The sequence below is a fragment of the Salvelinus alpinus genome, chromosome 27, assembly GCF_045679555.1.
Source record: "Salvelinus alpinus chromosome 27, SLU_Salpinus.1, whole genome shotgun sequence".
NCBI classification, from domain to species: domain Eukaryota; kingdom Metazoa; phylum Chordata; class Actinopteri; order Salmoniformes; family Salmonidae; genus Salvelinus; species Salvelinus alpinus.
The window spans coordinates 34,324,925-34,469,103 of record NC_092112.1 but is presented as its reverse complement, the minus strand read 5'-3'; the positions used below and the strand labels follow the sequence as shown (position 1 = coordinate 34,469,103).

General features: G+C 43.0%; 1 protein-coding gene across 2 annotated transcripts; it reads right to left on the bottom strand.

Annotated features, from left to right (window-relative positions):
- Positions 1 to 37,269: 37,269 nt before the first annotated feature.
- On the bottom strand, positions 37,270 to 134,329 carry jag2b (jagged canonical Notch ligand 2b). Of its 2 annotated transcripts, XM_071370400.1 has the most exons (26): positions 134,005 to 134,329; positions 132,921 to 133,241; positions 102,621 to 102,675; positions 95,161 to 95,418; positions 92,260 to 92,320; positions 87,453 to 87,583; positions 82,249 to 82,368; positions 81,865 to 81,978; positions 78,801 to 78,914; positions 75,053 to 75,166; positions 72,817 to 72,863; positions 70,856 to 71,029; positions 68,360 to 68,522; positions 67,902 to 68,066; positions 59,684 to 59,797; positions 59,335 to 59,448; positions 58,616 to 58,729; positions 58,345 to 58,461; positions 57,830 to 57,857; positions 57,148 to 57,233; positions 51,643 to 51,756; positions 51,337 to 51,452; positions 50,884 to 51,159; positions 50,615 to 50,746; positions 40,433 to 40,583; positions 37,270 to 39,675 (listed from the first exon to the last, which is right to left on the bottom strand). In XM_071370400.1, the coding sequence occupies exons 1-26, from the start codon at positions 134,071 to 134,073 to the stop codon at positions 39,164 to 39,166; spliced, it is 3,780 nt and encodes a 1,259-aa protein (XP_071226501.1). In that variant the 5' UTR covers positions 134,074 to 134,329; the 3' UTR covers positions 37,270 to 39,163. The 2 variants fall into 2 exon arrangements, with proteins under 2 accessions (XP_071226501.1, XP_071226502.1); XM_071370401.1 differs by lacking the exon at positions 75,053 to 75,166.
- Positions 134,330 to 144,179: the final 9,850 nt, after the last annotated feature.

Here is a 144,179-nt window from a genome sequence, read left to right as displayed (position 1 = left end):
AACGAGCAGGTGACCGCATACTTTTCGTCATGTAGTGTATTTGTTCCGGCTTTAGACCACTCATGTGTTCTGGCCATGATCAGTTCTGTTGTCATGGGAAGCTCCGTCCAACATCCTTCCCATCTCTTAATGCTCAATGCACTACAGCGCAAGAAACAATTCATGGCAGCTTGCCATCTCACCACTCTGTCCCTCTTTTTCTGTGTCTCCATCTCTCCCTCTGCCTAGATTTCTAATCTTCTCTCTCCTCTTTGTCCCTCCCTTTGAGTAGATGAACCGTAAATATTTGGATTGGAATTGTGTAGCGCTTTTTCCAGGGCTCTATTCATAAAGTGTCTCATAAAAAGTAGGGGTGCTGATCTCGGATCATGTCCCCCGTCAGGTCCCTTATTTTGATTGAAAAGGCAAAACTGATCCTAGCTCAGCACTCCTACTCTGAGACGCGTTATGAATATGGGCCCAAGTGCCCAAGACACTACACTGTATGGACGGGGGATTCTCCTCACCGAATACCCAGCTCGGTGGTGCCATGGTGGCCATTTTGCGCCAGGAAGCTCAAAACAGATGGTTTAGGAATCCTTTGTTAGCAGTTAGCAATTTGATTGTGTAGCGACAAAACAGTTGATTTATAAATCTGACGAAAATAATAACTTATATTTTGCATGGGAATTTGTGATTTATAATTAAAACTTGTTTATGTATGTGTGATCTAATGAAAAACATATTGTTCAGTTTGTGTTCATGTGTTTCCTCAATTTCCCTGAAGAGCTGATCTATGTATGATCATAGTCTAATACAAATAAAAAGGACAGAAATTGAGATAGCTATCTCTTACAGTGTCAAGAAACCATGTCACAATCAACTATACTTAATGTATATAAATCACTGTCTAGCTGTGAGAAAGAGAAACAGAGAGGGCATGATACACATAGACATAGACGGCAATAGTTGAAGAGAGACAGAGAGACAGAATGAGAGAAAGAAATATGAAGACAAAGAAAATAGAGAGAGAGGGCAGAGAGAGAGATCCTCAGGTCAAGTTGTTTTCCTAAGCAGGAGAATGAGGACCTCACCTTTCCCTGCGCTGGCAGTGGGGAAACCCCTCTGGGGCCGATCTGGCCTGCAGCGGCAGCCACATGTTCTTCCTCCAAGATCAAAGGAGGGCCCTTATTAAATCAGCTGTCATGCCAAGCTGGCATCATGCCAACCGGCGTGTTGACCTGCCAATCCAAGCTGTGCCCTGACCCCCTCAGTACCCCCTAATGAGTCTCCACAAGTTGGCCCCACATGACCTCCCACACCCTGATCCCCCTCCTTATTAAACCCTATCCCATAACCTCATACCCCGCAATATATAAATATATCAAGGTTCGCAAAAATCCTTTTACTTTATTTGTTTACTCCACTGAGAACATGTACAACAGACATTGCACCAGATGTTTGTATTGATGTCTCGTTTCACGTGGGAAGCGTGTGTTTGAGGAGGACTGATGGAATCTCTTGGAACATCCCAGACACCCTTCATTCAAAAACAACCTCCTTCCTTCTCTGGGCAGCCGATCCCTCTCTCCTATGTGCAAACAGCTGTGTGAGGAACGGAACATCTGTTAGCACTAAGCTAGCTAGCTAGTTCTGCAGGGCGCTGCTAGGCGCTGCTGAGACTCTGCCCTATCTGACTATTACTCTGCCTCGTGTCAGCGATGGGCTGGATGATAGATTTGAGGTAGGTTTAGCTGTCTCTCAAGGTGTCATGTCAGGTATTTCAATTGAAATCTTGTCAATCCAAAGAATGAACTAAAATCCATATTACCACTTGAGAAATTGTTTGATCAATGACAATGCTACCCTACATTTCTACAGATAGCATTTTTTTATTGCATTTGTTTGATTAGAGACATATACTAATTCTAAAGCAGAACGATCTTCTAATAGTTAAATCATGGGTAAAGGATTTGGCTATTGATGATGATGCTATTGATTGGGAGAATATATTTCACTCATCAAAGAACCCAAAACATCAGTCAATCCATTTAAGCTCTGTCATAGGTCGTACTGGACACCAATTATACAATTTTATAAAAACAGGCTCCAAGCCCAAACTGTAACGTATGTTCATATACACCTGGGGTTGTTCAATAAAGGGAGATGTTATGTTTTTTTTGTTGGTTGTATTGCCTTTGGTCCAATAAAAACAATTGTTCATAAAAAAAAGAAGGCATAGTAGGGTCCAGTCTAGCAACATATATAAACATTTAGAGAGCTAGGGTTGCAAAAATCCTGTAACAAAATTCCCAGGTTTTCCAGAAAGATTTCTGGAATCAGGAGGGAATGAGCAGACAATCCGAATGCCTCCAACTAGGATTTCTGGCAAACCAGGGAGTTTGGGGAAAGAAACCAGAATTTTGCAGCCCTAAGGACAGTGTAACTTACTCAAAAACAGGTCTCACCATCTAATATGGACAATACTAGGAGACAAGCAAGGATGTCGAGGCAGAACGAATGCGAATAAAGAAACTGGCCAAAGGAATAAGTTAACTGCTCCCTTTCAAGTTTCGTTTGATGTCCGTTGAAGAAAGAACCTGTGGATATCCATTGATTTTCGAAGCAGTTCTGTATGTTTTGGAAACCCTTCTCTTTGATGTCTGGCAGATTGTTTTTTACAGATTGACTGTTTCCCTAGGTTATCCTACATCTAGGTTGTGTCCCAGAGGGCACCTTATTCCCTATTTAGTGCACTACTTTTGACCAGGGCCCATAAGGCTCTGGTCAAAAGTAGTGCGCTATATGGAATAGGTTGCCATTTGGAACGGAGCCCGAGTGTGGGATACATAGTCAGCTGACTGTCCTGAAGAAAGGAGAGTGGTTAAAACGAGAGGAAACCAGGGAAAGCCAAAGGAAACACGGTTCTCTTCGGGAGGAGAACCATGAAAAGCTCTCTCTCTTCATCCTCCTCTTCTGACTTGTTTTCTTGTTCTCTCTATCCCCAACGAGGCTGCTTTCCTATCAAGCCTTTACTACAACGTACCTGATTGAGTACCTGATTGTTCTCAGCTTCAGATAAGCACTCAAATTCTTTACATGTCCAGTATCCACCTTTGTTGCCGATTTGTGGAGTGACCGTTGTAGCAGAAACAGGACTCCCAGCTAGCACATAACATTCTGAGAACCATATGCTTCTTAGAGCTTGGTGAGAGCGTGGTTGTCCTGTGGTTATTTAGCATACAACCTTCCCACAACTTTTTGGGAATGGTGCAGGCTAGTTGATTGGCTTTAGAACATTCTACGCACATTTAAGGAACGTTATTTTCTTGGTATTTCATTACTTTAACAGAATGTTTTCTAAAAGTTCAAACGTGGTCACCCTGAAGTTGTAGACATGCAGCCCCACAATTAAGAGGAACTGACTTTTATCAGAAATCAGTCTGTCGCTAGATCACCATGTTTCTCTGCGATCGTATTGTTGGGTCAGCTGGACACAGTCAGCAGGTGACTCGGGAGACTAGTGCAATGACTGACTCGTAGCAGAAGAACAGCTGCTTCTTGAAAACTCATAATAATGTAAGCATCAGCACTACTAGATACAGTAGCTTGCTAGTTACTGTAGCTTTTGATAGAAGATTCAACATTGTGTGTGTAGCACTAAGTAGGTAGCTGGTTGGTTAGCAGCATCATTTCAGTCAAATATTATTTCAGTGAATGGCTCAGCTAACGTTCGTGTTAATGTAGGACAAATTTATGCTAGCTTTTGTGCCATAGTTCAACTTTATAAATACTGCTCCTTGAAGCACAATAATCCTTAGCTAGATGTAAAATGGGGTGCCTAAGACTTCTTCACCAAAAAAGCATCAACATTATTTACATATTTCTTGTTTTAGCTTAGATACCTCAAACTCAACTCTGGACCACGAATCCAGTTCCACTGTGTTTTTTCATCATTCCCCTTCGAATCAGGGACTGATTAAGACCTGTGACACCAGGTGTATACAATTAATTATCAGGTAGAACAGAAAACCAGCAGGCTCCGGACCTCGTAAGGTAAGAGTTGAATACCGCTGTTTTAGATTCATTCAGACAGTTTTGAGGCAGAAATGAGTTTCAACAGATGATGTCACATAGGTAATATTTTTGAATGTTAGACAGCACATTGTAGCCTAGGAAGATACAGAGTTGTATTTGAGATTTCTCAAGCGGTCACTGGGCTAGCCACCCACAATCAGTCAGTATCAGACAGCTGGTGTTCTTGTTTGCTTGTAGCCTACAGCAAGCATGTAGGCCACTCTACCGTATTATAGATATTACAATTTACAAGTGGAGTCAGCTATGAACGTTACAACAGTAAAATGTCATTCTAATTTACATAGACGAGTTCAAAAATATAGCCCGCCTACTGTGGTGCAACGGTAGCACCGTTATCTGGTTGATCTCTTGCAGAGCAAACACTTGCCTATTCCATTCAGAGACGCTAACTCCTTTATCGCGCATTGACAATAGTACTGTTTTGGAAACAAGGAATATATCCCATACCCTCCCAGGAAAACTTTCAGGGAACCATAGTAAAATGTTCTCAGAACCTCCCTGCAACCTACGAATGAACATTCTTTAAATGCTTTCAATATTTGTATATGAGTTTCTACAATTTAGAGTTGGTTTGAGGTTTTTAAGTCATTGAAATTGGGCTATTGGAATATTAACATCTAGTTGTCCCAGGTACATTGTGTAATTTTACAATGGTCCCTAACTTGCCCCATAGGGATATCCACAGTCAACCCAAATTTACCACAGGCATTACGATTGGGTCGAGTGCAGCTGCACTCCGAATTGATGATAACTTGTTTGCTGCCAGCTGTGGACATGTGGGCAGGATTGAAACAAACCCAAACTTCATTTATGCTATGATGCGGTCATAAAACTCAGTTTTGGATGAGACTGACTTTATGACCACAATTATCCTACTTACACTTTGTAATAAATGTTTATGGTAGAAATACTCTTTCTGACTCATATCAATGCCACATAGGCTGTTTTCTAAATGAGAAGTTGGTTTGTAAGGACAGTTGCTCTTTGAAGAAGTTTTCCGCAAGTCCAAACTCAAACACACATTGGCGAGCATCCACACTAGAGGAGTTTATCTGTCTACAATACACCTGTCAATCAACTGATCAACCAGTAGCGGTGGGTGGGTAAAAATCACTGGGGCAGCGAAGATCCCCCCCTCCACGCACTTTAGCTGGTCCCCCCCCCCAAAATGCCACATTACAACCTATATGCTGTGATAAATGCGTTGTTTGCTCTATAACCTGTTCATTCATATGCCTTGCAATCGTGATGTATAGGCCTAAAGGCCAAGACAATAAGAGGACACATTGTCAGAATAAATTCAACCACACCTTTGTTTTAGCACAAAACCGGATAACAACCTCTGTACAGTGAAGTCAACAAAGCATGTTGCATGAACAGTAACAGACAGTTAGTTATATGGCCTGAGCCAGACAGTTACATGACCTACAGCATGGTCAAGCAAGTTAATGTTTCTGACATTTTCGGGCCACTAAACAACTATTGATTTAGAACCACAGAGAGTTACCACAAGTCCCAAAGAAATCAGGAGCTGCCTCCACTATTCCAGCACCATTTCAACTTCAACATTTCAACATCATCAAATCCCTTCTGCTTAGTCTAATACAGTGACAACTAAAATATACCAAAAAACATCAGTCAACATCAGCTAAATATGATGTGGCTGTCCTTGGTTCTGATGTCTGTGTACGTGTGTGTGTGTGTGTGTGTGTGTGTGTGTGTGTGTGTGTGTGTGTGTGTGTGTGTGTGTGTGTGTGTGTGTGTGTGTGTGTGTGTGTGTGTGTGTGTGTGTGTGTGTGTGTGTGTGCTCGTTCGAGCAAGTAGAAGACCATGTTGACTCAACCTACTTGTAGAGAAACGCCAATGTCATCCCCCTCTCTTTTATGTTGACGAAGCGGTCTATCACTCTGTCATACAGTACACGCTTGTATTTTTTGGTTGTCCTAGGCTACCTGGCTAAAATGTTTGCTCGATAGCCTAACTTCCATTCATGGGCAACGTTAGCTAGTTAACATTAGCCTTCTACATCTAGCTACATTTTGAACTAACATCCTCTTAAGCCAGGGGCACAACAAGGTATGAATTAATGGTTGGATCAGATTCACTGTTATAATCATTAGCCGGTATGGAGAATTCAGTAAAACCACAAGTCCAAATCCCTTTCTCCATCCATGGCTAATTTTGGAAAGGGACAATTTTAGCTAGCTGGCTAACTAGCCACCGGAGGACAACAACACAACCAGATGCAACAAATCAAGTTTTTCTGTCAATGATGTACGCTCTCAATGGGACTTGATAGGAGTGACGCCAAATTCAAGCTGGCTTCACTTCACACTTTTTTTTGGTGCGCCAGGACCATTCACAGTTGAGCTCGCTCAGTTTAGCTTGCTCAGTTTAGCTCAACGCTGATTGGCAAATGTGTTACACTTTTTTTGTTAAGGGAGACCAGATGCTCGCTGGTTCGCATGCATTCAATGCTACGGGCGGCAACAATGTCATACTCGTGTGGACCAGACAGCATCAGATACATGGCCTACACATAGAGAGACAGAGGGGCACTGTTTCGCTCGCTCGGATGCTTTCTCCTGTGAGATACATTCAGCATCTGGTGAATTGAAGGAAAATTATGAAACACATAGTGACGAAATATCAATTATTTATTTTGCATTATTTTAGCATTTTCTGGGGAAGCCTGGCATCCCTTGGCATCCATGAATACACTCTGCAATTCAGTGCTTTCAGGTGTGTTAATTGTCATAGTGACAACTGCAAATAATACTTCAAATAATACTATATTAATAGTAATTAAAAATAATACAAAAACTTGTATTTAAATGTAGCAATTCAACAGCGAATGCCATTAAGCCTGCACATACTGTCATTGCTTGCCTTGTTGCTCAAGTGGTTTGCAAATTATATATATTTTTTCTAATGCTTGTCAATTCCTTTGGATTTCCTGACAGTTAATTTGACCAATGTTATAGTAGGCCTGTTTTACATACAGCAGGAACACAAGCCTGCTTCTTTCCCCAAATAGCCTATTACAAGCACAGTGTGCAAAACCATATTTGCAAAACAACATACAGTCGTGGCCAAAAGTTTTGAGAATGACACAAATATTAATTTTCACAAGTTTGCTGCTTTAGTGTCTTTAGATATTTTTGTCAGATATTACTATGGAATACTGAAGTATAATTACAAGCATTTCATAAGTGTCAAAGGCTTTTATTGACAATTACATGAAGTTGATGCAAAGAGTCAATATTTGTACCCTTCTTTTTCAAGACCTCTGCGATCCGCCCTGGCATGCTGTCAATTAACTTCTGGGCCACATCCTGACTGATGGCAGCCCATTCTTGCATAATCAATGCTTGGAGTTTGTCAGAATTTGTGGGTTTTTGTTTGTACATCCGCCTCTTGAGGATTGACCACAAGTTTTCAATGGGATAAAGGTCTGGGGAGTTTCCTGGCCATGGACCCAAAATATCGATGTTTTGTTCCCCGAGCCACTTAATTATCACTTTTGCCTTATGGCAAGGTGCTCCATCATGCTGGAAAAGGCATTGTTCGTCACCAAACTGTTCCTGGATGGTTGGGAGAAGTTGCTCTCGGAGGATGTGTTGGTACCATTCTTTATTCATGGCTGTGTTCTTAGGCAAAATTGTGAGTGAGCCCACTCCCTTGGCTGAGAAGCAAACCAACACATGAATGGTCTCAGGATGCTTTACTGTTGGCATGACACAGGACTGATGGTAGCGCTCACCTTGTCTTCTCCGGACAAGCTTTTTTCCGGATGCCCCAAACAATCGGAAAGGGGATTCATCAGAGAAAATGACTTTACCCCAGTCCTCAGCAGTCCAATCCCTGTACCTTTTCCAGAATATCAGTCTGTCCCTGATGTTTTCTTCGCCTCACTGTGTGTGCAGATGCACTCACACCTGCCTGCTGCCATTCCTGAGCAAGCTCTGTACTGGTGGTGCTCCGATCCCGCAGCTGAATCAACTTTAGGAGACGTACCTGGCGCTTGGTGGACTTTCTTGGGCGCCCTGAAGCCTTCTTCACAACAATTGAACCGCTCTCCTTGAAGTTCTTGATGATCCGATAAATGGTTGATTTAGGTGCAATCTTACTGGCAGCAATATCCTTGCCTGTGAAGCCCTTTTTGTGCAAAGCAATGATGACGGCACGTGTTTCCTTGCAGGTAACCATGATTGACAGACAAAGAACAATGATTCCAAGCACCACCCTCCTTTTGAAGCTTCCAGTCTGTTATTCGAACTCAATCAGCATGACAGAATGATCTCCAGCCTTGTCCTTGTCAACACTCACACCTATGCTAACGAGAGAATCACTGACATGATGTCAGCTGGTCCTTTTGTGGCAGGGCTGAAATGCAGTGGAAATGTTTTTGGGGGGATTCAGTTCATTTGCATGGCAAAGAGGGACTTTGCAATTAATTGCAATTAATCTGATCACTCTTCATAACATTCTGGAGTATATGCAAATTGCCATCATACAAACTGTGGCAGCCTACTTTGTGAAAATGTATATTTGTGTCATTCTCAAAACCTTTGGCCACGACTGTACATTAGATCACCCACTTCACAAGACTTGGCCACACTGTAGGCTTAGGCTACCCTTTAAATGTAGGCATACAAATTAGGCCGACACTAATTGTGGTAGTGTGATGTGAAGAGAAATGCAGGCAAAGAAGATTATGAATACATTTTATAAATCATCGTTGCAACTTTAGGATATTTTACATAGACTAGACTTACATGTACAATGTTTTATATGCATTTTAATAATCATCTACTTCGTTACATATGCATTATTTGACTCGAGGACTAACAGTGGAAAATGTTTTACCTCAAATAAAAACCTTGTGGCCTCCTGAGTGGTGCAGCGATCTAAGGCACTGCATCGCAGTACTTGAGGCGACACTACAGACCCGGGTTCGAGCCGGGCTGTGTTGCAGCCGGCCTTGACCGGGAGACCCATGAGGCGGTGCACAATTGGCCCAGTGTTGTCTGGGTTAGGGGAGGGTTTGGCCGCATGGGATGTCCTTGTCCAATCGCGCTCTAGCGACTCCGGTTGCGGGCCCGGGCGCATGAAAGCTGACACGGTCGCCAGTGGTAGGGTGTTTCCTCCGACACATTGGTCCGGCTGGCTTCCGGGTTAAGCAGTGCGGCTTGTCAGGGTCGTGTTTCGGAGGATGCATGGCTTTCAACCTTTGCCTTTCCCTAATCTGTACGGGAGTTGCAGTGATGGACAAGATTGTAACTACCAATTGGATATCATGAAATCGTAGGTAAAACTTCTTTCTTTAAAAAAAAATAAAGACCTTGCTCCAAGGGGGATTCAAACTCGTGATGTTGTATTTTATTTTAATTTTTAACCTTTATTGAACTAGGCAAGTCAGTTAAGAAAAATTCTTATTTACAATGATGGCCTACCAAAAGGCAAAAGGCCACCTGATGGAAAGGGGGCCTGGGATTAAAATAAATAATACAATATAAATATAGAACAAAACACACATCACAACAAGAGAGACAACACAACACTACATAAAGAGAGACCTAAGACAACAACATAGCAAGGCAGCAACACATGACAACACAGCATGGTAGCAACACAACATAACAACAACATGGTAGCAACACAACATGGTAGCAGCACAAAACATGGTACAAACATTATTGGGCACAGTCAACAGCACAAAGGTCAAGAAGGTAGAGACAACAATAAATCACACAAAGCAGCCACAACTGTCAGTAAGAGTGTCCATGATTGAGTCTTTGAATGAAGAGATTGAGATAAAACTGTCCAGTTTGAGTGTTTGTTGCAGCTTGTTCCAGTCGCTAGCTGCAGCGAAATGAAAAGAGGAGCGACCCGGGGATGTGTGTGCTTTGGGGACCTTTAACAGAATGTGACTGGCAGAACGGGTGTTGTATGTGGAGGATGAGGGCTGCAGTAGATATCTCAGATAGGAGGGAGTGAGGCCTAAGAGAGTTTTATAGATAAGCATCAACCAGTGGGTCTTGCGACGGGCATACAGAGATGACCAGTTCACAGAGGAGTATAGAGTGCAGTGGTGTGTCCTATAAGGAGCATTGGTGGCAAATCTGATGGTAGAACGGTAAAGAACGTCTAGCTGCTCGAGAGCACCCTTACCTGCCGATCTATAAATTATGTCTCCGTAATCTTGCATGGGTAGGATGGTCATCTGAATCAGGGTTAGTTTGGCAGCTGGGGTGAAAGAGGAGCAATTACGATAGAGGAAACCAAGTCTAGATTTAACTTTAGCCTGCAGCTTTGATATGTGCTGAGAGAAGGATAGTGCACCGTCTAGCCATACTCCCAAGTACAGAAGTTAACATACACTTAGGTTTGAGTCATTAAAACTTGTTTTTCAACCACTCTACAGATTTCTTGTTAACAAACTATAGTTCTGGCAATTCGGTCAGGACATCTACTTTGTGCATGACACAAGCCATTTTTCCAACAATTGTTTACAGACAGAGTATTTCACTTATAATTCACTGTATCACAATTCCTGTGGGTCAGAAGTTTACATACACTAAGTTGACTGTGCCTTTAAACAGCTTGGAAAATTCCAGAAAATGATGTCATGGCTTTAGAAGCTTCTGATAGGCTAATTGACATCATTTGAGTCAATTGGAGGTGTACCTGTGGATGTCTTTCAAGGCCTACCTTCAAACTCAGTGCCTCTTTGCTTGACATCATGGGAACATCAAAATAAATCAGCCAAGACCTCCTCAGAAAAATAAATTGTAGACCTCCACAATTCTGGTTCATCCTTGGGAGCAATTTCCAAACACCTGAAGGTACCATGTTCATCTGTACAAACAATAGTATGCAAGGATAAACACCATGGGACCACACATCCGCCATACCGCTCAGGAAGGAGACGCGTTCTGTTTCCTAGAGATTAACATACTTTGTTCCGAAAAGTGCAAATCAATCCCAGAACGACAGCAAAGGACCTTGTGAAGATGCTGGAGGAAACAGGTACAAAAGTATCTATATCCACAGTAAAATGAGTCCTATATCGACATAACCTGAAAGGCCGCTCAGCAAGGAAGAAGCCACTGCTCTAAAACTGCCATAAAAAAGCCTGACTACGGTTTGCAACTGCACATGGGGACAAAGATCGTACTTTTTGGAGAAATGTCCTCTTGTCTGATGAAACAAAAATAGAACTGTCTGGCCATAATGACCATCGTTATGTTTGGAGGAAAAAGGGGGAGACTTGCAAGCTGAAGAATACCATCACAAGCGTGAAGCCTGCTTTGCTGCAGGAGGGACTGGTGCACTTCACAAAATAGATGGCATCACGAGGTAGGAAAATGATGTGGATATATTGAAGCAACATCTCAAAACATCAGTCAGGAAGTTAAAGCTTGGTCGCAAATGGGTCTTCCAAATGGACAATGACCCCCAAGCATACTTCCAAAGTTGTGGCAAAATGGCTTAAGGACAACAAAGTCAAGGTATTGGAGTGGCCATCACAAATCCCTGACCTCAATCCTATAGAAAATTTGTGGGCAGAACTGAAAAAGCGTGTGCGAGCAAGAAGGCCTATAAACCTGACTCCAGCTCTGTCAGGAGGAATGGGAAGGCTTGTGGAAGGCTACCAAAAACGTTTGACCCAAGTTAAACAATGTAAAGGCAATGCTACCAAATACTAATTGAGTGTATGTAAACTTCTGATCAACTGGGAATGTGATGAAAGAAATAAAAGCTGAAATAAATCATTCTCTCTACTATTATTCTGACATTTCATTTTTAAAATAATGTGGTGATCCTAACTGACCTAAAACAGGGAATTTTTACTAGGATTAAATGTCAAGAATTGTGAAAAACTGAGTTTAAATGTTTTTGGCTAAGGTGTATGTAAACTTCCGACTTCAACTGTATATCCACAGCAGCAGCCCAGGGAACTACAGAGACTTATGGATGTAAGGTGGGCATGCAGATACATGGCATGCCGTAATCTGAGGGACAGGCTTCCAGCAGTTCTGAGAGTGCTACAGGATATCACACTTAAAATAGTGGTGATAGATCAGTGGAGGCAAGGTGCCTTCTTTCTCAGATAGATTTACATTTCATTGGGCTTTTGGTTACTTTTTGTAAAGTGCTTGGTGACGCCAAATGTCTTTCTGACATGCTCCAGTCAAGCTCTCTTGACCTAGCAAGGGCTGTGTATCTAGTAGGTGCGCTTACAGACACATTACAGGTGTACAGAAGTGAGGGTTACTTCTTAGAACTATGGAAAGAGGTTGAAAAGATTGCAGAGCACTGCAAAATAAGTGTACAAACAGTGTGTAAAAGACAGCCAGCCTAAAACAAGCTTAAGATTTCACGACTCATTGATGATGAGCACTGTAGGACAGAAAAATTGTGACCAGAGTGATGGTGAGAGCTTCCAAAGAGCTATCTTTTATCAGGTGCTTGACAGTCTCACAGCTGAGCTGCAGAGGCATTTTTCAAAGAAGAATTGCGAGATAATGCAAGGGTGCCAGTCTCTAAACCCAAAGAGTACAACTTTCTTAATTGAGGAGCCTATGTATGCCTTTGCTCAGACCTTTGAGTCAGATTCAGAGGACCTCAACCATGAGGTTCATCAAACCAAGCGGCTTCTTGATAGGAGAGAGAAAAGTTTGAGACAGACCGTCTACTCTCCTTGATTTTGTTGTGTTTCTAGAACCTTATAAAGAGGTCTTCCATGAGCTATTTCGACTTTGTAAGATTTCTGACACCAGTCAGCAGTGTTTCTTGCGAGAGAAGCTTCTCAGCTTTAAAACCCACCTTAGGACAACAATGGTTGATGACAGGTTAAATCCCCTCGGAATTCTCAGTATTGAGTTTTGCCAGTTCTCACCAGAACCGCAGAATTATGCTGTTTTAAATCTACCTGGAATAATTTGTCACTTAGGCGGTCCCTCTGGTCATGATTAAAACCTGCACTGTGTACTAGCTAGTACACTGACATTCTAAAATGATAAATCCAAAGGGTATCATGTCACACAGATATAATCTTGATTTGGCCAATTCCAAAACGTTTCCTGCTATTAGTTAACAAAATATATCAAATCAAATCACACTTTATTGGTCACATACACATGGTTAGCAGATGTTAATGCGAGTGTAGCGAAATGCTTGTGCTTCTAGTTCCGACAGTGCAGTAATATCTAACAACTAATCTAACATTCACAACGACTACCTGATACACACAAATGTAAAGTGATGGCCGTGCGGCATAGGCAAGATGCAGTAGATGGTATAGAATACAGTATATACATATGAGATGAGTAATGTAGGATATGTAGACGTTAATTAAAGTGGCGTTATTTAAAGTGACTAGTGATATCTTTATTAAATCCATTTATTCAATGTATTAAAGTGGCCAGAGATTTAAGTCTGTATGTTGGCAGCAGCCACTCTATGTTAGTGATGGCTGTTTAACAGTCTGATGGCCTTGAGATAGAAGCTGTTTTCAGTCTCTCGGGTCCCAGCTTTGATGCATCTGTACTGACCACGCCTTCTGGATGATAGCGGGGTGAACAGGCAGTGGCTCGGGTGGTTGTTGTCCTTGATGATCTTTTTGGCCTTCCTGTGATATCGGGTGCTGTAGGTGTCCTGGAGGGCAGGTAGTTTGCCCTCATTGATGTGTTGTGCAGACCGCACTACCCTCTACAGAGCCTTGCGGTTGTGGGCGGAGCAGTTGCAGTACCAGGCGGTGATACAGCCCGACAGGATGCTCTCGATTGTGCATCTGTAAAGGTTTGTGAGTGTTTTAGGTGACAAGCCAAGTTTCTTCAGCCTCCTGAGGTTGTGGGTGAACCATTTCAGTTTGTCCGTGATGTGTACGCCGAGGAACTTGAAACTTTCCACCTTCTCCACTACTGCTGAGTCGATGTGGATAGGGAGGCTCCCTCCCTCCCTGTTTCCTGAAGTCCACTATCATCTCCTTTGTTTTGTTGATGTTGAGTAAGGGGTTATTTTCCTGAAACCACACTCCGAGGGCCCTCACCTCCTCCCTGTAGGCTTTCTGTCTGTTGGTAATCAAGCCTACCACTGTAGTGTTGTCTGCAAACTTGATGATTGAGTTGGAAGCGTGAATGGCCATGCAGTCATGGGTGAACAGGGAGTACAGGAGAGGGCTGAGAGTGGAAGTGATATGATCCTTGACTAGTCTCTCAAAGCACTTCAAGATGACAGAAGTGAGTACTACAGGGCGATAGTCATTTTGTTCAGTTACCTTAGCTTTCTTGGGAACAGGAACAATGGTGGCCATCTTGAAGCATGTGCGCACAGCAGACTGGGATAGGGATTGATTGAATATGCCCGTAAACACACCAGCCAGCTGGTCTGTGCATGCTCTGAGGACGCGGCTAGGGATGCCGTCTGGGCCGCCAGCCTTGTGAGGGTTAACACGTTTAAATGTTTTACTCACGTTGGCCATGGTGAAGGAGAGCCCACAGGCTTTGGTAGCGGGCCGTGTCAGTGGCACTGTGTTGTCCTCAAAGCGAGCAAAGAAGTTGTTTAATTTGTCTGGGAGCAAGACGTCGATGTCCGCGACGGGGCTGGTTTTCTTTTTGTAATCCGTGATTGACTGTAGACCCTGCCACATACGTCTCGTGTTTGAGCTTTTGAATTGCGACTCTAGTTTGTCTCTATACTGACGCTTTGCTTGTTTGATTGCCTTGCGGAGGGAATAGCTACACTGTTTGTATTCGGCCATGTTTCCAGTCGCCTTGCCATGATTAAAAGCGGTAGTTCGCGCTCTCAGTTTTGCGCGAATGCTGCCATCAATCCACGGTTTCTGGTTAGGGAAGGTTTTAATGGTCACAGAGGGAACGACATCTCCGATGCACTTGCTAATAAACTCGCTCACCGAGTCAGCGTTTACGTCAATGTTGTTGTCTGAGGCTACCCGGAACATATCCCAGTCCATTTGATCGAAGCAATCTTGAAGTGTGGAATCCGATTGGTCAGACCAGCGTTGGATAGACCTGAGCACGGGCGTTTCCTGTTTTAGTTTCTGTCTATAGGCTGGGAGCAACAAAATGGAGTCATGGTCAGATTTTCCAAAAGAAGGTCGGGGGAGGGCTTTGTATGCATCGCGAAAGTTAGAGTAGCAATGGTCCAGAATGCTACCAGCTCGTGTCGCGCATTCGTAATGCTGATAGAATTTAGGAAGCCTTGTTCTCAGTTTAGCTTTGTTAAAATCCCCAATTACAATAAATGCAGCCTTAGGATATATGGTTTCCAGTTTACATAGAGTCCAGTGAAGTTCTTTCAGGGCCGTCAAGGTATCTGCTTGGGGGGGATATACACGGCTATGACTATAATCGAAGAGAATTCTCTTGGTAGATAATGCGGTCGGCATTTGATTGTAATGAATTTGAGGTCAGGTGAAGAAAAGATCTTGAGTTCCTGTATGTTGTTATGATTACACCATAAGTCGTTAATCATAAGGCCTACACCCCCGCCCTTCTTCTTACCAGATAGATCTATGAGCATAAATATGATACTGTAAGTTTGTAATATTGATGGGCACCAAAATTATTTTTAAAGTCCATTTCTGCTTGATACCTGGTATGTTAAATTGCAGTTTTATAAATGTACTTTTTTTGTAAATAAACTATGCAATTTATGTAACACACAAATGCTATCTTATCTTCTTGTTGCTTGAGCTGTATTTTCTGAAATATTTTGGATGTTCAAGACTTATAGACTCAGATTATATATTCATGAAAACAGAGTGACCCAAGTCTCTCCACTATGTGAGTACAGTACTGTGTGTGTGTGCGTGCGTGTGTGCGTGCGCGAGAGAGAGAGAAAGAAATTGAGCTGCAGTTCTGAGGTAGAGACACTGACTATTCATAGTATGTTAAAGAATTCTAGTGAAGTAACCCTTTTGGACCACATCTGCCACATTGAAACTCTGGGTTCAGTGAATTATCACTTCTACCTCTAATCAGCAATCATCGGATTCATTCATGCTCCTTAGATGCCAGGTTAGGGTTACACACTCATTTTCTGTCATGGTCTATGGACCCCCTGAAGTAGCCCCGGCCACCCCATGTAGAAAACTCGAGTTCCACCACTGGTTACATGCACACAATAATACGATAATTGTGGATAGTCGGATTAATATAATAGTTTGTTTAAACATTTACATGCTTTGCAAAAAAAAAAAAAAGATTTCCCTAATAATCCAGATTAAATGGATGGACACATCTGAAATCAGACTACCTGATGGGATTTTTGATAAATGCAGATAATTGTTCTACCACAGTGGCCATGTTATTTTTATGAAGACTATTTGATTCTGAGTTCATACATATAACTATTTCTAAGATGCATACTTTAAGTTTTTATGGAACTTGAGCATAAGAGGGAGGCTTGCGCTGAAGGTGCTGGCACATGCAGCAGATGAAACACACCGCTGGAATGCCGATTAAGCTGTTTACATGTCCTAATAATTCGAAAGATTGCTCAGAAAACCAGGTGTTTTAATCAGTGTATGCTTACTTCGATTATGACCTTACGAGTAAGGTGTTTACATTACTAATGCTGCAATCGCCCTTCTGCAATAAATCCATTGAATAATGAATTATTAGTGTGCATGTAAACATTCTATCACGTGCAAGTAAATCAACTATTTCAATTGGCTGATGCGCATTTTGAGACAGAGAAACTGTTTACATTTAAATAGTTTCAATGTTCGCAAGTATGGCCCCTGCATATCTTATCTGGGACGGGATTCAATCCGATTGCACTTTGTCCGCAATGCAAGTTTTAAAGCCAATGTTCCCATGTTCTCAAAGACCACATTCACGGAAATGCAGCATAATGTAGGCTCAATCTGAAAATACCTTTAAATGATGCATTGTCCAAATCCCAGATCAGAGTGGTTACATTTCTCCGGACCCATCCCTCAACTGTTTAACGCAAACATTTGGTGGGGTGACCAATTTTTTTGTACTCCTCTGTTATTTGTCACAAGCTTTCATTGGTAGGACACAGGACAGTCAGTAAGCGGGACAGGTAAGACAGGAGACAACAGTGTCAAAGATTCGTACCCACACCAACATGGTACATGTGTGCACTGGGGGGCAGTGTTACTAACTGCTAGACCACCACTGACCACATCTGCTTATCCCCTAATTTAGATAATAAAGTGCAACAGCCTGACAGGCTAGAGAAAAAAAGGACTCTCAATCCTCTGAAATGGCCTTTATCCATGCCCTTTCCTTAATTTCCACAGATTTTTTAAAGATTGGATAGGATTCCAAAACATTGCTTCTTCTGGTCATGTGCTGTCAGATTACTAATCAAGGAGCAGAGGACACGAGGGGAAAGTTTTCAGAACAACCCACCTTTACAGAATTTAGAAATACAGTGCTAACCATGGTTCAATTCAGTCTACTCAGGGATTGAATTGAAATTCTCTTCATAATTGTTTTATTTGCCTATAATTCTTTTTGAAAATTGTCCATTATATTCTGAGGAATTTTCCATCGGAAAATGAATTTCAATGTTGAATGTCCCCTCTGGAATTCTGAAAACATGAGTGAAATGTTTCCAAAAGGTTCTCTTAAACCCTAGCTTTATATTGGAGAATGAGAGATATAGAAGATCAACAACATGTTGTATGGCTTTTGCTATGGCTTTTCCATGCTCAGCCTCAGTCAACTACAGAGAGGTAGGTAGAAAATGACCTTGCATATCACATGGGTGGGATGGCATCAGGTTGCACCAGCGCATACCGCCACCACTTGAGCTTGCTCACACTGACATACTCAAACATGCAGAGAGAATAAACATACGCATGCACAGCACACATTCTCTCTCTCACAGACACTCCCTCTTTCTCTCTCTCTCACACAAGTGAGGATTCTTGTGCATTTACACACTTTCATGTGACAGGGACTCACAGCGTCACACAGGCACACACAGAGATACACGATACACCCAATTGGAAACACAACCACACACATTCTTGCCATACTGTAAGCACTGCACTGTCCCTATACCTGTGTCACAGACTCCACATGCTCAACTCTTATCTCTCTGTCATGCACACAAACACACACACCCACAGCATCACTGTCCTTGTCTGTATCAGACTTTCGTTCTATCAATCCCTCTCCCCAAAACACACACAGCTGGCGCTGTCCTTGCCTGTCACAGATCTGTCCTGCAGTAGCTAGCTTGCTAAATCGGCCCTTTCCTAAGCCATGGATGGAGATGGAGATTTGGACTTGTGGTTTAGACTTAATTCTCTGTTCAGGTAAATGATTATGATGGTGATTCTGATCTAACCATAAGTTAATATATTGTGTCACTGGCCTGAGATGATTGAAGTTCAATATGTAGCCTAGATGTAGCCTAGCAGGCTCACGTTAACTAGCTAGCTAACTTAGCTGGTTCATTGTTGCCCATGCAAGGAAGTTAGGCTAACACGCATTTTAGCTCGGTAGCCTTTGACAACAAAAACTAAAAGCGTAATGTATGACAGAGCCAATGACCATTTTGCCAACATGAAGGAGAGGAGGATGGCATTGACTTTCAACTAGTCTACAAGTAGGGTGAGTCCCAAAAAATGTTTTACTTACTTGCGTGAGCACACACACACACACACACACACACACACACACACACACACACACACACACACACACACACACACACACACACACACACACACACACACACACACACACACACACACACACACACACACACACACACACACACACAGAAATCGGTACCATGGACAGCCACATGATATTTAGCAACAATGATCTGTGGTTCTAAATCAATAGTTGTTTAGTAAACTGTCGAAAACCTTATTAACTTGCTTGCCCCGGTTGCAGGTCATATAACTCTTTTTGCCCTTTTTCTCCCCAATTTCGTGATATCCAATTGGTAATTACAGTCTTGTCTCATCGCTGCAACTCCTGTATGAACTCGGGAGAGGCGAAGGTCGAGAGCCGTGTGTACTCCGCACTGCTTCTTGACAAAATGCCCACTTAACCCGGAAGCCAGCCACACCAATGTGTCAGAGGAAACACCGTACACCTGGCTACCGTGTCAGCGTGCACTGCTTCCGGCCTGCCACAGGAGTCGCTAGTGCAGGATGGGACAAGGACATCCCTGCCGGTCAAACCCTCACCTAGCCCGGACGACGCTGGGCCAATTGTGAGCCGCCCCATGGGTCTCCCGGTCGCGGCCGGCTGCGACAGAGCCTGGACTCGAGCCCAGAATCTCTAGTGGCACAGCTAGCACTGCGATAGACCACTGCGCCACTCGGGAGGCCCATGTAACTCTTTGTTCGACACAATATTTGCTTTGTGGACTTTACCTGACAGATGTTGCTCTCCGGTTTTGTGATGAAACAAACGTATGAGTAGTTCCATTTATTCTGCCACTGTGTGACTGTTGTCTTTTGTTGTCTCGGCCATGTTGTATTTCACCGTGGCATATGAATAAATGGGTTATAGAGCAAACACAATCATCACAACCTACATGCTTTTTTTTACTGGCTTGGCTTGCCCACTGATTTTACCCACGCACCACTACTGATGCCAACTGGAGCATTGGGCCAGCCGTTCTTACGTAAATATCACCTGTGCTAGCACTAACAACTGACTAACGAGGCGACAAGTGATACACATCCTGACCAACAAGTATGAATCCATTCAGGGCAAGCCACATCCAAACAGAACCAACTTCGATAACGAAATCGAGCAACACCGCAAAGCCTATAACACATCTGACCATAGCACTGGTTCCAATCCAAGTGTCAATGCCATTTATCAAACTCCAGGGGCCTCATTTATCAACTGTGCGTACATTTCTTTGTAAATTCTGCCCTACATGTGTAAAACAAATGATTGGGATTTATCAAACTGTCGCACACAACGTATACGCATGTTTTCATTGATAAATCAGAACCATACTATATTTGTGCGCTCGTGAACCCCACCAGGAAAACGCCCTCCATTCACCTATTATCAGACAGCAATACCATAGCCTACCCATACTCAGTGGCAACCCATCATTCAGGGCAGGTGGCCCCACCTGTTCTGAGCCCCACATGTTTAGCAAAAAAATTATAATACAGTTGAAGTCAGAAGTTTACATACACCTTAGCCAAATACATTTAAACTCAGTTTTTCACAATTCCTGACATTTAAATCCGAGTACAAATTCCCTGTCTTAGGTCAGTTAGGATCACCACAATATTTTAAGAATTTGAATTGTCAGAATAATAGTAGAGAGAATGATTTATTTTAGCTTTCATTTCTTTCATCACATTCCCAGTGGGTCAGAAGTTTACATACACTCAATTAGTATTTGGTAGCATTGCCTTTAAAATGTTTAACTTGGGTCAAATGTTTTGGTTAGCCTTCCACAAGCTTCCCACAATAAGTTGGGTGAATTTTGGCCCATTCCTCCTGACAGAGCTTGTGTAACTGAGTCAGGTTTGTAGGCCTCCTTGCTCGCACACACTTTTTCAGTTCTGCGTAACACATTTTCTATAGGATTGAGGTCAGGGCTTTGTGATGGCCACTCCAATACCTTGACTTTGTTGTCCTTAAGCCATTTTGCCACAACTTTGGAAGTATGCTTGGGGGTCATTGTCCATTTGGAACACAAATTTGCGACCAAGCTTTAACTTCCTGACTGATGTCTTGAGATGTTGCTTCAATATATCCACATCATTTTCCTACCTCGTGATGCCATCTATTTTGTGAAGTGCACCAGTCCCTCCTGCAGCAAAGCACCCCCACAACATGATTCTGCCGCCTCCGTGCTTCACGGTTGGGATGGTGTTCTTCGGCTTGTAAGCCTCCCCCCTTTTCCTCCAAACATAACGATGGTCATTATGGCCAAACAGTTCTATTTTTGTTTCATCAGACCAGAGGACATTTCTCCAAAAAGTATGATCTTTGTCCCCATGTGCAGTTGCAAACCGTAGTCTGGCTTTTTTTATGGCAGTTTTGGAGCAGTGGCTTCTTCCTTGCTGAGCAGCCTTTCAGGTTATGTTGATATAGGACTCATTTTACTGTGGATATTGTCACGACTTCCGCCGAAGTCGGTCCCTCTCCTTGTTCGGGCGGCGTTCGGCAGTCGACGTCACCGGCTTTCTAGCTACCGCCGATCCACTTTCATTTTCCATTTGTTTTGTCTTTGTTTCACACACCTTTTTTCAATCCCCACAATCTCTTGTTCATTATTTAACCCTCTGTTCCCCCCCATGGTTTTTGTGAGTGATTGTTTATTTTGTATTTTCGGTCTGTCATGGTGTGCGTGTATTTGTTACTTTGTATATTTTACATTTAGAGTAAAGTACGTTTGATTACTCATATCTGCTGTCCTGCGCCTGACTCTCTACACCAGCTACACCTAGGACCCATTACAGAATCACTCACCTAAAGAATGGAGTCAGCAGGAGCAGACGCCCTGCCTGTTCCAGTGGAGGAGCGCGTTCAGCAGCACGCGACCATGTTGCAACGTCTGGGCACTGCCATGGATCGCGTGCTGCAGATGATGGATCGTTTGGAGAGAGGAGGAGGTTTTTCAGCGCCTCCACCAGTTCCACTACAACAGGTCCCACTGTCCACCCCTCTTTCCCCTGGTCCCAGCGGGATTCGACTCGCGCTTCCGAGGGAGTATGATGGGACGGCTGCCGGATGACAGGGTTTTCTACTACAGCTGGAGCTCTACCTGGCGACCGTCCACCCGGCTCCTTCGGGGCGTGAGAGTGTGTCCTCCTTCGTCTCCTGCCTCTCAGGCAAAGCCCTGGAGTGGGCCAGTTGGATCATTACGCAGAGTTCACCCGCCGTTTTTGGGCAGTGTTCGACCACCCACCTGAGGGTCGAGTGGCGGGTGAAAGTCTGTTCCACCTGAGGCAGGGGACGAGGAGCGCGCAGGATTTCGCCTGGACATCCGGACCCTGGCCGCCAGCGCGGGATGGAACGACAGGGCCCTGATCGATCACTACAGGTGCAGTCTGCGCGAGGACGTCCGTCGGGAGTTGGCCTGCAGAGACACCACCCTCATATTGGACCAGCTGGTGGACCTGTCCATCCGGCTGGACAACCTCCTGACTGCCCGCGGACGTCCGGATCGGGACCTGTCAGTTCCATCCCCCAGCACCTCCGCTCCGATGCCCATGGAGCTGGGAGGTGCTGCACTTAGGGCGACCGGAGGAGGGGCCATTCCCTGTACCATCTGTGGCCGCAAAACCTGTTTTTGCTTTGTCATTATGGGATATTGTTTGTAGATTTATGAGGGGGAAAAACTATTTTATACATTTTAGAATAAGGCTGTAACGTGACAAAAAGTGGAAAAAAGTCAAGGGGTCTGAATACTATCCGAAGGTACTGTATATATTGTTGTTGCCTGTTTTGCATGTTATTTTGGCATTAATACGTGTCACATATCAGTTTGCAAACAGTAACAAAAATATATAATTGAGTTAATAAAGCCTCTTTCTTGAGTAAGGCAACTCCAAAATGCAGGTGTTTCAACCTAACTCAGTGCTTTCTGTGGTGGAGAGGCAGTCAGCGGAAAATACGGAGCGTAGGTGTTGGTAATGTTCTCTAATTGCGCCGTAATTGGCTCAGTGTTCTGTAACTAATGGAGACACTACGTCACCACAAAATCTATCGGGAGAGCTCAAATTCAAGCCCCCTGGGTGTTGCAATAGAGTTACATTACAAGTGCCCATCCAAGAAGGCTCAAGGTCATTGGCCATAGATAAAATGACGTCAAATCACGTTATATCTACTGTAGCTTTGATTGGACTGATCATGTCAACATCATGCTTTCAAAATCTTAGCTATCAAGCTAGACAAGCAGTCATAATCATGAATCAAGTCGATAATCTACTGGCAAATCCTTTTCAATCCTTGTCATATGAAGAGAATTTATAGATAAAATGTATCGATGAGCTTCGGCCATTGTACATAAACATTACACAACAAGTTGGAAATCGCAAATTCAACAGTAAGTGGTTTGGAAGGAATCAGTGGCTAACTACAAGCATTGCAAAGCAGTCACTAGCCTGCTATTCAGTGGAGTGGGTGTGTGGTCCATGTCTGGGTTTAAGGGTCTCTTTCCAAGCTTAAAAGGATAAACATTCAAAACCATGGGCCAGAAAAGGATCCAGCATGACTTCTGCCGCATTCAAACACCTGAATATCTCAGACTTCAGTGAATTCACTGGGAAAACACTTTTTGAACGGTCATCCAACTTGGAATTCCAAGTCGGGAACTCGGGCCTCTTTCTAGACCTCTGACCTGAAGATCACTGACGTCATGATTCAACCTTGTTTTTTTCCCCCAGAGTTTCCAGTTGTCTTGAAAGCACCATAAATCCAGAGAACGCCAGACTTTGATGACAAAGTTTGATGACAAAATTTGCCCACAGAAGGACGGCCGCGCCACGTTCCTGTTCAAGTGAGCACAGCACAACGAGTCTAAAAATGTATTGTATGCTGATGCATAAATTATGTAACATGCACGGAGATATGTATACTGTAGCTAAAATCGGCACTGCCCATACTGTGAAATATTTTAAATAGGCTACCTACCGGTCTATTTACCTTCGATTATGCTTGGCTATTGAATGAGCGATGTTAGGCTAATATTTTTTGTGTAGCGGGAATAAACCAGTCATGTCAGAAAAGGAGAGACATATGATTACGTTATAATTACGATTTCGACCTATATAATTAAAGTAAACTAAATCTATTTGACTACATGCGACTATGAGATCTCCTTACCAACATCAAATGCATCGGTTTTATCATTAGGCCTACATTTGAATGTTTTTATTAGCCCACCATTATTAGAATTCCTGTGCTTCAAACACTTCCCCCCCCCAAAAAAACATCCCCCAAAATAACAATATTTGCTTGCAATAGAATTGATCAACCACTAGAAGTTGTGCCGTACGCATGGTCTGAGTTGTATGCCTAGATACGCACACTTTCCCGTCAACTTCAGAATTATAAATACCAATCATTGATTCCACGCCAGGACAGCCCGAAAATATTTAGGTTATCTCAGATTGTTCTGGCAATTCTCACATAGGAACGTAATTGGAAGGAAGGATGTTTGACATGCTTTCTACATTTGTATCACTTTTTTATTTTATCATGATGAAAGTTGCCATGTTAGGCCTTTTTTAGACCTATACATGCTTCCTGTAAAACCCTATAATCCATGAACTGTACATGATACTCCTTGTGTAATCCAGTGTGTTCTGAAAAATGGAGTATGATTGCAACAGTGGTGTTTTTCCTGAAGAGACTGATAAAAAAGTTGGAGACCCAGAAAGTGGACATGTTTGTGGAGTGGTTGACTGTTGTCAAGGAGAAGTTCAGGGGGCATTGGTACCCTGACAACCCCAGCAAAGGACAGGCCTTCAGGTGTATTCGGCTGAACAGGTTGCAGAGGAGTATCCAGAGCTGCTGCAGGCCTGCCAGGAGAGTGGGTTTCAGTACAAGGACCTTGGCCTGCCCAGAAAACTCACTCTGTGGGTGGACCCAGGGGAGGTGTGCTGCAGGTATGGAGAGAAGAACCATGATTTCACGGTGGTCAGTTTCTTTGGTGATGAGGATGTGACAAAAAGGTGACCAGCGCTGTGGAGGGTGACTCTCACTACCACTCCGGTTCATCCTCAGATGAGGATAGTGGCATCAGGGAAAGCCTGGCCAGAGAGGGGGGCACAGATACTAGTGTGTTACTCCAGGCCTCCAGACCACTGTAGCAAGTGTTGACTTTAGTATTAGCATGTTCCAGGTGCCCAGGTTCCCTGAGCTGTTGAGGGTAGCCACTAGAGCAAGCAATAGTTCATGGGCGGCAGGTAGCTTAGCGGTTAAGAGTGACATACTCCATATGTTAGAGCACACTATAAGGAGTAAAAAGCATGTCAAACATCCTTCCCCCCAATTAAGTTTCTATGTGAGAATTGCCAGAACAATCTGAGGTACCAAAAATATTTGCAGGCTGTCATGGCATGGAATCACCTATTTGTTGGTTGCTCTCAATAAAGTTTTTCTGATAACCCTTCCAAAGAGCCTATTGGCATGGAGTTGGCGTCTTATTATAGATTTGGAGACAAGTTATTCAACCGTTGGATTTTTCTTTGCTTCCCGAACCATCTTCCTCACTGTGCTTGGGGACAAGATACACTTGCGTCCAATACCAGGCAAGTTTACCACTGTTAAAATGCTTAATTGTTTCCCTAATGTCGAGGTTCCATCTACGATTTACCCCGGTGTTTTACCCAGAAGGCTCAGAATTTTCTGTTTCCATCTACACAAGCCAGTACCATGTCTCACTGGGACATGGCTCTGGCAGAAATGCTCTGACTTGGGGCCAATTCCAGGCCACTGGTACTTCAGCTGGCATTTACATAACAAGGGCTAACTGTGAACTTTAATACCTCACAAAGCAACTGTTTTGATGATGCAGAGGTTGTCAATTCTGATCCCCTAAATGGGGACGGGACGGGACGGGGGGACGGGACGGGGGGGGGGGGCGGCTGTCTACAAAAAGTGTTGTAATTTCTAAACGGTTCAATGAAAATTATGAAAATACCCTCAAATTAAAGCTAACAGTCTGCACTTTAACCTCATAGACATTGTATAATTTCAAATCCAAAGTGCTGGAGTACAGAGCCAAAACCACTGTCCCAATAGTTTTGGAGCTCACTGTAGCTATCACACACAGGAACACCCACGCACACACACGACCAAAAATGGGCAAAGAGGAACTTGCCGCAGAAAAACAACTGTGCAACACCTGGCCTGACATGTCCTCACAATCAAAGTGCCAGCAGTGGAGAACCTGCATGCCCAAACACACCCACACAGTTTAATACTTTTCAATGTGTTGAATTTGTTTTTATCCAGAGTGAAGCATTACTATATGATTATAAAGGAGCCAAAAATATTTCTGACGTCATGAAGATGCCTTGACTCGTGTGTCAAATAATTACATTATGGAGTTATGGAGGCTACAGGGTGAAGTTTCCCTTATGCAGAGACCTGGGCACACATCAGGTAAGTGCAGTCCACTGGCAATAAGATGGTGGAGAAATGTGCATTCTAGATCTGAAAAGTGATAATTCTCGAATCATTCAGGTGTCAACATGTCAACCTTGAAAGACTTAAGGTCTAAAGACTGATGGAATTCAATCGAAGCACATTGCCACTTAAAGCCTACTGCATTCTCATTGGCACATGTTCGCACATTTACTTAATTTTATACCCAGGCATGACACATCCACTGTCAGAATATTGCACAGAATTCCTTATAATGGATCGTTTGTGCCATAGCGTTCAACTGTGGTAAAAACAACAACAACATGAAGTTAGAAGTGGAAATTTACTGAGACGTTTTGGCTTTGGATTCTGCCAGGAATGTGGGTATGTATGGTATGTATGTTGATTTTACCTATGCTGCAGGTCCAAACTTCACCATAACCCAAGGTGGTGGTGCTACCTGTTGCGGCATGCGCTCAACCCTCTTCGATTGTTCCACTCCTTTTGTTTTAAATCAAGCCGCAAGAGCTACAAATCAAATTAAATTTTATTTGTCACATACACATGGTTAGCAGATGTTAATGCGAGTGTAGCGAAATGCTTGTGCTTCTAGTTCCGACAATGCAGTAATAACCAACGAGTAATCTAACCTAACAATTCCACAACTACTACCTTATACACACAAGTGTAAAGGGATAAAGAATATGTACATAAAGATATATGAATGAGTGATGGTACAGAACGGCATAGGCAAGATGCAGTAGATGGTATCGAGTACAGTATATACATATGAGATGAGTAATGTAGGGTATGTAAACATAAAAGTGCATAGTTTAAAGTGGCTAGTGATACATGTATTACATAAAGATGGCAAGATGCAGTAGATGATATAGAGTACAGTATATACATATACATTATATGAAGTGGCATTGTTTAAAGTGGCTAGTGATACATTTTTGATCAATTTCCATCAATTTCCATTATTAAAGTGAGCTGGAGTTGAGTCAGTATGTTGGCAGCAGCCACTAGATGTTAGTGGTGGCTTCTTAACAGTCTGATGGCCTTGAGATAGAAGCTGTTTTTCAGTCTCTCGGTCCCTGCTTTGATGCACCTGTACTGACCTCGCCTTCTGGATGATAGCGGTGTGAACAGGCAGTGGCTCGGGTGGTTGTTGTCCTTGATGATCTTTATGGCCTTCCTGTGACATCGGGTGGTGTAGGTGTCCTGGAGGGCAGGTAACTTGCCCCCCAGTGATGCGTTCTACAGACCTCACTACCCTCTGGAGAGCCTTGCGGTTGTGGGCGGAGCAATTGCCGTACCAGGCGGTGATACAGCCCGACAGGATGCTCTCGATTGTGCATCTGTAGAAGTTTGTGAGTGCTTTTGGTGACAAGCCGAATTTCTTCAGCCTCCTGAGGTTGAAGAGGCGCTGCTGCGCCTTCTTCACAACGCTGTCTGTGTGGGTGGACCAATTCAGTTTGTCCGTGATGTGTACGCCGAGGAACTTACAACTTACTACCCTCTCCACTACTGTCCCGTCGATGTGGATAGGGGGGATAGGGGGGTACATGAAACATAACGAACATAACCATCAATTTGAAAATAAATATTTTTTAAACGACAGTGAGTTGCAGACAATTTGTGGTTGCTGGTAAAAAATGGAGAGTAGTCTGTCTGTTTGATCAATTTTGAAACGTTTCAGTAATATTACAGCAACATATTCAGAACTTCAGCAGGACACTCTTTGAACAGAGTATTAATATGATATTACAATGTCTTGATTGACATGATTTGATTGGTTGAGAGAATGTTACATTTAGGCTTGTGTTGAGTTAGAGGTGGAGGATTTGTTCACTCTTGAGTTGATTCAAAATGTAACAAGATAGCAGGGCTCAATGAAATTGCACTCTTACAGATACAAAGAAGAATAGTTTGTAGTTACACATGGTCTGGAGCTTGCTTATAGAGGTACGCATGTTTTCGAATTTCCAAGTTCCAGGTTGATGAATCACAATGTTGGCCTGGAATCTTGATTGGATCATCATCTGGTCATCTGGAGTCAGCGGGATGAGAAGGGAATCCTCCAGAGATGCCTGTCCTCCATTGAGATTACAGTGCTGTTTACCGGCCCTGCCAATAAGCAACATAATTGTCACTTAGGGCCCTGCGACCGCTAGCGGACCACTGACCAAGAGGGACCCCAAAAGACTAGGGCCATCTCGCTTAGGGCCCCTGAAAGGTTAGGGCCGGCCCTGAAGACACTCCTCCTCCAGTCCTGTGTCCTTCCTGAGCTGATCCACATAGGTGATCTCTGGCCTGCCCCTTCTAGTGGTCACTAACAGGGGTGTTCTTTTGCCTATACAAAATGGCTGACAAACTGCAGTTTTAACTTTACATGCTGAAATTATGTTGGATACAGTATGTATTTTTTGAGAATGACACAAATATTAATTTCCACAAAGTTTGCTGCTTCAGTGTCTTTAGATATTTTTGTCAGATGTTACTATGGAACACTGAAGTATAATTACAAGCATTTCATAAGTGTCAAAGGCTTTTATTGACAATTACATGAAGTTGATGCAAAGAGTCAATATTTGCAGTGTTGACCCTTCTTTTTCAAGACCTCTGCAATCTGCCCTGGCATGCTGTCAATTAACTTCTGGACCACATCCTGACTGATGGCAGCCCATTCTTGCATAATCAATGCTTGGAGTTTGCCAGAATTTGTGGGTTATTGTTTGTCCACCCGCCTCTTGAGGATTGACCACAAGTTCTCAATGGGATTAAGGTCTGGGGAGTTTCCTGGCCATGGACCCAAAATATCGATGTTTTGTTCCCCGAGCCACTTAATTATCACTTTTGCCTTATGGCAAGGTGCTCCATCATGCTGGAAAAAGGCATTGTTCATCACCAAACTGTTCCTGGATGGTTGGGAGAAGTTGCTCTCGGAGGATGTGTTGGTACCATTCTTTATTCATGGCTGTGTTCTTAGGCAAAATTGTGAGTGAGCCCTCTCCCTTGGCTGAAAAGCAACCCCACACATGAATTGTCTCAGGATGCTTTACTGTTGGCATGACACAGGACCGATGGTAGCGCTCACCTTGTCTTCTCCGGACAAGCTTTTTTCCGGATGCCCCAAACAATCGGAAAGGGGATTCTTCAGAGATAATGACTTTAGCCCAAGTCCTCAGCAGTCCAATCCCTGTACCTTTTGCAGAATATCAGTCTGTCCCTGATGTTTTTCCTGGAGAGAAGTGGCTTCTTTGCTGCCCTTCTTGACACCAGGCCATCCTCCAAAAGTCTTCGCCTCATTGTGCATGCAGATGCACTCACACCTGCCTGCTGCCATTCCTGAGCAAGCTCTGTACTGGTGGTGCCCCGATCCCGCAGCTGAATCAACTTTAGGAGACGGTCCTGGCACTTGCTGGACTTTCTTGGGCATTCTGAAGCCTTCTTCACAACAATTGAACCGCTCTCCTTGAAGATCTTGATGATCCGATAAATGGTTGATTTAGGTGCAATCTTACTGGCAGCAATATCCTTGCCTGTGAAGCCCTTTTTGTTTAAAGCAATGATGACGGCACGTGTTTCCTTGCAGGTAACCATAGTTGACAGAGGAAGAACAATGATTCCAAGCACCACCCTCCTTTTGAATCTTCCAGTCTGTTATTCGAACTCAATCAGCATGACAGAATGATCTCCAGCCTTGTCCTCGTCAACACTCACACCTGTGTTAACGAGAGAATCACTGACATGATGTCAGCTGGTCCTTTTGTGGCAGGGCTGAAATGCAGTGGAAATGTTTTTGGGGGGATTCAGTTCATTTGCATGGCAAAGAGGGACTTTGCAATTAATTGCAATTCATCTGATCACTCTTCATAACATTCTGGAGTATATGCAAATTGCCATTATACAAACTGAGGCAAGCAGACGGAAAATTAATATTTATGTAATTCTCAAAACTTTTGGCCACGACTGTAGTTGTACCAATTTGGAGAAACACACTCAAATCATGACCACATATAGAGGAAACAAGTGAGATTTGCATTTTAGAAGGTTGATGTACTGCAGTGAGCCTCATAGTAGCACATTGGAGATTCAACCCTAAGGGAATTCCCTTTTCTATGTTATATTGGATATAATCATTCATAATATACTGAAAGAAAAGATAAATGCAACATGTAAAGTGTTGGTTTCATGTTTCATGAACTGAAATAAAAGATCCCAGACATTTTTCAAAAGCACAAAAAGTGTATTTCTCTAAATTTTTGCACACATTTGTTTACATCCCTGTTAGTGAGCATTTCTCCTTTGTCAAGACAATCCATCTACCTGACAGTTGTGGCACATGATCATTACACAGGTGCACCTTGTGCTGGGGACAATAAAGGGCCACTAAAATGTGTAGTTTTGTAAAACAACACAATGCCACAGATGTCTCATGTTTTGAGGGAGCGTGCAATTGGCATGCTGCATGAATGTCCACCAGAGCTGTTGCTAGAGAACTTAATGTTAATTTCTCTACCATAAGCTACCTCCAACATTGTTTTAGAGAATTTGGCAGTATATCCAAACAGCCTCACAACCGCAGACCATGTGTAACCACACTAGCCCAGGACCTCCACATCTGTTTTCTTCACCTGCGGGATCGTGAGACAGCCACCCCAACAGCTGATTAAACGGAGTAGTATTTCTGCCTGTAATAAAGCCCTTTTGTGAGGAAAAACTTATTCTGATTGGTTGGACCTGGCTCCCCAGCCTATGCCCTTCCAGGTCCACCTATAGCTGCACGACTGCCCCTGCCCGTAATGAATTTGTTTCGATTGACTGATTTCCTTATATGAACTGTAACGCAGTTAAATCTTTGAAATTGTTGAATATTGCGTTTATAATTTTGTTAAATTCACAGATTTGTTTTCCCACCACACAAGCATGCATGCACGCACGCCTGCACACACACAACCTTAAAATAATCAGTTTCCCCAGAAAATCAAACTGTTTCCATGTCTCTTTGTTGCACCAGTGTTTACCCTCCATGCCATGTCGGTGCCTACCTCAGGCGCAGAGTGTGGGGGCCAGGCTATGCCGCAGTGCCTAGGGGAAGCTCCTGTACCAGCCAAGCCCTGTACCAGTCAAGCCCCTCGTCCAATTTAGCATGCCAGCGCGCCATGGCTGGGTGCCCTGCCCTGCTCCAGCCCGTGGTGCCAGCTGCAGCCTGCATGCCCAAGCGTGCCAGCTTATAGCCCAGTAAGGAGAGTTTGTGTGTGTGGGTATATGTTATGTTTGTATGTGTGTGTTGTGTGTGTGTGTATATGTGTGTGTGGAGAGGGGGAGGAAGGGGCAAGGGCTTAGCCCCACATCCTGCAAACCAGCTGCCACCACAGTCAGCTGGTTAAAAAGACACACAATCAGGGTATAAATGTGTATAAAACAACAATCTATTCTAAGGGATTTTGTACCTTTTCTTTCTAATTTTGCATTAATTTCTTTCACAAGTTTAGGTATATGTATGACCTTGAAGTATAAACCACTTGTGCAGTGTGTCTAGCAACAGACATGCCCCGCCCACCTAAGGATCTGCCTTTTTCAGCCATCTATTTCCTGTGTTTGAGGGGTGCAAAATTACTCCTGCGACTCTTTCATACTCTTGATTGTGCCTGTCGTTTTTTCCCATTAACGTTACAACTGCGGAAATGTTTGTAATGACCTGTCAAACACAAACCGGAAATGGTCTCAATGGAATACATTGTTTTTCTGTTTCATCTATAAGAACGCTAAGGCTTAGTCTGGGATTTATTGCATCGTCTCGACAGTTACATCACAAAAAAATGGAATACATCAAATTTTATTTTGATGGGTGTTCATTTTTTTGTGGATTTGAAAATAGTTATTCATTAATACAGTTGAAATGTTTACAAATTAGATACACTCAAATGAAAGCAACTTCCGATAATGAACACAAAGGAGTTGCAATTCAACGGCCACGTATGTGGCAGGATCTAGAGACAGTCACGGACTACAAAAGGAAAACCAGCCACATCGCGGACACCAACATCTTTCTGCCGGACAAGCTAAACACCTTTGAGGATGACACAGTGCCAACGACGCAGCCCGCTACCCTCCTCCTCCGTGGCCGACGTGAGTAAAACATTTAAACGTGTTAACCCTCGCTAGGTTGCTGGCCCAGACGTTATCCCGAGCCGCGTCCTCAGAGCATGCGCAGACCAGCTGGCTGGAGTGTTTCCCTATCTCAGTCTGCTGTCCCCACATGCTTCAAGATTGCCACCATTGTTCCTGTACCCAAGAAAGCAAAGGTAACTGAACTAAATGACTATCGACCCGTAGCACTACCTTCTGTTATCATGAAGTGCTTTGAGAGACTAGTCAAGGATCATATCACCTCCACCTTACTTGTCACCCTAAACCCACTTCAATTTGCAATAGCCATTGTACTGCACACTGCCCTATCCCATCTGGACAAGAGGAATACCTATGTAAGAATGCCGTTCATTGACTATAGCTCAGCATTCAACACCATAGTACCCTCCAAGCTCATCATTAAGCTCGAGGCTCTGGGTCTGAACCCCGCCCTGTGCAACTGGGTCAAGGACTTCCTGACAGGCCGCCCCAGGTGGTGAAGGTAGGAAACAACACCTCCACTTCACTGATCCTCAACACTGGGGCCCCACAAGGGTGCGTGCTCAGCCCCCTTCTGTACTCCCTGTTCACCCATACCTGCGTGGCCACGCACGCCTCGAACTCAATCATCAAGTTTGCAGGCGACACAACAGTAGTAGGCTTGATTACCAACAATGATGAGACAGCTTACAAGGAGGAGTGTCAACAAAACACAGGAGCAGATCGTGGACTTCCCAAAACAGCAGAGGGAGCACCCCCCCTATCCACATTGACGGGACCACAGTGGAGAAGGTGGAAAGCTTCAAGTTCCTCGGCATACACATCACTGACAAACTGAAATAGTCCACCCACACAGACAGTGTGGTGAAGAAGGCGCAACAGTCCCTCTTCAACTTCAGCAGGCTGAAGAAATTTGGCTTGGCACCTAAAACCCTAAAACCTTTACAGAAGCACAATTGAGAGCATCCTGTCGGGCTGTATCACCGCCTGGTACGGCAACTGCAGCACCCGCAACCGAAGGGCTCTCCAGAGGGAGGTGCGGTCTGCCCAAAGTATCACAGGGGGCAAACTACCTGCCCTCCAGGACACTTACAGCATCTGATGTCACAGGAAGACCAAAAAGATAAAGGACAACAACCACCCAAGTCACTTCCTGTGTACCCCGCTATCATCCAGAAGGCGAAATCACTGGCAACTTTAACAATGGAACACTAGTCACTTTAAATGTCTACATATTTTGCATTGTATATACTGTATTCTATTCTACTGTATTTTAGTCTATGCCGCTCTGACATTGCTTGTCCATATATTTCTATATTCTTGATTCCATTCCTTTACCTAGATGTGTGTGTATTGTTGTGAAATTGTTAGATATTACTGCACTGTTGGAGCTAGCAACACAAGCATTTCGCTACCCCCGCAATAACATCTTCTGAACATGTGTATGTGACCAATAAAATTTGATTTGATCAGTCATTGTAAGTGTCTGCACCAAGCACTGATCTGAGGACAGTGAAGAGAAGAAAGGAGTGGCTAGAGTGCATAGGGTCTGAAACCATTGTCAGATCAGTTTGACTCGTGTTAAATAATAGTTTGGGGTAGGCACAAATTATTTCAGATCTGTGGTTTGGAGAAACATTGTACCTGGTGCCTATGTCTGACCAAAGTGTGTGTGCCTGACGTTTTCTCTGTGTGACGGACCAACTGTGTGTTCATAAACGCATGTTGCTCAGACACTCTTGACTGCAGGGAGCCACTCCTGGAAGGAATCCGGTGTCCGCTTTCAACTGCAGTCTGGGATATGGAGACAAGGAGCGCCAACATCACACATCTCATACTCCTGCATGTGGGTCAGGGATGTTCTAAGATTCCAATATTCTAAGATAGGGAATTAATTTACGACTAAGATGTTGCTTATAGCCGCAATCAGCATTAGAAATGTATAGCCGCAATCAGCATTAGAAACAAAGGGTGCTTACTGTTTGGTGAAAAGCTGAGGGATGGTGCTGGATAAATGTATGCAAGAACTTACCCTCCATGACATCAGCATAGTTTTAAACATGTTTTGGGGCTACAGTATAAGTGTGTTTACATTTACTTTGTTCACAAACATTGAAGTAAAACAATCTTATATTATATGGGTTCTGATGGGGTACGACTGTTGAACTAACATGCTGACCAAACCGGCTCCACACGTGCGTCTGCGTGTGCATGGTGATTTTGTCTATCCCCACCAGACATGTTCATGACACGCAGCGGTTCGAATCCAGGCTGTATTACAACTGGCCGTGATTGGGAGTCCCATAGGGCGGCGCACAATTGGCCCAGTGTCGTCCGGCTTTGGCCGGTGTTGGCGGTCATTGTAAATAAGAATTTGTTCTTAACTGACTTGCCTAGTTAAACAAATGGTTAAACAAAAATAACACCAAAACCAACTGTGAACCAATTCTATTAATTTGGGGACAGGTTGAAACCCACATGAAACATTCATTGACATTTAGCTAGCTTGCTGTTGCTAGATCATTTGTCCTGGGAGATAAACATTGCTAAATTATTTCAGGTAAAATAACAACCCAGACAGTTTTATGCAAAGTGACTTAGAGATGGATATTGGATAACACATATACTCAGTATTCTGTAATGTTACTATAGATGACTATCCAAATAAACACTGTCAACAAACTACCAACTGCAACTATTTTAATATGCAACCGTTTGCTAAGTGTTAGGTTTAGAGTAAGGGTTAAAGTTAGGCTTAGGGCAAGGGTTAAGTTTAGTGGATGGATGGTTGAAATGTAGACAGGTAGGTGAACATCACTGTGGGACTAGCCAAATAAAGTGAGGGAGTTTGCAACACTACGCCCTCTCAAATAAGACAAGTGATGTGCATGACGGGGAAATTGGTTTCAAAGCACATTTTACTGGAAATCATAATGACCAAACTGATTGGAGATCAGATGTAACTGCATTCCCCAAGTCACTGATAGAATAGGGAGCAGTGAGCACTCACTGAACTGAGCCTTACTCAACATAGTAAGTTAACCCATATAAAGATCTACAAAATCGTCATATTGACAGATACACAGCATCAACATTGATTGAAACTTGAGATGTTTTAAAAGGTAGACTCAGCGATGCACAAAGTAAACCACAATATCGGGCCGACTTACGCAACAACTAAGAGCTTGATTCAATCTGTAGCGCTGAAGATCCACGTTGTAGCATGATTGACATTTAAAGGCAACGTTCCTGTGTAAGCGGAGACCGCATTCACGGTAAATGCTGTACGTGTCAGCTCAATTGGAAATGACCTTTACATTTTGATTGCACAATAACGCTGAACTTTCGCAATACGGATTGAATCCAGCTCTAAGAGCGCTGAAGCAAGGCTAAACTTCTCTGCTGTTTTGGTCCCGTTGTTACTGTACAAAGTTGTAGGAGCATGAAGCGCACAAAGAACATGCATTGCACTCATCTCTATGGCCATGTTCGAGAACATGAAAACATGACGTATCATGGGTAAATTGTGACTGAGTGACTATTCTACAAATAAGATTGAGTAGTTATTTATGATACAAGGTGTCTAGTATGTCGAACGTGCCATCGTCAAAAGGCTGAGTGTACATTTAATGGCAATATGACCCTTACACCTGTGTGTAACAATTCTATTGCTCATCATCACTTATGATCATAACCGTCGTCCTTCATCTAGCGTCGTCACCTGTCCTTCATTTTACTATCATTTATCCTTACCACCTTCACACCCCTTTCTTCATCAATCCCATTATCACCATCGGTAGAAACCAAAATCATTTTACCAGTCATCACACTCACCCCTCAATCGTTCAAGAACCCCATCGTCACTCAATTATCTTTTAACTACCGTCATCATCACCATTACCAGTAATACTCATTCTTCATCTTTTCTTACAACATACATCATCTTTAGCAACATAAACGTTGGCCCTTCATCAGTTGCTGGCCGGAAAAGCCTCCTGCGGCTGGGGCTCGGGCACTTCCTTCCTGGGGTGTAAGCCGATCCAGACTTTCCTCCACAAGAGCGAGGGATGGTCCCATTAGCCTCGGGCAGACAGGGCACCCACGGGAGATGGGAAAAGCACTACCCCCCCCCCCCCAATTCACAGCCCATGAACGATGGGATGGAAACGCCAGCCTCCCATTGGTGGAGCCCCGATCGGCTGAGAACTGGAGACCACGCGCCATTGGTGTGTCGGAGGCAGGGTGGAGAGATCGAGTGGGACAGTATTGTATCGATCTAGACTCATCCTCAGCCCTTGGCTGAAGCAAGGGCAAACATTACTCCATTTCTTACCTTTGTCATATTTTCCCAGTTAGGCCCCCAAATGAGATGGTTTGACTTATGTAGGTATTGGAATGGTATAGAGCTGGTGAATTCCAGTTGTCCAATTATGGAGCTAATGGGGAATTGAAATCACTTAATGTTGATCCTCATATTTATTAACAAAAGTCAGAATTTGATTAACATTCAGCTGTGGAAGACATACTTAGGTGAATGCCAGCTCAGCGCAGGTCGCAAAAAGTTATTTGATTCATTCTCCCCTCTTGCATATCAGTAGTGTATAAAATGCTTTAAACCAATGAGTCCCACCACAATGCTGGCGCAATTGACTTTTAAAACATTGTGTTTGTCCTACAGACTTCTGGGTAAAACCTCTTTGAGGCTAAATATAAGGGCTGGACATGCAGAAAAATAAGTCAGATAAATGAAAAGATGATTTTTGCTGGGGTCTCGGGACTGAGAAAATAAATCCAAATAATTTATTAACCAATAATTTTTAACAAATGGCAAAATTATCCAAATAACTTCTGCAAGAGCAACCCTTTTTTTCTTTTGTACAAAAAAAATGACTCACAGAAACATTCCCTCCCCCCTTCCATAATTAAGCATACCCAACATTTACTTTACCAGGTATTAGGAGTTTTAAATTCTTTATTTTGCTGTGTGCCATTTGAGGAAACATGGCTGTTTGAGACGTTAACATGAATTTGAAGGGCAAAAGAGAACAGAAAAACAAAAGAAAACATCTGTAATTTGCCAACTTCTGAGGTAAATCCTTTTGGATTGAGTTGGTACCTCAAAACACAACTGCATTATAAAAGCAAAATGTGTTCCCTTCATTGAAGCCTTGAACCAGAGCAGGCTAAAAGCGGATGCGAACAATACAGTATTTTTCACATGGTTTGACAAACTAGTCTTGCCACAGGTTAGGAACGTCCATCGCTATTTTTCCAGAAAACTCCATTGACAGCAGAGTGAAACAGGGGAGAGAGCTTTACTGAGGCGAACAAAACACGCCACGATACACCACGCAATTTTTAAGAGATACTTTCCTTAATAAACAAACCAACAAAAAGATGACCGTTGATTAGATAAATATAACTTTACATTAAGGAACCCTCTATAAAGGCTTTACAACTTGGGGAGTTTTTACACTAGTTTACAAACTGGCAGTATTGAATAGATACCTAAATAACGTTCATAAATCATTGTGGTAGTGCTTGCCAAATAGAGGGCTGTTATCAATCCTTCACACAGACCCTGGTTCCCATCAGACATTATTTAGAACCCTGGTCATCACAGTTACATTTCCCAGGATGATTTGGTGGCACCCGTAATAATCAGGAGCAGATCTGGGTATATTATGATTTCACCCATTTGCTCACTATCTGGCAAGCACTAAAACAACAGTCACCATTCAATACATTACAACCACTACCCTGTAAATGTGGATTGAGGATGTATAACATATGTTAAGGAAATAACAGGAGTTAATGAACTACTTGCAACCCGTCATAAGTCCTTTATAAGGGGCACCTTAACGCAAATGCTCTTGACTGTGGGACGCTGTATATTCTCCTTTGAACTGTTATAAAACCTGCCTTTGTCAACTGGCATAAATAAAAGGAATGGCATTGTAAAAAAAATTAAAATAATAATAGAAAAAAGTGAATTGTCTTTAAGTTACTAAATTCAAATATACACAGCGACTCCTTTATTATATACACCTATGTACAGATTTCTAGTTTTTTCATCGAATACCTTTGAAATGGTGTTGCTATGAGGGCGGACTCTCTGGATACACACCTATCCCTTTGAGTGGTAATCACATGGGTCAAACTGGGCAGCGAGACTCGGGATCCTCGGCTGTAGTATGGAGTATTACAGGGCTCATAGAAAGGCACTTGCTACCAACTCAAATACTGCAATCCTTTAAACAGAGCTTTCAGCCTAGAAAACCAAGTGATGTGAAAACCGAAAAATGTGAAGGCCACATAGTAGGCACAGGGGTTTCTTTCCCCCTCGAGGCTGTGCTCTTGGTAAGGCTGGCGCGGGACGGCTGCAGACGGGCACGGCGGGCTAAGAAAGAGATGGGTGGGTTGCCGCAGTAACCTCTGTTGCAGCGGTCAACAGAGTCCCCCGAAAAGCCCTTCCCCCCCCAGTCTCAACCAAAAGGGCCCACTCACAATTAAACAAAATCACAATCTATCAACAAAAAAAACGTCTTTATACAGGTTATTTCCCCCCCTCCATTTGGGCTTTCTTCACTCATTTTAACAGTACAATTCAATCAAAGGCGAGGCCTCACTTTTCCTCGTTCAAAAGTAATACAAATATGCTTCATCTGTACATAAAAAAAAAGAAACGGCCTCATCGCGTTATCATTCGCCCCCCCCCCAAAACAAATCATTACAGACGACAGCAAAATAACTGAAAAGCGTCTCTTTTAATAGTACAATATATAGGATCCTCCCCATCTTTCCTCGGTCGGGGCTGTGGAGTGAGTCCGTTTCAGAGTCCTGTTCGTTCATACAAAATGGTCTTTGACGTCTTGGCCAGCCAGGGCGGCGTTGACATTTTTCCAGAGGTTGTCTTTGGTGGTGGTCCGGATGGGTGCTTTTAAGGGCAAACTCCGCAAAGTGCAGATCACATCCCCTTTGGACTGCACCCCGGTTTTAGAGTACTTACAGATGGGCCCCTTGCCTGCTTCCACTTCTACATCCTCCTCCTCGAACTCCATCTCTCCCTCTGTCTCCTCTTCCTCTTCCTCTTCCTCCCCTCCATCACACATCCTGTAGGGGGAGCCCATGAGCTTCTTGCGCTCCTGTTGGGCCTCGTTGTTGTCTTTGAGCTGCGGTTGTTGTTGACGTCCTCCAACGGGCCGCAGGGGCTCCCACTGGTTGTTGACGCTCTCGTCGACGGGGCCGCGCACCCTCCTCTCGCGCTCTTTTCTCCGCTTGCGTGTCCACCACACGCACACAATGATGCAGAAGAGCCAGAGTACGCAGAAGACCACACACAGAATGGGCACAAGGTAGTCTACGCCACAGAGAGAAATACAGAAAGAGAGAAAAGAAACTGGGTTCATATGGATTGCTCAACATAAAACACAGCAAAATTATAAAGCTGCAATATGTAACATTTGGGCAAGTCGACCAAATTCATATAGAAATGTGAGTTATAGATCCGTCATTCTCATTAAAGGAAGTCTATGAAGTGGTAGATCTGATCTATTTATATGCTTCCCGTGCTCAAGTTTAATTTTTACGTCTTTCACTTTCGGTTCAAACAGATGCAAATACAATATTTTTGCAGAGGTTTAGATGGTACAATGATGCTTTAACCTATACTTGCTTGTTTTGTCACGTAAACTGAAATCTTAGCAAACAGGAAATAGCGGAGTGATTTCTGAATAATGCATCTTTAAGTAGAGCTGAGGCAGCCAAGTTATAATGCAAGGATGAAAGACCATTCTCCCTATGTGCCGTTGGTCATCTTAAGGACTCATGACATTTAATACTGTACATGGATGCACTACACGTTGAAGTGCGCAGACTGAGGTTGTTAGTGAGTCACCCCATTAAGGTAACACGCAAGGGTTTTTAAGTCCTGTTTTTGAGACGTGAAATCACTAGACCGGGGTGACGGCCGCTGACACTTTTTATGACCTTGGCTATAAAATCAATTGGCTTCAGCAGGTAAACTTAGTGCCTTTAGGAAGACAGAGCCTCAAAATTAGGAATTGAAGGACTACAACACCACAGCCCTGGGGGTCAACCTCAGGCATTTTACTTACCCACTGTGGGGGGCATGACCTGCGTTTCCACTTTGACCTCAATGACAGCCAGCATGACTGTGCTGTTGTGACGCTTAGACAGCGTGCCCACAATGGTGCTGGCCGCCTCTTGGATCAGACTGTGGTCCGGCTGCTCATCCGGCTGGAACGACTGGAAAACAGTAAAGGGGGAAGGGGTGAGAAAAGGAAAGAGGAAGTGTGTGTGGCATTTTATTTACAGGATTAAACTCCTTGAGTGGCATCATCCTGTGTCTGTGCGTGTGTCGTTAAGTCTACGGAGCTGTGTGTGTGTGCACGTGTAATGGGTAATGAAACCAATCATTTAACGCAAGGCACATTAAAATCACCCCAAAACGGTAATGTGGTTAATGATCATAAGAACCCCTTACACAAACCCCCAAAACACATGCCCCCAATTTCGTTAATAATAAACCCCTCACCTTAACAGTAACCCCACCAATACACATTTCCATGCATACAGCCCCAGGCAGCACAGTTGTTACCAGACAATGCCCACTCTTTATCCCAATACAATCAGAGAATTGTTCCATGGCCTTTAAGCTCAAATTAAATACAATAGACAACCATCAGAATCAGTTACAACAACCCCAGACCCAACTCATTGGAATTACCCCCAGCCCATGACCCAACTAGCAATTCAGACCAGTTCGAATGGTGGCGCCGACGACGTGGAAAAAAGGGGGCCGGACGGGTGGCAGGACTCTTAATATTAGGATGGTATTTTGGAATGTGCGCATCTCTGCCTGTCCTGTGCAACAATGTATTGATTGATTCATCACCAGCCACTGTGATCACACCATCACACTGGGCCGATGTGGGTGGGCGTCTATTTTAATAAATCTACTGAATATACACCATCACAAAGAAATCCTTTTTTACTTCATATAGGCACCTTCTAAGAAACATTTTAAAGAATAGAATAGCATATTGAGTTTAGTTATGTTACTGGTCTATGCCTATAGGCTACATGGCTGCGCCATGCAAATGAAATCAGAAGTTCGTTAAGTGATATTTTTAAACAGAGCCCATGCAACAAAAAAGTGATTCTCAAACAGAGCCCAAGCCCTCTCCTTTTTGAGAGCTTGTAGGCGCCTGCATGTGCTTTAGAAACATTAGAATCCGCTCATTCCGATCATGTAAAGAAATGACCAGATCTGACCAACCCTCACTCCTTTGTTAGGGAGCAGGCGTAGGGTGTTACAATTGGGAGTGCTTTCAAAAGCATGCGAATCTCCTGTTTAGATTTCTCAGCCTCCTACACTTGATATCAGGCTACATTATTGCATGCTAAATGTTTCTGATCAGTGATAGATGACTTGCCCACCCAGAGACCAATTATAGCCTACAGATGGAGATTCAGTGAAACAAATCACATTGATTATCAGACAAGTCACAGGATTTTGGTCGTGAGTAGGTATTGCTTCAAATTTATTGTAGCATAACAATTTGATGACACGTGTCAGTAGACAATTTTATACATGCCTTTAATTGCAATAGCATACTGTACTAAAATATTTTCTTCACTCAGTGATATTAATTCCCACAGTAACTCTTTATGGAGCCATCCAGTTTCGGTTAAGAAAACAGTGCATGCATAGTGGTGGGCTATGCGAAGTGATGGGCAAAGTGACATGCCTCGTAAAGTTTAGAACTGCCACGAGGATTGGAACAACCTACAAACGGGAGCTGCCTAGCAACCATCAAGAGCGTAAGAGCAAAGTGCGTGCCAAATGCCGCTTCAGCATTACTGCCACGCTTTATACTAAGCCTAAGGCAGAATTTCACCCCCCAAAAATTATAAATAAATATAAGTACAGGATGTTACTGGCAACACCTTTTAGATACAAAATAAAAGGTGGCAAAAAGTTACCGGCATGGTGAAGTAGGCAGCTTTCATCTGGGTTTGATGGGAAAGGGACAGAGCAGTCGGAAAGTTCATACTCATTGACTTTACACATTTTGTTATGTTACAGCCTTATTCTAAAATTGAATACATTTATTTATTCCCCTCAATCTACACACAATAGCACAAAATGACAAAGCAAAAGCAGGTTGACATTTTTGCAATACATTATTTATAGAACTGAAATATTACATTTACATACAGGAAGTATTCAGACCCTTAGTACTTTGTTGACGCAGCTTTGGCAGCCTCAAGTCTTCTTGGGTATGACGCTACAAGCTTGGCACACCTGTATTTGGGGAGTTTCTCCCGTTCTTCTCTGCAGATCCTCTCAAGTTCTGTCAGGTTGGATGGGGAGCATTGCTGTACAGGTATTTTCAGGTCTCTCCAGAGATGTTTGATCAGGTTCAAGTCCAGGCTCTGCCTGGACCACTAAAGGACATTCAGAGACTTCAGATCCTAACTAGTGTCCCAGTCTCTGAAAAACATCTCCAAAGCACGACGCTGCCTCCATGCTTCACTGTAGGGATGATACCAGGTTTCCTCCAGATGTGACGCTTGGCATTTAGGCCAAAGAGTTCAATCTTGGTTTCATCAGACCAGAGAAACTTGTTGCTCATGGTCAGTGTCTTTAGGTGCCTTTTGGCAAACTCCAAGAGGGCTGTCATGTGTCTTTTACTAAGGAGTGGCTTCCGTCTGGCCACTCTACTATAAAGGCATGATTGGTGGAGTGCTGCAGAGATGGTTGTCCTCCTGGAAGGTTCTCCCATCTCCACAGAGGAACTCTGGAGCTCTGTCAGTGACCATTGGGTTCTTGGTCAACTCCCTGACCATGGCACTTCTCCTCCGACTGCTCAGTTTGGGCAGGCGGCCAGCACTAGGAAGAATCTTGGTGGTTCGAAACCTATTCCATTTAAGAATGATGGAGGCGACTGTGGTCTTGGGGACCTTCAATGCTGCAGAGATTTTTTGGTACACTACTCCAGATCTGTGCCTCAACACAATCCTGTCTCGGAGCTCTACGGCCAGGTCCTTTGATCTCATGGCTTGGTTTTTGCTCTGACACGCACTGTCAACTGTGGAACCTTATATAGACAGGGGTGTGCCATTCCAAATCATGTCCAATCAATTGAAATTACCACAGGTGAACTCCCTTGAGATGTTTCTACAACTTGATTGATGATCAATGGAAACAGGATGCATCTGAGCTCAATTTCAAGTCTCATAGTAAAGGGTCTGAATACTTACGTAAATAAGTTCGGTTATTTATTTTTAATAAATTTACTCCAAAAAATCTGAAAACCTGTTTTCGCTTTGTCATTATGGTGTAGTGTGTAGATTTGAGTATAAAAAATAAATACATTTTAGAATAAGGCTGTAACATAACAAAATGTTTAAAAAGTCAAGGGGTCTGAAAACTTTCCGAAGGCACTGTTGGTGGTTTTTCACAGTATAGTTTAGTCTGTTACACCCAATCTAGAGGTTGTAGCCTAATAAGATTCAAATGTGACTACTTTGCAAGAGGTCATCTACCTGTTAATTCATATCAGAATCTCAAAACATTGAGGTGAGGGGAATTTGTGAGTCGAGGTGAAAGTGAAAATGGGTAATTTTTTTGTTTGAATTATGGGAGTAGGATATTCATTAACTGTTGAAATGTAGAACACGAGAGCTAGGTAAAGCCATGTGGAAATTAGAATCATAGCCTTTATGCTCAGATGGTCATTATATAAAAAGTTACTTAAAATATCAAATTTTGTTTAATCAAAATCACAATAGCCTGGCTATTTCTAAGACTGTAGGCCACATTGATTTATTCAAGTTGACAGTGTTTGATAGGTAATAATTCCCATTTTGGAATAAGCTATAATGATAAAAGGGAACCCATTTCAACCCAAGACCTTGGTCTTTCTAATAATGTTGAAAAGAGTCTCATAAGATTGCCTATAGGCCTACTGGTGTTAAGAAATACACACCAGTGAAAAATATTTTAAAAAGGTGACATTCAGTTTAGGTGAGACCTGGGGCTGAGTAAAGAGTGACACAGCCCAAGTCTCCATCAAATCAGATGAGTTGCACAGTTAACTAAAACATTTTATGGAGGGGAAACCAAATTATTATATGGCCTGCATTTCATCAAATTCAACACTGCATGCGCTTTCTTGCCACGTGGGCCCCCTGTTCTGTGGTAATTGGCTTGTGATTTGATACCATCAGATTCTCTAGGAGAATTACAACCAACACACATGCTCCAAATTTTAATTCACATATAAGTGATGGTACTTAGCTCTTCAGAGTTGGCTCGATTTAAATTAACCTTTATTTGTGTGGCATCACTCCAAAAGACACAATTTACAACTTTCTGAGAAGCATTGTGACAAGCCCTACTAAATAAAAAATTGTTTTTATTGATCTATTCAAACCATTTCCCTGCATCCCCAACAGTGTGGGAAAAATCTTCCGCCCCACCTGGTATTCCCAAATGTATTTAAGGTAATCCGATTAGAGACCAGGCAGCTTTCTTCAAGGACGTGGTGCGCCGGTTGGGAATATCAAGGAGATCTGAGCCGCAAGGAAGGAAATCTGATTTCCGTTTGTTAGTTTATGACCGACCATAAAACAGAAAAGATAGGTAAGATTTGTATCAAAGGGTTGAGGCTCCAACTTTACATGTTGGCAATGCTTTTCCTGTACCCACTGTCAAACAGCCTGCCTGCACAGCGCCAATGACATAACGGATGAACAGTTGTAATTAGCTAGTTCCAAACCCCTTAATAAGCCATCTCAGTGCTTTGGAGGGTGTCAATGAGTATCACATCTATTCCATTGAATGTAGCCAACTTTCCTCAACAGGTGGTCACTTTATGCAGATTATTGAATCTGCCTAAGTAACTCAGCTTCTCGCATTAATTCAGGGGCTTACCTTTCACTGGGGATGGACATGGACCCCCCCACACATTCTGAAATTGAATTTTTTATCCCTCCAAGTTTTATCATTGCACTGTGATACAAAAAGCTGCACCGGTGTGCTTTAGCACCATGTGGACGCCTCAGAGCGGTCGGGTAGGCTGTCTGGATTTAGGATCACACTGATAACAGTGTGTGCGGACAGGCTGTATGAAGGCAAAGCTTCTGAAAGGCTGGTGTATAGGACCAGCACTGGAGAGATGAACAGAGGCAGCTGCTGTCTGTTGTGCTTTTTCTCAAGATGTAAAAGCAAGCAGAGCAGAAACTGGCTACTTTTTAGTTGACTGATCTAGCTGGCAAGGTAACTGCTGTTTGAGAAAAAAAAACGTATTTATTCCCAGTGCTGAGCTAGTAGTATAACGGACATGTTATGTTAGCAATTGTTTCATCCCCTCTCGACTGAAGTGAATGAACTACTAGCAGCTACCACAGACAGCTAGAGGTTAGCTAGAGCTGAACTATCTGTCAGGTAGCAGTATCTAACAGCTGTTGTGTGTATTGAAATGTCTTATAGCCTTTTGTTTTGTCCCATTTCAACCGAAGTAAATTTGATGTACCGTTAGCTAGCTCACTAACTTTAGCTATTATTTTTGCCTCAATCACACTAGACCTGAATCAAATTATGAAACCAGCGGCCAAACAATTGAAGAACAATATATTCTGACGTAATGTGAGATTTAATTAGTCAGTATAGCAATCTAACGTTATTGATCTGTCAGTTTCCCTAGCTAATTGTTTCCACATAAACAAGTCTACAGGCTTCAATGTCATGGTGCACAGTCAGTACACAACACTCCACTCATCTCAGTGCAGCAAACACTGGACAAGCAAGAAGCTTCAAAGCCTTAAAATAGTTTTAATGAGTCTGACAAATCTCTAAAGCTGATTTCCATGACACAAAATATGTAAAACAAAAATGTGACGAAGACCTGGGAGATGCTATTGATGAATGTATACAGATGTTAGAATGCCGAGTAATGCTCATATAATCTCAGATATAACTTACTGCAGTTTAAGACCATCCATAGAACGTACTATATATGCCAGTTAAACTGAATATCATACACTCAGAAATGTAATTCTGCTGGAGGTGTAAAACACAAAAAGGGGACATATTTGCATATATTATGGTGTTCTGATGGCTGGCTGAATTCTGGCAAAGACTATGTTCTTTTATCTCAGCATGTCCCTGTTTTTGTATGCTTGGAATTGTTGATACTGGAGACTTATCAGAAGAAACTGTTACCTAGCATTCATAGCGGCTAAGAAATGCTTTGCCATTAAGTGTAAGGTTGGTTATCCTCCAACAAAGTCACAATGGATGGCAGAAATGTCAAGTTATTTATCACTAGATTTGATTGATTACAAGATGAAGGGTATACTGTGCAACTTTCATAAGGTCTGATGCTTTGTATGGAATACTGTACAACAAAAGAAGTCTGTATTGAAAACATGCCCATGTCAGGGAAGACAGCTATTTAGGCAATCCCTAGCTGCTGTGCTGCTCAGTCCTGGCTCTGGGGGTCTGCTGTACTGATGGTAGTCTCTCTGGCCTATCCTAAAGCTAAGTTGGGTGGGGCGCTGCAGGGCCGTGGACCCAGCTATAGTGTGTGCAATTACAAAGAGCTTTACAGTATTATTAAGGCCTATGATATGAATTATATGGAGAATATACTGTTTCTGTGTGTTAATGTGTAGGTGAATGTGTGTTTTTATTAAACTTATGATTTCCAAACCCTTCCCTTGATACAGCCCAAAAAAAGATGAGAAGGAAGTTGTGTTGGAGAGAGAGTCGAGTTATTGACTAGACTGGTGAGGGTCGGCGTGCAGGCGGCTCGGGTTGGCTGAAATTTGATATAGAGGATGTCATAAAGACAATCAAAAGTTAGGTCTTTATACTTTATTTGTAAGAGCTGTTCACTTGTGATGCAATTGGTTAAAGGATTAACACAATATTGATTATTGAATTATCATTGATCTAGTTCAGTCTTATCACTGACAAATATTTAATTTAAAAAAATTATTTCACCTTTATCTAACCAGGTAAGCTAGTTGAGAATAAGTTCTCATTTACAACTGCAACCTGGCCAAAATAAAGCAGCGCGACAGAAACAGTTACACATGGAATAAACAAGCATACAGTCAATAACACAATAGAAAAAAGGAAGTCTATATACAGTGTGTGCAAATGGCATGAGGTGGTAAGGCAATAAATAGGCCATAGTAGCAAAGTAATTACAATTTAGCAGATTAACACTGAAGTGATAGATGAGCAGATGGTGTGTAAGTAGTGATTCTGATGTGCAAAAGAGCAGCAAAGTAAATAAAAACAATATGGGGGATGAGGTAGGTAGATTGGGTGGGCTATTTACAGATGGACTACGTACAACGATCAGTTAGCAGCTCAGATAGCTGATGTTTAAAGTTAGTGAGGGAAATTGTAAGTCTCCTGCTTCAGCGATTTTTGCAATTCGTTCCAGTCCCTGGCAGCAGAGAACTGGAAGGCGGCCAAAGGAGGTGTTGGCTTTAGGGATGACCAGTGAGATATATCTGCTGGAGCGCGTGCTACGGGTGGGTGTCGTTATCGTGACCAGTGAGCTGAGATAAGGCGGAGCTTTACCGAGCATAGACTTATAGATGACCTGGAGCCAGTGCGTCTGGCGACGAATATGTAGCGAGGCCCAACCGACTAGAGCATACAGGTCGCAGTGGTGGGTGGTATAAGGAGCTTTGGTAACAAAACGGACGGCACTGTGATAGACCACATCCAATTTGCTGAGTACAGTATTGGAAGCTATTTTGTAGATGACATCGCCGAAGTCGAGGATCAGTAGGATAGTCAGTTTTGCGGCGTGAGTGAAGGAGGCATTGTTGCGAAATAGAAAGCCGATTCTAGATTTGATTTTGTATTGGAGATGTTTGATATAAGTCTGGAAGGAGAGTTTAACAGTCTAGCCAGACACCTAGGTATTTGTAGTTGTCCACGTATTCTAGGTTAGAACCGTCCAGAATAGTGATGCTAGTCGGGCAAGCGGGTGCGGGCAGCGAACAGTTGAAAAGCATGCATTTGGTTTTACTAGCGTTTAAGAGCAGTTGGAGGCCGCGGAAGGAGAGTTGTATGGCATTGAAGCTCATCTGGATGTTAGTTAACATAGTGTCCAAAGAAGGGCCAGATGTATACAGAATGGTGTCGTCTGCGTAGAGGTGGATCAGGGAATTACCCGCAGCAAGAGCAACATCGTTGATATACACAGAGAAAAGAGTCGGCCCGATAATTGAACCCTGTGGCACCCCCATAGAGACTGCCAGAGGTCCGGACAGCAGGCCCTCCAATTTGACACACTGAACTCTGTCTGCAGGCGAGGCAGTCATTTGAGAAACCAAGGCTATTGAGTCTGCCGATAAGAATACGGTGATTGATAGAGTCAAAAGCCTTGGCCAGGTCGATGAAGACGGCTGCACAGTACTGTCTTTTATCGATTGCGGTGATATCGTTTAGTAGCTTGAGCGTGGCTGAGGTGCACCCATGACCAGCTCGGAAACCGGATTGCATAGCGGAGAAGGTACGGTGGGATTCGAAATGGTCAGTGATCTGTTTATTAACTTGGCTTTCAAAGACTTTAGAGAAAGGCAGGGCAAGATGGATATAGGTCTATAACAGTTTGGGTCTAGAGTGTCTCCCCGTTTGAAGAGGGAGATGACCACGGCAGCTTTCCAATCTTTAGGGATCTCGGGACGATACAAAAGAGAGGTTGAACAGACTGGTAATAGGCGTTGCAACAATGGTGGCGGATAATTTTAGAAAGAGAGGGTCCAGATTGTCTAGCCCAGCTGATTTGTACGGATCCAGGTTTTGCAGCTCTTTCAGAACATCTGCTATCTGGATTTGGGTGACGGAGAAGCTGGGGAGGCTCGGGCAAGTAGCTGCGGGGGGTGCGGAGCTGTTGGCCGGGGTTGGGGTAGCCAGGAGGAAAGCATGGCCAGCCGTAAAGAAATGCTTATTGAAATGTTTGATTATCATGGATTTATCGGTGGTGACAGTGTTTCCTAGCCTCAGTGCAGTGGGCAGCTTGGAGGAGGTGCTCTTATTCTCCATGGACTTCAGTGTCCCAAAACTTTTTGGAGTTAGAGCTACAGGATGCAAATTTCTGATTGAAAAAGCTAGCCTTTGCTTTCCTGACTGACTGTGTATTGGTTCCTGACTTCCCTGAACAGTTGCACATCGCGGGGACTATTCGATGCTATTGCAGTCCGCCAGAGGATGTTTTTGTGCTGGTCAATGGCAGTCAGGTCTGGAGTGAACCAAGGGCTATATCTGTTCTTAGTACTACATTTTTTGAAAGGGGTATGCTTATTTTAGATGGTGAGGAAATTACTTTTAAATAACGACCAGGCATCCTCGACTGGCGGGATGTGGTCAATATCCTTCCAGGATACCCGGGCCAGGTCGATTAGAAAGGCCTGCTCGCAGAAGTGTTTTAGGGAGCGTTTGACAGTGATGAGGGGTGGTCGTTTGACCGCAGACCCATTACGGACGCAGGCAATGAGGCAGTGATCGCTGATATCCTGATTGAAAACAGCAGAGGTGTATTTGGAGGGCAAGTTGGTCAGGATAATAGCTATGAGGGTGCCCATGTTTACAGATTTAGGGTTGTACCTGGTAGGTTTCTTGATCATTTGTGTGAGATTGAGATCTAGCTTGGGGTGTTAAGCATATCCCAGTTTAGGTCACCTAACAGAACGAACTCTGAAGACAGATGGGGGGCAATCAATTCACATATGGTGTCCAGGGCACAGCTGGGAGCTGAGGGGGGTCTATAACAGGCGGCAACAGTGAGAGACATTTCTTGAGATTGATTTTTAAAATTAGAAGCTCAAACTGTTTGGGCATAGACCTGGAAAGTATGACAGAACTTTGCAAGCTCTCTCTCTGCTATCTCTCATATTTAATAATGGTCTCATCTAGCTTGATGACTGTGGCATTTTTGCTTACTTTTTGTTGTTCTAAATAGAGACGGCTAGAAGGGCCACGCATCATAATAGATTGCGTAGAAATTCAGGAAATGAGCATTAGATGCCCCAAAAATTGGGAGGACCATCAGACCAAGCCGTCCCCCTCACTTCTAAAACCAAAGTAGCGCCCCTGCATGAATCTTCTATTTGACATCAATGCATGATTTACCAAAATGTCAGAAAAGCACAACAACCTACAGTTAGGATTCGTCCCTAATGATGGAAGTCCCAGAGATGAGGAATTGATTTCGATTGGCTAGCCAGAGGAGCGGACTTACTATGGCAACTTCCACAGCATCCTGATTGGTGTAGGAGAGGTCACACAGCACAAGGAGGGCGTGGTCTTTGGCCAGGGATCGGGTGGCAGGCAGGTACCTCAGCTCTGAACAGATGTTCTCCACCGTCGTGCCCTGGAGATAACACACAGATACACAATTTGTGAATGTAGGAGGAAAGCAACTTGCACCACAGGGCTTCCTATAAAGCTGGTACTTCCATTCTATGTGATAACATCAAACATCGATGTGTACAAAGATAAGACACTCACCACTGGCACTTTGGCCCGGTTGAAGATGAGTGTGATGCGGGCACAGTTGTTGTCCAGGTGCCCACTGTTGGGCTGGCACTTGGTGTGGTCGTGGTGTGTGGGCTCACCACTGCCCGAGGAGGACGAGCACACCCCCCAATGGTGGCAGGGGGGCGAGAAGCAGGCGAGGTAGCTGTGCTCCTGGCACACGCGCCCACCTGGGCCCGCCTGGGCACATTCATCACCCGTTGACTTTGGCGACCCTGGGAGAAGGCACGGCCGCCGCCCGCAGAGGACCTGTGGGGGTCAAAGGTCAGAGGGAGGGGTCAACCACAAGCCTGTGGACCAATAAGAGGCCCAGTTTCAGTGTTTTACGCTCCAGGTATATAAGTCCCAATTTGTTTAATTTATTAGGAGTGAGTGTGTGTGCGGGCGCGATGTGCATGTGTGAATTAGGTGCGAGAGTACACTCACCTTGGTACACGCCACTTTGCCATCGACACAGTGGCAGTTGTTGCACTCCTCTTCCCAGCGACTGCCATGAAGGAACTGCAGGCCGGCATAGTGGCAGCTCTTCCCGATACCTATAACTACAAACGCGCACAGTAACACACTGCTGTCAATTAACTGAAAACTCAGAGGCTAAGGTCAATTGTGTCTAGGAAGACAGTAAGAGCATGTTGCCATAACAAGACATGAAGGCCTTGATTCTCTAATGAAGTGACACTCATCCTCGTGCGCGCATGTGTGTGTGTGTCACGAGGGGGGAGTGAGACTCACACTCTTGGCACTGTGGGCCCGTTCGCCCCAGTGGGCAGACGCAGCGGAAGCCGTTGATCTCATCCACGCAGGTGGCGCCATACGCACAGGGAGACGACTGGCACTCATCTATATCTGAACGAGAAGATGAGGAAGGGAGATTATTATTATTATAATAGATTTCTTTTTTGTATTTTAACCCCCCTTTTCCTCCCCAATTCCGTGATATGCAATTGGGATCCAAATCCGATCTTGTATCATCGCTGCAACTCCCCAACGGGCTCGGGAGAGGCGAAGATCGAGTCATTTGACCACGAAACATGACCAGCAAAACATGGCTTCTTAACACTCGCCCACTAAACCCGGAAGCCAGCTGCACCAATGTGTCAAAGGAAACAACGTTCTACTGCTGACTGAAGTCAGCCTGCAGGCGCCCGGCCTGCCACAAGGAGTAACTTGAACACGATGAGCCAAGTAAAGCCTCCCCGGCCAAACCCTCACGAAGCTGTGCCAATTGTGCGCCGCCCTATGGGACTCCCGGTCACGGCCGGGTGTGACACAGCCTGGGATCAAACCCGGGTCTGTAGTGACGCCTCAAGCACTGCCTTAGACCGCTGTGCCACTAGGGAGGTTTTACAGAAGTGTTTTTATGCTTTCTTAGACAGGCATGAAACAGATGGGGAGAGGAAGGATGGAGACCGATTGAACCACGGTATCCGGTGGGGAGGCATGTATATATGTGCTTGCCGGAAGTGTTAACCACTCGACTCTGGAAACACTATGTGAGATTGATAGAAAGTTTGTGCAACTAAGGTACAAACGTTTCGTGTCGGTTTGAAGTACTCGGTTAACCCTCGTGTTAAGAGAAGGGATTAAGAGATGCTAGAACAAGGAGCAGAACAGGAACGAGTAGCTCCACCCTCTCCTTGCAAGTTATGAGCCAAATTTACCCTCCTGAAATTTGAATCAGACTAACACCTACAAAATCATAATTTGTCCAAATAACCTGTGACGAAAAACACAAACACTGGAACTACTGCTGCTAGTTCTCGCATTCAATTCCATTCAGATTCTATGGTAGTAAACTCAACAAAAAAAGAAACGTCCTCTCACTGTCAACTGCGTTTGTTTTCAAACTTAACATGTGGAAATATTTGTAAAAACACAAGATTCAGACAAACTGAACAAGTTCCACAGACAGGTGACTAACAAATGGAATAATGTGTCCCTGAACAAGGGGGGGGGTCAAAATCAAAAGTCAGTCAGTATCTGGTGTGGCCACCAGCTGCATTAAGTACTGCAGTGCAACTCCTCATGGACTGCACCAGATATGACAGTTATTGCGGTGAGATGTTACCCCACTCTTCCACCAAGGCACCTGCAAGTTCCCGGACATTTCTGCAGGTAATGGCCCTAGCCCTCACCCTCCGATCCAACAGGTCCCAGACGTGCTCAATGGGATTGAGATCCGGGCTCGTCGCTGGCCATGGCAGAACACTGACATTCCTGTCTTGCATGAAATCACACATAGAACAAGCAGTATGGCATTGTCATGCTAGAGGGTCATGTCAGGGTGAGCCTGCAGGAAGGGTACCACATGAGGGAGGAGGATGTCTTCCATGTAACGCACAGCATTGAGATTGCCTGCAATGACAACAAGCTCAGTCCGATGATGCTGTGACACACCGCCCCAGACGGACCCTCCACCTCCATCCCCCTCCAGAGTACAGGCCTCGGTGTAACGCTCATTCCTTCGACGATAAACGCAAATCCGACCATCACCCCTGGTGAGACAAAACCGCGACTCGTCAGTGAAGGGCACTTTTTGCCAGTCCTGTCTGGTCCAGCGACGGTGGGTTTGTGCCCATAGGCGACGTTGTTGCCGGTGATGTCTGGTGAGGACCTGCCTTACAACAGGCCTACAAGCCCTCAGTCTAGCTTCTCTCAGCCTATTACGGACAGTTTGAGCACTGGAGGGATTGTGCGTTCCTGGTGTTAATTCGGGCAGTCGTTGCCGTCCTGTACCGCAGTTGTGATGTTCGGATGTACCGATCCTGTGCAGGTGTTACACGTGGTCTGCCACTGCGAGGACGATCAGCTGTCCGTCCTGTAATGCTGTCTTATGCATCTCATAGTACGGACATTGCAATTTATTGCCCTGGCCACACCGAGTCAGTAGAAAGGCCTCTTTAGTGTCCTAAGTTTTCATAACTGTGACCTTAATTGCCTACCGTCTGTAAGCTGTTAGTGTCTTAACGACCGTTCCACAGGTGCATGTTCACTAATTGTTTATGGTTCATTGAACAAGCATGGCAAACAGTGTTTAAACTCTTTACAATGAAGATCTGTGAAGTTTTGGTTTTTATGATTTACATTTGAAAGACATGGTACTGAAAATGGGAAGTTTCTTTATTTGCTGAGGTTAGTTCTGTTTACATAGGTCTGTCCATAAGAGATTAGTGCCGACAAATTAAACATTGTTTTGACGGCAGATTTTAGGTGGGTACGTACCATTGAGACAAGGCACTTTTAAAGGACGGTTAAAAGGGGGCTGAAATAAATAAAATATTTTTATTTGTCACATACAGTTGAAGTCGTAAGTTTACATACACTTAGGTTGGAGTCATTAAAACTAGTTTTTCAACCACTCCACAAATTTCTTGTTAACAACCTATAGTTTTGGCAAGTTGGTCTGGACATCTACTTTGTGCATGACAAGTCATTTTTCCAACAATTGTTTACAGACAGATTATTTCACTGTATCACAATTCCAGTGGGTCAGAAGTTTACATACAGTAAATTGACTGTGCCTTTAAACCGCTTGGAAAATTCCCAAAAATGATGTCATGGCTTTGGATTATGATTGGCTAATTGACATTTGAGTCAATTGGAGGTGTACCTGTGGATGTATTTCAAGGCCTATCTTATAACTGTGAGAAGTATAATGTGAAAATCAAAAGAAAATCAGCCAAGACCTCCAAAAATTTTAGACCTCCACAAGTCTGGTTCATCCTTGGGAGCAATTTCCAAATACTTGAAGGTACCACGTTCATCTGTACAAACAATAGTACGCAAGTATAAACACCATGGTAGCACGCAGGCATACCGCTCAGGAAGGAGACGCGTTCTGTCTCCTAGAGATGAATGTACTTTGGTGCGAAAAGTGCAAATCAATCCCAGAACAACAGCAAAGGACCTTGTGAAAATGCTGGAGGAAACAGGTACAAAGGTATCTAAATCCACAGTAAAACGAGTTTTATATCGACATAACCTGAAAGGCCGCTCAGCAAGGAAGAAGCAACTGCTCCAAAACTGCCATAAAAAAGCCAGACTACGGATTGCAACTGCTCATGGGGACAAAGATTGTACTTTTTGAAGAAATGTCCTCTGTTCTGATGAAACAAAAATAGAACTGTTTGGCCATAATGACCATCGTTATGTTTGGAGGAAAAAGGGGGAGGCTTGCAAGCCAAAGACCACCATCCCAACCGTGAAGCACGGGGGTGGCAGCATCATGTTGTGGGGGTGCTTTGCGACAGGAGGGACTGGTGCACTTCACAAAATAGATGGCATCATTAGCGAGGAAAATTATGTGAATGTATTGAAGCAACATCTCGAGCCATCAGTCAAAAAGTTAAAGCTTGGTCGCAAATGGGTCTTCCAAATGGAAAAATACCCCAAGCATACTTCCAAAGTTGTGGCAAAATGGCTTAAGGACAACAAAGTCAAGGTATTGGAGTGGCCATCACAAAGCCCTGACCTCAATCCTATAGAAAATGTTTGGTCAGAACTGAAAAAGTGTGTGCGAGCAAGGAGGCCTACAAACCTGACTCAGTTACACCAGCTCTGTCAGGAGGAATGGGCCAAAATTCACCCAACTTATTGTGGGAAGATTGTGGAAGGCTACCCAAAACATTTGACGCAAGTTAAACAATTTAAAAAGGCAATGCTAACAAATACTAATTGAGCGTATATAAACTTCTGACCCAATGAGAATGTGATGAAAGAAACAAAAATTACTACTATTATGACATTTCACATTCTTAAAATAAAGTGGTGATCCTAACTGACCTAAAACAGGGAATTTTAACTTGGATTTAATGTCAGGAATTGTGAAAAACTGAGTTTAAATGTATTTGGCTAATGTGTATGTAAACATCTGACTTCAACTGTACATGTGTTTAGCAGATGTTATTGCGGGTGTAGCGAAATGCTTGTGTTTCTAGCTCCAACATTGCAGTAATACCTAATAATTTCACAACAATACACACATCTAAAGTAAAGGAATTAAGAATATATAAATATTTGGGCGAGCAATGCGATGTAGCATGCGTTTCTACATTCATTCTGCCAAAACAGTACACAGTCATTCACCATTCTAGATAACTTGACAGTTTAACCAAGTCTTGAGTCTTAAAGTCGCATTGGCTAGCTAGTGCTAGCCAACTTCTTTCGCCAATTATCTTCAGCTGGCTGCAGATCAACAATGGCAAAGTTGGTTTGATATTGGAAAGCCCATCTGAGGCTAGTTAGGGAGAGTCAATAAATTACACAATGTAAACGGGACAATATTTACATGTTGTTACTCATTAAATGCTTAAGTCATTGAAATTTGGAGCTATTGACTTTAAAATATTGTCCCATGTACGTGGGGTAATTAACTGATGGTCCCCAACCAGCACCATAGGGATATCGAATGTCAAACAAAATTAACCATGGGCATTACTATTAGATCGAATTGATGATCATTTGGGACCTATCAGCTGTGGGCAGGATTCAAATAAAACCAACCAAAGGAAAAATGTTACAGTACCCTTCATTCCATGATATACGATGTTTTCCTATCATCTCGTAAATCTGACTTTATGACCAAAATGTTCCTATTTAAACGTTGTAGTTAATTTTGACACTATAATAAATGTTTGACTCATATTCATGCCACATTGGCAGTTTTCAAAACGAGAAGATGCTTTTTAGGGGCAGTCACTCTTTAACGCTGACTAAATTCTAACAGTTTCTTGGTTATTTGGATGTCCAATATACCACAATGTTAGAAGAGCATCTGATCTTACGCCTAGCCAGTGTGAGAAAGACTGTGTAAAAGTCTGAATGAAAGACAACCGCTAGCCATCTGACAAAGGCGAGAGAGGAGATAGGAATTTCAGGGTCATTGAATAATTAATCTACTCAGTTTATGTGCGTGCGCGTGTGCCTGAAAGACAGAGAAAGCTAGTTTGCGTGTGTGTGAGAGTATGTATGTGTGCGTCTGTGTGTGTGCGCGCGCTGAGGGAGGGAAAGAGGAAGGATGACCTCTACTCCCCTATAGGTCAAAGGGACGTGTCGCCCACCTTTCCTATGGCCCCTGTTCTTTCTGTCGTTGTCATGGTTACGTTTGTGGTGTCCGACAGCTCGGGTAGTTGATACATGGTGTGTGTGAGAGTCAAAGGCCTGCTACACTGGACATTTCAATGAGCATAAGCAGCGTGTTCGCTCCAAGATGATTTGGATAACCGTATTGTGACTTACTGATACGACAGTCCGGTCCGGCGAACCCGGGGGCACACTCGCACCGAAACCAGTTGACACCGTCCACACAGATACCACCGTTGTAGCTGTAAAGAATGAGGGAGGGGAAAAAGAAAGAGGGAAGAGAAAGTGAGAGAACAGTGAGCGTGATGTTAGACAGGCCAAAAGAGAGCGCACCCGTCTTGACTCATTTCACACATAACAGCAAAGAGGAGAGAGTGCGAGTGTGTGTGTTGGGTTCCAAGTCACAAAGGCTAAATTCTGCTCATCAATACACACCTTTTAAATGCTAATATCTACCCCCCACCCATCAATCCAACCCCTTCACTCCTCCGTCCCCCTCTTGTGCTCCCTAGGTCAGCAGTGAAGAATGGAGGGGAGGGCAGGAGAAGAGAAGGGGAGGTGGAGGAGAGGTTGCTCCCCCGTTGTCCCTCTATGGGGGAGGTGGGGGGACTCATTTAAGGCCCCCAGAGCCTCCATTGTCACCACCCGTTCATTTAAAACCAACGCTGGGTTTCGGATTAAGGAACATCTTTCCTGTATTTTACGAGCTGGGGGGGCTGGGGGTGTTGAGACAATTCATGGTGGTTGTTGTACAGCAAAGGGGAGGGTCAAAACAGAGAAAAGGCATGACACCACACCAGTCTTTACAAGGGGGGAGGAGAGGAGGAAATGCACGTACCAGGGGTGAGGGTTACAGTCGTTGGTGTCTGTGGAGAAAAATACAAGATAAAGCCATAAGAAAGTGAAAATCATGCTAATATATATATATATATATATATGACTCTAAAATGGCAAAATCTTTAAGTTGCATAAGTGCATTCGAGTCAAGAGGGGGCCCTTGAAATAGATATATCTACATGGACATGTGCAGGAGTAAGATTGAGGCGCTGAGAAAAACTCTGGGTTTTGTTTATCTTGAAGTGTACACTCGTTCACTACTTCAAACAAATCTAAAAGCATTGGATTGGTGGATGCATGGGATAGAGGGTGTTTCCACCATATTTCTTATACCAGTAATTTCCTTTCAAATAAGTGAAGACGTCCACACTTTGGGAGTAAAGAGATAATTGGGACGTAGCATCTACGTGCGACACTGGTGGCAGCGGTGGGATACACTGGTGGCAGCGGTGGGATACACTGGTGGCAGCGGTGGGATACACTGGTGGCAGCGGTGGGATCTAAGCCGCGACTTACTTTGGGCGCAGGTGGGGCCCTCCCAGCCCTCTTTGCAGATGCAGGTGAAGGCGTCGCCGCCTCCCACACAGGTGCCTCCGTTGGAGCAGGGGCTGGACGCACACATGCTGTTCTTGGCTGGAGTGGAAGGGACGACAAAAATATATATATAATAATAAAGTGGTGAGACACGATATGATACAGACAGAACACATTGAATCGATAGAGACGAGACAGACTGGGATACAAACAGAGAGCTATTCAAATAATGCATAAAAGCACCCCCCCTCACCTGTGTTACAGGTACTGCCGCCCCTCCCAGGGGGACAGGCACAGCGGAAAGCATCCCCGTGGTCATAGCAGGTGCCCCCGTTACTGCAGGTGTTGGCGTCACACTGACTCTCACCTGTGTGCAGACACATTTTATATGTCATAACGAAGATGCTTAGACCCAATAGACCTCGGTCTGTCCAATATAAATTATACAATTCATTTCATTCAACACATCTGATTAGCACACACGCAGACATGACATTTTTTTGCCACTTGTCTTTCAGACAAGTAGGACAGATTTTTTTACTCGTCAGAAAACTCAAGGCTCAAAAAGGTTTAAGGCCAAAAGGATGATTGAGAATTGTGTTGTGTGACTAGGGTAGCAAAATTCCAGTAATTTTGGCAAAATTCCAGTAATTTTGGCAAAATTCCAAATTTCCTACTTACTCTCTCCTGAATCTTCCAACCGGGAGTTCTTGAAAAACTGTGGATTTTGGAAAGATTCCCAGAATTTTGCAACCCTATGTATGATGCTAGGAAATACTTCATAAAATAATATCTGGATGACACTTGAATCCGCTTTCATTCAGAGTAGCCTAATTGTTTGATATTGATTTTTTTTCTTGTCCATTTGGACAACATAAATCTATAATCTGCTTGCCTGAATTTTTATTTATTTTTTAACTTTCCCTGGGCAAGCGGAAATGCGTTAATGTCGAGCCCTGCACACACACTTACGGGAGTGGCAGGTCTTGCCCTTCCAGTTGTTGGTACACTCGCAGTAGAAGTCGTTGACCAGATCCACACAGAAGCCACCATTCTTACACGGGTTACGGTTGCACTCGTTCACATCTGAGGAGGAAGGAAGGAAAATAAATGTTTATGGCTGTGTTATGAGGAGGAAGTGAATGGGAGGTAAAGGAAGATTGACAAAGGGGAGGAAGAGTAGTATGGCGAAGAGGAGAAAGACGAGGAGGATGAGAAGATAGAGTAGGAGAAGAACGACAGGGGGAAAAGGGTAGGAAGAGAAAAAAATTGGAGCAGGAGGATACAAAAAGTATGAGGAGAAAGAGGAGAGCCAACTTACTAAGGTCGCAGAGCCGGCCCTCCCATCCATCAGGACAGAAGCACTGGAAGGAGTTGACCCCGTCGATGCAGGTGCCTCCGTTCCGACACGGGCTACTCACACAGTCGTTCACGTCTAAAATAGAAAATATGCATTCTATTTTTTGCCTTTATTTATCCAGGAAGTCCCATTGAGGTCAGAACAGGGGTTATCAAACTATTTGGGCCTGGGACCCCTTTATAACAAATTCATCAGGGACCTCAGAGCATGGTGAGACTATTTAGCAGTTTTAAAGCTAAAATTGCAGTGCATTTACGCTGAAAATAACATTTTTAGGGCATACAAGAAGTATTGAGTTGAAAACTGGATCAATGATGAGAGTACTGTGGATCCCTGTGAGCCTCCCAGGCCCTGTTGTGCATCTAAGGGTAGCATACATTGTAGATTATCTATATTACATTGCAAAGTTTGCACCCTCAACTTATTTCACAAAACACTTGGCCAAATCTGTTATCTGTAGTTCCTTGCAATATTTATAAAAAAATAAAAAGATTACATAAAAAAATAAAAAATGGCAGCGGACCCCTTGCAGTACCGCCACAAGCCCCTAGGGTTCCTCAGAACCACTGGGTCAGCAGACCTCTTTTACAAGGGAGACATGTCCCAATAACAATAACATTGCTTTGTCCTGAAGTGTGCACTCATTCACTACTTCCCACAAACCTAAAAGCATTGGATTAGTGGATGCATGGGCTAGTGGGAGTTTCTAACATTTATTATACTAGTCTGTACTAGTTCTCTTGCAAATCAGTGAAGGGAATTGAACAAAAACACCTTGGTAAGAAGGAAAGATTAATAAGACATAGCCCTAGACTAGAGTGGTTGCCACCACCACTGAATGAGATCCTCAGGAAGCGATACCCAGTTAGGCAGGCTGTCAGACATGCAGAGAGACCGTGTCCAGCTGGAAAAACTGGTTGCATTAATATAAGACATTGTAATTTTATGCCATCATGGTCAAGTTGTATACCAGATGTATAAGGACGTTAACAGCTTTTTTACCGACCAGAAGAATTGCTGTAATTTTTCAAATTTGTGGTTAGATTTTTATTTATTTAACCTTTATTTAACCAGGAAGGCTAGTTGAGAACAAGTTCTCATTTACAACTGCGACCTGGCCAAGATAAAGCAAAGCAGTGCAACAGAGAGTCACACATGGAATAAACAAACACAGTAGAAAAAGTATATATAGTGTGTGTGCAAATGAGGTAGCATAACGAAGTTAAGGCAATAAATAGGCCATAGTGGCGAAATAATTACAATATAGCAATTAAACACTGGAGTGATAGACGTGCAGAAGATGAGTGTACAAGTAGAGATAATGGGGTGCAAAGGAAAAATAAATAATAGATAACAGTATGGGGATGAGGTAGTTGGATGGGCTATTTACATATGAGCTATGTACAGGTGCAGTGTTCTGCTCTGACAGCTGGTGCTTAAAGCTAGTGAGGGAGATATGACCCTCCAGCTTCAGTGATTTTTGCAGTTCGTTCCAGTCATAGGCAGCAGAGAACTGGAAGGAAAGGGGGCCGAAGGAGGAATTGGATTTGGGGGTGACCAGTGAAATATACCTGCTGGAGAGCATGCTACGGGTGGGTGCTGCTATGGTGACCAGTGAGCTGAGATAAGGTGGGGCTTTACCTAGCAAAGACTTAGATGAGCCGGAGCCAGTGGGTTTGGCGACAAATGTGGCAAGGGTCAGCCAACGAAAGCATACAGGTTGCAGTGGTGGGTAGTATATGGAGCTTTGGTGACAAAACAGATAGACTGCATCCAATTTGCTGAGTAGAGTGTTGGAGGCTATTTTGTAAATGACATCGCCGAAGTCAAAGATCGGTAGGATAGTCAGTTTTACGAGGTTATGTTTGGCAGCATGAGTGAAGGATGCTTTGTTCCGAAATAGGAAGCTGATTCTAGATTTAATTTTGGATTGGAGATGCTTAATGTGAGTCTGGAAGGAGAGTTTAGTCTAACCAGACACCTAGTTATTTGTAGTTGTCCACATATTCTAAGTCAGAACCGTCCAGAGTAATGATGCTGGGCGGGCGGGCAGCGATCGGTTGAAGAGCATGCATTTAGTTTTACTTGCATTTAAGAGCAGTTGGAGGCCATGGAAGGAGAGTTGTATGGCATTGAAGCTCGTCTGGAGGTTAGTTAACACAGTGTCCAAAGAAGGGCCAGAAGTATACAGAATGGTGTCGACTGCATAGAGGTGGATCAGAGAATCACCAGCAGCAAGAGCGACATCATTGATGTATACAGAGAAGGGTCGGCCCGAGGATTGAACCCTGTGGCACCCCCATAGAGACTGCCAGAGGTCCGGACAGCAGGCCCTCCGATTTGACACACTGAACTCTATCTGAGAAGTAGTTGGTGAACCAGGCGAGGCAGTCATTTGAGAATCCAAGGCTGTTGAGTCTGCCGATAAGAATGTGGTGATTGACAGTCGAAAGCCTTGGCCAGGTTGATGAATACGGCTGCACAGTGCTGTCTCTTATCGATGGCGGTTATGATATCGTTTAGGACCCTGAGCGTGGCTGAGGTGCACCCATGACAGGCTCGGAAACCAGATTGCATAGTGGAGAAGGTACGGTGGGATTCTAAATGGTCGGTGATCTGTTTGTTAACTTGGCTTTCGAAGACCTTAGAAAGGCAGGGTAGGATAGATAGGTCTAACAGTTTGGGTCTAGAGTGTCTCCCCCTTTGAAAAAGAGGATGACTGTGGCAGCTTTCCAATCTTTGGGGATCTCAGACGATACGAAAGAGGTTGAACAGGCTAGTAATAGGGGTTGCAGCAATTTCGGCGGATAATTTTAGAAAGAGAGGGTCCAAATTTATACTGATTTGTAGGCTCCAGATTTGGCAGCTCTTTCAGAACATCAGCTATCTGGATGGCCAGCCGTAGAAAAATGCTTATTGAAATTCTCAATTATTGAGGATTTATCGGTGTTGACAGTGTTTCCTAGCCTCATTGCAGTGGGCAGCTGGGAGGAGGTGCGCTTATTCTCCATGGACTTTAGTGTCCCAGAACTTTTTGGAGTTTGTGCTACAGGATGCAAATTTCTGTTTGAAAAAGCTAGATAGTGTAGTCAACCAGAAAACATAATTTTCAGGCTGTCACCTGGTTAAGACTTCCTGTCTCAAATGTATATACTCTTGGCAGTAGGTGCCACTGAAAAAGGGTTGAAGTCAATTCAAATTTAATTTGAAATTGCTTCCATTTTTAAATTGGAATTGAAATTTAGACTGAATCAGAATTGAAGAAGAAAACCATGCTTGGAATGGAATTAAAATATATATTTTTTTTTAAACATCAAAAACTTGATTATAATTGTTGAAATTCCAGTTAATGGAGTTAATGCATTTAGAATAAATGTTTATGACTATCGCTAAAAACAGAATAAACGCTTTTTGATTTAAATACAGTGTCGTCAAAGTATTCACACCCCTTGACTTTTTCCACAGTGTTACAAAGTGCTATTAAAAAAGGATTTAATTGTCATTTTTTGTGAACAATCTATACAAAATACTCTGTCAAAGTGTAATAAAAAAAACTTGTTAAAAAAAATATATATCTTATTAGATACGTATTCAACCCTCTGAGTCAATACATGTTAGATTCACCTTTGGCAGCGATTACAGCTGTGAGTCTTTCTGGGTAAGTCTAAGAGCTTTCCACACCTGGATTGTGCAACATTTGCCCATTATTCTATTAAAAACAGCAATCTCTGTCAAATTGGTTGTTGATCATTGCTAGACAACCATTTTCAGGTCTTGCCATAGATTTTCAAGACGATTTAAGTCAAAACTGTAATTCATCCACTCAGGAACATTCACCGTCTTCCTGGTAAGCCACTCCAGGGTAGACTTGGCCTTGTGTTTTTAGGTTATTGTCCTGCTGTAAGGTGAATTCATCTCCCAGTGTCTGGTGGAAACAACCAGGTTTTCCACTAGGACTTTGCCTGTGCTTAGCTCCAGTCCTTAACGATTACAAGCATACCCATAACATGATGTAGCCACCACTATGCTTGAAAATATGGAGTGGTACGCAGTAACACTTTGTATTCAGGATGAAAAGTGAATTATTTTGCCACATTTTGCAGTATTACTTTAGTGTCTTGTTGCAAACAGCATGCACGTTTTGGGATATTTTTATTCTGTACAAGCTTCCTTATTTTCACTGTCAATTATGTTAGTATTGTGGAGTAACTACAATGTTGATCCATCCTCAGTTTCTCCTATCACAACCATTACATTCTGCAACTGTTTTAAAGTCACCATTGGCCTCATGGTGAAATCCCTGAACGGTTTCCTTCCTCTCCAGAAACTGAGTTAGGAAGGACACCTGTATCTTTGTAGTGACTGGGTGCATTGATACACCATCCAAAGTGTAATTAATAACTTCACCATGCTCAAAGGGATAATCATTGTCTGCTTTAAAAAAATATTTTATAAATGTAATCTGTGCCCTTCTTTGCGAGGCTTTGGAAAACCTCCCTGGTCTTTGTGGTTGAATCAGTGTTTGAAATGGATTGTTCGACTAAGGGACCTTACAGATAATTGTGTGTATGGGGCTCAGAGATAAGGTATTAATCTCAAAAAATCCTGTAAAACAGTCAATGCAAATTATGTGACTTGTTAAGCACATTTTTACTCCTGAACGTATTTAGGCTTGCCACAATAACAGGGTCGAATACCTACGGACTATTTGTAAACATAAATAAACAAAAGAACATAATTCCACTTTGACATTATGGGGTATGAAAAAAATCAAGTGGTATTAATACTTTGAAGGAACTGTACCTACAGTAGAAAATTAGATCCTAATTGAGCAAATTACACTCACTGAAGTATCTGACATAGCGAATAGGCTACCAGTGCGGCAAGTGCTGCTGGCTAGCTACATGTTGAGAGAAGACTTGAAATACACAAGATGGTGGTGGTCACACATTGTTGGACTACTTCATGGAGCAAAAAAACTATTCATTTTAATAACACTTCTCTGAATTCGTAACAGACCCCCCTGCAACTGGACAATGACATTGAGACTAGAGGTCGACTTAATCGGCCATCCCGATTAATCGGGGCCGATTTCAAGTTTTCATAACAATCGGAAATCGGTATTTTTGGGCGCCGATTTGCCGATTTTTATTTATTTTGTATTTGTATTTTTTTTACACCTTTATTTAATCATTATTTAACTAGGCAAGTCAGTTAAGAACACATTCTTATTTTCAATGACGGCCTAGGAACGTCTTGCAACCTTACAGTTAACTAGTCCAATGCTCTAACACTGATTACATTGCACTCCACGAGGAGCCTCCTTTGTCCTCCACGAATGGAGGACAAAGACCGTACCGCCAAGTTAAGGTTGGTCGAAAATTCTCTATGCTACACCAAACAGTACCTAACCTGTAACTCCCAGTATAATGGATACCAATTTTTTTGGGGGGGGTTAAATCACATTATCTGGTGTTACAATCTATTGCTAGTAACTTTGACTTAAACTAAATGGTTGCCAACACATGGCTAACATTTGTTTAACCAGCTAAACAGCTGCTCTAAGCGAAAGTGTTCGGAGTTACTTTTCTAGCTAATAGGCTGTGTTAGTTGACACACTTCCTCTTCCAATTATGTGAGGAGGTCAAAATAATAAAAAAACGATCTACCAAATCAATTCAGTTTAAAACGTTGATTACTTCTCCTTTCCATTATCATTCACCTGGTAAGTAAACTGTTTTATTACGTATGTTGTGTGTCCCTGGGTTACCGGTTTGCCTGGGAGGGGGTACCTAGGCAAGGACAAGTTGAAGACCACTGCCTTAATACAACGCAGGCTTGCATAAAACAGTGTGCTAGTTTACGGAGATCAGTTTAACTCCAATTGGAATCAAATCAGAGAATTTCTAGGAATTGGGAAAGTGCACCATTCACCTCATGTGGAAGGTATGGAAAATTAAAAAATCAGTACAAACATTTCAATAACGGGTGCAATACGCTCAACCACTGACTAGGGATGTGCACGGTTATTTGAATAGCCAAACAGACGTTAGTATTCAAATACTAATAATACTATACATTTTATAATTGTAAGCCTATTTTAACACTGAAGTATTTTTTTAATAAAAAAAATAAAAACATACCATAACATTTCAAATGATTAATTTGATAAAACAAACCTTTAAAATGTAGTTTGACATGCACCCCATAAAACAGGTAGATAACCAGTAGCCTTCAGGTGTGTAGCTTGTTGTTTATGTTGGCCAATCAAAATCGGCAAAGAGGCTCAACGTGTAGCAAGTGGAGTGAGTTCACTAAAACAATATAAGACAGAGTACAATTATGGAATTAAAAAGTTTGAGAAATAAGGAGTAGGCCACATCAAGCAAACGGTAGGTTTTTAATCGGAATGGGGTTGGGGGGGAAGCGCAGAATGTGGCCTCAATTAGCCTAGCAAGCTATAGCTGGCTTAGCTAGGCTACTCCAGTTAAGACATGCACTGTTATATGTGGTAATAAATAACATTGTGGCTACTACAAGTTGGCTAGTCTTGGCTGTAGCCGAGTTTCCTTGGCGTTCTCTCCCCCTCCGTCTGCTCGCTCCCATCTCTCACACACACAACGCCCCCTCCGCAGCTACATGTGTGAAGTTACTGCCTTGATTTATGTATACCCTGTATTAAGATTTACACAGACTAAAAGTAAATTCCACACAAATGTTTAGTGACCAATGTCTTTTAATAATACTTTAATAAATAAAAAAATACAAATAATAATAGAGTAGAATTCCACTCTACCTTTCGTATTTTTGCTTAATTTAGATAAACAGATTGGGTGAGCATAAAGAGGGAGTCATTGAATGAAAGGTTCAGACAGGAATTGAAACCTGGTCTCCAGTGGGGAAGTATTTTGCATTTACAGCATTATCCCATGCTGTTCAAATTAAAACAGCTTTTATTTAGTCAATAGCTTTGCCTAATAACAGATGTGCATAAAAAATTGACATCTTTATGCAGCTTTGCCATAGGATGGTTTAATATTGATTATAATGTTTTAAAGCTTTATGATTATGTTTAAAAACATTGTATTATTTTATATATTTTATGTTATACAAACTTCCAAAGTTCCTGAAAAGTGTAATTCGGGGTGCATTTAAGGTTTCCAGGAAAATGACCCCAAAAAGAGTAAAGGTCAAGTCTTTCAAACTTGCCATGCATTGAGGTAGTTGGGTTGAGTTTGGCTTGAGTTGAAAGTAGTAAAGGAATTGACATTCAGGGAATGGGTCAAGAGGGAATTGAATTGATGGCAGAATATTGAATTTACTCAATTGAACTACTCAGGGAAAGAAAAGCTAATTGGAATTTAATTTGTGGAATTTACCCCAACCCTGGCCACTGAAGCCCGGGTCACATGAGCAGACATACAGACAAAGACAGGAGACAGACACTCGAGGCAGTAAATGCGACTGAAGCCCTGGTCTAAGTTTGGGTGGCATCTAGATTTTCAGACCGTCATACCGTTTCTGTACCATACTGGGGAATACGGTATTACCGGAAGTGCACACAAGGGGATAAATGATTTATTTTTGACACACAAAACAATTTAGCCAATAGGGATGTTGATCCAGGGAGGGGATTGAATGTCTCTGCTTTAGCCAAGAAGCTTGATCTTGACATCTAACCACTTAGTAAGTTAGCAATCCAAGTACATAGCTGGAGCCCTGTGCTGGATATAGTTATAAGCACCAAACACTTTTATATACTGTATAACGAGGTATTGTTATACAGTATAAAAGTGATTTACTTTTCTGCTCACCAGTATTTCTACTTGCACATCACCATCTGTTCATCTATCACACAAGTGTTAATTTTCTAAATTGTAATTACTTCGCTATATGGCCTATTTATTGCCTTACCTCCTCCCGTCATATGCTCACACTGTATATAGACTTTCTTTTCACCCCCCTATTGTGTTGTTGTTTATTCCATGTGTAACTGTTGTTTGTGTCTCACTGCTTTGCTTTACCTTGGCCAGGTCGCAGTTGTAAATGAGAACTTGTTCTCAACTAGCTTACCTGGTTAAATCAAGGTGAAATAAATAAAGAATAAAAAAATTGCCCAAGCAAGAACAGACCGATGGTAGACATGCGGACCGACAGAGAAAGGCACAGTGGTACGTACTTTCGTGGCAATAGGTGCCGCTGAAGCCGGAGTCACAGGAGCAGGTGAAGTTGCCGCGGGGCTGGCTGATGCAGCGTCCCCGGGGGCCACACACGTTGGACGAGATGTGACGAACACCGCCCGCGGAGTCGTTGGTTGCCACGACAATGGTGCAGCTGTCAATTACTGAGAGAAAAAAAACAGGAGGGATGAATGAGGTGTCTGCATCTACCTGATCCGGTGTCTAGTTCCCCTAGGTACAGATCTAAAAATCAGCTTCACCTATTAGTGGGGGAAATGCAAAAAAAACTGACCCAAGACCTGAGTCTAGGGGCAACTCCCTAATACTCTGGGGCTCTGGCAAGTTCAATCTTAGTAACTGATTTGGAATCAGCCTTTTAAATTTCCATTCGGGCATTATGTATAGGGAACAAAACAACAAAAACCAGTCCAGAATCAGTCAGTGTGTGTGGCTCTACCTTGGCAGGGGGTGGTCCTGCAGTGGTCCCTGAGGTGGGCACAGGTCTTGCCCTCGTAGCCATCGGGACAGGCGCAGTAAAAGTCACCCGTTAGGGCGTGGCACGGTGCCTCGTTCTCACAGGGGGTGGGCTCACACGGGTCTGAAGGAGACCAACCTGGGACCTGCGGGGAAGGGAAGGAGAACGTTCAAACATGCAAGCATGTACACAAACAAGTTCAACACATCTGCATGCACGCATTCACACGTACAAACAAGTTTTACATTTGTACTTTGTTTCATTTATTTTATCCACTTTATGCAAGTACTTCAGATAATGAATCCTTGCCACCCAGTATGGACAGAAATGGTATAAGTGAGTTTGAGAGTGTGGGAGAGAAAGAAAGTGTGTGAGGCCTTGCAACACTTTACACAAGTTGTTCTTTAAGTATATAGATAAACACAAAGGGGTAAGCTGTGGAAGCCTGGCATAAGCTCAGAGGTACCTGAAGATCACCAACACATCTGTGTGTGGAGGTAGTTTGTGTGTGTGTGAATGAAAGTTAAATTAATTAAAACCACACACACACAACCAGATCGTCCTCGGTGACATGGCAGCGGCTCCAGTTTCTACATTTTCTCTGTGTTCTCAGGGCATCAAGAGGGGGAAAATTCACAACAAAAACCGCAGTGTAAACCATGGGGTACAACTCACTGCCATTTAAGGCACTGAGTCGGTCAGTAGTGTGGTGCAACGGGGTGGGCTGATTCACTTGGGTCATGGTTCTCTCCTGGTCATGGTGCTCTCACACAGATTAATACACACGCGGACACAGAAACTTGCACACGCACCCAACTTGTTTATTTGACTATCTGATGGGGCAGAGATGTATTTATTCTATTCTGTTCTGTTTAAAGGCTTCTCAGTGCTGTGGCCATGAAAAGTATGTGTGGGATGTAAACTGAGGGGTCTGAGGGCTAAAGGCTGGGACAAGCCCCATAAATCTAAGCCCCTCCACAGAAGAGGAAGAACACTTAAACCCCCTGTCTTTCAAACAGCCCATCCAAAACCACCTGTAATGCACGTCTCACACGCCCGATCCCAAATCAACTTGGTGTGCAGAAGGACATAGGTGTTAAAAGGGTGGGATAGGTGTGCTAAGAGATAGTGTGTCAGGCATGCCAATTGCATAGATGTGTCATAGCTGTGCCTAGGCCTGTCATGGGTATGCCATACAAGTGTAGTAGGAAGGCAGGGGAGAAAGGCTCATGTTATACCGGCTTACTATCACAATAATTAAAACAAAATGTCAAGAAAACTGTAGGCTATTACTTAACATTACCACTTCAGCCACATGAAATGAGCGAATTGTCTTGAAACCGGGTTGTATATGCTCAAAATTGCGTTGTGCTTCGATGAAAACTCGTACATCTGGCGGAAATTAGTTGCCGATACAGAGACGCACGGACACCAGTGGATGCATGAAGTATAGGCCTAATGACGATCACAAAACGTCATTACAATACACATAGGTGTTTTGTAACAGAGGTCTCTTTCCATTCATCAAATTGCGAGTGCACAATGCACTGTTTGGATGTTGTAATCATTTTGTGAGTGGACAAAATTGCACGGGTAGCCTACAGGAGGGATTTTTTTTGAAAACATTGACTGATTGTGTTTATGCCACATTAAAATATGTTAAGTTATAATATAGGGATCATAGGACATAGAATTACATAGGCCTAGAATCGCTATGATAACCTAGGCTAACAACAAACAGTGTGCAAGCGCTTGCACACATAGGGATTCCCGTACCTGTAAAAAACTAAATAGGAGTGTCATATGTACAGTATGTTAAACATGTGTAGGAGTTTATAGTGTCATCATGTATGCGGTCTGAGTTTAGCAGGAGTGCATAGGGAAGTCATACGCATGTTGTGTTAGTGTAGCAGGAGTGCATTTGTGACATATCAATGCAATACAAGTGTAATAGGAGTGTCATATGAGTGTAGTAAGTATCATACGTATGTCACACGATGGTGATAGGCGTGTAAGAATAGAGCCACAATTCCAGGACAGGCATAATCGTAGCTTCTCAATGCCCTGGAGTGACTGAGTGGGCACAGGGCCATAGTCGAGTTGCCTCATTCAAGAGAGTTCGTATTTATAGCCTTTTACGCCAAGTACAGGACTGGGCTCACAACCAGTACTGTCTGCCGTTCAGTCAAAGCAAAACAGTACAGCGCTGTCTCTGTGTGTGTGTATAGTTCTAGGTGTGCGTGCGTGTCAATTCCCTTATGCGGGAGTTTTGTTTTGACTGAATTCAGGATATACCATTGTTTTTAATCTCACCGTAAAAAGACTGTGCGCAATATATATATATATATATATAAAAAATAAAAAAATCTCTAATTGGAGGGTCAGATATAAATTTGCTGTGTGTGTCACCAAAAGGACCAACACTTTAGAGCAGCGGAAACTGGTCCCAAGACTTCGGCCTTTGAACTAAAGGCTCACCTCACACAGTTCCCCGGAGAACTTGGTCGGGCACTCGCACACAAAGCCGTCCAAAACGTTGTGGCAGCGCCCACCGTTCTGGCAGGGCCCACTCGCACACCTGTTCCGCTGGATCTCGCAATGAGTGCCCACAAAGCCTGACAAGCACTGACAGAGGTATCCCCTGGGCCCTTCCTGAAGGGAGATGGTGGGAAAAGAGATATATCTGACATAGATCTAACACATGAGAATCCTATAGGACAGGGTATGACCTGCTAACAGGTAAAGGATAAGTAGAATGCAAGAGAAAGTACTTGACAGTATGTGATATGGATCCATGGTTAACAGGATATCTAGGTGAGCATGTCCTCTAGGGTTCAGTCTAAGAGCCTTCTTAACCTCCATTTACATACTACCTCTTGGTCATAGAGTGCCAGTCAAAAGTTTGGACACGCCTACTCATTCAAGGGTTTTTATTTTAACCATTTTCTACATTTTAGAATAGGGAAGACATCAAAACTATGAAACGCATATGGAATCATGTAGTAACATAAAAAAATAAAAAGGGTTAAACAAATCCAAATAATTTTACATTTGAGATTCTCCAAAGTAGCCACCCTTTCTCTCAACCAGCTTCACGTGGAATGCATTTCAATGAACAGGTGTGCCTTATTAAAAGTTAATTTGTGGAATTTCTTTCCTTCTTAATGCGTTTGAGCCAATCAATTGTGTTGTGACAAGGTAGGGGTGGTATACAGAAGATAGCCCTATTTGATAAAAGACCATGTCCATATTATGGCAAGAACAGCTCAAATAATCTAAGAGAAACGACAGTCCATCTTTACTTCATGACATGAAGGTCTAAAGTTTCTTCAAGTGCAGTCGCAGAACCCAAGCGTTATGATGAAACTGAGGACCGTCACAGGAAAGGAAGACCCAGAGTTACCTCTGCTGCAGAGGATAAGTTCATTAGAGTTACCAGCCTCAGAAATTGAAGAATTTATTTGGGCTGCAGAGTTCAAGTAACAGATACATCAACTGTTCAGAGGAGACTGAATCAGGCATTCATGGTCAAATTGCTGCAAAGAAACCACTACTAAAGGACACCAATAATAACATGAGACTTGCTTGGGCCAAGAAAGATGAGCAATGGACATTAGACCGGTGGAAATCTGTCCTTTGGTCTGATGAGTCGAAAAATTTGAGACTTTTGGTTCCAACCGCCATGTTTTTGTGAGACGCTGAGTAGGTGAACGGATGATCGCTGCATGTGTGGTTCCCACCATGAAGCAGGTGTGATTTGCTGGTGACACTTAGTGATTTCTTTAGAATTTAAGGAACCCTTAACCAGCATGGCTACCAAAGCATTCTGCAGCGATACACCATCCCATCTGGTCTGCACTTTGTGGGACAATAATTTGTTTTTCAACAGGACAATGAACCAACACACCTCCACAGAGTGATTGAGTGCTGCATCAGATGACCTGGCCTCCACAACCACCCGACCTCAACCCAATTGAGATGGTTTGGGACGAGTTGGACAGCAGAGTGAAGAACAAGCAACAAACAAGTACTCAGCATATGTGGGAACTCCTTCAAGACTGCTGGAAAAGCATTCCAGGTGAAGCTGGTTGAGAGAATGCCAAGAGAGTACAAAGCTGTCAAGGCAAAGGGTGGCTACTTTGAAGAATCTAAAATACATGTTGATATATTTTAAAAAAAAGTGGTTAGTACATATTCCATATGTGTTATTTCATAGTTGATGTCTTCACTATTATTCTACAATTTAGAACATCGAAAACATTAAGAAAAGCCCTTGAATGAGTAGCTGTGTGCAATCCTTTGACTGTTACTGTATATAGTTCAGAGTTTAACGTTTTACATGAAATAATTACAGAAATGGTTGAGCAGAAAAAAATGTTACATTATTCATTTATTTTCTGTGTGGCATCGAGTCACAAGGCCTAGAGAAGGGAGCATACCTTACACGTCGCTCCATTCTGACATTGGCCGTGGCAGCCCTTGAAATCTGAGGTAGGTGAGAGAAAGATGGTTACACACAGAAGGGTTTTTAATAACTATTGCATAAAAACAGACCAACCATTTTAATGTGCAATCAAGGCAGGTAATGTAGGTGTTTTGTTAATGAATTGAAGACGGAAAGTTAGTCCTTGGTTAGTCGTCTTTATGAACAAAGCAAACAGTGCCTTCAGAAAGTTTCACACCTTTACATTTTTTCCACATTTTGTTACAGCCAATTTAGATTCTTTGTGGCCTACACACACACAATAATGGAATTATGTTTTTCATTTTGCTTTATTAAGTTATAGGAAACCTAAAGTTCACAAGTAAACATTTAAAACAAGTCACATAAGATGCATGGACTCACTGAAATGCTATTTAACCTATTTGAATGACTCCCTTATCTCCATACCCCACACACACACAATTATCTGTAAGGTCCCTCCATCAGTGAATTTCAAAACAGATTCAACCACAAAGACCAGGGAGGTTTTCGAATGCCTCGCAAAGGGCACCTATTGATAGATGGGTTAAACAAATATTTTTAAAAATAGACGCCGACATCGAATATCCCTTTGAGCATAGTGAAGTTATTAATTACACTTTGGATGGTGTATCAATGCACCCAGTCTCACTACAAAGAAAGAGGTGTCTTTTTAACTCAGTTACCGGAGAGGAAGGAAACCACTCAGTGATTTCACCATGAGGCCAATGGTGACTTTAAAACAGTTGCAGAGTTTAACGGCTGTGATAGGAGAAAACTGAGGATAGATCAACAACATTGTAGTTACTCCACAATAACCTAATTGACAGAGTGAGAAGAAAGCCTGTACAGAATAAAAAATATTCCAAAACATGCATCCTGTTTGCAACAAGGCACTAAAGTAATACTGCAAAAAATGTGGCAAAGCAATTCACTTTTTGTTATGAATACAAAGCGTTGTTTGGGGCACATCTATTACAACACATTACGGAGTACCACTCATATTTTCAAGCATAGTGGTGGCTGCATCATGTTATGGGTATGCTTGTAATCGTTAAGGATTAGAGGCATACCTAATCCTTAAAGTTTTTCAGGATAAAAAAAATTAACTGAATGTAGCTAAACAGGCAAAATCCTAGAGGAAAACCTGGTTCAGTTGGCTTTCCACCAGACACGAAGAGATCAATTCACTTTTCAGCAGGAAAATAACCTAAAACACGAGGCCAAATCTACACGAGCTGCTTACCAATTAGACAATTTTGACTTAAATTACCTTGAAAATCTATGGCAAGACCTGAAAAGGTTGCACAATCCAGGTGGGCAAACTCTTAAAGACAATTTATGCTTGATCCGAAAATGTGGGTCGGAGGAACGGTATGGATGGACGGTTGGTGTGATGCAATTACGGAGCATACGGAGGTACGCAGAGGCCAAATTGAGCTCTGTAACGCATTGGCATGCGCCGGCCCAAAAATTTAACAATGCGGAGGGCTCCTTAAAGCTCAGCATTGACATGATTGCGTTTATACTGGAGCTCCCGCGCAAACTCACTTCCTTGACAACTTCCTTCACAACAGCTCGGCAACGCGCAAGAAGTATAAATGCCCTGACTTCTGCACAGGCCGTATCGCAGTAAATTCTGTACGTCCACTGCAGACATCAGATTGACCAATCAGCGCCTTTTAGAGACTTACCCAGAAAGACTCACAGCTTTAAATCGCTGCCAAAGGTGCTTCTACAAAGTATTGACTCAGGGGTGTGAATACTTAAGTAAAATTAGATATTTATGCATTTCCATTGTCAATACATTTATGTTTGCAAATTGTCATTGAGGGTAGAGTATAGATGGGTATTTTTATATAGTTGATGCATTTTGACTGTAACAAAATGTGGAATAATTTAAGGGTTATGAATACTTTCTGAAGGCATTGTATGCAGTTGACAAGAAACCTATACCCATCATGCAATAAAAACCACATAGGCAAAGTTGGTGAGTTTTACAGAGACAGCTACAGAGATGTGGGCCTCTTTAGAAAGTGACAAAGCCTCGGCCGAAGGTGACAATGCTAGAACGTGCCAATATGACATCGCCCAAAGCCTAGAGAGACCGAGAGGAGTGGTAGAAAAACACGGATCAGTAGCAAGAGTGAAAATAACGAGAGAGAGAGAGCGAGAGAGACGGTGACGACAATAAAGGGGAAAGGAATACTGACTGATGTCACAGTTTTGTCCGGACCATCCTTGAAAGCAGTCGCAGTGATATCCGCCAATTAAGTTTTTGCAAGAGTAAGCATTTACACACGGTTTCCCCACACACTCATTCGCATCTGTGGAGGCAGGACATGGGAGGGAGTCAGAGTCAACGGGTAAAGGGAGGAAAGAAGGAAAGAGGGATAGAGAGGTGAGAGAAAGATGAGTGAGAGGGGGAAGAAAGAGGTGAAAAGGCACATTGAAGCCCCACCACCAACACATCAGCACAAAAGGAGTCCACGAATGGGTCTTCTTGTCAGTCTCTCCCACTATTTACAAACTACAGTAAAGTATGGTACGAAACCCCTTTACAATTCAAAGGTTTGGGTAAAGCTCCCCTTCATTTTTGGCAAGTGGAGGGAAATGTATAAGCCTATACTACCGGTGGGAGCAATACACTTATTATCCAGTCAGCCATTTTAGTCCAACAAGAAGTTCCACTCTATCCCTGAATCCTAAATCGACCCCTAGTCCCTCCTTCTACGCACACTACATGAGTGGCAAAGAGTTGCAGTCCACAACCTCCCCTTTTCATCTCCTTCACCTGTCCTCTCAACTCCCATCCATCCACCCAGATAACTTGTTTGGGCCTATCCCTTCGAAAAAAGCAGATGACACCTAAGACACTATTCTTTTTAAACCACCCCCTCCAAAAAAAGAAAGCCCTGCTGCTTATTAGCACATTAAATATTCACGAGGGGGGCTGTCCCTGTGAGCATGGCCAGTCCACTCGCACACCTGCACTCTTCGAAACCCAAACATCCAACACTCAGGTAGTAAGGGGAGACCAGGTTACGGTTCCAGCTCTGTAAGGGGAGACCACAGGCTGGGTTTCGGGTCGTCCCCCCCCGAGCTTGTTTCCAGGTCATAATCCTCTTTCTGGCACGCCACACCACGCTTCCTCTCAACAGGTACGAGTGGATAAATAAACAAAGATAAAAGAAAAATGTGACGCGGGACTCTGGTCACAGACAATAGCACTCATGACTCGTGGTCATTGAGGTCCGGTTGTAGCGGTTGCCAAGCAGTTTCCGGTGTACATCACTGTGCTCTGAAGGCACCCGCATCGTGTTGCAGACAGTAGCCATCTTAATTTGAGCGGCCCCGTGTAATGACCACAGGAGTAATGTAGACTCAATGGGGTGGAAGGAAGTACACACAAAAACAGATACACAAACCAATCATACGGCTAGCGGTAGAATTGCTCATTGTAATGTGATTGAATGTACACATTTTATTCCTGCAATGTCAATGGTTGCAATCTGAATGGACATGGCATTACTTCCTGTAATATGACTGGAAGGGAGGGGGGGTTGAGAATCAGTAAAGCACAGTGCACTACTTTTGAGAAAAACATTAAGTACCTGCGCTACAGACTGCTATATCGGTCCATTAATACAGGACTAGCAAAGGCCCAGTAAACTACTTCAGTGAAGAAAAAAAGGGGGTGCAGCAGCACCCTCGGCACCCTACTTCCTGTGGCTATGGAAGAAACTATTGGTAATTGTCATGCAAGTGGACTCTCCCACTGATCAATGGTGTACTTAAAAGGATAGTTCACCAAAAAGCTAATATTAGCGGAAGTAGCTAGATTCACAAATCCAAAGAACGGATTGCCGTCTCTCGTCGTCGATAGACTTCCTTCATGGCAAGCAAGCAAATATGTAGATTTGTAATTTGGATGAACTATCCCTTTAATGTCCGGGGAAAAAAAAGTTGACCTAGTCATGTTTTTTGACCAATCGATTCTAATATATAATCTATATATCTATCTATATGAGAGTTGTATTTTACCCCCTTATCTATCCAAATTCAATCTTGTCTCATCGCTGCTCGGGAGTCCCCCAAAACATGACCCGCCAAACCGCACTTCTTAACATACGCCCACTTAACTCGGAAGCCAGACGCACCCGTGTGTCAGAGGAAACACTGTTCACCTGACAAGCGGTCAACCTGCAGGTGCCCAGCCAGCCACAAGGAGTCAAAGCGTGATGAGCCAAGTAAACGCCCCCGGCCAAACCCTCCCTTAAGCCGACAACGCCAGGCCAATTCCGCGCCACCCTATGGGACTCCCGATCACGGCCGGTTGTGATGCAGCCTGGGATCGAACCTGGATCTGTAGTGACACCTCTAGCAGTGCCTTAGACCCCTGTGCCAATCGGGAGGCCCGGGGTCGAACATTTTTACAATGTATTTTCCCCTATATATAGACATACCCTATGTGTTTTAATAAAATCAACTATATGTAGGCTACTGAGCTTGTCTGATGTTTTAGGCACACTGATTAAATAATTATGACACACAAATGACTCAAGAGGGAGCCAAAGATCAAGATCGCCTAAACAGAAGGGAAAAAAATCTGTTCCCGACTCTCCTTCAGCTGCTGCTGGCCTTAGGAGCTTAATAGCATAATCTGCGAAGGTAGCCGGTAGGTAATAGGCTACAACTGGGGTGGTCAACCTTTTCCATTTGGAGTGCCAATTTATGATTTTCATATGGACATTTTCAGGGAACAGTTTCATTTCATTTATAATAAAGTCATTGTATCTCAATCATTATGTGGTAAATCAAAATTCTAAAAGTCCCTTCTATTGCCAACTATGTAAAATTTGCCTACATAAAGCCAATAAATAAAAACATTGAAGCCTGCAGGTAGAAAATACCCTGATAAAAATAAATATCCTATAAATCACATTGGCTATGCATAGCCTGTCTGCAAGGAACTTTAAACATTGTATCAACTACTAACTTGGGTCTGGCCTGAAGCGTGCACTAGCAAACTTGCAACATTGTATAAAATATTGTGGCCCCTCAGAGTTTCCCAGTGAGCTCTGGACAGAGACAACTGTAGGCTATTTGCACAAGGGATAAGAACTAAATCAGGTAGCCCTATTTTATGTTAGAGGATACATTTTTTCCCCCTTTTCACACCGGGAGCAGGAAAGATTTTACAAATAGGCTACGTTGAGGAACTATTGTCATTGTCAATGGACATAAAGACAGACTTAGTTTACTTGCTGTTTGGGGTGAAGAAAACATATTTGAAAAGCTTCAGTGGTGGTAAGTTAAAACAAGTCAGAAATACTATCAGATCCACAAATGCACAAATGGGCACATTTATAGACCTACATTTGCACACAGGCCAGGTAGCCTAGGCCTACTTCTATGCATAATTGGGTGCGTGTCCTTACTCTGACAGGAGCGCTACAGACAAAAAACAATCAATAAATTGACAACTTGTAAATGGAAAGAAAAACACTTCCTCACAAGTGTAGCCTATGTTGTGTGGGCAACAAACAATGTGTCCAATGGCAATTAGAATAATAATACATGAATGCATTAACAAATTACCTTAACCAAATAAACATTGTACATTAGAGATTATGGGAATTACTACTGGTGAGCCATCCCCGTGGCCTCCGCAATGGATTAGTCCACTGAGACACGTGTGAATCAAGAAAAGTCTCTCGTGTGCCATACATTTTTTTAAATTAAATAAATGCTATACGAGACTGCTTGACTAAAAAAAATCTTGGTCGATCAACAGCCCATCGACCAAAATGTATCAGTCGACTAAATGGGGTCAGCCCTACTTCAATGGATTGTTGTAAAATCATTGTAGAGTCAGCTCTGATCGTAACATGTCTGGATGCACCACTGAGACACTCATGCAGTCTGATTTGGGTGGGGTGTGTGATCCGGGGGTCTTACCGATCTGGCAGGTCTTCCCACCCCACTGTGGGGGGCACACACACTCAAAGCCGTTCTCCAGATCGATGCATGTCCCGCCCTGGGCACAAGGACTGGACGCACATTCGTCCATGTCTGAGTAAAACCAAAAACACAAAATTAAATTAAAACAGCACAAACACATTGCCACACATATGGCATACTGTACTAAGTCAGTGTTCAACATTTAACAATACATCGCGTTTAATATGAAATAATGTGGTGACCAATTTCGATTGAATAGAACCTCTACTTTGTTATCCAGTAACAAACAATTTCTATAAACACAATGGTCCGGTGTGGCTCGGATGGTTGAATTGAATGCATCATCTTTATTGATTTGCCGAAGGCATTTGACACCGTGGACCATGCTTTTTTGGTACAAAGGTAAAAATGTTGTGGAATTACTGGTCATGCTCTAAATAGGTAATTTATAAAGCAATCAAATTGTACACAGTGTGTAATGGCAGATGGTTCTAAATCCATAAAGTTGTCGTCAGGTGTTCCGCAAGGTTCTATTTTGGGCCCACTGTTGATCATTTTGTATAACATTGGGGATCATATTGAAACAGTGGATGTTCATTTTTATGCAGATGACACTGTTCTTTATTCAAGTGGTAGTAGTTTATCTTTAGCATTTGAAAATGGCCAACGAGCATTTAACACCATTTAACAGAATCTGTATGATTTGAAGCTGGTTCTGAATTCAGGTAAAACAAAATGCATGGTATTTTCTAATGCCAGGCATGTTACTAATCATGTCATTGTTACATTGGATGGACATACTATAGAGCAAGCCAAAGGGTACAAATATTTGGGTGTGGGGGTTGGTGACAAGCTGAGTTTCACTGTTCATGTGGAGAACTTGATAAGGAAGCTCAAGCTGAAGATAGGTTTTAATTACCGGCATAAGGCTTGTTTTTCTCTGAAGGCCAGGAAGGCGCTGGTACGATAAACATTACCAGCAGTCTTTAGTGAGATATATATATGCAGGCCTCAACCACCAACTACCCTGAGCACACTTGATTCAGTATATCATGCGGCCCTCAGGTTCATTATCAATCAAAAACGTCTAACACATCCTTGTGATTTCTACAGCGCTGTCGGCTGGTCGTCATTGACCTTACAGTCTTAAACACTGGTATACACTGATTTATAAGGCCATATTGGGTAAAATTCCACTGTTATTTTTTAATCAGTTCAGTGAATAATTATTAAAATTAGTCCCATTCTCATTTGCTTTTAACAGTAGCAAGAATTAGAACAGGTCATGGTAGAAATAGCTTTAGTTACTCAACTCCATGGTCCTAGAATTCTTACATGTACATTTTTAAAAAGTTGATAAATTGGTCACATTGGTGGAGTTTAAAAACACCTGTCCAATGTAAATATCATAGAAGAGTAATTGTCTTTAGGTCAGTTGTTTTTTAGTTTTGACATGTGTTTATGTAATATGTAACTGTTGTACTGTATGTGTCTATAGTTTTGTTCAATGTTGTGTTAGTGCATGCAAGTTATTGTCTGAAACTTTGTTCCCCCTGCTGCTGTTGGACCAGGTCTCTTGAAAAATTGATTTTCTCTCAATGAATAAAACCTGTAGGCCAAGGTTGTGGGTTCAATTCCTGCAGCGATCACATACAAAAAGATACAGGCACTCAATGTACTGTTAGTCGCTTTGGATGAGATTGTCTGCTAAGAGGCATGTATGACATTTTTAGATAATCACCTTCCCTATAAAATAAAGGTTGCAAAATTTCTGAAATTACCTCAAAATAACCAGGTTTAGAGGACTACTGGGTGTCCTGCTAATTCCGTCCTGATTCCAGGAAACGTTCAAAGATGGATTGTATATCAAAACGCTACCCTTCGCTACAATTCACCTCCGGCATCTTGTTAAAGCGTACCTGAGCTCACTAGTGCAGAGGTGTTGGCTAACTGCATTTAATTATTTTAAAGTGACCACAAAGCCTATTTTCAGGAGCTTGTTGCCAGAGAACGCATCAATAACTGTTATAGCAGCATCACATTCTAAGAGTCTTACGCAGTCACTGAGAAAGAGGTAGGGAGTGAGAGAGCAATAAGATAGTTGAAGGGGGAGTCCAAGAGATGCAGTTGAGAGAGAAAGAGCACGAGAGACATGAATGAGATGTTAGAGGTAGAGTCAGAGATGCGAGAGAGAAAAAAGACAAATAAAGCAAGAGCAGTAGAGAAGGCAAAAGAGCAGAGAGAGAAGGCAAAAGAGCAGAGAGAGAAGGCAAAAGAGAGCGAGAGGGAAGACTGTCATGGTAGCATAACACGATTAGCATAATCCAGGCCCCGGCAGATTAGCTGCTATTAAAGCCCTCTCCTTGCACTTCTGATACGGGTATGGAGAAACACAAACATACAGCACTTCTGATACGGGTATGGAGAAACACAAACATACAGCACTTCTGCAATCATACAGTCACTCTCCATCACCAGTGCAAGACTTTAGGCCAGATCGCTACACACCTTGGGGGACTAGGGAAAGCACCTTGATGGGACAGGTAGGGGGGGGGCACACATTGTGTGTATGTGTGGAAGGTGCAGCGTATTCTCCACACCATGCCACCAATGCGGCCTGGTTCAAAAGGAGGGCAGGTTATGCAAATCACCCCTCCGGGTGCGTCTTCTGCCCGAAGGGTGTCTAATGCTGGCCCCTATGATGCCGGGGCCCTCCACAGGAGCGCGCACACACACTCTACTGCAGGGATGGCCACCAAGGAGAGGGAAGGGGTTAAAAGGAAATAGAGTGGGATGGGCTAGCTAGATGGAGAGAAAACAAGTCACAAGCCCTATTCCAATACTTTCAAAATGCATGATAAGACTAGGAATTGGCGCTATAAAATATGATCCTAGATCTGTGGTTTAGGGGCAACTTCCACAGGAGCTGTTGGAACGAGGCCAAGGATAACTGTTTGTATCGAGCTCGGAGGGAAACGCAAGCGTCACAAAGGAAAGAGTCGGAGGAGAAGGTACAGATATGGAGGGAGATGTTTAAGACAAAAAGGGGTGGTGTTCTCACCGTTGGCGCAGGTGGGACCCTCCCATCCCGGAGGGCAGTGGCACTCGAAACCAGAAGGGACCTCGTGGCACGTGCCGCTGTTGGCACACGGGTCGGACACACAGGCGTGCTCAGCTGTAGAACACACACATGTGCAAATACACAAACGAGCAGGTCAACATCTGGGAAAAGTCCTAAAGGGGTCAAAATGGAACAGGGCCTTTAAGCCCACCTGGAGTGGTAACTAGGTTAAGAGGGCAGGGGTCAAATGGAAACAGGCCTTTAAGCCCTTCCAAAGTATTTGTGAAAAACATGGAAGTAGCCAGCGCGGAGCTAGGATCTGGGGGAAGAAATAGAGCTGGGCCTTTAAGCCTTTTTGAGTAGTAGCTTGATTCTGTGTCTCACCTATCTCGCAGGTCTTGCCAGAGTAGCCGTCGGGACAGGCACAGCGATACTCATCCGGCTCCGTGTTCATGCAGGTGCCGCCGTTCACGCACGGCTGGTGTCTGCCACAGTAGTTCAGATCTGGGCATAAACACACACACAGATTAGGAATGCCAAATCAAGCACCCCCATCTCACCCTATAATTCTGGTTCTCTACATGCTTGCAGTTGCGCAGTCATCCTGGGCCATCCTGGGCCAGCACATGAAATTCGAGCCCCCACCAGACACTGTGTGCAGATGTGAAATGACTGGAAAGGTGTAAGCCTATCCTGAAGGCAAGACGGAGCTAAAGTATTCCCATATAGTGCATTTTTAAATACTGTTCAGTTCTACAAAAAAATATTTGTCTAGAGGCTAGGGGAATATAGATTTGGTAAGCACACACTGGGCGTGTCCCAAATAGCGCAAAAGGGGTGCCATTTGGGACGCATCCCAAAGTCAGCCAACATAGTACTATGGAAGTGTACGATGTATCAAGCCCTGAGGCTGTTCTGTTTTCCCCTCCTAAAGGCCTTGTGAATAAATAGAGGGATTGGACCCCACTAGGGACCTGTGGGCCGCCTCTCATCCTAGAAAGTACACAAGGGCAGAGGGAGGATCGGGTGTCCCTATGGCCACTACAATAAGGTCTTGACACCAGTATCCTATCAGCGGTGACTATCACTATGCTAACGTCACCCTAAGAAGCTCGACAGACTGTACACAACGCAGCGATTTGGCGTGTAATGCAGTATGAGAACGTCATTTTTCATCACAAAATGGGTGGCTCCTTGTAGTAAGTAGTCCTGCCTATAGGCTTTGCATCATATAAGCAGTCTACTGTTCAAACTATAATTCAAACATTGTAGCCTTAGAGTAGCCTACTGGCAGGCACAAAACAAGTTAATGTAAAACAAACCTCACCTTTCATTACAAGTAGCTATTATGTAAATATGCAGTTGGTTCTCTTTCAAATTAGCTTACAGTAGTGATGTTTTCAAAGTGATTCTTCTTTGCCTTTACCACAAAATGTGAAGATAATGAGAATCTCTGCCATTGCCCCCTTGTGAATGTTGCCATTTGGGAGTCCAGGAATGCATGCAAAAAATAATAATCAGACTCCACACCCAAGTATAATAACGGCGTGAAGTGGAGCGATTAACACAAATGTACAATTACTACTATGTGTTAGGTGTTTATGCTAACAGCTAGAGGGATTTCCTCTGCTGTAACCATCAGTATCAACTCAAATAAGTGCCCAGTACCCTGTTAGCAATAACGCTAACAAAAAAAATAACATTACTACTATCACTATGTAATAGCCGTGTTGTGTGTTTATATATCTATGCCAACAGCTAGACGGACATCCCTTTGCAGGAGCCACCAGTTTCCATCTCCATCACTCATTAGCGGGGCCTGATTGTCAGCTCTGGCTAGAGGTTTCCTCTAGGATCAGTTTCCCCTTGCCAACTCCTAAGCTTAAGTATTACAAGGGGTAAAGAGACAAAATTGATCTTAGATTCATTATGAGGCAACTAAAAAAAATTGTCAAATCAAATGTATTTATATAGCCCTTCTTACATCAGCTGATATCTCAAAGTGCTGTACAGGTCAGGCTTTGGGCCCGGTGTCCCGATAGCGATGGAACTTAGGCTTACTAATTGTTAAAACAATGCATTTTTCCCACAACGGCCGAAGATGTAACATGCGTTCCCCAAAACGCAGACAGAACTTTGGCTAAGTGAGTCGTTAAGGCAGTGTCGATACTGATAGGATCGAAAGAAAGGCAAGGCTGCTCTCAGATGAGCTTTCTACATTGAATTCTTACCGTAACATAATTATTCCACAATACTGACGATGGATCAGCTCCTAGAGAGATATTACCTATGGCTGCAAATATTGAGGCAGCTTATCCAAATGCTTAACCTATAATAACGCATTAACTCAAGATTTGGCACGTTGACGTGGTTACATATCATGAAATACATTGCGGTAGGAATTAGACAGCCTACAATTAGCAAAATACATTTCAATTGAATGAACAACCTATGTAGCCTAAACATCTTAATTCAGTCATCTCGGTTTTCATTTGATGCATCTTTTTATGCTTTGCTTGTAACAATTGCAACGACATCAGCAACTTCGTATTTGTAGTCAACTTCATTGTGAAGTTATCGGCGGTCACAGAAAGACATCTTGATTCTGTGTTTAGTGGAGATTTTCGGGGTATCAAATGAAGCGGTAGGGGAAAAACGCATCTAGCGACGGACTTAACCGTTCTACGAGTGGTCTGAGACAGTCTGTAAATAACAAGCTTTTTCAACTGCAACTTTAGTAAATGGTTTTGGGAAACACTGCTCCTACGAAGGTTCTCACAATGAACTTAGCCTTAAGATGCATTTGGGAAAATCAGGCACTTTTCTACTTTAATTTGTGCATTATGAATAGGGAACAAAGTAACAAAAACAGGTACAGGATCAGTTACTAAGGGGATTGGTTTGTCTCCACAGCAACCGGCAATGCTGACAGCGCAAAAGCAGCAAATCTGCTTGTTGTAAGAGGCAGTAATGCTATTTGTTACGGTGCAATGGTTTTGCGTCTCTGGCACTAGTGGGCATGCTCTGGTCATGGCAGCAATGTTCCAACATCTAGTGGAAATCCTTCCCAGAAGAATGTAGGCTGTTATAGCAGCAAAGAGGGGTTCCAACTCAATATTAACGTTCATGATTGTGGAATGAGATGTTCAACGAGCAGGTGGCCAAATACATACTTTTGGTAATGCAATGCATGTATGTACAGTTGAAGTCGGAAGTTTACATACACCTTAGCCAAATACATTTAAACTCAGTTTTTCACAATTCCTGACATTTAATCCAAGTAAAAGGATCACCACTTTATTTTAAGAATGTGAAATGTCAGAATAATACGAGAGTGATTTATTTCAGCTCTTATTTCTTTCACCACATTCCCAGTGGGTCAGACGTTTACATACTTAATTAGTATTTGGTAGCGTTGCCTTTTAAATTGTTTAACTTGGGTCAAATGTTTCAGGTAGCCTACCACAAGCTTCCCACAATAAGTGGGTGAATTTTGGCCCATTCCTCCTAAAAGAGCTGGTGTACCCGAGTCAGGTTTGTAGGCCTCCTTGCTCGCACATGCTTTTTCAGTTCTGCCCACAAATGTTTCTAAAGGATTGAGGTCAGGGCTTTGTGATGGCCACTCCAATACCTTGACTTTGTTGTCCTTAAGCCATTTTGCCACAACTTTGGAAGTATGCTTGGGGTCATTGTCCATTTGGAAGACCCATTTGCGACCAAGCTTTAACTTTTTGACTGATGGCTGGAGATGTTGCTTCAATACATCCACATAATTTTCCTCGCTAATGATGCCATCTATTTTGTGACGTGCACCAGTCCCTCCTGCAGCAAAGCACCCCACAACATGATGCTGCCACCTCCGTGCTTCACGGTTGGGATGGTGTTCTTCGGCTTGCAAGCGTCCCCCCTTTTTCCTCCAAACATAACGATGGTCATTACGGCCAAACAGTTTTATTTTTGTTTCATCAAAACAGAATACATTTCTCCAAAAAGTACAATCTTTGTCCCCATGTGCATTTGCAAACCATGGTCTGGCTTTTTTATGGCAGTTTGAGCAGTGGCTTCTTCCTTGCTGAGCGGCCTTCAGGTTATGTCGACATAGGACTCATTTTACTGTGGATATAGATCGTTTTGTACCCGTTCCCTCCAGCATTCAAAGTCCTTTGCTGTTGTCCTGGGATTGATTTGCACTTTTCGCACCAAAGTACGTTAATCTCTAGGAGACAGAACACGTCCCCTTCCTGAGCGGTATCATGGCTGCGTGGTCCCGTGGTGTTCATGCTTGCGTACTATTGTTTGTACAGATGAACGTGGTACCTTCAGGCATTTGGAAATTACTCCCAATGATGAACCAGACTTGTGGAGGTCTACAATTCTTTTTCTGAGGTCTTGGCTAATTTCTTTTGATTTTCCCATGATGTCAAGCAAAGAGGCACTGAGTTTGAAGGTAGGCCTTGAAAGACATCCACAGGTACACCTCCAATAGGCTAATTGACATCATTTGAGTCAATCAGAATCTTCTAAAGCCATGACATCATTTTTGGGAATTTTCCAAGCTGTTTAAAAGGCACAGTCAATTTAGTATATGTAAACTTCTGACCCACTGGAACTGTGTTACAGTGAATTATAAGTGAAATAATCTGTCTGTAAATAATTGTTGGGAAAATGACTTATGCACAAAGTAGATGTCCTAACCGACTTCCCAAACTACAGTTTGTTAACAAGAAATGTGTGGAGTGGTTGAAAAACAAGTTAATGACTCCAACCTAAAGTGTATGTAAACTTCTGACTTCAACTGCGTGTGTGTGGTTCCCTTTACATACACACGCGTTCAAAAGTTTGGGGTCACTTAGAACTGCAATTTCTCGCATGGAATAGCCTTCATTTCTCAGAACAAGAACAGACAGACGAGATTCAGAAGAAAGGTCTTGTCTGGCCATTTTGAGCCTGTAATCGAACCCACAAATGCTGATGCCCCAGATACTCAACTAGTCTAAAGGCCAGTTTTATTGCTTCTTTACAATCAGCACAACAGTTTTCAGCTGTGCTAACATAATTGCAAAAGGGTTTACTAATGATCAATTTGCCTTTTAAAATGATAAACTTGGATTAGCTAACAACGTGCCATTGGAACACAAGAGTGATGGTTGCTCATAATGGGCCTCTGTACCCCTACGTAGATATTCCATTTAAAACAAATGCAGCCGTTTCAGGTTATGTTAGTCATTTACAACATTAACAATGTCTTCACTGTATTTCTGATCAATTTGATGTTATTTTAAATGGACAAGTTTATTTAGCTTTTCTTTCAAAAACAAGGACATTTCTAAGTGACCCCAAACTTTTGAACGGTAGTGTATACACACACACAGTATAATATGCGCATGCATCCAAACTGGTCATGCTCAGTCCGTATTCCACGCACCTTTCTGTTACATGCACCAGGTATTGTCGTCAGACCTCAATCACAAATGACTGGGAAAGACTGGCATCTACCTGGGTGGAAACGTCCCTTTTAAAATGTACAGTATTTGACTTGATTTCGCTTAAAATTCAAGCCATGGTGTGTATGTGCGCCTATGCCTTACCTTTGTCACACAGCAGGCCTCCCCAGTTGCGCTCACAGCTACATTGCCAGGGTATGACACAGGTCCCGTGAACACAGCCTGGGTAGGGGACACACTCGTCACAGAATTGGCCCTGCCAGCCATAGTTGCACCTGTGAACATCAAGGGCAAGCGCCATCAACACACGCATCATGTTCATTAGGGCACGCAATGGAAAATGGTTTTAACAGAATGAGCGTTTCTCATGGGACAAATCCAGGTAGACAATGTTTCAGTAAGTTTTCCGCTGAAAAAGTCAGGCTAATGTCAATCACAAACCAATCCGTGAACCCTTTGGCTGCACTTGTGTGGATCTGAGAGGATTGAATAGGTGTAAAGCATTGTATGAATAAGCTCACCTTTTCCTTCTAATAGGCGAGGTGGAATTGTAGACATAATGCTTAGAGCTATACAACCCTTTCAAATCTACACAAGTGCATAAGGGGTAGGAGCTTAGTTGGGATTCGGCGAAAGAGCAAGTAATTCTAAATGAATCCAACCTCTTTTCACCCATCCCTCCATCCATCAAGGCCTTGTGCCAACTAATCTTAGCAGAACATTCCAGGGCACTAGAGGTTAAGAATACTTCCATAGTTCCATAGGGGCCAATACTGTTGGGGGGAGGTTCCTAGGCTGTTGTGGCGGTACGCGGTGTGGGTGGTGAGTCAAAGCATCAGTGTGTGTGTGTGCACCAATCATGTCACACAGCAGCACCCTGCTATTCCAAGGCCAGTGGTTTTCCGATACGGAGCAGTCAGTGAGCCCAGCTGTCTTGTCAGTTTGAGCGGCTGGGGGTATTTTGAGCCTTGCTCTCCTGCAGCACCGGCACGTCCAGCTGCTGCTCCTCTCACAGGCAAGGTCTCCATAACTCTGCTAGCCGCATACCTAGCATGCTGCTCCTCCACTGTATCGGAGGCTTGAGAAGTGTCCTGTTAGCAGTAGCTCAAACACTAGCACAACATTACCAATTGCAGCTGTGCGAATATTTATGCTAACAGCTAGAGCAGAGTTGCCAAACTAATTTTGCCCCGCGGGCCGCATTGTCTCCACCAAGGTCCGGAGGGCTGCACTTAAAATGTATTATATTTCCTCACTGTCAAAATTTGCCAAAAATTGTCTTTAGCTTTCATGTTGATAACTGTTAGCAAGCTAGACAGTGAAAAGACTAACACTGTAGGAATTATTATTTCTACAGTTTCAATTTGGTCATTTCAATGTGGGACAGATTGAATGAGCTTGCGGGCCACATGTTTGACACCCCTGCCAAGAAGGATGTGCCCTTGATGTAAGGCTAACAGGGGTAAAATTCCTCAGGCTAACATTAGTTCGTTAGATCTTTTGCACGGTTGAAGTCAGTTAATTTGCATCGGAGGCCAGTCAACTGTTTCCTTTCTTCCATTGTTGTCATGGTAAGAGCATAAATAGAGTAAGATTGAAGCTATGTATTTCAATGTCAAAGGGTTTAGACATTTAGGCCCATTCTCCATTTATACAACCTAAAAAGACACTTTATGCAGCAATATATAGCCATTTATTTTTTTAAATCCAGAATCAAATTCAAATGTATTTCTACACTCATTATAAATGTGCTTTACAGTACTAGACCCCAAAGAGCAAAAGAGAAACAAACTATGCTTAGCTTCACTATAGCTGTGAATGTCTCCAGCCTACACATCAAATATGGCTCCAGTCCAAATCCACCTCTAATGACTCCTTTGAGGTATCCAAAATAGCCCCTGCCCCCCCTTCTCCCACTGGAGATCTCTTTCCAAACTCTGTGTGCCTACGAGGCTGCCCAAGGGCGATTGCGTGTATATTTAAACTTAAGTGTACACTCGGCTCACGGGGTTGCCAGGTTACGCGTTTACTAGTAGTATCACATAGTATATTTCCAAAACCCTATAGTTACCAATTTCACTGTTTCACTATATTTTTTCCAGAAATGAATGCTTATGGGTACCTGTGTGTCTGTAAAATGTGACTTAGATTTTAGATTAAAATGGGTTGTCACAAAACATATATACTTATCCATTGTGAAAATTACATTCCAGCTAAACGTGTATTTTACATACAGATCTTATATTACTGTGTGTGATATATATATATATATATATCTCCCCGCAAAAAAAGAAAGTCCTCACCATCAACTGCGTTTATTTTCAGCAAACTTAACATGTGTAAATATTTGTATGAACATAAGATTCAACAACTGAGACAAACTGAACAAGTTCCAGAGACATGTAAGAGAAATGGAATAATGTGTCCCTGAACAAAAGGCAGAGGGGGGAGGTCAAAACCAAAAGTCAGTATCTGGTGTGGCCACCAGCTGCATTAAGTACTGCAGTGCATCTCCTCATGGACTGCACCAGATTTGCCAGTTCTTGTGGTGAGATGTTGCCCCACTCTTCCACCAAGGCACCTGCAAGTTCCCGGACATTTCTGGGGGAATGGCCCTAGCCCTCATCCTCCGATCCAACAGGTCCCAGACGTGCTCAATGGGATTGATATCCGGGCTCTTCACGGGCCATGGCAGAACACTGACATTACTGTCTTGCAGGAAATCAGTCATAATGCTCGTTCTGTGTGTGGTGGCATTGTCATGCTGGAGGGTCATGTCAGGATGAGCCTGCAGGAAGGGTACGACATGAGGGAGGACGTCTTCCCTGTAATGCACAGCGTTGAGATAGCTTGTCATTGTCTGCAGTCCGATGATGCTGTGACACACCGCCCCAGACCATGACAGACCCTCCACATCGATCCCCCTCCAGAGTAAAGGTCTCGGTGTAACGCTCATTCCGTCGACGATAAATGCGAATCTGACCATCAACCCTGGTGAGACAAAACCGCGACTCGTCAGTGAAGAGCACTTTCTGCCAGTCCTGTCCAGCGACGGTGTGTTTGTGCCCATAGGCAACGTTGTTGCCTGGTGAGGACCTGCCTTACAGGCCTACGGCACGTTCATGCAGATGAGCTGGGACACTGGTAATCTTTCTTTTGGTGTTTTTCAGAGTCAGTACAAAAGCCTCTTTAGTGTCCTAAGTTTTTCTAACTGTGACCTTAATTGCCTACCGTCTGTAAGCGGTTAGTGTCTTGACGACCGTTCCAGAGGTGCATGTTCATTCATTGTTTATGGTTCATTGAACAAGCATGGGAAACAGTGTTTAAACCCTTTACAATGAAGATCTGTGAAGTTATTTGGATTTCTACGAATTCTCTTTGAAAGACAGGGTCGTTTCTTTTTTCACTGATATACACGCACACACTTTTTTTAAATAGTAAAAAAAATAACTTTTCAAAAATATTTGCGTAACTTTATAAAAGTAATTTGTGACATTTGACTGTAAAACATTGCAGTGCTACTTTCATCTCTGCAAGTGTGGCAGATATATAGCATTTTCAAACAGACTATGATTGTCGCTCTGAAATGAAACTTGTCTGTCACTGAACAATCCCCATGCCATGATTTGATAAAGAAAATATTACAAAGTGAATTTGCCAAAATTTGGGAAAATGGATATATAGTGTTTTGGAATTAAACTTCACAGGTAGGTGCATAGGCTCAGGGCGGCACGTTGGGTCCAATTTGAGCCTCTGTACACTTTGACTAATGCTAGAGTTCGCTTAAGAACAGAGGTTGCAAAATACCATGACTAGTCGAGGAGCATTGTAAGGGCTCAACAATGTGTCGGGGAAAGTCTATTGCTTCGACCAATATAACAGCATGTGTACCCACCAACACAGTGAACCGCTGCAGCTCCAGACCTCGTATTCCCCTGACACTTTTCTTTTGCCTGTACTGTCGGAGCCCGCCGAGAGGTGCCTCAACAAAAAATTACTTTGGATCGAGTACGATGAGGCCTTTCATTTGGATTCGTTCCGGAGCGAGGAAATTAGGTCGCCGCTCACTCAACCCCGGCACATTCCGAGTGGCCTGTTAGCAGTAATCTGGCTCGTACCAGCGCTCCCTTCCTGATGACGGCAGGGAAGCCAGTCAGTCCATCCGGTAAGACGGGAGGGTTGGTTGGGGGAATTGGGAAGGCGGGAAGTTAAGGTGATTGACAGGATATTGTGTAATATCCTCCCTTCACAGGGAAACAAATACATCAGGCTCTCCATTCCGTAGCTCTTTACACACGTACCCTTATATGGGTTGAAAATGGCAGATTTGGATACTGATAAGCGCCTAAATTAGAACGCGGTGGCTGTACAGTAACAATGCTATACATGACGTCAGAGCTCACGGTCTATGCATCACAGCTCTGTATGGGTCTTAACTGACAGTCGTTCTGAAGAAGTTGTCCTGATCCCTACCGCTAATTGGGAAACTTTTGCAAATGTTTTGTCAGATTGAGGGAAATACTGTAAATTATGAGGGCTCCATCTATGTTGAAAGATGAGACGTTGAGGATTATAATAAATACCACTTTGATGTAATGCAAGCAAGCCAAACACCCGCGAGTCCAAATGTGCACTTCACCTTTCAATATCATAAAACTCAGTGTCAACATTTATGATCACTATGTTTGATATACAGTTACAAAATGACATGGCGTTATACCCCGAGTTGCCCTGAACAGAATGAGCCTGTTGTATGTGAAGACAATTTGCCGCAGGCCATGTCTCAATGCACTCATGACTCCATTCTAATAGTTCAGCTCAACCACAAATATTGATATCATATTTCTAAGTTATATCGTAGGCAGAAAACCTTGGTCATAAAACAATATTACTTTGTATTGCTTAGCTCAGTTCAAATGATTTGTGATAGGGAGATGTTAAAGGAGCTTACTTGCATTCCCCCGGGACTGAGCAGTATCCATGTAACAGGTTGCAGCCTTGCTTGCAGATCGCTGTGAGAGAGAAAAAGGGAGTAGAGAGGGTGGAAGAGGGAGATCAAGCAAGAGGGTGAACGAGAACAGAATATTAAGAGAAAGCGCAAGAAAGAGTAAGAGAAGGGGGGCTCGTTTATTTGCTTTCACTCAAAGTGCAAAACTCGAACCTCCAAAGAAAACCTCTTCTCCACCCTCCTCTAACCCCTTGACTACTAAGGTCAAATGGGGTGATTTAGTGAGCCCCGCCATCTCCCCCAAACTACCACCAACACCCCGCTACCTCTTACACTGCAGCTAGCCCATTCTAAAAGGCAGTCGACACCAAGGACGGTAACATTTTTTTATTAATTCTAATTCAAGTGAACAGGAGTGTTCACACTAGTGATAATTACAGAAAGAGAGGAGAACGATAATGAGAGGTATCGTTTGGATCCCTTTCAGAGCAATTTTTATATAGGATGATTTCGGAGAATGATGATCCATGACAAACAGCGTATCAGGAGGCCATATTCTCATCTGTTAACGTTGATACATCTTGACGAAACCTACTCTCCTGCTGATGTGGCTTTCTGGACCTTGCAGACTGTGAAGAGACCCATTACTGCTCCAAATGGTTGCCCAAATCAGGCCTAGGATAGATTATTTTGCAATGAAACATTAAACGCAGGGCTTTTAGCAGTTATTGAAATGGCATATCATATCCACTGCAGTTTACAGCCTAGAATTCTTTACAAGAAAAAAATATATATATATATAAATAAAATGCATTATTGCATTGTGGTGTTATAGCCTGGGTATGATCAAAAACCTTAATTTGGGGAGATTTGCGCTGCGTGCCCGCGGGGACTGGCACGAAGTATGGGGAGCAAACTATCTTTCCTAGGTTGTCATTTCATAATCTTATGAAAATATATATTCCACTGTAAATTCATTGTGTATTCACTGTACTGTTAGGCCTAATATTTAGCTAATGCATGATGGGTTGCATACACTTCTAACCTGGGCTTTACCGTCATCACTGTTCACTCTGCGCATCTACGCACCTGGCCTCTCAGCTACTCCTCATGGAATCCTAGGAAAAACTAGACTACAATCGCTTATTGTACACTTAATTCGTAGCATTATAATTACTACTACTAGCCTAGAGGAGAGATTCCAGCTTGCTGAATGTAAAATAAGGGTGTTTGAAAGGAGAGAGTGCACACGCGATGGTGTGATCACGTTCGTTGTTGCACTGATGCATTGCAAAATGGTTGCATAGGACAGAGGAGCATAGTGAAAAAAAGAGCCCCAAAAAATACAACCATTAGAAAAATGTAAAACCACTTGAGCTACGAGGAAAGCAATGGCTTGATGTAAAAGATGCGCAGGCTAAAAAGCGTTTGTTGTTGAATTGCTACATTTAAATATGAGTTTCAATATGTTTTCATTAGATGTACATTAAAGTATTAATTGCAGTTGTCACTATGACAATGAACACACCTGAAGCACTGAATGGTTGGTTACCACCTTATTGATAGGTCTACAGCATGGAGTAGGATGCGTCGATCAGCTGACTGACAGGTGTAGCCTACTACAGAATGATAAACACCCAGTCCTGAGACAGCCTCTGTGCCAGTGTGCATGCTATTTTCACGACAGCTGCAGCACGAGGGGGAATAGACAGGGTGGCTAGTCTAACAAGCTTTAAAAAGGTGATCTCAGTAATATCTCTTCTCCACATAATGTCTATGATAAAGTAGTAAAGAAATTTCATTCCTTGAGGTGAAAATAAAATGAATGTAGAATGTAGTCAGCGGGACATCATGCTTCAGAGAGCGTCCAACCAGCTGCCGAACAACTGCCCTTTTGCCCTACTATGAAAATGTGCCTTCGCAGATTAAATTGATTTTTGGAATTTGTTGAAATACTTTATTTTAAATGTTATGAATTGCACATCAAATTTCCAATTTCTTGAATCTCAGAAAAGACCACCTCCAAGAGTGCACTCGTCAGACTTCATGCAGTGGCCACTGGCTGTGGGTGCCAGGCAGGGACACTTGAATACTGGTAGGAGGCTACTTTTGAGTTGGATCTTACACAGTTAGGGACAAAGAACAGCTCAATTTGACTGCTTGCCAGTAAGAGACATATCAGCAGCAGAGCAAACTCAAATCAAGTAAAAAACAAGTTTGTTTCAAAAGCATAGCTAACTAGCATATCTACATCATTCACTCAGTCACTGGCACTAGCTTGCTGTCTCTGTTGTAGAAAATAAAATAGGCTTATAAATGTTGACAATTTGGCTACAGAGGCCGTTGGTATGTTATGAATTTCGAGTTGTGAATAATGAAAGTCTGGGCACCTGCCTCCCTAAAGGTCCCTGGTGGACATTCTGGTCAGAGTGGCCTAGCTGGCCATCTTCAGTGTATACAAATACAGAAGGTCATCCGAGGTTGAAAACAATATAACAGTAGTTTAAGCATCTGAAATGACTTCTTTCAAGAGTATGATCAGGAAAGAAACTAACGCAAAGTCATACACAAAAACAATTGGAATAGAATGTAAATCGCTGAAATGTTACAATATAGCAGCTTTAAACTGACTACATTCTATCAGAAACATGTACTCAGCAGATCAAGAAGGATTACCAATGGACTATAAAAGCAGGGGAGCAGGCCATTTACATTTATCAAGCAGCGGAGGCCATAGAGCGGCTTTTAATAAAGGCCACCGTTTATACCTATAGCACTCGGACTAAAGAGTTCAGAGCTTGCTAGCATGCCCAGTACACATATACCATTGCCACCTGATGGAATTTGTCCCCTCCCCCCGCTGAATTGGAATCATATGCTAACGTGCCAAGATCGCGAACTCACCCGTCTGGCAGTCTTTACCCATCCAGCCCTCTAGGCACACGCGGTTGCCCGACTGCTCGCAGCGGTAGTGGCCGAAGTAGTCGTCACGCGGCCGGCACTGCTTGTTGCACTTGCTGCCGTAGTAGTTCTCGTCACACTTGAGACGGATGCGGTACTCGAGGCGTGCCACGGGCCCATCGTGCTGGATGGTCTGCCAGTGGTCGCCAGGGTTGATCATGCCTGTGTGGATGCTCCGCTCAATCAGCAGCTCCTCGTCATCTGCCAAAAAAGGAAGATTAAAACGAAAGTTTCAGGTTATAAAGAAAAACATTTAAAATGGTCCTGACGGTCAATGGAATTGTCAACAGCGAATGGCATTTGCAAGGGTGTAATCAAAGTAAGTGAATGTTTATAATGTTATTTCTGACTTCTGTTGACTGCACAATATGCCGGATATATTTTTGTCTTGATTGGGCTCCGAGCGCCGACCTCAGATTATTGCATGGTTTGCTTTTTCCGTGAAGCTTTTTTGAAATCTGACACAGCGGTTGCATTAAGAAGTGCATCTAAAATTCCATGCATAACACTTGTATTTTCATCAACATTTATAATGAGTATTTCTGTAAATTGATGTGGCTCTCTGCAAAATCACCGGATGTTTTGGAACTACTGAACGTAACACGCCAATGTAAACTCAGATTTTTGTATATAAATATGAACTTCACCGAACAAAACATACATGTATTGTGTAACATGAAGTCCTATGAGTGTCATCTGATGAAGATCAAAGGTTAGGGATTAATTTTATCTATATTTCTGCTTTTTGTGAATCCTCTTTGGCTGGAAAAATGGCTGTGTTATTCTGTGAATAGGCACTCACCTAACACAATCGTTTGGTTTGCTTTCGTCGTAAAGCTTTTTGAAATCGGACACTGTGGCTGGATTTACAACAAGTGTATCTTTAAAATGGTGTAAAATACATGTATGTTTGAGGAATTTTATTTATGGGATTTCTGTTGTTTTGAATTTGGCGCCCTGCAGTTTCACTGGCTGTTGAAGAGGTGGGACGCTACCGTCCCACATACCCTAGAGAGGTTAAAGTAAAGAAGAAAACAAGGAAACTCAACATTAAAACTAGACAGAAAGTACGTAGAATTTCTAATGGACCTATACATTTTCAAATAACTACTATTTTTCTAGCCTGCAAATTGATTTTGACAAACTAAATCGGTCCCCCCAAAAATGTGCGGCCCCCCATTGAATTTCAAAACCCCAATATGGCCCTCGAACCAAAAGGTTAGCCCACCCCTGGCCTAAGGCTTAATATAGTTGTGACCCTTGACCTAGTGCATTGTCATTGACAGTTGCAAGAATACACCAGGACTGCGCATCAATACTAAAATTGATTCCTTGTTACTGTTGGTAAATAGGATTCTACTTTATTGCTTCCAACGATTCGATCAGTGATAATGAAGAGACCGAAAGGAAGCCAACTTTCACAAATCGACACATAACTTGCCGATTAACCTGGGAAGACCTGCCACATCCAATTCAGCAGTGTCCAAATTATTATCTCAATAGTTCATACAGAAACAACCAACACAAAGAGTAGATTAAAATCTGTGGGTTGAGGGAGATGCTCACATGGGTGGTCCAGTCGGCAAATGACCACCTGAATTTTAAGTACGACTCAATCTACAGCATAACAATGCTATCCTCAGTGGTGTATGCTAATACCACTATGCTCTTTGCATCCAAACGGGCCTTGCTGTTTATGGGGGGGGGGGGGCGGTTGGATAGGTGCTAGCCCGCAGCATGCTACGCTCACAATAACTATTCAATATTTCTGCTCGGCCAACTCCGACAATGAAGGCACTCACAGTGGGATCAGAAACAACAAACGCTGTGGAAATAGGGGGCCTGTGATTTCCTCTGCCCCAATGCTCCGGGCTGCCCCGCCTCCCTTGCGTTCCTTTACAACACATATCCCAATCTCATGAGCGCACACACACACCTTCCTCTGACAACATCGGACAAATTAAGCAACAATAACAGAAATAACCCCCAGTGCTTCCAGACAGAGAACAATGGCCCCCGGGCCGCGCTGCTCAGTGTCTAAACACTGAGCCGTCCGCAGCACATCCTGCTTCATAAACACAACGCAAACAGCCTTTCAGGCACTTTCCTGAGGTCCCCGGGGGCCCTACTGGAGGACATCATGTTGGTGAGTCAACACACACGCTAAATCTTCCTGTGCCTCTGGTCATCACATACATATATACATACTACTTGAAAGTCAAGAACTTTTGTTTTGTTTTCTCAATAGTTTTTACACTGCAGTGTGTATGTGAGTGCAAAGTTACTGGATATTGGAGGGGACCTGGAACACGCCGTCTTACACATCGATCTAGAGCATACCAAATATGCTCAATAGGTGACATGTCTGGTGAGTATAAAAGGCCATGGAAGAACAGACATTTTCAGCTTCCAGAAATTGTGTACAGAGCCTTGCGACATGGGGCCGTGCATTATGCTGAAACGTGAGGTGATGGCACAACAATGGGCCTCAAGATCTCGTCACCATCTGTGCATTCAAATTGCCATTGATAAAATGCAATTGTGTTCATTCTCCGTATTGCCAAATTACATCGAGGTAACTTTTAGTAGAGAAATGAACATTAAATTACCTGGCAACAGCTTTGGTGGACATTCCTGCAGTCAGCATGCCAATTGCACACTCCCTCAACTTGAGACATCTGTGGCATTGTGTTGAGTGACAAAACTGCACATTTAAGTGGCCTTTTATTGTCCCCAGCACAAGGTGCACCTGTGTAATGATCATGCTGTTTAATCAGCTTCTTGATATGCCACACCTGTCAGTAAACAAATTCACCCCACCACGTTCATAGAACATCTCATTACAAAATGCCCATTGCAGCTATAACAGCCTCCACTCTTCTGGGAAGGCTTACCGGTAGATATTGGAACATTGCTGAGGGGAATTGCTTCCATTCAGCCTCAAGAGCATTAGTGCGGTCAGGCAATGTTGGGCTATTAAGCCTGCGGACCAATTTATCCCAAAGGTGTTCGATGAGGTTGAGGTCAGGGCTCTGTGCAGGCCAGTCAAGTCCTTCCACACCGATCTTGACTAACCATTTTTTTATGGATCTCGCTTTGTGCACAGCGGCATTGTCATACTGAAAACAGGAAAGGCCCTTCCACAAACTTGGAAGCACAGAATCGTCTGGAATGTCATTGTATGCTGTAGCGGTACAATTTCCCTCCACTGGAACTAAGGGGCCTTGCCCGAACAATGAAAAACCACCCCAGACCATTACTACTCCAAACTTTATATTTGGCACTACGCATTGGGGCAGGTAGCGATCTCCTGGCATCCGTCCAACACGGATTTGTCCGTCAGACTGCCAGATGGTGAAGCGTGATTCATCACTCCAGAGAACGCGTTTACACAGAGTCCAATGGCGGCGAGCTTTACGCCACTCCAGCCGACACTTGGAATTGCGATCTTAGGCTTGTGTGCAGCTGCTCGGCCTTGGAAAGCATTTCATGAAGCTCCTGACGAACAGTTATTGTGTGGACGTTACTTAGAGGCAGTTTGGAACTCAGTAGTGAGTGTTGCAACCGAGGACTGACGATTTCTACATTCATCGGCGGTCCCGTTCTGTGAGCTTGTCGCGCCTACCACGTTGCGGCTGAGCCGTTATTGCTCCTAGACGTTTCCACTTCACAATAATAGCACTTACTGTTGACTGGGGCAGCTCTAGCAGGGCAGAAATTTGACAAACTGACTTGCTGGAAAGGTGGCATCTTATGAAGGTGCCACGTTGAAAGTCATTCTACTGTCAGTACGGGATATTCTACTGCCAATGTTTGTCTATGGAGATTGCATGGCTGTGTGCTCAATTTTATACACCGGTCAGCAACGGATGTGGCTGAAATAGCCGAGTCCACTAATTTAAGGGGGTGTCCACAGATTTGGCCATGTTGTGTAGCTAGATATCTAGTGTATTCCGAAAGTTCAGACCACGTGACAGCTTTATTCTAAAATTGATTAAAAATAAAATATTTCCCTCACCAATCTACACACAACTCCACCATAATGACAAAGCAAAAACTGGTTTGTAGAAATTTTTGCACATTTAAAAAGAGTACCGTATTTACATAAGAACTCAGAACTTTTGCTATTAAACTCGAAATTGAGATCAGGTTTCCATTGATCATCCTTGATATGTTTCTACAACTTGATTGGAGTCCACCTGTGGTCAATTCAATTGATTGGACATGATTTGGAAAGGCACACACACCTGTCTATATAAGGTCCCACAGTTGACGGTGCATGTCAGAGCAAAAACCAAGCAATGAGGTTGAAGGAATTGTCCGTAGAGCTCCGAGACAGGATTGTGTCGAGGCACAGATCTGGGGAAGGGTACCAAAAAATTTCTGCAGCATTTAAGGTCCCCAAGAACACAGTGGCCTCCATCATTCTTAAACGGAAGACGTTTGGAGCCACCAAGACTCTTCCTAGAGCTGGCTACACGGCCAAACTGTGTAATTGGGGGAGAAGGGTCTTGGTCAGGGAGGTGAGCAAGAATCCATTGGTCACTCTGACAGAGCTTCAGAGTTCCTCTGTGGAGATGGGAGAACCTTCCAAAAGGACAACCATCTCTGCAGCACTCCACCAATCATGGTCGAGTGGCCAGACAGATGCCACTCCTTAGTAAAAAGACACGACAGCCAGCTTGGAGTTTGCCAAAAGGCACCTAAAGACTGTCAAACCATGAGAAACAATATTCTCTGGTCTGATGAAACCAAGATTGAACTCTTTGCCCTGAATGCCAAGTGTCACATCTGGAAGAAACCTGGCACCATCCCTATGGTGAAGCATGGTGACAGCATCATGCTGTGGGGATGTTTTTCAGTGGCAGGATCGAGGCAGCAATGAATGGAGTAAAGTACAGAGAGATCCTTGATGAAAACCACTATTCAGACCTTTCTTTTTAATACATTTGCAAAAATTTCTATTTTTTTTTTTGCTTTGTCATAATGGTAGGCAAGTGAAAAAAATTAAATCATTTTTAAATTGAGGCTGTAAAAAAAATGTGGAGAAAGTCAAAGGGTGTGAATACTTTGAAGACACTGTACATACGATTATTACATTTTGCTATAGCAAAGTTTCTTATAAGATGCATGAAACTATAATAATAAAATAAATCAAATCATAGCAGCAGCAGCTCTGTCAGACTGAGTTAATGTGGATGCCACATACTTTGCAGTTTGGCAGCCATTAGAGCATGGTGACATCAGCATGGGGCTAAAGGGCTGGCGCTGCAGCTGCAGAGCTAATTAGCCAGTAGCTAGCCACCCAGTCAGCTTATCTGCCTTACAGCCACACTATTTTATTTTCAAGACGTAAACTAGGACCAATGCCCCGTTTGCATCGTGATGCATTTCATTACACGGTACGTCAACGTCATGCAATATCGTTGTTTCACAACGCAAGACAAGCTGGAGGAGAGTCTGTCAGAGATCACATTTAATTTGGGAGATTGTTAAATAGGGCATTTTCATTTAAGACAGGAGAAACATAGTTTCAGTTGATAAAATATGTTTTGTTTAGTTACTTTTTCCTCAACTTGTTCCTGAAAGCTAAAAGCTAGGATTTACTGTAGCTAGCAACCTCCACCTAATAATCCTCAAACAAAACGCCACTACCATCACAATAAATAAAAAAGGGGAGGGAACAGAAAGTATAAATTGGCTTAAATGCCAATGTGTATTATTTTCTTAACATAAAACAATACTCACTTACAGCAACAGGTAATTGTTTACAAGTTGCTAGCTATCGTGGAAAACCACAAATTTTCATCTTCTGTGGTTTGGTAACTTCCTGTTCTTCGATGGACTCTGGCCGGACTGAAGACGCAGAGTATCCGTCTCAAAACGGACAGAGCCTTCAACTACAAGGGGGCATTGAGATTCCTCTCCATTGTGGACAGTCCCCATTGAAATGATTGACATCCGGCGCAACGTAACGGATTGCTTATGGTTAATGTGAATGACGCACCAGGCCGTGGCCAGACAGACACTGATGAAAAACAGATGAAATTGACATTAGTTCATCAAAAGTAACAAGTTGCATAATAAAAACAAGTGTGGATGCTCTTCCGTACTCATCGTTGTCAGTCAACATGAGCCACTGAAAAGCCATTGGATGATACATTTGACAGATATATACAAGCTCTGTGGCCGCCGCCTAAACACAAAAAGTCAGTGGAAAGTGCAGCAGTTACAGTACCTGCAGCATTAACCAGGATACACAATCATAATGCATTCAGTAGTCTGCAGTTAGTAGTACATTCAGGAGGACAGCCGTAGGGCCATGCGCACAGACATACACTAGCGTCCATCACCTCTGCTCACACACTATATTCCTCCATCAGTTCTGCCTCTTCCTCAAGCAGCAAAAAGGGGAGATGGGAGCACACCCAGAGGACGGCCCAGGGAGAAAACAGGATACAGCTGCCAAGTGGTGGCAGACCCTCGGAGCTAAAACCCACACAAGTTTTTTCTGAAGACATTTCCACCAATAGGCCTATAGATTGTTATGCAGGGTAGGAGCAGACCAGTCTGTGCGAGGCGGTTGACAGAGTATCCGACACCAAAATGTTCTACAACCACATGATTTGTGGTAGGGACTTGGAAGTAGTGCCGAGTGGCATATGACCCCAATCCTATCAAAAAAAAGGTTTGTGCCCATGTGGCAAAAGTGGGGCAAGCACACACACACACACGCAGTTGCGCACGCACTCAGCCTTGAACGCTTTGTTCAATTATTATATATAAGAAAGTATATAACTCAATGTAGGATTTATTACGCAATTTGAAAGTGAATAAATCTAGATTTTTTACTGTGGAGCCCATGGCACTCCATGTGTTTGTTGAGGCAAGCCAGGATATTTCCAGATATCTGAACCACCCATTGCTTCCACACCTAACCCTCTTATCGCCCTAGAGGAGTGGTACATTTAATCTCAAATTGCATCGCTTCCATTAATCTAAACTCCGTGGGACTAAAACAATGGCCACCTAGCTGCCCTCTGATGTTCCCTTTGATCAGGTGGGACTATTATGATTGGAAAGTGGAGACGTTACAAAATCGTGACAAACATTACTAGAGACACTTTGCTAGCATTAAACTCAGTCTCCAAAATGGCAGATATTTGCAATGGCTAATCAACAGTAAATAAGAGAATTGTTTTACTTCCGACAGTTAGCCATGATGATTAGCTAGCCAGCTAATACAGTTCACCGTTAGCAAATGCTCCAACTCTATTCCTCCAGTTACAGTAGCGCTGCCGTGTTAATAAAGTGTCTCAAACTTGAACAACGACGGTAACCATGGTAATGGCAAAGAAAGGAAGGGTGAGTGGGTGGGTGGGTGTATGCAATCTTGTACTCACTGTTGCGGGTGGAGTTGTCCCAGTCCCATGCATCCACGATGAGGGAGTACGCCCGCTAGAGAGAGAGAGAGGAGAGTCAGAACTCATGACCATCGGGGCTCTAACATGTGTGCATTCTGCCAAAGAGCATTATCCCTGAAATAGGAATGCGCCACAGGAGCACCTTGCCTAGAAAGAGCCATGGGAGCCACATGGCCTACGCTCAATGTGTGTGTTGAAAATAGGGCTGTCAAATGATTACAAATAAAATCGAGTTAGTTAACTACATAAAACCATGTGACTAAGAGTAATTACATTTTTTGAAATTGTTCAAAATTTGACCCTAATTATGTTTAAAGATGTAAAACATTGGGTTGTAGGTATAATATACAGTGCCTTCAGAAAAAAAAACACGAGTTAGTTGCAGGAGAAGATGGAAACTGCTCAAGGATTTCACCATGAGGCCAATGGTGACTTTAAAAACAGTGAGTAAGGTTACACAATGTGATTACTGTGGATAGTCAGATTAATATAGTTTGATTAAAATGTTTGCATGCTTGGCAAGAAGGATCTTTAATAATCCTGTTTAGATGGACACATCTTAAATCAGCCTACCTGATGGCACTGATAAATGCAGCGACAATGTTATTTTTGCTTAGCATATTTTAAATGATTGTGGTGTTTTAAGTGAAAAAACTAAAGCCTGTACAGAATAAAAAATATCCCAAAACATGCATGCTGTTTGCAACAAGACAATAAAGTAGTGCTGCAAAAAATGTGGCAAAGTAATTCCCTTTATGTCCTGAATACAAGGCATTGATCTGCCCCAAACATATTACGGAGTACCACTCTCCATGTTTCAAGCATAGTGGTGGCTGCATCATGTTATGGGTATGCTTGTAATTATAAAGGAATGGAGTTTTTCAGGATAAAAAAAATAGATTTTTTTTTTTTTTTAGCTAAGCACAGGCAAAATCCTAGAGGAAAACCTTGTTCAGTCTGCTTTCCACCATACACTAGGAGATCAATTCACCTTTCAGCAGGACAATAACCTAAAACAAGGCCAAATCTACACTGGAGTTGCTTACCAAGAAGACAGTGAATGTTCCTTAGTGACCGAACTACAGTTGACTTAAATCTGCAAGACCTGAAAATGCTTGTTAAGCAATTATCAACAACCAATTTGATAGAGCTTGAAGATTTTGAAAATATTACAAATCTAGTTCTGCAAAGCGCTTCAAGACATTCCCAGAAAGACTTATAAGTGTAATTGCTGCTAAAAGTGATTCTAACATGTATTAACTCTGGAGGTTGAATACGTAACTAATCAAGATAGTTTTATTTTCCATGAATTTGTTACAAATGTTTGAATTTTTCTTCCACTTTGACAGAGTATTTTGTGTATACCGTTGACAAAAAAGAAAAACTATATTTGAATGAAAAGTCAAGGGGTGTGAATACTTTCTGAAGGCACTATTTTGATTACAGGGCAGAAAAAGTACAAAATCTAAATAAACACTATTCTAAGACAATAACAGATAAACCAAGTCTGAGTTCATGTAAAGTGTCATACAGCTAGGCTACTTCTTATCCACTAGTCATAAGTTGATTGAACTAAAATTGGAGTAATTTGCTTAAATCCTTTGACCTGAAAACTACAGCAAAAAAATTAGCTAAAAATTGAATGGATGTCATGTTCTGATTAAAATAAATGTGGGAAATTAAGACTTGAATCTAGAGGCATTCAGCCATTGCATTCTGAACATTCTTGTTTGGTTAACTAGCTAATTTTAGCATAACTAGCTAGCTACTTCCGAGCAAATTAAGTGTTTCCTGTTAGCTAAAGAAAACGCCAGGGCAATGGGGTTGAACTTTCTATAAAATGTTCCATAATTGTTACTCAAAGCTGTGCATAGTGAATGTTTTAGCACCACAAGAGAGCTTGCTATACTGCTGTTGCCGAACAAGAGCACAGTGCGCATTGTCTATCGAGCTTAAATGTCCGTGAAGGGAAATATTTTTGGGGGTGAAAGACTGATGCGATTAAATGAGTAAAAAAGAAAAAAGAAGTGTTAAATCCAAAAGTGAATTACAGTTAACGCGTTAACTTTGACAGCCCTAGTTGAAACGTGTCAGTTTCTACATCAGGGTTAGTCAAATCCAACGCCTCAAGGTACATAGTCCTGCTGGTTTACTTTCCTCCCCGGTAGGTACATTTATTGATTAAGGCAGGGTTTCCCAAACTCTGTCCTGGGGTCCCCCCTGGGTGCACGTTTAGTTTTTGCCCCAGCACCACACAGCTTATTCAAATAACCAAATCATCATCAAGCTTTGATTATTTGAATAAGCTGTGTAGTGCTAAGGCAAAATCCAAAACATGCACCCATAGGACAGAGTTTGGGAAACCCTGGATTAAGGACACTGATTGGAAAGAAGAACCAAGGTCGTGTTCATTGGGGCATACAACAGAAAAGGTTTCAAAAGTTTAAAACGTTTTGCAGGTCCAGGTAGTCCCCCCGCCCTCCCTGTTTGTCAGTTTTATTCCATTTGATGTCGAATGAATACAACCCAGTTGTACTGTGGCCCTTGAGATATCAAGAACTAGTCCTTGTGAGTGGTCGCTGTATATTCAGGTGATCCCGTCCATCTTTCCTAACATTTTTTGGAAAGAAAAATAGTAATCCTATCATGATTCTGTTCCTCCTCCTGTGCTGCATAAGATCCACTTGTCATGTTGATATTCACAGAAAGCACAAAACATTAGTAACACCTTCCTAATATTGAGTTACATCCCTTTTTGCCCTCAGAACAGCCTCAATTCGGGCATGGACCAGAAAGCGTTCCACAGGAATGTTGGCCCATATTGACTGCAATGCTTCCCACAGTTGTGTCAAGTTGGCTGGATGTCCTTTGGGTGGTGGACATTCTTAATACACACAGCAAACTATTGAGCGTGAAAAACCCAGCAGCGTTGCATTCTTGACAAACAGGTGCACCTGGCACCAACTACTAAAACTCATTCAAAAGGCCTCTGAATGACACACATACAATCCATGTCTCCATTGTCTCAAGGCTTAATTCTTTAAACCGTCTCCTACCCTTCATCTACACGGATTGAAGTGGATTTAACAAGTGACATTAGCTTTCACCTGGTCAGTCTGTTGTGGAAAGAGCAGGTTCTCCTAATGTTTTATACACTGAGTGTAGGATATACCATGACTGAGGATACTGTACTATCAGTCAGGCGATGGGGAGCAGAAACGGAGTCAGACTCAAAGACCCATCCCTTCCCCCCGGGAATGAAATCATGACATGAAACGGAGCAACTCATCCAGGCTACTTCGCCTTTAGGCATTTAATAGAAAGATTGGATAACAACCAATTGTTGTAACTCCACTTTGCCCTCTGGTAGGCAAATTGGACATTTTCATATTGCTTACACCTATGCAATGCTTTCAAATCTACACGTGCCTCTAGGGGATAGGGGTTGTCGCTGTCTAGACCGGGCCAATAACACTTTGCCACCACTACATTCAACCCCCGTCGTTAGTCCTACTACCCTCCACCATTTCCAATGTGATGTAACAAAACTTCACAAGCAGTCTCAACAGCTGACAATAAGCGACAGCAAACACACGTCATAACATGACCACTGCTGGGGTAACAATCTAGCTGGCCAGCAGGTCACACTGCTAGGCAACCAGCTGACCTAAATAGCCACTTTGCAGTACTCACACAACCACTATCATGTCAGTCATCAAGGGCAGGTTCCACTATATATGACTACCGCTGTGGCTATGCCACTGATAAATGCACTATATGTCTAGTGAGGGAGATTGTAAAGTTGGTATGACGGGGAGAGGCACAGAAGGAGAGAACGGACTGTGGTGTGTGTGTTGATCTGATCGAGGGGATCCTACTGGCTGGCTGTGCACTGCTGTGGGATTAAAGTGCGTTGTCTGGGAGGGTGTGAGTGTAGAGATTGGGCAGAGGCTGGGGACAAGGAGCTTGGCTAGGGCATGCCTAGGATGGCTGCCTGCCTGTCTGCCACCCTCCTGTCTGATAGACGCACAACAGATGCGCCTCGCCAAAGATGGATTATTTGACATGGATCATCCCACGACACACAGCGCAGCATCTGACGTTTGTGGTGTTTGTTTAGGGTGTGTGCATCCATGTGGGGGGGGCTGCCCTGCAAGTGACCAACACATCTGTCTGGGTGTGTGTGGAATGTGAGCATGTGTAGCCTTTACATGTGACAAAATGTGCGCGCGCATGTCTACATATGCATTTGTGTTTGTTACGTGTGTGAGAGAGACAGTCGTTAGCGCTAGAAAGGAAAGTATTTCTATTACGTGTTGGTGTGCATGTGAGAAAAACAGAGCGGTATCACGAGAGGGTGTCTATTCTTGTGTGAGTATATGATAAAGAGTGATGTTAGCATCAGGAGAGAGAGCGTCAGTAGCGCGCGAGAGAAGAGGGGGCCAGTCAGTCTCATTTAACACACCCTCTCCCTCAGTGATTAGGTGGATTAAGTGACAGCTGCCGCAATGGATGGATGGGGGGGGGATAAAGGAGGAGTGTGGGCGAGCGATGGAACAAAGACTCAGGTCCCCAACAGTGTCAACCCCCCCTCCCCCCAAAGAGACACCGGTGCTCCACATTCCAGAAACATCACACACACTGAGGGCTCAAAATACCTACAAACACCAATACCCCCACCCACATGCTTGTGGGCACACAAGGATACACATTTTATTTATAAAAAAATAAAAAACAATGGTCACACACCGGATAGGTGCAATGAAATGTGTTGTTTTACAGGGTCAGCAATAGTAGTACGGCGCCCCTGGAGCACATTAGGGTTAAGTGCTTTGCAAGTGCATTACACACACACACCATTATAAGTGAGATGAACTTGATGTTCTCCCCATGTCGTGCACCCCAGGCGATAGGAGCCGCTTGCTGCTGATCATATGACACCTAAACACGTCTAGAAACAAGTCTGGGAACCACAATACGAGACTGCTGTTCTAAAGTGTGTTAGTAAGAATATAGGTTCACACGCACAACAAAACCTTGGACCATAGTTCACATGCACAAGTGCCCTTGGATGCTCGACACCCACCCACCTAGACCCTTTCTTAGAGGATTACAGGATTTAAAACCGTATAGGGGGATTTGGAGAACGAGACACGCCTTACACCCCTTGACCAATAAAGCATTAGGACTATGTTAACAAGGAAGTCCACCACTCAGACTTATGCTAAATAGGGAGGTCTAATTGGCTCACACCTTGTCAATCAGGGGGGGGGGGGGCTACAGGCTGAGAGCAGACAAAACAGCATGGTGTGGGGGAGGGGGGGCAGAATTCAAAGAGGGGTGAGACTGCCACAGGTGCAGGTTCCCACACCAGGGGATGAGGGGCAGAGTTGGCTGGTGGGAGAAGAGGATTGGAGGGAAGTGGCCTTAAATTAAAGGGCTGGAAACGGTGGCGATTGAGTGGTGAGAGGAGGTTATGTAGGCCTAGGCGTAATATTGTGCTTTAGGTCCCTTGAGACTTAATCAGAACAGCTCCAGGGTTAAGTTTCCCCTGGGTACAGATGTGGATCAACATTCACTCCAATCCTAGGGCTGTGACAAGACCAGTGTCGCAATATTTTTTTCTATGGCAAAAATGAAAACACTAAGCAGATCTAACTTTTTGGTCCTTTAAAAACCTGCTGAATGTACAATTGTGTGTGAGAAAGTTCAGAAAACAAGTAAAAAAGTGACTCTGGATGATAACATGTTTTCATAAAGAACTTAATTTACTTCTGGTATCATCCCTACTAAATCCTTTTTTAAACCATTAAATGGGGGAAAAGCATAACTGACCCAAGATCAGCATCTAGTGGCAGGGTTGAGGGAGCTTTATAATTATTATTTTAATCATGAATAAATAACAGAAGAAAAAATATAGAAATGCAACATGTAATGTGTTGGTCCCATGTTTCATGATCTGAAATAGAAGATCAAACAAATGTTCTATGCACAAACACTTAACTCTCAAATGTTGTGCACCAAGTTGTTAACGTCTGTTAGTGAGGAAAGCTCATTTGCCAAGATAATCCATCCACCTGACAGGTGTGACATATCAAGAAGCTGATTGAATAGCATGATTATTACACAGATGCTCCTTGGGGTGGGGACAATAAAAGGCCACTTAAATGTGCAGTTGTGTCACAACAATGCTCCATTAGTCTCAAGTTGAGGGAGTGTGCAATTGGCACGCTGACTACAGGAATGTCTACCAGAGATGTTGCCAGAAAATAGACCGCTGCGCCACTCGGGAGGCCAAATATATATTTTTTTACATTTCAAAATCAACCCCTCATCCCTATTAGGCACTTGATGTACAGTGCCTTCAAAGTATTTCAAACCAAGAATTTTTACACATTTTATGTTACAACATGGAAATAAAATTGATTTAACTGTCTGTCCTTTGTCAATGACCCACACAATACACTATCAACGTGGAAGAAAAATACATACATTTATGAAAAATAAAATATCTTGATTAGATAAATATTCAACCCCAAGTCAATACGTTTGGCAGCGATTACAGCAGTGAGTGTTTTGGGGTAAGTCTAAGAGCTTTGCATAACTGGATTGTACAATATTTGTCCATTCTTAAAATTATACAAGCTCTGTCAAGTTGGTTGTTGATCATTGCTAGACAGCCATTTTCAACATGATTTAAGTCAAAACTGTAACTAGGCCACTCAGTAACATTCATGTTGTCTTGGTAAGCAACTCGTGTATATTTGGCCTTGTATTTTAGGAAATGGTCTTGCTGAATGTCTCCCAGTGTCTGTTGGAAAGCAGTCTGAACCAGGTTTTCCCCGTGCTTACTTTTACTCCAGTTCCTTTTATCCAAAATAACTACCTCGTCCTTGCCGATAACAAGCACATACATAACATGATGCAGCCACCACCAAGCTTGACAATATGCAAAGTGGTATGATGTGTTGGATTTTCCCTTAAACATATCGCTTTGTATTCAGGACAAAAATATAAATTTGACACATTTTTTGCAGTATTACTTCAGTGCCTTATTGCAAACAGGATGCATGTTTTGGAATATTTTTTATTCTGTATAGGCTTCCTTTTCACTCTCATTTAGGTTAGTATTGTTGAGTTAGCCCATCACAGCCATTAAACTCCATTTGAAAATCCCCATTAACCTCATGGTGAAATACCTAAATAGTTTCCTTCCTCTGGGTGTATGAGTTAGGAAGGATATCTGTTCTTTGTAGTGACTGAGTGTACTGATACACCATCCAAAGCATAATTGATAATATCTCTAAGCATGGTGAGTGTCTGCTTTTTATTTTCACCCATCATCCAATAGGTGCGCTCCTTTGCGAAGCACTGGAAAGCCTCCCTGGTCTTTGTGTTAGACTCAGTGTTTGAAATTCACTTCGACTGAGGGGACCTTGTGTGTGGTACAGAGAAGGGGTCCATGCAATTTAAGCACATTTTTACTCCTGTACTTATTTAGGCTTGATAAAAAAAGGGGTTGAATACTTGACAATACATTTTAAAATTCAGGCTGTAACAAATTTGGAAAAAGTCAAGGTGTGAATATTTTCTGAAGGCACTCTATATCTGAAATAATTGGGAGAGGTATAAGCAATATGGTAGTAGCTACACCTTGGCTTCTGATATGCTAAACAGAACTTACCCAATTCTTTCAGATCTGAAAAATGCCTAAGGGTTAAGCGGCCCCTAATTCGCAGGCACATCTGCAGAGTTCAGACGATTGGATGGTTAAGAATGATGGTAATGTCGCCATCTTGCTTCCAACTATCCTGTTTCTTTCAGGGGCCATATTCATAAAGCGTCTCAGAGTTAGGAGTGCTGATCAAGAATAATCTCCCCCGTTAGGGCTGCACAATTAATCTAATTCACATCGAAATCACAGTATTGACATGTGCAATATCCATGTTGCAAGAGATCCATATTGCATGCAATACTTTGAACAGCCACGTTACATCCGTTTTATAATTTACTCCATCTCATCTCTTCCCCCCCCTCTTGCAGCTGTTTCCCACACACCAAGCCCCACCCCTGTCACTCAAGCAGCGCAGTTCCTCCTCCTCGCTGTTACATTCACTAAGTCTGCATCCTGCTCTGTTTGGTGACATGCAGGACTGTTCCAAACAAGAACGATGCCACTTTCCACTTTGCTTCTTAGTATAGATAATTCATTTTTCTATGATTCCAAACAGTTCACCCAAGTGTTTGGATCTATTACAAGTCAAATCGCAATTTGTTAAAAATAAAATGGCCCATATCATGCAGCCCTACTGTCCATGTAGTCTTATTCATTGTGATCTAAAAGGCAAATCTGATACTAAAATCTTCACTTCTACTCTGAGTAGCTTGATACATACATCCAGATGTACAGGAGTGGCTAGGGGTTGATTTGGAATTCAGCGTGCTCTACCCTGCTTTGTGATGCATCGATCACCTGATCTCAGGCTGATTTGGGACACAGCGAGGGAGGACAAGCTCCTTTCTGTGACCCAGTGTCAGCTCAGGCTGACCTAAATCCCCTCGCCATGGCCACCCCTGAAAAGGTTGCCATGACCCTGTCAGTGCACGCCACTCTGCGCTCCGAGAGCTCTGTCACACGCCTCGTCTGCAGCCACAAAGTGGTGTGTGAAAGGGCAAGAGAGCTTGGTTGGCTTCTTTAAAGTCTGTCAACCACTGCCCTTACAGATGGAGGGAGAGAGAGACCACTTCCTGCTTTGTCCTTTCCAAGAGAAACATCAGGAAAATATGCAGACTTACTCTGACAGCCCCCCCCTTCAGTAAAGCACAGTCACCAAAACAGCTGGGGGACATCCCTTAGCTCCCTGCTAAGCCCCAAGGTGAAGAGTTTTTCCAAGGGACTGAGGATTCTAGAATCAGCCCGGATTCCACCAACCATCGACTGCAAAGCACCCCTCACACCAGACGCCCACCCGTCACACAACCCTTGCCTTGCCACCCACCCCCTAGAAGAATTAGCGTGACAGCCCCCTCTGATGATTTATTGCCCTCCAGGGGACACAAGGTCATCCATTCAGCCGGTGGCCAATAATAGCTGTGCATGTAATCTTCATTAATCTGTGATGTCAATCCTGGCTTCGGTTTTACCAGGGCTGAGTCTATGGGTTTCTGGGAGAGGCAACCGAACGAGGGAGGCAACCTCGGGCGGAAGAGGGCATGCACAAAACGACAACTGCTCTCAGCTACGCCCAAATGAGGGACACTGCCTGGCCAATTACTGATTCTGAGAAGGTTTAATGATGCCGTTTGGTGGAAAATATGGTAAAGAATGTAGTCTTCTTGGGCCCAGGACGAGACTACCACACAGCTAAAGCTAGAAAAGCCACAAAAGGAAAACACCTGTACCCCTGTCAAATGATCAAAGAACTTATCTTGCAGTAAAAACCACCAGTCAAAAGTTGACACTTCATTCAAAGGTTAATTTATTTTTACTAATTTCTACAAAACATTTTATATTTGAGATTCTTCAAAGTACCCACCCTTTACCTGTCACTCTAAGCATTCTCTCAACCAGCTTCACCTAGACTGCTTTTCCAACAGTCTTTAAGGAGTACCCACATATGCAGAGCACTGGTTGGCTGCTTTTCCTTCACTCCGCAGTCCAACTCATCCCAAGCGGGTTGAGGTCAGGTGATTGTGGAGGTCAGGTCATCTGAGGCAGCACTCCATCCCTCTCCTTGATCAAATAGTCCTAACACAGCCTGGAGGTGTGTTGGTCATTGTCCTGTTGAAAAACAAATGAGCCCAAACCAGATGGGATGGCGTATCGCTGCAGAATGCTTTGGTAGCCATGCTGGTTAAGTGTACCTTGAATTCTAAATAAATCACTGACAGTGTCACCAGCAAAGCACCCCATCACACTTCCTCCATGCTTCACAGTGGGGACCACACATGCAGAGATCCTTTCACCTACTCTGCATCTCACAAAGACACGGTGGTTGGAACCAAAAATCTCAAATTTGGACAGATTTCCACCGGTCTAATGTCCATTTCTCATGTTTCTTGGCCCAAGCAAGTCTACTTATTGGTGTCCTTTAGTAGTCGTTTCTTTGCAGCAACTCGACCATGAAGGCCTGATTTTACGCAGTCTCCTCTGAACAGCTGATGTGTCTGTTACTTGAATTCTAAAGCATTTTATATGGGCTCGAATTTCTGAGTCTGGTAACTCATGAACTTATCCGCTGCAGGAGAGGTAACTCTGGGTCTTCCTTTCCTGTGGCGGTCCTCACGAAAGCCAGTTTCATCATAGGGCTTGATGGTTTTTGCAACTGCACTTCAAGAAACATTTCAAAGTCCTTGAAATGTTCCGGATTGACTGACCTTCAGGTCTTAAATTAATGGACTGTCATTTCTCTTTGCTTATTTGAGCGGTTCTTGTGAAAATATGGACATGGTTTTTTAACAAATAGGGCCATCTTCTGTATATCTTGACAACTGATTGTCTCAAAAAGCATTAGGGAAAGAAATTCCACAAATTAACTTAAGGCACACCTGTTCATTGAAATGCATTCCAGGTGACTACCTCATGAAGCTGGTTGAGAGAATACCAAGAGTGTGCAAAGCATTCAAGGCAAAAGGGTGGCTACTTTGAAGAATCTGAAATATGAAAAAATATTGATTAAGCAATTGATCAGTGACAAGTTAGGAGCAGAAAGCCCCAAGGCGCACTCCCTCATGGCCTATTTATGAGCCCTAACCTGTCCTCCCAAGGATAGAGGGAGTCTGGCCCTCCATGTACTTCCATAGGAGAATGCGACTTCATGGCCTGTATAGTACTAATGAGTGCTGTTTGTACTGAATGGTGCCACTGTGCAGAGAGTTTAAGGAAGGAGCCAGTACCAGCCACTGGGTCAAAAACATTAGCGACTGAAAACAACTGACATTGGAGTCTAGACTTTGTTCCAAACTGCCAACGAAAATCACGTGTGTGGGGGGGGGGGGGGACATTATGTCCCTCTGACGAGTAGGAGAAAAGAATAGTCTGCTGCTCGATCCATCACCCGCTTCCCAAGTGCCCTCTCCTCCCATGGGGGGGGGGGAAATCACAAAGGTCCCTGCTTTGGGTGCAACCAGGTGGTGGACAGCTACGCCCAACATCCATCCTTGCAACATTGAGGTCTCCAAAACCCACCAGGGACCAATGCGGAGTCTCATCTTCCCTTCACATCTCTGAACTTGGGTTACGGGACATCAAAACTCTTGCAAACCTTCAGCTGTTAATACCGTCACAAGAGACAGACATTAGGTCAACTACCAGGTCTAGGCAAAGAATGACAACGGTCAAAGCCCCCCTCTCCTGTAGGAGAAGATTTTAAGCCGGAGTAATGACAGGGAGCGGAGCGGTGGTGAGAAGAGGGCGGGGGTGTCATAAAATGCGGAGGCCTGTTCTCAGGCGAACAGGCAACGTCAGTGACATTTGCTCTCCTGCACCCCACCCCCAGTCTTCCCCTTACTGATGCTGCAGAGGGTGCCTGTCAGGCTTCGTTAGCTCCCTTTCACTAGTCTTCAGAAAGTCCCTCCCCCCCCCAAAATCAGACAGGATGACCCTAAACGCAACAGGAGCTTTTGTACCTCTGGGGTTCTTCCCAGGAACCCCCACCCCCAACATGAGCTATGTTGTCCCTCTACCAATCTCCCCAGGGGGTAGGCTAACCCTCCCACCAAAACGGACAACACTCCTTGCAACAAACCTGCGTGGACCATTTCAGAAGCAGACACTGCTTCTGTCGTTATTGTACAACCCCCACCAGCCCCGAGACAGCACCCCACCTCTTGCACAATACCAAAGACCCCTCTGTTAAGAAGTCGTCTTGATGCGGCTCGCATTTCCTCCACCACAATTGGCATTTTTTGCTAAGATTTTACTGTGACAAAGCAAACAATGGCTTTGTGGTGGGGCATTGTGGGCCTTGGAGGCGCAGGGGGGACTGAGGTCCATAGAAGCTGATATGCTCTTCACACCTCGCCCGGGAACGGAATCCAGACATTAAAACTGAATTCAACAACTTTATTGAACTTATTAGAACATTTATTCATTTGCCTAAGTTAATCATTGGACACGAACAAAATGCATTGAATCGTATTTTCCTGCAACTTTGAAGCGGCACAGGAATGCCCATGCCTATGCGCACGCACAGTCCCAGCCAAAAGTTGACACCTATTCATTCAAGGGTTTCTTTATTTGAACTATTCTACAATAGTTAAGACCAAAAAAACAAAAGAAATAACACATGGATTCATGTTACATCAAAATATATATTTTATTTGAGATTCTCCAAAGTATGTACCCTTTGCTTTGAAGACAGCTTTGCACACGCTTGACATTCTCAACCAGCTTCACCTGGAATGCTTTTCCAACAGTCTTGAAGGAGTTCCCATATATGCTGAGCACTTGTTTGATGTTTTTCCTTCACTCCGCAGTCCAACTCATCCCAAATCACTTCAATTGGGTTGAGGTCAGGTGATTGTTGAGGTCAGGTCATCTGATGCAGCACTCCATCCCTCTCCTTCTTGGTCAAATAGTCCTAACACAGCCTGGGAGGTGTGTTGGTCATTGTCCTGTTGAAAAACAAATGAGCCCAAACCAGATGGGATATCGCTGCAGAATGCTTTGGTATCCATGCTGGTTAAGTGTACCTTGAATTCTAAATAAATCACTGACAGTGTCACCAGCAAAGCACCCCATCACACTTCACGGTGGGAACCACACATGCAGAGATCATCCTTTCATCTACTCTGCATCACAAAGACATGGTGGTTGCAACCAAATATCTCAAATGTACTTTTTGATCTGAGTCCAGAGATTTCCACCGGTCTAATGTCCATTGCTCGTGTTTCTTGGCCCAAGCATTTCTCTTGTTCATGTGTCCTTTAGTAGTCGTTTCTTTGCAGCAACTCAACCATGAAGGCCTGATTCACGCAGTCTCCTCTGAACAGTTGATGTTGAGATGTGTCTGTTACTTGAACTCTGAAGCATTTATTTGGGCTGCAATTTCTGAGGATGGTAACTAATGAACTTATCCTCTGCAGCAGAGGTAACTCTGTTGTGGTCCTCATGAGAGCCTGTTTCATCATAGCGCTTGATGGTTTTTGCGACTGCAATTCAATAAACATTTCAAAGTTATTGAAGTGTTCCGGCTTGACTGACCCTCATGTCTTAAAAGTAATGGACTGTTGTTTCTCTTCGACACACACGGTCTTTTACCAAATATCTTCTGTATACCACCCCTACTTTGTCACAAAATCTGATTGGCTGAAACGCATGAAGAAAATTCCACAAGTGAACTTAACAAGGCACACCTGTTCATTGACATGCATTCCAGGTGACTACCTCATGAAGCTGGTTGAGAGAATGCCAAGAGTGTGCAAAGCTGTCAAGGCAAAATGGTGGCTACTTTGAAGAATCTAAAATATATTTTGATTGGTATAAAACTTTGATTACTACATGATTTCATATGTAATTTCATAGTTGATATCGTCACTATTATTCTACAATGTAGAAAATAGTAAAAATAAACTTGACTTGTACTGCATGTCTACACTTCGTGTAGCGTTAGCAATGATGCTAACAATAACCATCCTCTGGTAGAGATGGAAAGGCTTTCACAAAAAACTTCAATTAAATGTAGCCTATGCTTACCTGGCAGGATGACTCACTGAACACGCTTTTTCTATATTAAATGAAGATATCCATGTGACATTGTTACATACTGTACAACGATATGACATTACAAATTATTAATTTAAAAAAACATTTCAATGTCGTTTATATGACGTGCCCCCCATAAAAAGACCAGTAGCCTTCACGTGTAGTTTGTTGTTCATGTTGGCCAATCAAAGCAGCTAAATGTGTAGTTTACTAATGCAATAAAATTACGGAATTAAAAAGTTAGAGAAATTAGTAGACTACAACGAGCAACCAACAGTTGTTTTATCTGAATGTTATATGAGATAACTACACTACATGACCAAAAGTATGTAGACAACTGCCCGTTGAACAGCTCATTCCAAAATCATGGGCATTAATATGGAGTTGGTCCCCCCCTTTGCTGCTATAATAGCCTACACCCTTTTGGGAAAGCTTTCCACTAGATGTTGGAACATTGCCGGGACCTGCTTCCATTCAGCTATAAGACCATTAGTGAGGTCGGCACTAATGTTGGGCGATTAGGCCTGGCTCGAAGTCGCCGTTTCAATTCCTCTCAAAAGGTGTTCGATGGAGTTGAGATCAGGGCTCTGTGCAGGCCAGTCAAGTTATTCCACACAGATCAACAAACCATTTCTGCATGGACCTCGATTTGTGCACAGGGGCATTGTCATGTTGAAAAAGGAAAGGGCCTTCTCCAAACTGTTGCCACGAAGCACAACATTGACTAGATTGTCATTGTTCACTGGAACTAAGGGGCCTAGGCCGAACCATGAAAAACAGCCCCAGACAATTATTCCTCCATCAAACTTCACAGTTGGCACTACGCAGTCGGGCAGGTAGTGTTCTCCTGCCATCCGCCAAACCAAGATTTGTTCATCGGACTGCCAGAAGTGAAGTGTGATTCATCACTCCAGATAACACCTTCCCACTGCTCCAGAGTCCAATGGCGGCGAGCTTTACACCACTCCAGCCGATGCTTGACATTGTGCAGGGGGATCTTAGGCTTGTGTGCGGATGCTTGGCCATGGAAACCCATTTCATTACGCTCCTGACACAGTTGTGAAAACGTTGCTTCCAGAAGCAGTTTGGAACTCTGTAGTGAGTGTTGCAACCGAGGACTGACGATTTGTACACGCTACGCACTTCAGCAGTCCCGTTCTATGAGGTTGCGTGGCCTACCACTTTGCGGCTGAGCCATTGTTGCTCCTAGACGTTTACACTTCATAGTAACAGCACTTACAGTTGACCGGGGCAGCTCTAGCAAGGCAGGAATTTGACAAACTGACTTGTTGGAAAGGTGGCATCCCATGACAGTGCCACATTTAAAGTCACAGAGCTCTTCAGTAGGGCCAGTCAACTGCAGGTGTTTGTTTATGGAGATTGCATGGCTGTGTGCTCGATATTATACACCGGTCAGCAACGTGTGTGCCTGAAATATCCAAATCCAAACATTTGAAGGGGTTTAAAATACAATGCTTAAACTAGAACAGGGAGAGCAGCTGGCAAAGGAGAGAGGGTGTCGTTCATTCGCTGCAGAAGCAAGCTGAAAGAGGGGAAGAGACGCAGTAGCCGACTCAGCTACAGCCACGACTAGCTAACTTATAGCTGCCATAGTTACTCATTTGTATATATATATATATATGTATATATTTGTATATATTTGTATATATTTGTATATATATAAATAAAGTGTAACTATGGCAGCTACAAGTTAGCTAGTCTTGGCTGTAGCCTAGTCAGCTACTGCGTCCCCCCCCCTCCCTCTTTCTGCTTGCTCCGGCACACATGGCCCTTCTGTAGCTGCAGCAAACGAGCACCAGCCTCTCTCCCTGTTGTAGTTTAAGCATTGTTGTGGACTTATAGAACATCCAATTTTGTTGTTTTTCTAAAAACATTTTTAGATTGAGGGAAAACTGATTCGGGCAAAACATACAACTGATTTTATAGGGCCCAAGACCTCCCACGAACACACACCCAAAGAGAAATTCCAACTGGTTTTAATTTCAGCCGCAGGACAAATGAAATGCTGGGTCATGTTCATTAGAGCACCTTGGAGCAAGACGCAACAGAACGAGCATGGACAAGTTCAGATAATAGCCTACCTTCCCGTTTCCACCAGTTTATGAGCTGTTTTGTTCATACTTAACTTAACCCCGTTCTGGAACGTTACAAAAAAAGAGATCCATCTGTAGTGTTCTACGACTCACGAGACAGAGAGGCTAAATGGCAGCCCTAGTGCCTGGCCATATATCCTCGTCTACTTTTTTTTCTTGTACAAGGCCATTTACTGGAGCAGTGTGCCAAGAGATGTGGCGCTTAATGCTGAGAACTTGGCCGGCACGCACACACTCCGCTGTGTGTAAACACACGGCCCATTGAGCATGCCGCTACTATGCCAACAAAGTCATTAGCCATGCACCAACAATACAAAAAACACCTCCCCTCTGGGGTGCTAATAAACCAGTGTAGGGTTCAAGGGTAAGCACCTAACTGAAGGGGGGAAGTGCACACGCAAATATACACTGACATGCGCCCACAGACACAATGTTCATTATTTTATTGCCCCGAAAATCATTTCGGCATCATATACCAACACAGGGCTCTATGCTGACCTCTTTTTACAATTAGCATGTGTACACCTAATTTGGAAAATGTAGGCGTTTAAAGAAATTTAGGAGCACAATTGAAAATATTTGAGTAATAAAGCCAGAATCCTTACATTTTTCTAGGCGCATTCCTAAAGAGAAAATTCCAGGTCGACAGAAAAATATTCAGACGCATATGTGAGTAAAATGGTAGCACTGTAAAGCCCTGCAACAGTCAAATGCATGTCATTGGGAACTCCCAAGTTCCAGATTAATAAAAAGTATGAGCAAGGATTTACGTAGATTATTTTATATAATTTAATACCAAAATGTAAAGATATTCATACAATTTAGGGCCTACTCATTTTCAGGAAACAAAGAGAGGAATCCACTAGAGACTATTGATTAACCCCCTGACAGACCAGAACGATGATATAGACTAATACCAGTTTCAGACCGGGTGCATCTCAACAGCCTCGGGCCAAAGTGGCTTCCTCCACTCATTCCCTTCATTTGCACTGATATCAGACAGGTGAGAGAGCAATGCGTCTGAATGACTGACTGAATCCTAACTAGATGCTTTACCACCCTTCTAAATCATTTAGATTGCCGACATCGGAGGAAAACGAGACGAGGAGAATGTCTGATTATGGAGTGCACTGGTTAGCCATGGGTTGTGATGCAGCCCACCTTGACCACCAGCTGTTCCCAACCAACCTAATACACTGAACAAAAATATTAAATGCAACAATTTCAAAGATTTGAGCTACAGTTCATATAAAGAACTAAGTAAATTTAAATAAAATGGATCAGAAAGCCAGTCAGTATCTGGTGTGACCACCATCTGCCTCATGCATCGCAACATCTTCGCATAGAGTTGATCAGGCTGTTGATTGTGGCCTGTGGAATGATGTCCCACTCCTCTTTAATGGCTGTGTGAAGTCTCTGGATATTGGCTGGAACACGCTGTCGTGCACGTCAATCCAGAGCATCAATGGGTGACATATCTGGTGAGTATGCACGCCATGAAAAACTGGAACATTTTCAGCTCCCAGGAATTGTGTTCAGATCCTTGCAACATGGGGCCGTATATTATCATGCTGAAACAGGAAGTAATGGGGGTGGATGAATGGCACGACAAGGTCCCGTCACGGTATCTGTCCATTAAAATTGCCATTGATAAAATGCAATCGTGTTCCTTGTCCATAGTTTATGCCTGCCAATACCATAACCTCACCATGGGGCACTCTGTTCAATGTTGACATCAGCAAACCGCTCGCCCACACAAACGCCATGCACGTTGTCTGCCATCTGCCCAGTACAGTTGAAATCTGGATTCATCCATGAAGAGCCCACTTGTCCAGTATGCCAGAGGCCATCGAAGGTCAGCATTTGCCCACTGAAGTCGGTTACGAAGCCAAACTGCAGTCAGGTCAAGACCCTGATGAGGACGACGTTGGAGGCAGCTTATGGTAGAGAAAGGAACATTCAAATCTCTGGCTACAGCTACACAAGGTGCACCTGTGTATTGTTCATGCTGTTTAATAAGCTTCTTGATATGCCACACCTGTCAGGTGGATGGATTATCTTGGCAAAGGAGAAATGCTCACTAACAGGGATGTAAACTAAAATAGAAAATGGGATCTATTATTTCAGGTCATGAAACCAACACTACGTGTTTATATTTTTGTTTAGTATATAATAAGCCATTTAACAGACTTCTCCAAAGCGACAGTGCAAGCATACATTTCTTGTATGGGTGGGCACCAGCGGGAATCAAACCCACGATATTGGAGTTGCAAGTGCAACGCTCTAAAAACTAAGCTAAAACAGTACCACCCTTCATACCCAGGTCAATAGCACATCTCGGCCTGCCTGTCGTCAGAGGAGCAGCCAAGCTGGTCTACATCTCCCATACTGCACCTGGGGCGCACCAGATAAAGCAGCCATCCCACAAACCTGGGGAGGAGGGGATAGAGGAAGTGCTTTGGAAATTATGATAGCACAGTCCCATTTCGGTGTTCTCCGTCCTTCTACACATAAACTAAACTCATCAGTGGCTCCATAGTGTATGTGGCCCCCACCCCCATCAAAGCTGCTCTAGGCTATAGCCGCTGCAGTATGGACGTGCACATTAAGTATATTGTGGGATTCTGTCATTACAAGTTATTGTTTACATCTCTGCACAGCCCCACATTCCCAGGTACTGCAGCAGCCCTACCTTGCTCACACTCAGAAAGATCCAAACGTGCAAAATGTCAGGTGTGCACCAAAAACAGACCAATGGGAAGAAGCTCATCCATCCACAACTTAATCTGCTCATTTGGTTAGTGGCCAGCTATCTAAACTTGTAGCAAGCATGGTCGAATTACATCCTCTACCTTAACAGCCTTGCGAGGCCTAAATCAGCATGTTTAGCCTGACGGAGCCCCAGCAGAGTAGGGTGAAATTGCCCCCAGACGCTGATCTTGGGTCAGTTTAGCATTTTCCCCATTAATGGTAAAGGTTAGGATGGTCCTAGATCTGTACATAGGGGACACTCACCCTGGAGCTAGTGCAAGAGGCTGCATGCCTAGTGTGTGCTTATGCGGCAGCCAGGCCACCTCAAGCTGAGGCCCAATATTATTTCAATGACATAGGTAAGGAGGACCGCAGCACCTGCACGCAACTAATTTACCAAGTTGCGTCCCAAATAGCCACAGATTCCCTTAAGGGCTCTGGTCAAAAGTAGTGCACTATAAAAAAAGAGAATTGGGTGCAATTTTGGATGCACTCCAAGAGCGAGGAAGAAAAAGGAGGCCACACGACCTGTGTTTGAATAGAGAAACACATAGGCTACCTGCTGCAATCACAGACTAAACACCTACACATACGCACGAGAGAGACCCACACCATCTTGCCCAAAGGGAGTTTATGGACAAGCAGAGACAGCAATCAAAGCTTTAGATGCGTTTACCTAGCTACGGTCACCGTTTAGAATTTCTGAGCCGACTAGTTGAAAAATCTGCCGAAATGCACCTTGAGCAAGGCACTTGACCCTAATTGCTCCCGTAAGTCACTCTGGTTAAGGGCATCAGCTAAAATGTAATGTACAATAAAAGCAATAACATTTAACCAAAGATCAATTGAAGAAGTCAATGTACCCCAAATTAGCATGCCCAAATAATCTCACTGATTTGTTTAATGAATGGTATATTGTGGGGTCTTGACCTGGTGGTTCACAAAAAAAAAAAACTGTTGAAACCAGTTTGGGAACCTCTGATATGGTGTAAAAAGTCGGGGGAAGCTTGGGAAGGCGTTTCATAAATGGTTCACCTTTGGAGCACTTGGCCTTGCTAATTGGCGGAGTGTCTTCGGTTTAGGGCTGGGAGGTATACCGTATTTTACAATATACAGTTAGAGATGCACTGATCCGGTTTCGGTTTTTACTTTATCCTATATAACGGTCTTTGAATGTTTAGTTTGTTAAAATGTGATACGCTGTGTGTGATACGCAGTCAATGCAACAATGTTGATGACAACGATGCTGTTTTCACTTTGCTAAATCCACTAGCATTGTATAATTACACTATTAGTTTGTGTTTCTTACATCTGCAAACAGCTAGTTTGTCTTTTCTTAGCAAGTGGGCCTAAATCTTGTTAGCCGCTAATGCTAATTAGCTGGCAAGCTAGCTAATAAATGTACTGAGTCAGAGCAAACGTAATTAGCTATACAGCCTGATAATACCAGTGATAGCGTAGACCTAAATCAGCATGTTTGTGCAATAGTATCTTTTAAATCAAAAGAGGAATACGCAAAGCATGAATGTTAGCTACATGAAGTAGCTAAGATAATACATTCTTTGTAGCCAAAGATTCAAGTTCCCTAGGAAACAACACTGATTCATACCCTGTCATTCACTTGTCGTCATGTCAAACACTTTAAAAAAAGCACCGACTATTATATTCTAACTATAGAATTAGAATAATCAGTCTATTTCCATGATTCCAAAGTGTTGTTCTAAATCACAAGTCAAATCGCAATTGCAACATTTGGTGAACAATAAGGCTTAGATTGTCTGCCCATATCATACAGCCCTACATGGCAGTGTGGAAATGCTCTCAAATGAGTGCAGGAAATGCAGAAACTAATGAAAATGCTGAACAAAATGTTTTTGGTTGAAATTGAACCGTCTAAAACAAAATCAGAATGGAGAAAGCCATTGAAATCACTTAGGATGTATGTGTTGCCACCCTAGGGTCACGCACTACTCAAAGCAAATGTAGAACTTATAATAATAAAAGTAAAACTGTCCATTTGTGATAATTTTGGCCATATCACCCAGCCATACTTCTAAAAATATCTTCCTCCCATGACCGGTGGGTGCATTGATGGCCGGGGAGAGGAGAATGCAGCCTCTTAAGTGTGTCCATTCCTTCCCCTTTCATGGGAAGATGCTGCAAAAGGCCCCACACAGCCTCAGGGTCAAAAGAGTGAAAATCTTTATTGAGCTGGCAGACAAAAAGTGATTTGTTTGTGTCGAGGAAAGGAGAAAAAAGAAAGCCAGAGATAGATTCTCCGGGTCTTTCTGTCGACAAACTTCCTGGCAAAATCAACGACAGCTCTCTGCACAACGTTCCTGCAACGTCACGACAACACAACTGTTGCGATTGAGGACAACGTGCCCCCGAGTCTGAACGTCCACTGACATTACATCTGGGGACTAGCATAAGCATAGAGAAGAAAAACACAGTATACGCTTCATAAGGTTGAATTGGATTTGACCTTGTTGAGTTGTCACATGCGTGCTCTATTCTTAAAAATACATATTTATTTTATGGCACAATATGGCAAATGGATTGAGTCCCACTCCCCAAAGCGTTTTAGTTATAAAAATAAAAAAAATCGGTATGATAGGCATATTGGTAAACAGACTATACAGCTACAAATAGACTATACTAAAGAAGTTAAACGTCTTACCAGTGATGAAAGGTTTCCCCACACACACAGCTATGTCTAGCCTACTTGGAAATATGGGGATCTGGTGTCCCACACCGAATAGCCTGAAGCCACAGGGCTCTTCTCACAGGCTCCATTTCCCTAAATCAGGAGCATTGCGAACCGTAGGGCGGGAATGTTTTTTTACCTGGTTACATGTACATTGACCAACACTAGGGCTGTCCGCGACTAAGAAAAAATCTTGGTCGACCAAAAGGTTTGTTATTTTTAAAAACATATTTTCATATATAGACATGTGTTTTCATCAAATATATGCACTGAGCTTGTCTGATGCTTTAAGTGCACTGTTTGATTAAATAATTAAAGACACAAATGACTAGAGGAGTCCGACCGCAATTGATTTGATTGTGCCGGGCCAAGATCAGACTTGCTGGAAGCAAGTGACTAGCACCCATTGTCTCGCTCTCCTCCCTGCTGCAGAGACCACCAAAGAACATCGGTGTTAATCGCACTGTCAGTGTTGCTGAAGCTGCAACGTAATTACAGCCATTTGTCTGAAAAGTTGTTACCAAAATCACAAATTTGTTTAGGAAGACATTCCGTATTCTCTCAAACTGTGCCCTTTGTGTGACACGTCACATGCATGCGATGCATACGACCAATAGGGCCTGACCTATAGCATATCATAACAAATAAATTGGTTATAAACTCTGAACACCGTAACAACAAAAATGGATGCAGAGGACGTGATACACGAAATGGGGAATGTCTACTGGTTGCTCAGGAGGTAAAGAGGAAGTCAGATGTGTGGAATAAATTGATCTAGTTGCGGAAAATACTGGAGATCAAGAAAAATTAAAAGATAAGGAGAAAGGGATGCATGCATATTACGTGTGCCAAACAAGTGCTGTTAGATTACAATATAATTCTGACCATTTGGAACAATGTAAACACTAAATATGCGTACCAGAGAGTCTGTTCTAATGTTTTTTTGTTAAGCAAAATGATTAAATCACCTTAAGTCGCATTAATTTGTGAACGCATTTTCCAAAATGGAACGGTTCATTTATTGTTTATGGTAATTATTCAAGGGTCGCTTTATTTTAAAACTAAAACGCTTGATTGCATTTCAAATAATGAATGAATCGTATGCTGTGTGAGGACAAAGAAATGAATGATTGATACAGTAGCATAAATAAAAGTATTGAAATATAGGCCTAAATTAGTTATGGTATTAAGACTAAACAGGATGTCCCCTTAGGCCTACAGCTTGACGGTAGTTATACAAGGCTGCTATACTAAGCCTACTAATGACATAACTTATTACAATGATGATCATAAGAATAACGAGATCGAGAAAAAGGTTATTATTTGACAATTTGGAACAGTGTAAACACTAAATTATAAATAATACCAAAGAGGCTGTTCTAATGAGAAAAAAAAGCGTAAAGCATTTAATACAGCATAGAAAAGATTAACAGCCGAATTTGTGAAATTGTTTATCCAACGTGTTTGCTTGAGGCTTGGTGCTCAGGGAATCAGTTTGCCATTAAACAAACATTCAACCCAGCAACAGAAGCAGGATCTGTAGATATACTGTATATGGATGATTTATGAAGACAGGCACATTTAACAGTTCGGCTACTGATCATAGACCTAATTAAAACTGGTTTCCTCTACTCACTTATTCTTAGACAATTAAGGCAAGGGCTCTTTTCTCGTCTCCTCATTCTGTTGCTGCTTCTGCCGCATTGTTCTACAACAACAATATGCTGGTTAAAGTGTCAGACCCAATAATCGCTAAGTTAAAACTGTATGAGCATATTCAACTTCTTAATTTTTTTTTAGATAATATATATTAAAACTAGGGTTGCTAAGGGACGTAAACCTTCTGGGAAATTTCCGGAAACTTTCCATGGGAAGTTAAGCCCGGGAATTTGGGGAATTTTTGGCTAAAGTTATAAGCTAACAGTGAACCTTTTTTTGTGGGATACACAAAGCAATTGTAGGACTTGCGGCATATTTTGGTTAAACGATCCCCAAATTTAATAGAATTGCAACCCTCTGCATGCACAGTGCTTTCTTCAATCACATGTAGAGCTGATCCTCAAGATCTTGTACACTAATGAGATGCTATTGAGCCCACACTACTACACTGTCTGAGTCAAGGACTACATGCTTTCTGCTAAGTTTTGATTACAATACTGGGTGGGGTGAATATTTTATGACATACATGATTTTGTTAACTAGTAAATAGTAGCCTACAGCAAAGTGTGTTTAAATCATTTCTAACTTGTAAACAATCTCTGCTAGTTAATTTTTCCTACCATGTGGGTTTTAGCTTGCTTGAGCCTGCTAACGGAGGAGTGTTAATTCACCTGTTTCCATACAGGTTTCATTTTAAAACATTTATCTTACAAAGGAGTTGTTTAATCTAACTACTTAACTATTTATCTGTAATTGTATTATATATTTTTTTACTAATCTTTACAGGAAAATGCCACGGACACCATCTGATGTGTGGAGACATTTCACTTCAGCTAATGTGCAAATACTGTGCCAAATCATGTGTGAAGAATGCAACAAAGATGGAGAATCATCTGGCCAAGTGCATAAAGTTCTCTCAGTGCTACAGCAAGCAACCTCTGACAAAAGCCCCTCTACTTCTATTCGAGATGAAAATTATGAATGAGACACCTTATCGATAGCAACAGCTCATGGTCCTCCTGGAATTAGAAGCTTTTTTACTCAATGGAGGAACGTAGTCAGAGAAATGCTGATGATTCTCTTGCTTGAGCTGTGTATGCAACTGGTTCACCTCTGATGCTCACAGGCAATGTGTATTGGAAGAGATTTCTGAATGTTCTTCGCCCAGCGTACACCCCTCCAACCAGACATGCTTTATCTACTAGTTTGCTGGATGTAGAGTTCAACAGAGTTCAAGTGAAGGTCAAGCAAATTATAGAGAAAGCAGACTATTGCAGTCATCTCTGATGGGTGGTCGAATGTTTGTGGGCATGGAATAATTAACTACATCATCTCCACCCCTCAACTAGTATTCTACAAGAGCACAGACACAAAAGACAGACACCGGTCTCTACATTGCAGATGAGCTGAAGGCAGTCAATGACCTTGGACCACATAAGTTATTTGCACTGGTGACAGACAATGCTGCGAACATTAAGGCTGCTTGGTCTAAAGTGGAGCAGTCCTACCCTCACATCACACCCATTGGCTGTGCTGCTCATGCATTGAATCTGCTCCTCAAGGACATCATGGCCCTGAAAACAATGGAAACATTCTACAAGAGAGCCAAGGAAATGGTTAGGTATGTGAAGGGTCATCAAGTTATATCAGCAATCTACCTCACCAAGTAAAGTGAGAAGAATAAGAGCACCACATTGAAGCTGCTCAGCAAAACCTGTTGGGGAGGTGTTGTCATTATGCTTGACAGTCTCCTGGAGGGGAAGGAGTCTCTCCAAGAAATGGCTATATCACAGTCTGCCAATATGGACAGTCCCATCAAGAGGATCCTCCTGGATGATGTATTTTGGGAGAGTGGTAAGCAGCCTGAAACCTATAGCAGTAGCCATTGCACAGATTGGCATTGTCTCCCTCAACCTGTCTGATGTTCAGAGGAGGAGAAATCTGAACTGCCCTGCCCACTTCACTGTTGCTCCAAGCAGAGAAAACTGCAGTTTTGAAATACATCAAAAAGTGTGAAGACCTCTGCCTGAAGCCCATATACACACCACAGCATACATGTTGGACCCCAAGTATGCTGACAGGAGCATCCTGGCTGGTGCAGAGATCAACAAGGCATATGGCTTCATCACTACCGTGTCTCGCCACCTTGCCCTGGATGGGGGCAAGATTCTTGGCAGTCTAGAGAAGTACACTTTCCAAGCAAGGGCTTTGGGATGGAGATGCAATATGGCAGTCATGCCAACATATCTCAGCAGCCACCTGGTGGAAGGGACTTTGTGGATCTGAAGCTCTTTCCTCCATCATCCTCCAAATCCCACCAACATCAGCCGCCTCAGAGCACAACTGGTCCTTGTTTGGGAACACACGGGTTGAAAAACTGGTGGCCAGCCAGGCAAATTTTAGGGTTTTTGAGTCTGACAATAAACCATCTGCAACAAGGTTGGAAAGTGACAGTGAAGATGAGGCCTCAGTCTGATGTTCAAGAGGTGGACATTGAGGAGTTCCAGGGAGAAGACATCGAAGCATGAGAGCAAGATCGCCTCGAAACTAAAGCTTTGGTTATCATTTTACAGATGTATGTTGAATATGTTTTTGGGAGATGCGATGGATCATTCAATATTCCCTTTATTTTGTTGTTCAGTGAAATCCCATGTTTAGAGTAAACTCAATTAAAGTTCAATTCATAACTAATTACTTTTTTTATTTCTATTGGAAGGATTAAATAATTTGCAATTATGTCTACTTATGACAAAGTAAAAGGTTTATATTCATCTCCATATGACAAATATATACAAATATATACAATGCAAAAACATCTACATCGAAATGGTATTAATACTAATTCCCACCTCTGAATATTCCCCAAAATGTGCAACCCAAATTAAAAACAAATAAATTAAAACAAGTCATTGCCAAGAGTATGTGTACACCTGCTCGTCGAACATCTCATTCCAAAATCATGGGCATTAATATGGAGATGATCCCCCTTTAATGCTAGAACAGCCTCCACTCCTCTGGGAAAGCGTTCCAATAGATGTTGGAACATTGCTTCCAATCAGCCTCAATTGCATTAGTAAGGTCGGGCACTGATGTTGGGCGATTAAGCCTGGCTCGCAGTCAGCGTTTCAATTCATTCCAAATGTGTTTGATGGGGTTGATGGGCTCTGTGCAGGCCAGTCAAGTTCTTCCACACAGATCTACCAAATCATTTCTGTATTGACTTCGCTTTGTCCACGGGGTCATTGTCATCCTCAAACACGAAAAGACATTCCCCAAACTGTTGTCACAAAGTTGGAAGCACAGAATCATCTACAATGGCATGCTGTAGCGTTAATATTTCACTTTATTGGAAATAAGGGGCCTAGCCTGAACCATGAAAAACAGCCCCAGACCATTATTCCTCCTCCAGCAAACTTCACAGTTGGCACTATGCATTGGGGAAGGTAGCATTCTCCTGGTATCCGCCAAATCCAGATTAATACGTCAGACGGTGAAGTGTGACTCATCACTCCAGAGCACACCTTTCCACTGCTCCGGAGTCCAATGGCGTCAAACTTTCCACCACTCCAGCCAACGCTTGGCATTGCGCAGGGTGATCTTAGGCTTGTGTGCGGCTGCTCAGCCATGGAAACCCATTTTGTGAAGCTCCTGACAAACAGTTATTGTGCTGACGTTGCTTCCAGGGGCAGTTTGGAACTTGGTAGCGAGTGTTGCAACCGAGGACAGGCGATTTTTACCCGCTTCAGCGGTCCCGTTCTGTGAGCTTGTGTGGCCTATCAGTTCTCGGCTGAGCCGTTGTTGCTCCTAGACGTTTCCACTTCCCAATAATAGCGCTTACAGTTGACGGGAACAGCTCAACAGGGCAGACATTTGACGAAGTGACTTGTTGGAAAGTTTGCATCCTATGTCGGTGCCACTTTGAAAGTCAGTACAGACCATTCTACTGCCTATGTTTGTCTAGAGATTGCATGGCTGTGTGCTCGATTGTGTACACCTGTCAGCAATGGATGTGGCTGAAATAGCCGAACCCATTAATTTGAAGGTGTGTCCACATACTTTTGTAGTGTAGCAACATGGTCTAGGAAAAGTAATTTCAACAGCACACTGATGAGTTTCAGAACCGTGGACAGTGACCACTATCCAAAGCAGGAGAAACTGCATAATATCATTTTTATTACTGTTGCACCATTGTTCTTATGTAATAACCATATACAATTCAGGAGCAGGTCTTAAGAGTGATGACTGTCCCATCCCCACGGCCTTCACAATGGATTAGTCCACTCAGACGGGTGTCCTTTTTTTTGTGCTAGTGCTCGTCTAAACAAATCTCGGTCGACCAACAGACTATCAGCCCTAAACACAGCAGCTTTTTTGGCATGTTTTGTCATTTCTATACAACTAAAAATGTACGACGAAGTTGGCTCTTTTACAATTGGGGTCAATGGGAAAGAATGTTGTCCCCAATTTGTGGGTGTGGTCGAGGGGAATTCCTTATTATGTGAATATCGACTCGGTGTATAGCATGAGCCACATCAGTTAATTATAATGCCAACATTGTACATACCGTGGAAATTATGGCATCACAATAGCAGGCAGCCATTGCGAGTGTACCCATAAGTTTACCAGTCAAATTACCAGGGTTAGAGGTTCCAAGCCCATTGTATTCATTCTATTTCTGCGCGCTGCTGCGTTGTGGAAGACTGATTTTCTACAACGCCTTCCTTGTTTCAACAAGGTACAACGTTTTATGTGGTGAAGAGTCCATGTTACGTCAGCAACGGACTCAACAACACGAACGCCGGCCGTCGTGTCTTCAGTCAGATGTTCGTTCCACACAATTTTTTTTTCATGATTGTACCGGCCCTATAAACCCTAGATCTTTTTCCTGGTTAAATACGGCATTTTGGTTCAGGCGACTTGCACACATCGTAGAGGTAAATCAGATCTAGTAGTGACATTTTCCAACCCCTTCTGAAACTAACCATTATTACACATCAACCCAACGTAAATTATGATTTTAGCACATTTGGACATGAGCTAGACACTCCATCCTTACTGTAGTCCAATAGGTAGCCATCTGTTCTCTAAATTTGCTAAATGCACAATCAGTAGTGTAATCAACATGGTGGCTGGGACCCTAGCTTCCCAGGTGAGCCTCATACGAGTGTCTCTGGTCAAAGGTAGTGCACTATATAGGGAATAGGGTGCAATTTGGGATATACAACTCTCCTTCTCCACTGAAAGCACCATAGGGGGCAGGAGAGAGGGAGGGAGGGAGCCACATTGTTTACTAAAGGCCTATCTAACCGTTGCCTGGCGACGGCCCCGGCAAGCTCCCAATCAGGTGTGGCTGTGCTTGCTGGTTAGCCTTGGATCAACTGTTCCCCTGCCAGGCCCAGGGAAGTCTATCGACAAACGGACGCCTTTCTCACAGTACAGATCGAGGGAAAGATAATTCATTGAATAGGGGAATTGATGAAGTAAAAAGGGAAGAGATTGAGAAAAAAAGAGAAAGGGGGTGATAGAACATTTATCAATTGAGTAAGTGACAGAAGTTAGTTCTATTGTATCCCCATCTGATAGCTGATGCAGTGCATCACCCTACAGTGAACCCCTCCCTACAAGCTGACCTAAGATCTGTGAGTAAGAGCAACTTCATCAACTACTGCTGGTAGGCTATATGGGCTAGTAGAAGCCAGGCATAGATCATGGACCGTGTGTGCGTCAGCCCACAACAAGGCTCCAAATGGACATCTGGCCACGGCTGACAGTCACTACACTGTATCTTTGTTGCTTCAGCGAGCAACCTGTAACACACAGCAGTGAATAGACCAGCTAGCTGTGACATCTGCCACTGGAATAGTAGGGCACTGGGCCCATCTCAATAGTCTAATGTGGCTTCCACACCACTGACAGTCCAAATCTATACTTGTGAGGGCAACTACCTAGGAGGCGTCCTCCAAGTGTTTTGTTGAACCTAGCTTGTGTTTTCAAGGGAGGGGAGGAGCAGAGAGAGCTACTTGAGACTATTGAGATGTGTCCGCAGAAGCAGCTGCTGGGCACTTAAGGTAATGACAGGGGAGCTGGACTAGAACAGGTCTCTTTGCCTGTGTTGTAAAGCATACATGTTGCATAGGGACTTGAGATGTATCCCTTTCAGCTCCCTCAGGATGATCAAGGGAGTTAAGTTAGTGGATGAGAAAAAAACCCATTTGAGATCTGCGTGTGGTGGTGAGGTTTGTGGTGGGGGGAATAGGTAGCGTTAGCTAGCACTATTCGGTTGCACCTCTACCAAAACTCAAGTATTTTTCAACCTATAGCTTGTTCTCCATCTTTTTAAATAGTGAACCAACATGTTCTCCGCCCTTTCATTTCCATGACTGATAAATATGGAAATAAGTAAATGGAACATGATTTTCTAATGGCGAGCGAGTGGCGCGCCTTTTCTTGTGCTCTCGTCTGCAGCAAACAGTGAGCAATACATATAGTATCCTGATAGGCCTGGGAATTGCCAGAGAGAGTTAATTGCCCTTTTTTTAATAGATTAAGTTTTGTTTTGTAAGGGATGCTAATCTTACCCTAATTTCCCAATTAATAAAATGTGCCTGGGGGGGTATTGGCCTACTGAAACCGCAGACAAGCTCATTTGAGACTGCTATTCTCTATGCACCTTTACATTACATTCAAATACAACTGTTTTCTTATCATAGTGGTGAAAATAAGTATGCACTTGCATAATCCGTATGCACACAGACAGACACACCGTGAGGCACACGCAATTGCGCCCAAGGTGCCACCTGCCACCCACTCAGACAGCAGGGGAAGCTGCGTGAGCTCTATGCAAAGAGAGCGGGATCAAGAACGTCACCTTATATGCACTGCCTCGCTTGCCTGTAGGCAGCTGTAATTTCGTTTTAATAAGAGCTCGTCACAAACTAGTGCACTCGGACGCTCCGAATAACGAACCCACATAATAATCGAAGGGGACACTAGCCTTGTGTAGTGCCGTTGCAATTGAGGTTACTGCTGTGACGTGGACCCAAGGGGATTCGGGTCTAGCAAAGCAACAGGGAGCTACAGCAGTCATCCCAAATCACACGAATGCATCATGACTCTTGTCTAGAATAACAATCGTATAAACTCTATGGTATTTCGGTGGCAAAGGCTACCTTGGAAATTATGGAGCCCGTCGACACGAACCCTATCCAGTGCCTGATAGTGACATATACTACTGTGTATGGCACTGACAAATATCCAATAAAACATTGGATTATCCTTAAATACACTCTGGCTTATTAAAACATTTAATGGTGGTGGATTGATTAGGAAAGATGTACACTTACCGGCCATGCGTACTGAAAAGAGATGAGAACCTTGCCAGCATCGTTGATTTTGTTTTGGTTATTCTTCGTGTTCTTAAAAGTAAATATATTTCCACCAAGAACGTGTGTAGATCCAACTCCGTAGGTGCAAGAGCCAGTGGTTATGACCTCGGTTTGGTACTCCTTTAAGCAAATTTTTAAGTAAGTATCACACTCGTCCCGACTACAGCGCAGATCCTGTGAGTTCCTTGTGCCGTCGCAGCATTCCCCGTCCGACAACTCACCGTTCACATTCTGAACAGTAATCAGTTGCAGCTCAAAATAGCCAGAGCACTTGGACACCTAAAAATAAAATTAAAATAGAAAATTACAGAAAATTCTGTGTTTGGTCGGGTTACTATGCGTGCGTAAACCGATAGTGGTGCACGCGACCACCGGGAATTTGATGGAAAGGCTATAAGGACACGCCTGACGCCCAAACCGATATTTAATTTCAGAATATATTACAATTATGTTAGAGTTAGGGTCAGGTTTAAAGTAAAGCTCCGTTTCACGTTTTGGCTAGTCGGTTTATGCGTCAGTTGTGTCCTTATAACGTTAGTATCCCCCGAGTTTGATAAGCTTGTTTACCAAGTAATTAATAGGTGGGGGATAATTGGGTCAATAATCTTACAATGTGTTTACTCATGTAGCCTACCTTTGGCACAACATGTTCTGTCATTAACCTACAAAAATAGGCCTTTCTTTCCAAGAAAATGCATTGGCTAGTAGTGCATCTGTGTAGTAGCCTATGCATGAGGATCCTTTGCTAATATCGTTAGAAACAATTAACTGCAATGAAACTTAGAACATGTAACGTTAGGCTATGTAAAATATAGCCAAATGACAAGTGCATGACAGCAAAATGGAGAGTAACAATTCCTCACACTTCAACCTCGTCATGGTTAAAATGCATGATCACATGATTCAATTGACGGCTGCGTAATTTAATTATCGATTAATATCTGAATAGGCAAATAAATAGGCCCACGCCCACTAACTTTTGACAACGATTGTTTATAAATCAACATTTATTTGGCGTAATATTTGACAACAGCCCTCTTACCTCCGTCCATATCGTCAATAGGAGGCACAGTATTGAGAGGCAATTCGTAATCCTTGTACAATTCCACATGCCTGCGAATAATTAGTATATCATAGGGAAAAAGCGATCCAAAACGGAAAAGAGCCGTTGACCGGCGACACAGTTCTCCGCTCCTGACATGCAAAATTCACAGCGTGCTTTTTTCCTCCGTATATTTCCAAAATTCACCGAAATATTAGCCTACATGCGTGTGTAGCAGGCAGCCGACGCAGCGTTGTGATGGTCCAGCCACAAGAACCTCCGTCAAATCACTCCACAGCAACTGATATGTTTCCCAGCTACAGCCCGCCTGAGGATGTCTTTTTGATTGGCAGTTCAACAAACCACTCACAAATCCGAATGCTTGCAATTGGCAAGAGCCGTCCTTGAGCCAACCAAAGGCACTGGGGGCGGAGTATTTCCAAAAACCTTGAATTACATGGCTTGGGTAAATGAGAACTGAGAAGCCGCATAGACAGACCGATTGTGTGTGATAGGCTATGTCTATCAGGTTACAGGTTATTTAAATACAACATTTGAGAAATATATCCAAATACAGGATAATATGCCCACCGTGGTTTTGGCTGTAGGTTTGCAATTGTATTATCAGGGTAGGCCTACGTCTTAATTCCGCCGCTCACAGCCAATTTACAACGGGCAATATGCAATTTATTTTGCACTAGACTAATTGTTGTGAATCTAAGTTCCCCTTTCAAATGTTGAATGAATGTCTTCTGTGTGAATAAAAAATTTCGGCAAATAGCCCACAACATTGATTTAACTTTACTCTAAGCATGGGCTTTACCTATTGTTTTTAAAATAGCCTAAAATAACGAGTTTATCGATTTATCACAGCATAAATTGACCCACACAGACGGTGGGCTTTGCTGAATTAATGTAGTTGACAGCGCCCTCTTCCGTATATCGGCGCATTAGGCTACCAGTGTGGATAATGTGCTTCAATTTTTGCAGTATACTGTGTGTTACTTGTGACTTCGTGATATTGAGTTACTTACCGAAGGCCTCTAATTTTTTGTCTGACAGGAAATAAGCAATAAAGACCCTCCTTCGGCAAACGTCACTGACATCCATTGCTTGTTCTGGCACTTTGCCAAACAATCCACTCACAGCTTGAGAAATCCTGACCTCCTTTTAGGTGACCACTTCCTACAGAGGAGTCATAGCACAAGTTTCTCAACACCCCACCGTCAGTCTGCATTCAGTCACACAAGCATCTTATCGAGCACCTCAAAGGGAGCCTGGAGTGTGTGTGTGAGAGAGAGATAGTGTGTGTGTTTGCATGCACATGTGTGTATGTACGTGAAGACGATTGACAAAGGCTGTGTGTGTGCCAGACAAGGCTTCCCCCCACCCGCCGGGCACGACCCTCTCCTCTCACCAGTCCAGCGGCATCATGTCATCAGATAGGGATGCAAATAAGTGCCCAGATAGCCCCAGCAGCAGCATTGGCTCACTGGTGGAAGTGTGTGTAGATGAGGAGGTGGGTGGGGGGCAGTGGTGAAGAAGAGGATTATGAGGTTGGGGTGGGGGCTGGAGCAGGAGGGGTGTTGGGCACTGTGGGGGGTTTGTAGACCTCCCTCCCAGGGTTAGGGTTGGGGGGGTAAAGTGGATTTCTCTCCTCATCCATTTTTCATGGTTTCTTCCTTTGAGAGTTGAGAGAGCACCCCTGCCTGAATGTATGACCTCTTGCTTCGACTCTCTTTTATCTTTAATCATTGAGGAAAGAGGGTGGGGGAGGGCGGTTGTGAAATTGTTGGTGAGGCACACGTTGGTGACGTTGTCAACCCACCCATGTATATGATTACATGGACAGGGGGGACCTGATCCTAAAGCACTCCTACACTGAGGCGCTTTATGAATATGGCTCTGATGCTAAAAGTCTGTGGCGAACAGTCATGATTAAATGTGGTATATTGTAATCCACAGTTACAAATAAATTATAAATAAATTACATCTCAAATCTTATAGTGTGCTGGATTGCCTTTCTGTAATGTCCTTGCCTTACCATCATGCACTCATATTGTCATGTTGGGATGCAGAGGTGTACGTTGTTGCTGTAGCAATATGCCTGCAATTGCATAGTTGGTTGGATAGTTTTCCGCTGGTCACAGGATATAAATTCCTATTCCTGAGATCCGGTCATAAATTAATGGAGATTTTAATTAGGTTTTTTAACGATTTTAGGCGTTAGCAGTTGTAAAAACAATGCCAATGGAATACCAACATTATGCTACTGATATTCTTAAACCAATGTATAAATTCAATTACTTTCAGATTACACCAAGTGCCTATATAGGGGGCAGGGACTAGTGGTTACTGCTGGATGGGGCCTGTTCCATGCTTTGCTCTAAAGGGGTCTAAGATTGAGGCCAGTTCCAGTACTTTGGATATTATTCATCCCTTCCTTCCTCCCTTACAGTGATTTATCTTCTACATGTGACTGGATAGGTGAAGGCAAGGTTCTTTATATCCCATTTACCAGACTTTTCAGATAAGGCCTGTGTTCCAATTCTGTTTCTGTAGTATGAGGCATACAAGTACATCCCCTGGACAGGACGCAAGTCTGTCGCAGGGCCTTACCCCTAATCCATCTCCTTATTTCTGAGTGCTGAGCAGAGGCATCAGGTTCCATTTTTAGTCTTTGGTATAACTCAACTGGTGTTGGAACTCCCAACCTTCCAATGTCAGGCCGAACACTAACCACAAGGCCACTGAGTTGAACAAAAATATTCAGCTATTTCCCGCTATTTTACAATGCTCATACCCAAGAACCCCTTAGGCATTTTTAAATATGGTTGCCAAAGCACTACATAGCAGACGATTTAATGTTTGTTAAGCGTCACATGGGGCTGAAAGGGAATAGAGCAAAGCAGTCAGATTCTCCTACCCTAAGAGAGAATAGGCTTTCTGGTCCAGGTGGATTTGGTTGACTTTTGGGCTCATCTAGTAAGATGTCACGGATAGAAGAGAGTGACTAAAGGGATGTCAAGCCAATTTATAACCCTGACACTAACTCATTAGTTAATTCAACAAGGGTTTGCTGGTCAGTCATACCCCTTTCCCTATTCCCTAGATATAAACGTAATGTATAGAACGTACATGATTCTTCCATTATGTGGAACACACAACCGGATCCACCAACAGACATTTTTCGGCAAGTAATCAAATCAAATCAAGTTGTATTGGTCACATACACATATTTAGCAGATGTTATTGCGGGTGTAGCGAAATTCTTGTGTTCCTAGCTCCAACAGTGCAGTAATATCTAACAATTCATAACAATACACACAAATCTAAAAGTAAAATAATGGAATTAAATAATAGGCTGAACATACTGACAAATATTGCTTGGGAGAAAATAATATTTTACATTGAAGAGTAAGTGAATGAAAATTATGAAATACATAGGGGCTGGTACCAAATAACATATGTGTGCTATGTATAATTTTGGTCCCAGTTTCTCTCAACCTAACACTGCTAAGGTCCACATTTTTGGCCAAAAAGGGTTTCCAGAGGGCAAGAATATACATTCTGCAAATTAACTCTTCGAGCCCAAAGCCCCAGGACTGAGAACAGAGTGAAATAAACTGCTTAGGTATGTTTTGGCTGCCTCCCTGAAACCAGAAAAAAAACATTTGCTCACGTAGGATATCCTATCCCGCGACAACCTAAAAGCGGCGACTACTCCTGTCTTCCTCTTGACTTTGTTTTGAATCGGTCGCGAACCCTCACATCCTCTCTGAAGTTCAAAAATGGTTCATGGAGGCATGGAGAAGAACAGAGCTGAAATAATGGGTGTGTTTGAAATTGACTACATTACAGTTGGACTATGTGGAAACAAATCTACAAATCACCTTGCATAAAAATGCCTAGATAAAGACTTCACAAAAACCAATAACCAATGACCAATGCATGGTAAAGGGAACCCACTGGGCACAGACGTCAGTTCAACATTTATTTTGATTTACATTTGGTTGAGTTTTCAACTAACATGAATTCAATGTGAAATCAAAAAAACATTTCACAGTTTCATTGAATTTAGGTTAAAGGTTGGGTGAAAAAAACACAAAATGCCATTAAATTGATTACTTTTTTGCAAATCCAATCAGTTTTTCAGGTTGACTCAATGTCATCACAAAGATTTTTGGGGGGTTGAAATGAAATGGAAACAATGTTGATTCAACCAGTTTTTTCCTAGCGGGAAGTGTTGCAGCATCTGAGTTTGCAGGTCCTATACTTTACTACCATACAGACCTCTTTGGCCCAGGATCCCATGATAAGTGAATGCTTTTTTTCCATGCACCCTCCTCCTTTCCCTCGCTTCCTCCATAATAGGACTAGGGTGACCACATGTCCTGGTTTGTGCGGGACAGTCACACATTTTGGGCCTTTGTCCTGTGTCCCCCAACAAAACCATCCCACATTTTATCAACATGAAAACACCACTAAGTTGATCTGTCCTGTATTTCACTCAAACTTCACATTCATTTGAATTTAATTGTCTCTTTTGCAATCACGTTGCGCTTATGACAAGATATACATTGCCTTCAGAAAGTATTTATACCCCTTGACTGATTTCACATTTTGTTGTGTTACAGCCTGAATTCATAATTGATTATATATATTATTTTCTCACCCATCTGCACACAATACTCCACAATGACAAAGTGAAACCATGTTTTTAGAAATATTAGCAAATTTATTGAAAATGAAATGCAGAAGTCTCTCATTTACATAAGCATTCACGCCCCTGAGTCAATACCTAATATAATCACCTTTGGCAGCGATTACAGCCTGAGAGTCTTTCTGGGTAAGTCTCTAAGAGATTTGCACACCTGGATTGTACAATTGATGCACATTATTCTTTCCAAAAATCTTTAAGCCCTGTCAAGTTGGTTGTTGATCATTGCTAGGCAGCCATTTTCAGGTTTTGCCATAGATTTCTTAGCCAATTTAAGTCAAAACTGTAACTAGGCCACTGAAGAACATTCAATGTCATATTGGTAAGCAACTCCAGTGTATATTTGGCTTTGTATTTAAGGCTATTGTCCTGCTGAAATGTGAATTTGGCTCCCAGTGTCTGTTGGAAAGCAGACTGAACCAGGTTTTCCTCTAAGATTGTGCCGGTGCTTCGTTCTATTCCGTTTCTTTTTATTTAAAAAACTCCCTAGTCCTTGCTGATGACAAGCATACCCATAACATGATGCAGCCACCACCATGCTTGAAAATATGAAGAGTTTTACTCCGTGATGTGTTGGATTTGCCTCAAACATAACGCTTTGTAGTCAGGACATAAAGTTAATTTCTTTGCCAAATTTTTGTGCCTTATTGCAAACAGGATGCATGTTTTGGAATATTTTTCATTCTGTACAAGCTTCTTTCTTTTCACTCTGTCATTTAGGTTAGTATTGTGGAGTAACTACAATGTTCTCATTAATCTCTGCAACCGTTTTAAAGTCACCATTGCACACACTGTATATAGATTTTTCTATTGTGATATTGACTGTACTTCTGTTTATCCCATGTGTAACTCTGTGTTGTTGTTTTTTGTCGCACTGCTTTGCTTTATCTTGGCCAGGTCGCAGTTGTAAATGAGAACTTGTTCTCAACTGACCTACCTGGTTAAATAAAGGTAAAATATGGCAAAATCCCTAAGCGGTTTCCTTCCTCTCTGGTAACTGAGTTAGGAAGGACGCCTGTATCGTTGTAGTGACTGGGTGTATTGATACACCCTCCAAAGTGTAATTAATAACTTCACCATGCTCAAAGGGATATTCAATGTCTGCTTTTTTATTTACCCATCTACCAATAGGTGACCTTCTTTGCGAGGCATTCGAAAACCTCTCTGGTCTCTGTTGTTGATTCTGTGTTTGGAATTCACTGCTTGACTGAGGAACCTTACAGATAATTGTATGTGTGGGGTACAGAGATGTGGTAGTCATTCACATATCAAACGCTATTATTATTCATATCAAACGAGTCCATGCAACTTATGTGACTTGTTAAGCAAATCCTGACTCATGAACTTATTTACACTTGCCATAATTAAGGGGTTGAATACTTATTGACTCAAGACATTTCAGCTTTCATTTTTAATTAATTTGTAAAAATGCATAACAAAAAAAGTCTAATTTCACATTATGGAGTATTGTGTGTAGGCCTGTGACACAATCTCAATTTAATTCACTTAAAATTCAGGCAATAACGCAATAAATGTGTAAAAAGTCAAGGGGTGTGAATACTTTCTGAAGGCAATGTACAGTATATCATAAGAATGTGGTACTGGTGATGTTAAACACTTCTCCAATCATTGTTGAGATCTTCTGCCAAAAATGTAAACTACACTGTCCCGCAAAATCATCCCATTGTCCAGCATTTGGGTATTTTAAATGTGATCACCCTAACTAGGACACAGGAAGCGTGTGAGGCACGGTTTACTTGGGCCCACGAGCCGTCACAGCAGGGGATAAGCATGGCAGACCCCCAGGTACCAGATAGGTCAACCAAGCTCTGCCAGATTCTAAATCAGAAGCCAGGTAATCCTTGTCACCAAACATGATGTCAGCGTTAAAGAGGGATATAGGTCGGTAGCTTGCAGCTGGTTCTGGTCCGACACCATATCAGCATTTGTAATAAAAGTGGGTATCCATCTGGTATATTGTGTTCGGTATCTGACAGACAGTAGTGAAATAGTATTTTTTTTCTTTCAAATACGTTAGCTGAGCTTGATTGAACTTGGCTGGAGTGATTGAACCATTGAAATAGTGCCAAGAGTGCAACCCTGCTCATCTGGCACTCCAGGCAGGCTGAATCAAAGCTCAAAGCATTTGAAAGTAAACAAACACTTTTTGAACCCTGGGCAGCGGAGAAGATGATATCTGTGCTCTGGAATATAGGTAGTCATGGTAGTCTCTAATTTTAGTGCCTGATACAACTATTGCTCAAATCTTTTTGTGGCACACCAAAATTAAGAGGCAAGAATTTGTTGGATTTGGGTCTCCCGAGCGGGGCAGTGGTCTAAGGCACTGCATCGCAGTGCTAGCTGTGCCACTAGAGATTCTGGGTTCGAGCCCAGGCTCTGTCGCAGCCGGCTGCGACTGGGAGGCCCATGGTGCGGCGCACCATTGGCCCAGCGTCGTCCGGGTTAGGGCCGGCAGGGATATCCTTGTCTCATCACGCATTAGCGACTCCTGTGGCGGGCCGGGCGCAGTGCACGCTGACACGGTAGCCAGGTGTACGGTGTTTCCTCCGACACATTGGTGCAGCTGGCTTCCGGGTTGGATGGGCATTGTGTCAAGAAGCAGTGCGGCTTGGTTGGGTTGTGTTTCGGAGGACGCATGGCTCTCGACCTTCGCCTCTCCCGAGTCCGTACGGGAGTTGCAGCGATGAGACAAGACTGTAACTACTACCAATTGGATAACACGAAATTGGGGAGAAAAAAAGGGGTGAAAAATACAACAAAAAAATACAAAATTGTTGGATTTTCTAGATAGTAAAAGCATGGAGCAGGTGTTTTTGATCCAATGTGAAGAATTGTGTCAATCCAACAAAATCTGAGGGTTATTGCATATCATTTTAAATCCACATGGAACATGAAAATATATCTGAATCAGGATTTAAAGAATAAGAAGGATAACATTTTAACTTCCTGCAATGTATTCAGAAATATAACTGAATCCTAAACTGCCTCACCTCACTCCAATGAGTGGTTGATGTAGGGCAGGTACCCCAACTGGTGATTTTATTTTGTACTTTTGTCTTTTTTGGGACATACAAAAATGCTTATTCACGTCTGTAAGTCACCTTGGATAAATAGGTCTGTCTAAACGACATGTTATGGTCCACACAGATAGGGGCATTTTGAGATGCTATAAGACATGCATTCAGCCCTTCTCTATGACGCACACTTGGTTGCGTCACAATAATATATTGTCTCCCTGCACTTATTCACTTGCCCTTATGGATGTCAAAGGAAATATGGAAACTGCCTGGTGTATGTGATCATATACAAATGTAAGCAAGGTTTGAAATTATGTTTTCGTCAAATATTATATATGTTTTGGCTTCTTGCGGTCAATTTACTGTCTACAAATTATTTGTAATTATGTTCCAGCCCCCTGACCATCCGCTCACGAAAATAATTGTCCCCCTGAATCTAGTTGATGATCCCCGGTTTAGGGTGAACTCTCCCCCAGACACTGATCTGGGATCGGTTTTGCATTTCCCACACTAATGGTTAAGGTTAGGATTTGGGGAGGGGCGGGGAAGCTGATCCTAGAGGAAACTTCACCGCTGAGCCAACTGGTTCCTCTTGGGGTTGGCCCCAACATACTAAGTTTACAAGGCTTCTCCAGTTGCTTCTCCCCTCACTGGCCGGGCCAAGTATCTAATTTGCATACAGGTGGACAGTGTAGTGCGCTGGAATCATATTGGTTGTCGCCCATGCCATGCCTTTTGTCCTCCCAGCCTCATAATTCCAGAGGTGGACACAAAGCAGCGCTTCGCTTCAAAGAGGCTGGCTTGGTTGCACCTGGAAGTTCACCCAGAATGAGGAGGGAACCTGCCTGCTATGGCCACCGCCACCACAGATGGCCTATCTGGGACAAACACAGTAAGGAGGCCTGTTACGGCCCGGTGTCCAATTTCAACATGAAAGTGTCGGGACCACAATGTAGTTATCTTTCCACACCGGCAACACAAAGTGCATGGTGGGAGAAAGAGGTTGGGGGAGGGTCATTATTAATTCATTAGCAGGGGCTAAAAAGTGGGACTTGTTCCTTTGTGTGACTGTCTGACCTTTCTCCATTGATTCGACAGAGCCTTCGACTTTGTTTGTGGAGTAGGGGAGAGTGGGGTAAGTTGAGCCACCTCTTGTTTCTAGGAAACCATACACAAAATTAATCATGTGACCAAATATTTAGGAAGAGGGCTTCATATCAGCATGAAAGTGCATCCTTGTAGCTGTGTTGGCTAATATGGTCAAAATGTTTGTCCCTGTACCACTGAGAAGAGGTCATTACAGGGAGCTGCAGCAGAGTTCTCTCTGTATTGCATACAGCAACATCAAAATCACTAGTTTCCCCAATATAGAACTGGAATAAAGTTCAATGTAATTGTCGAACCAGAGAGGACTGCCCAACATTTACTACACCATAACTAATCTCTACCTCACACCCCAGACCCAACTGTTGTTGTTAGTCTTGTGATGTGCAGTTGCCGTGAGGGCAGAGAGGTTGCACTTGGTTAGCTGATGCGTTCACTTGAACTACCCCCCCACCCTAATCGAGTCCACTCTCCTCAAAAGGGTATGCATGACTTTGTCTAATGATTACAATTCCACCTTCAAAAGAAAATACCAACAGAAATATTGCCATGACAATTACACTTCACTCCACTGGTGTCAAATATTTAGCATTGGACATGTGAGCGACCAAGAGCACTTTATTACACCTCCCCCTCCCCTCCCCCCACACAAGACACAGCGTGCAATTCAGTATTGTATGAATCTATGTGAGTGTTCAAGAGCCAAGGAGTGAGAGAAAGAAAATTCACCTGATCAGAGCACTTGTATCCTACTGGACCTTCTATCATTTCTCTCTCCTTGGGTGTGGAAATGGGGCAAAAAACTCAAACACCTTTTTGTGTTTATCAAAAAGAAGGCTGTGAAGTGCTACAGGGTACAATAGTAAATTGTCAAAATGTAGATTTAAGGTGCTCTGGTTATTGATCATTAAATTAAAAAAACAAGGACAACCAACGCACCCTTAAGTTTAGAATATTCCGTTCCATTGAACATTCCACCACGATTAATATAGCAGTGCCTTGGTCCTCGTGGTTGAATTTCTTAAAATATATCAGAGATACTTCTACCATACTCATGTTATAACCATACTCTAGCATACTCATGTCATCCTCTACCATACTCTAGTTACAACATACACTCTTGTCATACTGATGTTATACCATAGTCATTCACTTTTGCTGGCTTCTCTGTTCAGCAATACGCGGTGGAAGGATGTTGTGTGGGATTTTTTACAGTTTGCTTCTAGCGCATGTTACTGTTGTAAAGAGTTGTGGAAAGAGTTCTCTTGAAGGTCTCATACAGTTAGCCAGAGAAATTAAAGGACAATTGAAAA

Excerpts from the sequence above, each read along its gene's own strand:
- jag2b (XM_071370400.1), bottom strand. The coding sequence starts at position 134,073 with ATGTGGAATTGTACAAGGATTACGAATTGCCTCTCAATACTGTGCCTC. Across the intron at positions 68,067-68,359 it reads CAGGACCACCCCCTGCCAAG|TAATTGACAGCTGCACCATT; the intron begins GTAGAGCCACAC and ends TTTTTCTCTCAG. Across the intron at positions 57,858-58,344 it reads GGGCCCCACCTGCGCCCAAA|ACACCAACGACTGTAACCCT; the intron begins GTAAGTCGCGGC and ends TTTTCTCCACAG.